At 49.9% G+C, this 143,873-nt stretch overlaps 1 protein-coding gene and 3 pseudogenes across 1 annotated transcript; 2 read left to right on the forward strand and 2 right to left on the reverse strand.

The window, feature by feature from the left end:
- Positions 1–206: 206 nt before the first annotated feature.
- LOC142435767 (cytosolic phospholipase A2 beta-like) lies at positions 207–9,522 on the reverse strand (annotated as a pseudogene).
- Positions 9,523–11,551: 2,029 nt separating this feature from the next.
- LOC142435768 (bifunctional peptidase and (3S)-lysyl hydroxylase JMJD7-like) lies at positions 11,552–76,163 on the reverse strand (annotated as a pseudogene).
- A 51,233-nt stretch (positions 76,164–127,396) lies between these two features.
- Positions 127,397–131,049, forward strand: LOC142435770 (bifunctional peptidase and (3S)-lysyl hydroxylase JMJD7-like; annotated as a pseudogene).
- A 1,215-nt stretch (positions 131,050–132,264) lies between these two features.
- On the forward strand, positions 132,265–142,447 carry LOC142435771 (cytosolic phospholipase A2 beta-like). The gene is made up of 16 exons (XM_075539913.1): positions 132,265–132,270; positions 133,423–133,495; positions 133,725–133,861; positions 133,954–134,085; positions 135,626–135,680; positions 135,965–136,095; positions 136,199–136,260; positions 137,202–137,301; positions 138,084–138,220; positions 138,505–138,727; positions 138,851–138,968; positions 139,263–139,355; positions 139,755–139,934; positions 140,247–140,413; positions 141,953–142,130; positions 142,245–142,447. Exons 1-16 carry the CDS (start codon positions 132,265–132,267, stop codon positions 142,445–142,447), a joined length of 1,995 nt encoding a protein of 664 aa, XP_075396028.1.
- Positions 142,448–143,873: the final 1,426 nt, after the last annotated feature.

Below are 143,873 nucleotides of genomic sequence, written 5' to 3' on the forward strand. Positions count from 1 at the left end.
GCTGTGGCAAGCCCGTAGTCACAGCTTCAGTTCACAGTGCAGATGGCCCTCTGTGAGGTGCTGGCAGCTCCTGCCCCATCTGGGTACCAGGGCATACACCCAAGGCTAGGAAGGGTGCTGCTGGGGCCAACCAGGCCCTCCGAGGCCCCAGAACACTGGGGGATGGCTCTCTGAGGCTGAGGCATTGCGTCACTCGGGGCGGGCTGTCAGCGCTGCCTCCTCTTCCGCAGGGCCTCGCTCAGGGCAGCCGGCAGCCGCTCCTGGTTGTTGCAGATGTTGTAGTGGGCCAGGCCCAGAAGCTTGTCCAAGTCCTCTTGGCTATAGGTCACTTTCGAGTAGTGGTAGGGGGAGTCAGACGGAGACAGGTTCACCCGGCCGGCCTCCTGCTCCTCGGGTGTCCTAGGGACCCCTGTGCAGAGAGCACATCGTGGGCATGGAGGGGCAGGGTGCTGGGGTGGAGGGCGGGTCTGCTGGGTCGGGGAGGCTGGGACACCAGGAAGGGGGTGGTGGCAAGCTGGCTCACCAGGGGCTGAGTGGTCCCGGAAGGAGTCCTTGACCAGGGGGAAGTGCAGAATGACTGGGGCCTCAGGCCGGCCGGGATCAGAGAACTTGTGGCACTCCCGAGGCTGGCGCTCCTCATAAAGGCTGGGAGAGATGGGCAGGAACGGGATGCCCTGCTCTTGGCACATGCGGCCCACCAGCTGCAGCTGCAGCAGGGGCACAGAGGGCAGGAGAGGGCTAGCCTTGGGCTCCCTTTGTCCTGGACACTCACGTCACATAGGACCAAGCATCAGTCGGAGTGGACAGCCGTGCCGCAGCCCCTCAGAGCTCCACCAAACGGACTGTAGCCATCGCTGAGGCCAGCCATGAAGGGCACACACCTCTCACTAAATTAACACAGAAACTAAACGCTGGGGTGTCGACGGCCTGCAACCAGCCGGGGTGCAGGTGCAGCCAACCAGATTCACCATCACATACTCTCCCCATTGCGGAGAAAGCCCCCTGATGGAGCGTGAATGAAACCCCAGTTCTTTTCACAGGGAGCGCTGGTGGTGAAGCAGTTATGTGCTGGGCGAGGTTCTGCAGGGTCAGCACTGGGAAAGCACCCGCTGCTCCATGGAGAGAGGGCCGAGCACCACGTTCCTGAACTTGTGCCTCCACGTTGGTAGCCACAGACTCTCCCTTAACAGCCATGCTGCCTTCAAGTGAGCACATGGCTGGTCTGATCTCCCTACAGAGGCAGACATCCTCTGGCTCTCTCTTCCTGCTGTCGCCCAGCCCCCCTCTCAGCTTCCCCCAATGCAGCTGTTAGGCTTCCTCACTTGTGAGCTCAGCGTTACTGTCGATCCCACCCACCTTGTGGCGTATGTAACTACTGAATATGCATGTCTTAAGGCTACCTGTAACTACCCCAAGATAATACAGATGCTCTCTCTTCCCCCACTTCCACGTGGTCCATCAAGAGGAGCTGAGGTGAGCATGCTATCATAAAACGTGCCTGACTCCTTTATTGTACTCTCACTCCCCTATCTCTCCTAGCCTCTATGACTTTACTAGACCTTTACTATTTTATCGCCATACAATTGTGCCTACTGACCCATTGGTTGTTAGAGGCTGATTTCCTGTGACAAACTGCTCCGTGGGCATTTTTACTCCCGTAAGCAGTTCGATCTCGGAAACACACCAAGGGGGACCCGGTGAGTCAGCATGGACTCCATGGTGGGGATCCTGGTTTGGTTGTTTTGACATGGTGTGGTGGTTAGATATTATGTCCACTTGGACCTGCGTGAAAGTGCAGGGGTGGAGTCCCACCTGTCACTCAGGTGGAAGCCTGGTGATCCCTCCTTGGAAGGAAGGGGAGATGCTATGAGCCTCTTCCTCCTCGCTGGGATTCTGTCTCCAGGGACGGCCCCATGGGGTCTCCAGCCTGGAGAGCCGCCGACTTGGCCGTGTTCACGCCAGCCTGGGCATTATCTGCCTGCAGCTACACAGAGGCTGAGGAAGGTTCTCACTAGCATGGTCTTGAATCACACTGGGCTGGGATGCCTTGCTGATCTAAAATGACTTCTTGATCTAAAGCTCTTTCTTTCTACACAGAGGAGTGTTGCTGCTTTTGTTTCTCTGGACAGCTCAGCCCATAGCATGTGGGTCCCTGTCTCATAGGGTTGGGAGGAAGCCAGCAAGGGACACACTGTGAAGCCGCCCTAGCATCCTCGGGTGCCACTCATCAGCTCCCCCACCTGAAAGGCGGCATTTAAGTTGTAGTCCAGCGACAGGATGAGGTCCACGTCCCGGGTGGGCTGCAGGAGGGGCGGGCAGCTGGTGTTGACAAAGTAGCCCACGTCCAGCAGGCACAGGCGGGGCTCACCAGGGGTCAGCTGGTTAGGGAGTTCATCCAGTTTGGTGTCTGGAGAGGTGAGCGGGGTGGGAGGGCAGCCTTGAGCACGGGTGCTGAGGACACCACGCTTGCTCCCCTGGTCAGTGGCAGTCACTGGCTGCTCCTGGAAAAAGACTCCGCCCTCAGGCCCCACCCACCTGGCCCCAGCCCTGAAGCAACCTCCAGCCCAAGCTGAAGGAGAAGGCAGGAAACTCTACTCCCCACATCCCGTGGTGCCACACATGGAAGGCCTGGAGCCAAGGGGTGAGGTGAGGGGCCTGGAGCCAAGGCCCACAGCTCTGGGAAGACATCAGGGGGCTGGGCCCCGGTGGGAGAAGCTACCTTTCCAGGAGGAGAAGTGAGGGTGCTGGAAATAGTCTTTGTGGAACTGGAGACCACGCAGAAAGTTGTGGGTGGCCTGGGCAAGCGGGCGCCACGTCAGGAGGCCAGAGAACAACTCCCCGATCCTCCCAACCAGGCTGGGTGGCACTTCTATCTTCAGCACTGGGACCTGCTCCTTGTCTGCACAGCCAGGGAGTGGGGCGTGGGTGCTAGCCCAGTCTGAGGGCAGTGACCCCGGAGAGGGAAAGAGTTGAGACCAGTGCCCCCACCACCACACACACACAGAGCTGGGAGTCACATGCCCACCCCCAGCACCAGCCCCGGAGCCTGGGCACCTACCCAAGCTGGTCAGGGTCTGAGCCTAGCGATCCCAGAACGGACTGGGCTCCAAGGACCAGTATAAGCTGTCTTGGAGGCTGGCTGCATATAGGTTGGTCCAGATGCCTGGGAGCGCAGACACAATGGGACGAGAGCCACCATTCCTGTCACAGCCTGACCCTTCCCTGCTGCCCGCCTCAGTGATGGGGCTCCCCCAGAAACATCCCCCCTACCTCATTCTCTCTCCAAGACCCCCTCACCTTCCAGGAAGCAGATGCGGGACTCAGGCATCCTCTTCATCAGCCGCCCCATGAAGAACTCGGAGCCGAAGAGCTCGGAGGGGATGAAGGCACCTTACTTGGAGAAACCGAGCTTGTAGGGGGAGAAATCACACCACTCTGCGGTGGGAAGGGACCGCTGTTGGCCACCACCCTCCTGCCCACCCGAACCCACGCAGGGCAGCCACAAAGGACGGGGCGACTCCCCTCCAGTCCAAGTGACTCTGGGGTCATGGGTGTCTGGATTCACTCGGGTCCCGGACCAGAGTGTAAGGAGAAGGGCATGAAAAACTGCCTCCCCACACCATCCCAACCACCCCTTCCCCGACCCCTGGCCGCCCGGGGCCTCAACCAGCTGCCTCGACCTGCCTCCAAATTCGAAGGTGGACAGGCCGTGCCCCTTAGTGTTGAGGGCATAGTACATGGGGAGAGGTTTCTGGCCGTGCCTCAGAGCCTGTCGCTGCTCTGAGAGCTTGTGGACATCAGGCTGTAGGGAGATACCTCCGTGTAAACCCATTGCTGCCTGGTCTCTGGAGATCTCCCCTCGCCCTGCTACCCAGCAGGGCTGCCTCCAGGTCCAGGCCCGTCCCCGTGGGCCGCCCTTCTGTACCCCATCATGTCGCATGGCCTCATTGATGAGGGCCCAGAGGTTGGTGAAGCAGGCCGGGTGTCCCAGGCGAGTGCGCTCCTCCAGCTCCTGGTAGTACCATTGCAGCTGGCTGGGAGCCAACACGCCCAGCTTGTTCTTTGTCACCTGCGTCTTCAGCAGTACGGTGGCGCCCCCCAGGTCCTTCTGCGACCACTCTGGATCCTTGTAGAGGTTTTCTAAGGTCCTAGGCAAAGCCAGAGGTCGGGGCCAGACAGGTTCCTCTAAGAGTCCCCCGAGACCTCACACCCCTTCGGACCTTCTCTCCCAGGGCAGCAGCCCGCAGGTGCCTTCCAGCTCCATGGAGACAGCCGAAGCCCATGGGGCACCTTGGGCATATAGCACCTGCCACCTGCCTCCTCGCAGACCTTCCAATCTAGTCAGGGAGGCCAAGGTGGCACTGGAGAAGCCTTACCACAGGCACCCCTGCCTCTGCCCACTCACCGCCAGATCCCACACTCAGCCTGCTCACCAAGTGGAGCCCGAGGCCCCTGTGATGTAGAAGACGCAGTCCAAGAGGCCCAGCTCCCTGAGGCCGGTCAGCTGCCCATACAGGGAAGTCATTGCCCGGACCCCTCCACAAGTAGCCATGATTGCCACCACTGGGACCTGGAAGGGCAGAGTACAGCTGGGCTCAAGGGAGGCCCTGCGGGGACTTCCAGTTGGTGGAGGGGAGGTCAGGGTGCGCTGGGCAGTAAAAACCACAGGAGGAGAACACAGCAAGTCAAGTGGCCAATCAGTCCCCTGCCCCTGGCCCCACCACCAAGTTAGCGTAGGTCAGAGTCTGGTGGGGACCCATGGAGCGGGTCTGAGTCAGAGCAGCTGAGGAGAGTCATGTCAGAATAACCTCCTTCAGCAGGGTGGGTCCTTTCGGGTTTTGAAAACTCCAGGGAGCGTACAGGCCACAGGCCTTATCTCCCCATCCCCAGCCTGGGGAGTACGGCGGTCACTTCTTAAAAGACGCAGGCTCACCTCAAAACCCCCAAATCAGCGTCCCTCTCCCCTTGCAAGGAGCTCATTTCCTTAGGAGCCAGCCCAACCAGCAGAGAGCCCTGGCCAGATGTCCACCGAGTTGTCTGAGAGGCCCAGTCTTAAAATCAGCTCCAGGCCAAGGGCCAACGCCCAGAGAAGGGTAGCTACTCCTGGTGGGGCCCGTGGTTCTGACACTGCTCAGCCGCATTGGGCCCAAGATAACATCAAGAAAGCTCCGGGAAGTACAAGGGGGGTAGGTGGGCAGACGAGAGGCAAACACAAATCCGCCTTACAACCAACCCTGGTCGGGCAATGGAAGTGTGGAAGCCCACTCAGCTCAACACTCGGCCTGAGACCCCCACACTCCTGCCCAGCCTGACAGACCTCGTCCTCCTGCAGGTCTCCCTCCAGCTGCAGGGCCTGCTGCAGGGCCTTGGCCACCACCTGCTTCCTCCTGCTCAGGAAGGCCTGCTCCTCAGCATACAGCTCGAAGCCCAGGCGCACGGCCAGCTCCCCTGGTCTGGGGGTGGGGTGGGGGGATGGACGGACAGTGAGGCAGTGCTCATCCTCGTCAGAAAAGAGGACACTGGCCCCATCTCCCTGCAAGATCCACGTCCATCTCTTCTCTCCCTTCAGCCTGCGTGCTGAAGCTTGGAGAGTGAGGTGGGGATGGTGGGCCCAGAGCCACACCAACACGCCCGGCATGACAGCAAGGCCAGCTGGCAGATGAGGGTGTCCCTGTGGCCAAAGGTGGCCCTGAGTCTCAGCTTCTCCCTCCCCTGCAACGCTGGACCAGGGCTACACTGGGAAGGGGGCACAGGGGCTGAGAAGGAACAAAGGTCTTTAAGTTGGGGCTGCTTATGCTCCTAGACACTGAGGGCCAGCAAAAGTTCTTGAAGGCCCAGCCACGTTGCTTCTACCCAAAAGGTTGCTTCCTTCTGGTCTTTGTGCTCCTCAAACCAGGCGTGTTACTCTCCTCAGCCCCCACCTCTCTCCCACCCAGTGAGGCCACACGCAGACTACAAGGCTGAGGAAGGACCCTCTCTGCTCTGAGCACCTTCCCAAGACTGGGAGCTCCCTGCTGCAGCCACCCGCTTGCTTCCGGTCCTCCAGGCCACCCAGCTGCACGTAGCGCCCTCCCTCCCCCAGCTGCTCTCCCCCAGCCCAGCCTCTCACCTGTCTTCTTTTCTCAGCTCCACCGTCATCAGAGGCTCCTGCAAACCAGCAAAACACCACTCAGAAAGGCTGGCACCTCCACCCCAACTTCGGCCCTGGGATGCCCCAGTCATCTCCACAGGGATGCACCCCCACAGCCCAGCCCAGGGCCTTGGCCCAAAAGAAAAGGGAGAGAAGGAGTCACCCCCTGCCCCCACCCCCGCACTGGCCTGAGGCCCTGTCCCACCCCCACATCAAGGTCTCTTCCTCTGAGTGAAGAGTACCTGGGACGTAGGGAAGACCAGCCTCACGAGCTGGTCTGATGGCAGGGCCCTGAGTGGCACCTTCAGTTGCTCCTGGGGGGCATTCTGCAAGGGGACAAAAACTGTACACTTACCCGAGTCTCAGAGCAGGGGTACCACCCGGCCCTGTGGGCCTGAATTCCAGGGGGTCAGTGGGGGAGCACCCTACCTGCAGGTGGATACTCAGCTCCTGCTACCAGCAGGTGGGGAAGTGGAAACGGAAGGAGTCGCTGCCTACGGTGGCCTCCTGAGATCCCTCGTAGGACCCGGCGATCACAAGCTGGACTTTTCCCTTTGACTCTGGAGAAAGGAACCGAGGTAGCGGTGGGAGGGGGTTCCCTGCCCGTGAGGTGTCTCCCGCCCCTGTGGCTGGCAGAGGCTGGGAGGAGTTACCCCCAGCCCAACCCCCTCGGAGCAGGGTCATGGGAAAAGACCAGGTCTTGGTAAGCCCGGGCAGTTTCACCCCCAGCCCCTAGCCTTCGGAGGCTAAAGGTGGCTGGCAGCTTCTTCCAGGATGGGTAGCTGAGGAAGGGGGAAGACATAGGCTGAGGGCCAGGGCTGTCATGGTGACCTGGGAGACTCACCCTTCTGGTCCCCGGCCTCCTCCAGCCGCACATGCAAGCGGGAAAGCTCACGGGCCTGTGTTGGGAAGAGAAGATTCATATGCCACCCCTCCCACGCAAGGATACCTCACCATTACCCATTCCCCTGCAGCCCGCGGTTCCTGCTCCTCAGTCCCATGTCCTCTGGAAATCATAGCCCCTCCCACTTTGCTCTTTCCTGGTCCAGACAGACTTGCAGCCAGGAGGGCAGGTGAGCAGATGGCCTGAAGGAGGGTGTGTCACTCACCACTACAATCCCAAAGCACTACTATGATCCCAAATGACTACTGTGATCCCAAATCACTACTATGATCCCAAATCACTACTTTGATCATAAAGCACTACAATGATCCCAAAACACTAATATGATCACAAAGCACTACTATGATCACAAAGCACTACTATGATCACAAAGCACTACTATGATCCCAAATCACTACTATGATCCCAAAGCACTACTATGATCCCAAAGCACTACTATGATCACAAAGCACTACTATGATCCCAAATCACTACTATGATCACAAAGCACTACTATGATCACAAAGCACTACTATGACCCCAAAGCACTACTATGATCCCAAATCACTACTATGATCCCAAATCACTACTATGATCCCAAATCACTACTATGATCACACAGCACTACTATGATCCCGAATCACTACTATGATCCCGAATTAGTACCATGATCCTAAGTCACCATTACCATCCCAAATCACCACTATGATCCCGAATCACTACTATGATCCTGAATCAATCACTACAATGATCTGACTCACCACTAGGACACCGTTGCTGGTGAGCTGCTCCGCACAGTCTGTCCTGGGAAAAGCCATGAGCGGGGGTCAGGTTCTTGCCCCCAAGGAAGCCTAGGCAGTCCTTCCAACCACAGAGGGTCCCCGGGGAAGGACACCAACCCTGAGCACACGAGGCTGTCTCCTTCCAGAAGGGACAGATTTGACCCAGAGTCCCTCTCCCTACCTTGCAACCCCCAACTCCCCTGACCCCCGCAACCCCCAACTCACACACTTCGCAGGCGGAATTCAACGTCAAACCGCTCCCCACCCTGAAAAAGCAAGTTATAAAGGTAAGACGTGTGCATGTATGTGGGCATGCATGTGAGTGGTTGTGTGCACATGTGAGTGTGTGTGCATGTGTATCCACATGGCTGTGCATGTGTGAGTGTGGCAGTGGTTGAGTGCGTGTGCTTGCGTGTGAGTGTACCTGTGTATGTGTGTGAGGCTGCGTGTGGGTATGAATGTGAGTGTGTGTGTCAGTGTGGGTATGTGCAGATTCCAACCCAGATGCCAGCCAGGGGTGCCAATGCGGGGAGGGCTGCTGTCCATAATGTAGCCCCGAGGAGGGGGCCGCTCCTCGGGAAGCAGGTCCTGGTTGACAAGGGCCTCGGGCACCAGGGAAACCTGACCTCATTGTCTGTAAACAAGTTCTTTGAAGAGGGGCATTTAAGCAGCATCCCGTTGGTGGTACCGAGGGTGGCCGCCCATGTGGAGTCTTGCCTGCAGGCTCAGCAAGAAGCTCTGGCGCCGGAACTCCCCAGGCAGCAGAGTGCCCACGTCAAACAACACTGACAGCACGGGGTCGTCGCTGGTCAGCAGGTCCTGGTCAAAGACTTTCAGCTCAACCATGTTCTGGAAGGGGAGCAGCGGGACAGGGCCATGGGGTGGGGGGTGGGGTGGGGGTGACACTGGGGGTATGCAGGACCGGGCTGAGGCAGGCCCACCTTGATCTGGCTGTGCACCCGGAAGTGGAAGCTCTGGTTCCAGACAGGTTTCTGAAGTTGTTGACAGTGCGCGTCTGGAGCCGGTGGTTGCAGGCCGTGGGCAGCCACAGGGTCACACAGAAGTCAGGGTGGGTCCCTTGGAGGAGAAGAAATGAGGGCCAATTCTCCCCCAAGCCACGCAGAGTTCACCACCAGAGGGATCCCTGGGGACGCACCAAGCCCCACCCTCCATCGCCAGCCCTTGCCCGTCACTCTTTGCAGGCCCTCCTCCCAGGACCTCGCAGGCCCAGCCCTCCTGCCACCTCCCACCGTCCCTGCCCTGCTCCAATTGCAACCTCAGTTCCCTTCTCCTCTCTCGGTCAACTCACCCACATCCCTGGCAGGCAGGCTGTGGGCCTGCAGCACATGAATGGTGTGCAGGCAGGTCCCGGGCAACTTGGCCTGCAGAGCAGCGGGGAGGGGACAAGCTTGCTGTGGGATGACATGACCAAAGGCCGCAGGCGATGGAAGGGAGGTTGGGGCACCTGTGAGGGCTCACCCTGCACCAACAGGGCCAAGGCCACCCAGAACCCCGAGTCTAGAAGAGACAGGGCACGTCCATAGGAACTTACACAATGCCCATGACAGGTCTGTCCCAAGGGCTATCCATACATTAACTCAGCCGACTACTACGCTGCCTCACGAGGAGGCGGAGGCATGGAGAGGTGACCCAGCAACTGGCCGGAGACCCAGAGGCAGGATCGCTGTGCTCTCCGCTTCCCTCTCCTGGAACCAGCAGGCTCCCATCTTGCCACCTGTCTGCCCCAGCCCATGCCCTCGCTTACAAAGCTCTGGGTGGGCATACAGAAGGGCATGGAGGGAGCGGCCTGCTAGGACTAAGCTCCTGCTTGCTCACTCGCTCCTCCCTGTGCATCCCACCCCTGGTCAGGGGGCAGTTCTGGAAGCCACCTCTGTGCTGGGGCAGGTGGGAGGTTACCAGGCCAGGCAGACCATGGGCGCCAAGCCCTGCGCCCTCCAGGTTCTCCGAGGGCAGAGAAACAAAGGACCCCAGGACTCCATCCCAAACCACCCCGGGCTCTGGGCTGAAGCCCTGCCAGGTGCGCTGGGGCCAGGGAGCGTTCCTCAGCACACCCTTTCACTGGCCTCCCAGCTGCCATTGGAAGTCCCAGCTGCATGCGCCCAGGGGTTCCTGGCAGAGGAAGAACCCGGGAAAGTCACCCATCTCATCAGTCTCAGGACCCGACAGCCCAGGCAACTGACTCAGAGGGAGCAGGGGAGCAGCCAGGAGCCTCTCCCTGCCTAGAAGCTCTGTGGATCCCCAGCCCTGCCATGCCCCTACCCAAAGCTGGCAAACACGCCCCCTACAACTGAAGACCACCGGGGCCACAGCCCTCCAGAGAAAGCATTAGCCAGGACTCAGGTGGGGAGCAAGGGTCAGAGTGGGCTCCAGTGCCATGCCAGTCTTACCAGAGCCATGAGGCTGGGGGTCCCAGGCGGGGCGAGCAGAGGCAGCAGTAACCACTGGGTCGAGGACTGTGGGGTTTTAAGCCAAAATCCAAGTATGTCCCAACTGGCCTCCCTAGCCCCTCCCACCTGCTTCTTCCGCTCCGCCCAAGCCCCACACCCTGCCCAAGAAATGAGGCACCTCAACCTATACTGGGGCTTCTGACACCCTCCCATGGGCTCAAGGTCCCCCACCCCTGCTGGGTTCCTGGAAAACCCACTGCCCCCAGCAGACACCACCTGGGCCTGCCCAGCCGGGTCCTGCTTCCAGGACAGCTCACCAACCACCCGTGTGAGCAGGACAGGAAAGCATGGCTTGGAGGGGCCACAGGTCTGGGCAGCCGCCAGAGGTAGGGCAAGGGCAGAGTCCCCACCAACAAGGCTTGTAGAAACATCCAGGTACCAGTAGGACAGGAATGCCCAGTCTCCACTGAAGCAGACCCGGAGGAGGGGTGTATCCGGAGCCTATCATCACAGCAGGGGAGTGGCTGTTACTAAAAACAGCTCTTCAAAGCCAGGGCCTGGGCCACCTGGGTCCCCAGAGATGGCCAGGACTGGAGCTCCAGGTGGGCACCCAGGGGAAGGGGGCTCATCTCCCCTTTTGTGGGGGCAGCATGAGAAAGCCAGTTCCTTCTGCAGAGGAGCAGCCCAGGGGTGGGGGTGGGGCAGTTTCTGTCCCCTGGTCCCTGTGCTGGTTAGGAGACACAGGCTCGTCCCCAGGCAACCAACCCCATCGCAAAGTAAACCAGAGTCCCAGTCAATGAGCCCTGGCAGAGAGTTAAAACAGGGTTGGCCTGCCGGCCAGACTGGAGTACAAGCTGTGGTCCCTGGACAGACAGGGAGCTAGCTCCTCTCTCTGACGTTTCCATCTTAACCCTCCCCGCCCTCCTGGAGACACAGAAAGCCACAAGGAGCAGGTACCACATGGAGCCTCCCCGGCTTTATTGAGCATGTCCTTCGAGCGAGCGAGCGGGCCCTTACAGAAACCCTCTCCACTCCCCAGGGCAGCCAGAAAGGTAGGGACCATCATTATATCCACTTCACAGCTTTACAGAGGAGGGAGGACGCCGCAGCTGGCCTCCACCCACGGGGCTGCTTCACCTGCGTGGCAGCTTTCTGGGAACCCTGACCTAGACACCTGCCTGGCACTTCCTGGTCCTCCTCTTATCACCCACGATAGTCTCCAGGGTTGGTCCCAACCCAAACGGGGTTCTGGGTCAGACAGATTGCAGGGTGTCTCTGTGGGGGCCCATCTGGGGAGGAGCCAGAGTGCCCCCTGAGCTGTGGGGGGGCACGTTCCCTGGGGGCTCCACTAGTCCAGGCCTGAGGCCTTGGTGAGGGTGTCGAGCAGTTGGAAGTAACTGTACTTGAGGTCATACTCCATGTCGTACCAGAAGTTCACTATGGGGAGAGCAAGCACAGGAGTGGGTGGCCCAGCTCTGACCCAGAGCCTCCCCAGCCCACCCGCTGGCCGAGGCCAGCAGCTCCTCACCAGCAATGCAGCCCTGGGACTACTGCATATGGTGGAACCACAAGGCCGGCAGGTAGAGCATCTCGCCGGCCTGCATGGTGCAGCGGAGGGCCTGGGCCCCACGGTACTGTGGGTACCGGGACAGATCTGGTGTCAGGGGATCCAGTGGAAGCCAGGGCACCTGGGGACGGAGCAGGACCGGGGAACTCGGCCTTTGGCCTTGCCAACGGTAAGGGCCAAAGGTCCCCCTCCATCCGCCCTGGGAAGCCAGCCCCAGAAGGCGGGACCTTACGGAGGAAGGGGCCACCTTCCCAACACCTTTGGGGCCCGCTTGCTCCTCGGAGATGGATGAGCTCGCCCCTCCCTGAGGCCCAGGGCCAAGATGGACACTTTCTCCATGGCCTCTTCATCCACCACCTCAAAGGTGCCCGCCTCAGTGAGTCGGTAGGTTGCTGGGGTGTACAGCTCTGATGCCAGAGAAAAAGGGGGAGCTCAGCAAAGAGTGCTCCCAGCCCCTCACACCTCCTCCCAGCCTCTCCTGTTGGCTGCCTGGCCCCAGGGACACAGGCAGGGAATCCTCGCTACCCTTCATCTGGTTTGGGGCCCATGCGTAAGGCAGGCCCCAGCCCTACCATAGGGGATGAAGGGTCGGTCGCTGGGCGAGTGTAACAGGAAATGTTTCTCTCCAGAGAGGACACAGTAGAGGTTTTCATAGTGGTCCTTGTGCACTGCCAACACAAAGAAGGTCCTGGGCAGATTTGGTGGAGCAGGGCACATGAGAGGCAGAACCTGCCCACCCAGAGCCTTGCGCCTCAAGACAGCCAGGGGTGTAAAAACGAGAAAGTCCTGCGAATAAAGATTTCAACCTTCCATCCAAAGTGTCCCCTGATGTCTCCTTTACGCCCAGTACTAGTTCAACTTAGCCAGTAAAGGATCTCCATCCCTCTGCCATGAGCATGGTGTTCTTTTAAACTCCATCCGGGCTCAGACTGAAAACAGCCTCTTCAAAGAACAGCCAGGATCCTGGAGGACAATGAATTTATAAGGGGGGAGAGGGAATCCCATTATTTTCTACACAGTTTCTGAAGCCCCCTCATTTCCCTCAGGGAGAAGAACTCGGGAAGGGAGGGTGAGAACGTTTGAACCAACTAGAGGGACTGAATCAATGTCACTGAGCTGTCAGCGTAGAAGCTTGGTGTGTGCTTTTGCTCTGTGTATTCTCAACGACATAGTCAAACCAGACTCCAGGAGATGCCCAGGGGGGGCTGGGGTGGAGGGCATTCCAGATCCCAGCCACCAGGGACTTGGCACACACCACACGCCCCATGCGGGTCATCTCTCCAAAGAGGTAAATATTCACGCATAGGGTTCTCCCAAGTTCACCCCCGGGGCCAACGTGCCCTCTGAGAGATGTCTAGTGCGCCCCCACACCAAAGTCATCCCACCCACCACGCTGCAACGCCGCTCCTCCTCTGTTCGCAGAATTGTAGACCGACCCTCCAGGCCAGCCTCCCACCCTTGGCCCCATCCTGGCTCCTCCCTGTCCCTGCATCCCAGAGACACCTACAGGACGTCACTGCGGCCGCCTCCCCCAGCCAGAAGTTCACCGCCTCTGGCATCTTCCCTGCAGGACAGAGGAGGAGAGTTAGGAGCCGTTGTCCCCGGCAGGTTGGGTCTGGGATAACACCCAACAGGATGTGGGCAGGGGTGCTGCGTGCGAGCAAGGGGCATCCCAGGGAAAAGTGGCGAAGAGGCCATGGTTTGGAGGGCTTGGGGAGTGGGCCCAGCCCCCCACAGGCAAAAGTTAGAGCACTAATCCTTTGCAGTCGGTCAACAGTCAAGGCTTCCAGGGCGGCAGGGCCTGACCCTGGCCATGGAGTGGTGGGTGTGGGCCAAGACAATCAATGTCACCAAGCTGTCAGTGTAGAAGCTTGGTGTGTGCTTCTGCTGTGTATTCTCAATGACTGCCCTCTGCCCCAGTCGCCCCCTCTCACCCAGAGCCTCAGAGGCCCAGGGCATGTGGGGCTCCAAGTCGGGCAGCAGCTGGGGCAACTCAGTAAGCAGGTTAGAGCACTGCTTCTGCACGTAGAGCACACCAGGGTGCCGGGCCCTGCCCTCCAGGACATCCAACACACCTCACAGGGGCAGCAGGCGCTCGGCTGGCATCACGAAGTGGTCTCCGCGCACGGAATCAGCATAGCCATCTGGGGTCACCGCTACGCTCACCTCCGTGGCGCCCACCGTGGCCCTAGGGGAAGGGACTCTAAGAGCATGCCCACATGCCACAAGACAGCTCGCCCATCACCCTAGCCCAGCCCAGGGCTGCACCCACCTCAGATAGGGGAGCGACCACTTCTGCAGGGCATTGCGCACGATGCAGGGCCTGCTGGGGCAGACCCAGTCCCGGTAGAAGTGCAGTGGCATCGGGGCCTCCTCCAGGTAGGGCACGGTTGGAGGCACGCCAAGCTCTTAAGTGGGGTGGGAGGTAGATGTTAACATAAACAGCACCCAGCCACTTACGGATGAGATGCCCTCTCTGGGCAGGCCACAGTGTATCACTGGGCAGTGCTCACTGGGGAGGGACCAAGAGACTCTGGACCACCAGAAATAGAAGGGGATTTTCAAGGAGGAGGCTGCCGCACGCCTACTCCAGGAGGGGCCACACAGCCCAAGAGCACGTAAGCAACATACTCTGGTGTCAACTTGTGGAGGGGTGGAGTCTAAGCTGTCATTCAGGTTGCAGCTTGATGACCTCATTTGTAGGTGCCCTCGGTAATCAATAGCTCCCTTCCTGTGAGACATTCCTGCTGACAAGACACACAGAGCTACACTAGAGCCCTGAAGCCGCAGAGCTCACTTGGAGACCCCTGCTAGCGCTGGGATGCCTCCACCACCACTGGGTCCACAAGGCTTTCCACCCACTGGCCTGTGATCTTCCTGCATCAGCATCATTGCTTGTGTTTCGTGAGTAGGAAGAGGGATTTATAGACTGGTATCGGACATATGGGCTAATATCAGACTTAAGGACTTGATCTGGACTGGGCTGGGATGTTTTCTTAATGTACAATTTTTCTTTGATATAAAGTTCTCTTTTAAAACACATATAAGTGTCTATGAATTTGTTTTTCTGGTCAACTGGGGCTACCACAGCGGGACTCCTGCTTGGCCCAAACCCCAGTCCTCCCTGGGGCCAGACCCTTGGTTAGCTTCCCTAGCTGCGGTGGCAGACCTCTAGCGAAGTATAGAAAAGCAGCCTCAGGCACCACGCAGGGAGCTCTCCGTGGCTGGGGGCAGCAAGATGAAGGAAGAATGCCTTCCAACTGCGAATATTCACTGAATATTTTGGAATGTGCTCAGCACTTGGCTTGGCCAGTGTGAATGGGTCCTTTCAAGATGCTGACAGACTCATCGGGGAGACATGCCTATAACCTGAACGCCCTGGGTCTTCCATGATGGTACCGTGCTGTGTGCTGCCTGGGTGGCTTTCTCTTGCTGCCCTTCATCGCACCCTTCATAAACATCACTGACTCCCTGTTGTGCTCCTGGCTGGCTCCTCGTCTCACCGAGTCTACCTACAAACACTCCCAACCTCCCTCGCCCTCACCTTCTCCCTCTCCCATGCCACCTCCTTTGGGGCCCCTCCACTCACAAGTCAACCCAAGAGCCTTCCTTCCCCCAGCTGGCTATCCTTCTTCTTTAGGAACTTGTGAACCACACCACCCACTGCCCACCCCCTCCCGGCCCCAGCCCACAACCATTTCTAGTAAACAAACAACAGTTGCCCTCGAGTCGATTCTGGTTCCTGGTGACCCGGGATGTCAGAGTGGACCTTTGCTCCACAGTTTGTGGCCCTGACTTTTCTGAAAAGGATTGCATTTCACTGGGGGTCCTTTAGGAGTAGGCAACGTGCACCAACCTTCCCATTAGTAAGACAAATGCTTAACCATGGACACCACCCCGGGGCTCTGAAAAACTCCTCGTTCCCTTCCTGGGTGCATGACCACTTGACCACCTGCACCGTCAAGCACACTATCTACGGGCCCTGGTGGTGGCACGGTGCTTAAGCACGTGGCTGCTAACCAGGAGGGTATGATCTCAGTCCACCAGGTGCCCCTCGGGAGAGAGACGTGGTGGCCAATCTGTTTCCTCAGACACAATACGGGGCAGTTCTACGACTCCAGTGACAGGTTTGCAAACAGGTTAATATACTATCTACTCAATTGATTTCCACTGGATAGCTGTCTCTGTCCCCGGCTAGAATGTGATCTCCATGAGGGTGGGGGTGTGGGTTATGCCTTCCCAGGATGGAGCACAGTGCCCAGCACGCCCAGGATCCCCAGTACACACTGGCTTAATGACTGGATGAAAGGCTTACTATATCTCCTGCCACAGTGAACTAACTGGTTCCCCAGGCTTAACTCCCCTCCTTCCAAAAGCATTTATCACCCCAGCTCCAGACATCTTCTTGAAAGGCAGCCTCATGTTGTCACTCTGAGCAAACCTCCTTTGATGACTTACCACTTGGAGAATAAAGTCTGCCTGGCCTTGGTAACGGGGCCCAACCCATTCTTCTCCTCTGATTAGCCTCTGCCTGGAGCTGGCCCCTTACCACACACCCTCCCTGCTCCCTGGCCCTGCAACTCCCTCCATTCTTTCCCTTGGGTAGAGAGGAAGGTCCCCCCTGTGCTTCAAGACCACTGCCCTCCCCTTGAACCACAAGGTCGCGTGCCTCCGGTGAAGTCATCCGATTAGTCTCACGGTCAGTGGGAAAGTGGGGATGTCTTTAGCTAGATCAGAAATTGGAGCTGAATAGGAAGGTCCCAGGGGACCTGGGAAGGTGGAAAGGGAAGAGCTGATTGGTACTTGAAAGTCACTGACAAAGAGGCAAGAAGGATCCTACCTAGTAGATACAGGAACGCGGAGGGGTGACACGTGGCCAAGCTGTGCCAGCCCACTGTAACAGGCACCCCGGAAGATGACTCAGTAAACCCCTGAGATTCTCACAGAAATTCTTAACAGAGGTGCTAACTGCTATTTTTAGCCCCTTTATGTTTTCTGCTCTTCTTCCATTTTGATTTTCTTGCATTTGAATAGATTTCTTTTGGGGTACGGTCACTCTTCTATCCCAGGGCTTTGAAATGAGAAAATTTCAAAGGAGATCGAGACAATTCCTTTGACCCCATAATTCCTCTGCTAGGAATTTAACCAACCAAAAACACATGGGCAAAACGCTTCCCTCTCCCGCGTGCACCAACCTCTCTCCGACTCAGGGTGTTTGCCTTCCGTGAACTGCCCCCGCATGTGTCTGCACACTCCCTCCCTCCCCGCCCTTGAGTCTGTGCCCAAGAGCCACCTCCTCATTGAGGCCCGCTCTACTCACCCTATTGAACCTCCATTCCGGAGCCCCTCATTCCACTTAACTGATTTCCCCACATTTATCTTCTAACCTACTGTCTCTTCATTTAGTGTGCCTACGGCTAACTGTAAGGAACCCCGGTAGCTGCTAACAGCAAGGTCAGTGGTTCAAACCCATCGGCCACTCCTCAGGAGAAAATAGACGCTGTCTGCTCACTTAAAGAATTTCAGCCTCACTAACCCACCCAAGGGGAGCGGGTATTGTTTTTATCTCCACAGGGAAAGAGAGACCAGACTTCAACCCAATGCTCCAAGATGTGAATGCAGCATGCCAGCATGCAGTAGGGAACCAGTGGAGAGGTTTGAGGGGCCGGTCCCAATCCCAACTACTAAATGGACACCTGCCCCTCCCCTCAGAAGAATTTATTTCAATGGGCGGCGTTGAATCTGAAGCTCCGGGAGAGGGACATATCTGATCGGAGCACACGGGAGCAGAGGAAGGGGAACGAGGAGAGTGGAGCACATCCTGGACCACCAGGCCATGGGGAGGATATTTCCAATTAGAACAGCCAGTTCACAGAGAGGACCACATGGCCAGCCAAACTAGGAGACATGGCGCCCCTCACTGACTCATAGCCCTACAGGGGACAACAATGGAGACACAGTGTGGGAATTGCACCCAATATGATCCTGCCACACTGAGGCAAAACACTAAAGGGGTGCAACAGCAAGGGATTGGAGTGGCGAGGTCCCCAGGGAATGCTGAAGGTGGACTTTGGAGCCAGCATGGTGCCCCAACAGACTGGACTGGAAAACACTCCTAAAGGCCAACAAACAATCCTTGAACTAACTACAAGCTTTTTTTTCTTATTGTGTTTTATTTTGGTTTTTGTCATTGGTTTGTTGTTGTTTTGCTGTATATTGTTTCTTGGTTTTGCTCTGTCTTGTTTTTGTGCATGTTATTACCTCCTCAGGTCTGTCTAAATAAGATAGGCTGGATGAACAATCTGGAGGAGAAAACAATGGAACCAACAATTCTGAGGGGACATGGGAGAGGGGGAAGTGGGGGGAAAGGTAGTGGTGTTAAAAAACCCAGGGACAAAGGAACAAGTGACCCAAATCGGTGGTGAGGAGGGTGTGGGAGGCTTGGTAGGGCATGATCAAGGGTAATGTAACCAAGAGGAATTGCTGAAACCCTGGGGGGACTGAGCATGATAGAGGGAAAGGAGGAAAGTCAAAAAAGGAAATACAGGAAAGAGCTGGGAGGCAAAGGACATTTATAGAGTTCTAGATAAAGATATGTACATAGGCAAATAAGTTTATATATGAGGATGGGGAAATAGATCTGTTAGGTAGCTTAGCCTAGGTAATTGGGAAGTCCATTTACGCATGCCCAGGAGAACCAGCAAAGGACAAAGCTGAATTTTCCCGCCAGTGGGTGGAGATGTGCGTTACACCTGGAGCAGCCCACCTGGGCCAGTTTACTACAATTCAGCCAATGGGATCGACCTGGGGTCGTTCACCACGCCTCCCCCAGGAACCCTTAAGAAGGCAGGAACCGAGAGGGAGAGGGTCTGGTCATCTCCGTGGGAGGGGAGAGATCCTTGCGTGTCCCGGAGCAGTCTCTGCCAGGCCGCATGGTCAAAGGAATCCTATGGGTGCCGCGTAAAACCTGATGCTTCTTTGAACTTTCATTAAATTCACTTGGATCACGAGCCCAGCTTCAGCATAAAATCTTTCTCGCCCGGAGCCAAGGACCAAGGCTGAAATCTAGTCTCAGAGAGAGAGACCTTACAGATCTATGTGCATATATTTATAGGTTTAGTATTAAGGTAGCAGAAGGACTTTGGGCCTCCACTCAAGTACTCCCTCAATGCAAGAATACTTTCTTCTTTTAAATTGACACTCTATGAGGCTCACCTTCCTGATACAACTGCTGAAGACAAAGCGGGTGAATAAGCAAATGTGGTGAAGAAAGCTGATGGTGCCCGGCTATCAAAAGGTAATAGCATCTGAGGTCTTAAAGGCTTGAAGGTAAACGAGCGGCCATCTAACTCAGAAGCAACAAAGCCCACATGGAAGAAGCACACCAGCCTGTGTGATCAAGAGGTGCCGAAGCCATCACTTATCAGGCATCAAAGAACAAAAATTCATATCATTGTGTGCTCACCACCCTGATTTGATCGCTGAAGACAAATGGGTGCATAAGCAAATGTGGTGAAGAAAGCTGATGGTGCCCGGCTATAGAGTCGGGGTCTTAAAGGTTTGAAGGTAAACAAACAGCCATCTAGCTCAGAAGCAAAAAAAGCCCACATGGACAAAGCACACCAGCCTGTGCGATCACGAGCTGTTGAAGGGATCAGGTATCAGGCATCATCAGAACAAAAAATTATATCATAGTGAATGAGGGGTGGAGTGCAGAGTGGAGACCCAAAGTCCATTTGTGGGCCACTGGACAACACCCCCTTACAGAAGGGTCTCGGGGAGGAGACAAGCCAGTCAGGGTGCGATGTAGCAATGATGAAAAATACAACTTTCCTTAAGTTCCTAAATGCTTCCTCCTCCCCCACTATCATGATCCCAATTCTACCTTGCAAGTCTGCCTAGACCAGAGAATGTACACTGGTACAGATGGGAACTGGAAACACAGGGAATCAAGGGCAGATGATCCCTTCAGGACCAGTGGTGTGAGTGATGATGCTGGGAGGGTAGAGGGAGGATGGGTTGGAAACGGGGAACCAATTACAAGGATCTACATGTGACCTTCTCTCTGGGGGACAGACAACAGAGGGGTGGGTGAAGGGAGATATCGGACAGGGAAAGATATGGCAAAATAATAATTTATAAATTATCAAGGGTTCATGAGGGAGGGGGGAACAGGGAGGGAGGGAAAAAATGAGGACCTGATGCTAGGGGCTTAGGTGGAGAGCAAATGTTTTGAGAACGATGAGGGCAATGAATGTACGGATGTGCTTTACATAATTGATGTGTATATGGATTGTGATGGGAGTTGTATGAGTCCCTAATAAAAAGATTCTTTAAAAATATGTTGTGCTTCCATACACCAGCAGCAAACAATCGGAAAAGGAAAGAAAGAGAACAATTCCATTTCTAATACCATCTAAACAACTAAAGGACTGAGGAATAATTTTTTTTAATAAATCGTTTTATTGGGGCTCATACAACTCTTATCAGAATCCATACATACATCAATTGAGTAAAGCACCCTTATACCTTCGTTGTCCTCATCATTCTCAAAATTCGTCTTACACTTGGGTTCCTGGAATCAGCTTTTTCCTTTTTTTCCACTCCCCTCCCTCTCCGCTCCCCCTCCCCATCCCCCATGAACCCTTAATAGTTTATAAATTATTATTTTATCTTATCTTACACTGCCCCGCGTCTCCCCTCACCCACCGTCGCATTGTCCATTTCCCAGAAAGGAGGTTACATGTAGATGGGACTGGGGAATAATTTAATGAGGGAGACAAATACTAAAAATACTTCTGAGGGAATTTAAAGAAGACATAAATAAATTAGAAGGCTTAATATTGTTAAGATGACAATATGACCAAAGTGATCTGCAATCCCTATAAAAATTCCAACAGCTTTTATGTTCCTTTTAGGGGAATGGAAAGTCAATTCTCAAATTCACATGATTGCAAAGGGCCTCAAATAGTAAAAATGATCTTGAAAAAAAGAAGAACAAAATAGGAGGTTTCAAAATAAAATAAAAAATAAATTTTTAAAAATAGGAAGTTTCATCCTTTCCAATTTAAAAATGTACTGTAACGTTGTTAGGCAGACTAGCACAGGGATGGGATGTCCCTTAAGCCATGCCCAGAGAGCCCGGCAAGGGAACAAAGAGCGGCACACTGCACATGCTCAGAGGCTCAGGTTTCCCACCAGTGGGATTGGGTGGGTGCTAAACCTGGATCAGCCCACCTGAGCCAGGTGAATTCAGTTCAGCCAATGGGGTCCATCTGGGGTCGTCCACCACGCCTCCCCCTGGAATCCATGAAAAGGGAGGGGTGGGGGAGGGGGAGGGGGAGAAGGGAGAGAGAGAGAGAGAGAGAGAGAGAGAGAGAGAGAGAGAGAGAGAGAGAGAGAGAGAGATCTAACAGAGAGCAGAGAGTCGCAGGGAAGGAGAGATCTTTGCGTGACGCTGAGCAGCTTCAGCCAGGCTACATGGTCGGGAGGAGTCCTATGGGTGCTGTGTAAAACCTGAAACTTCTTCTACCTCTCATCAAACTCACTTGGATCACGAACCAGGCTCCGGCGTGAATTCTTTCTAACGAGGTACAACTCGATCTCCCGAGAGATCTAACAAAGCCACAATCATCAAAAGAGTGTGGTACTCCTAAGAGGGCAGTCCAAGGAGTAGAAATGAGAATCAAGAAATACACCCGTACACCTATGGTAACTTGTGATTTGACAATTATGTGAATGGGGGAAGACCCACTTATTCAATACACAGTGCTATGACCACTGAGTCGCCACATGCAAAGGAATGAAGGCAAATGGACCGATACCTTACATCATGTATGTGGAATTATAAAGAGACTTCTCCCCAGATTTGTCTCCCCAAAGACATGTCAAACACTAGAGCCTATTTGCTAGCATATCGTGGGAGGCCAGATGCTTGGAGACATCCTCCCTGAAGGCAGTCATTGGCCAGACAACTGTCTGCTCCCAGGGCAGGTAGAGGTCCCCCCCTCCCTGCTGTTAAGGACAATGGGCTAGTTCTCCCTAAATGCTTGTGACCATTAGTTTGGTTCCCATAGGAAGAGTTTACACCCTACTGATAATGGTTTCTATGGAGACCCAGAAAACAGGTCAAACCAGCTCAGTGACATTCAAAGTTAGGCTGCCATCCTGAATCTAGGATCTGCCCTTGTCACATGTGTGCCCCCAATCCCTCCTCTTCCTATTGTGTATATCCCTATATTGTCCCCCTCTCATTGCTGTATACCCTATAGTGCAACCCCTTCCTGTGATGTATGTCTTTACCGGTAATTACTGGTCTTGCACATCCCCCAAAGATATATAGGCCTGGGTTATGTGTCTTTGTAGTCAGAACTCCAGAGCCTCAGAACACTCTGCTGATTTTCTTTAGATGCCTTTCCTCCCACATACCCAACAACCCGTCCCCCTATTTTAGCATTGAAAGTCCCTCCACCCAGGCCAACTGGTTTGATCATGTATTCGATTTGCATGCAGCCCCTCCCCTCTCCTGATGGGGTAGACTCAGTGAAGGCACTGACAGGCTCAGAATCTTGGTTTCCTGACCTGTGAGTGTGCTGGAAAGTTTACATGGGATGATAAATAATAACACTGATGGCAATGAACAATTATAAGCACTTACTATGGGCCAGACGTTGTTCCTCAGTGCTTCTAGCAGGCACACAAATGCCATGTCCTTGGGGCCTACAAGAACTCAGATTCCACTTCAGCAGATCTGAAGCAAGCTGTGAGAAATGGAGTTTCTACAACAGTGAGGACCAGGATTCTAAGAAGGATTGAGACATTCAAATGACCGTGATGGAAAAGACCATGTATTGAGTATACTGTGGGTGGCCAAAAGAATGAGCAAATCAGTCCTGGAGGAAATCGAACCAGGACATTCTTCGAAGAATGTTCCTAGAAGATAGAATGGCAAAATTTTGTCATGCTGATTTTGGACATGTCGTTAGGAAAGACCAATTGCGAGACGAGAACATCATGTTTGGTAAAATAGTGGATCTGGGGAAACTCTTCATGACACGGACTGGCACAATAACCGCAACAATGACCTCACACCTGCCAATGGGCAGGAAGATTGCATAGGATCTAGCAGTAATTAGTCCTATCCGGCATAAGGTCACAAGGAATCAAATTTGCTTTGCTGGCGACTAACAACAACAAGGTCTTTCTATCATTCAATCTCAACCTCGAACACACAACCTAAGAACTATTTTTCACTTCCCTTGTACACACAGCAGAACAAAGGGGGTTCAATGATTTTTCCGAGGTTATAGAGCTAGAAGGACATAGAGCCAAGACTGGACAATGGAGCGATTTGACAACAGAGACATTAATCTTAAGCAGGAACTTTGTCTCCCACAATGATCATAGGCATAACCATAGCGGACTTGGCACAAGCTCTTCCACATGGCAACCTTTCAGCAGATAGTTGCTATCTTAGTGCCATCCAGTTGACACCAAATCAGCGACTGTATAGGGCAGGGTAGAACTGTCTATGTGGGTTTCTGACACTAAATATTTACAGCCGTAGAAATCCTCATCTTTCTCCCACAAAAGTCCGTATGATTGTTATTAATTGGGTCAGAAGTCACTGTAATGGTGACCAAATCCTTCCTCTTCTTGGATTCAACATTATACCCCACTGCTTCTAATAGCTCCTCTACCCAAACCAAAACAGGCACGAGAGAGTTGATTCTGACTCATGGTGCCTTATGTGTGGATTCCATAGGACTTTCAAGACTATAGGCTTTAAGCAGGTTTCCAGGCCTTTCCTCCATGGTGCCCCTGTGTGGGTTCCAACTGCCAATGGTTTGTTGCATAGTTGAGTGTGGAACTCTTTGCCCTCCTCCAGGAACTCCAATACCCTTGAAGCTCTCTATTCACAAAGGACTGTCCTTCCAACCTAGGCTCAGAGTGCCTGTCTTCTCTCTCTTGTTTTCCTTTTCATCAAGTTGTTTGGGACTCCCCAGGAGTTGTGTCCCAGGGACATATTTATATGTAATTTTGTCCCTGTCATCTACAACATGATCATGATAAATGGAGAAAATACTGAAGTGATCAGTGCTATCTTCTTGCTGCGATCCACAATAAATGATCACGCGAGCCCCAGTCAAGAACCCAAAGGACGTATTGCATTGGGTAAATCTGCTCTATGAGACCTCTTCCTTTTTAAATTTTTTTGCAGCTGGGAAAGAGAAAGGGGAGATGGGCTCTTCTCCCAAGTTGAAATCCCTGCCAGGGCACCCCCTACTCAAATCTGGCCAACTTCACTCACGAATAGAGTTCCCTGCTACTCCTGTAGAACTGCCCCGTGGAAGGACCAATGGTCTAAAGGTTCAGAATGGAGAAGACAAGTGCCAAAAGCCATAGCCTAGCCCTTCACAGCCAGAGTGTGACCCCACAAGGGCCCCCACAAACAGACACTTTCTAGGGATCTTAAATTGTTGGGGCTTAAGGGGAGGGGAGTGGGGCTCTAGCAAGCTAGGATCCCATTCCAGGCTGTGGGCACATATCCCGAGCCTTTGATGGGGAGGCCTCACGTACCCAGTGGGTCCAATGGAGTTCTGGGTATATGGGCCTGTGGGAGGGAAGCCACCTTGGGGGCTGGACCAACCCAGAGCATCCCAAGTTGGATGGGCTGCAGGGGCCTGGGCAGGGTCCCTCCTCCTTTCCATCCCTTATGACCAACCAGACTAACAAAGACTTGGGCAGGGATGGGGCCTGGAGCAGGACCAGGGTTGGGACAGGGGGCCTGGAGTGAGGTCTCAGGTGGGTGGGCCAGGCAGGGCAGGAGTTCTGGTGCCTGGGCAGGCACCAGGTGGGCTGCAGACCTACATCAGGGGTCATGGTGGCAAGGCCCGGGTGGGCAGGAGTCTGGGAGAGGGCGGGGAGGCCGCAGGAACCACACCTGGTCTGTGAAGCCCTAGGCCTTTCCCATCAGGTCATTTTGGCCCATGGAGCTGGTGCGGCTCTGAGGCTGGCTCACTCAGCACTCAGAGCTTAACCTGCTCAGGTCCTGAGCCCTTGGCCTCCACAGGAAGTGCTGGCTGGCCTCTTGCCTTGTCCTCAATAGTGGCTCCAGCTGCTGCCAAATAGGCCAAGGCTTAAAGGGGCCATGGGCTTCCACCTGTGCGCCCCGCCTCTTCATCCTTAAAGGGGCCACGCGTTGCAGCCAGAGACCTCTTTCAAAAGTGTTCTCCAAAGTGTTTAAGAGCAAGGATGTTACCTTGAAGTTGAAGGTGTACCTGACTAAAGCCATCTGAGTCATATATTCAATGGCCTTGTATGCACGTGAAAGTTGGACATTGAAAAGGAAGATCAAAGAAGAATCAATGCATTTATATTGGGATGCTGGTGAATAATATTGGAAGTACTATGAACTGCCAAAAGAACAAACAAATGTGGGTTAGACGTGCAGCCAGAATACTCCTTAGAAGCAAGAATGGTGAGACTTCCCCTCATGTACCTTAGACATACTGTTAGTGACAGATCAGTCCCTGAAAGAGTAAGGACATTCTGCTAGGTGAAGAGAGATAAGCGAAAATGAGGAAGACCTTCAGTAAATGGATTGACACAGTGGCTGCAACAATGGGCTGAACCATAACAACTATTGAGAGGATGGTGCAGGACTGGGTGGTGTTTTGTTCTATTGTCCATAGGGTGGCTAGGAGTTGGAATTGACTCAATGGCATCTAACAACAGAAACAAAATCTACACCCACTACTAACGGGACAGGAAGTTTCCCAACCCCTCGCATCTCTCAACCCCATGAACAGAGATGCTACCTTCCTTCTAGCTGTATAACCAGTATCTAGAACAGAGCTCAACGACGAAGTGCCTAACAAACCTGAAGTAGCTGTTACTTAGCTCCATGCCTCATAGGTCTCATTTCCCCAGCCCCAAAACAATAACATCGGTGTTGTTGTTTGTTGCCATCAAGTTGATTTCTACTTACACCTGCCTCACACCTGCCTACCTAGTAACCCACCTTATGAAAATAAGGCAGAAGAATGATTCATTCCCACGGTGTCTGCAGACTATGACTCACCACTCTGAAGGCACTGTCATGTAAATGTTGAATGGCTAGCTGAAAGGTTGACAGTTGAAACCCACCAGCTGCTTCAAGGTAAAATGATGGGGCTGTCGGTTCCAGTAATGTTGTACAACCTTGGAAAACTTACATAAGGAATTGACTGGACTGAAATAAGTTTGCTGTACCTGGAATGATGATGCGACCAGAGAAAGAATGAGAGGGAAGCCTGAAAAGAAAGCACTGCCCTGCCCTCCATCTGGCAGTTTTGTGATTTTTTGCAGCAGTTGGTTCGAATGGAACAAGGAATAAAGAGGCGGAGCACATGGCAGTTGAGCGCTATTTGCCATTCTGACCAAGTGCCTCTGTGAGAAAAGGGGGTGGGTAGGGTTGATCTTGGTCTTGATCAAAGTCCAAGAAAATATTTGCATTTCCAGAAAGTGGGAGGTTTCCCAAGCCAGGGTAGTAACAGGAGCTGCTAGCTCTCACATCTGGCCTTGTGGACCCTGTTCAAAGAAGCTCCTGCACTGGGTAAGAGGTTGGTGGTTAGGCAGAGAGACAAAGAGAGAGAGTTGAACTTCCTCTGGTTGTGTCTGGTCTGAAGGGTTTTGTCGACAGGCATCTTGGCTCTTTCCCAGCCTGAGCCCTTGATCCTCCTCAAGTCCACACTGCCGCTTCCCAGCCCCCCACAAGGACACCATCCAGAGGTCTTCCTGTACCCATATGTGGATTTTGGCTTTTCCTTCTTTTGGCTCTGCTCAGTGGCAGGGCATTTGAAGGGTGGTTGTGGGTTTTGTACAGTTGTCATTAGCATAAATGCATGATAATTTCCTAAATTTCTCTTCCCGCAGCTTTAGGCTGTGTTTCCAAACTCCCTGTCCTCACAGAGGCTCTGCAGAGGGGACAGTGGCTCTGATTCCACCTGGCAGTTCCTGGTTGAGCACATGGATGTCCCATCCCAGTCTAGCCATGGCACCAGGGATCACGGTGCTAGGAGAGGGGCAAATGGGTCCTCCAAAAGAGATGTGTAGTGACCACAAAAGTGACATACTTATGGTTATCTACTAATTGTACATGGTGGTGCTTGGCCCTCTCAAGGTGGAAACATACAAATTAGCCTATGCCTCTTCTCTAAAAGCAAGGGTACTTGCTTGTGACATGAGGTTTTGGAACGTTCTTTCATGGACACAAAGAAGGGTGGCTGATCCAACCCTTCAGCAGCTCATCAATCATTGAGTACCTCAAGCTGATTTAGAGTAGTGTCCAGAGATCTAGTGGTGAAATGGGGTAGAAAGCTGTGGGGTGCTAGCCAGGGAGAGAATACGGAATAATTTGAGCCAGAAAGAGTTATGAATGGGAGGCAGAATGAATATAGAAGGGATCTGGGAAATGAGTTTGGATCTATCTACCTCTTGAAGGATCTCACCCTTCTCTCTTCTCAACTGCTTCCTATGCAGCCTCAGTCTGCCTGCTCTGGGCTTCCAAACCACACAAGCGACAATGCAGACACACGCACTCACAGGCACGCACACGCACATGTACACACACATGTACAAATACATTCCGAAGAAGCAAAACCTACTTCTGGTGAATCCAGCCAATTCAGATGCATAGCAATCCTAGAGGAAATAGTAGAACTTCCTGTGTGGGTTTCTGACACCATAAATTTGTCCATTGTCAGACGGCCTCATCTTTCTCCCTCTCAGAACAGCTAGTGGGTTTGAACTGCTGGCCCTGTGATTAGTAGTGAGATGCTTAACCCACAGCATCACCAAATCTCCTTAGCAAGAAGGATATTACCACAATCACCACCACCTTTTTCCTACTTTTCTGGGGGTTATGGAAGGAAAGAGTACTGTTCAGCATTCGACTCCCTTTAAAGAAAATGGGAGGTCCAGGGTGATGACAGCAGATGGCTGGAACATTCCAGCCTGGCATCCTGGGTCACCCGGAAAGATTCTCCCTTGTGGGCTCTATGAAGCAGGCACACTCAAAGACCACATAAGCTCGTTCTCAGCTGTCAGCCTCGGGTCTTGGGTTTCTTTGGACCTGCTGGTTGGAGAGGGGCTGCTCGATGGAGAGCCTCATCACTTAGCATCATGGCTGCTCCGACATGATACCTCTGAGTTATGTAATTTATATATCATGCACAATTGAAGCAGCGAATGGTGTCATTTTCCAAGGGGGAAACAAGTTGTTACAGTGTGAATTTCATTGCAGGCGTGTGCCCTTTCCTTTGTCCCCAAGTGCCCCAGGGGAAGTTCCCAGGTAGCCGTCTTGTGGGTGTCCAAGAGAGTGGACAGGCCCCAAGGTGTCAGGGCTAAGGAGTGGTGGCAAGGCCAAAAATGCTTTCTCTGACTTCTTTTTGTGTGCATTGAGGCGGTGGAAGTAGAGGTGGCAGCTAAAACTGCCCAGTGGTCTCACCATTTTTTTCTCACCTGTACGTGTGGGATTGGGTAGGGCTAGAGTGTGACCTCAGTTCTCATGCTAACATTGATCGATATTGAACAGTGGAGATGATGTGTAGGGGAAGGGATGCAAAATCCAACCACTTGTAGTCAAGACATCAGCAGAGTGTGGAGCTAAGCCTGTAGTCTCTGAGGTTGGTCTGCTGGGATATGAAATCTAGCTCCCCCTTTGATAACCTGGTCACCTCTGGGCTAGATTGTTTCACTTTTCTGTGCATTCATGTTCTCACCAATAGACGGGAGCTGATGCATTCACTACCAATGGGTCAGTCAATTCCAATTCATAGTGAGCCTGCAGGACAGAGTGGAACCATTCTAGAGGTGTTCCTATAAGCTGTGACTTGTCCTGGAGAAAATTGATGCATCATTCTCAGGGGAATCTGCTGAGGGTTTTTCTGAGCTTGTGGTAAATAGTCAAGGGCTTCTCTATTGCCCCACCAGCGCTCCTCTTAAAAGGGTTGCAAAAGCCACCAAAACCCCACTGCTCTTGAGTTCATTCAGACCCATAGCAACTCGGCAGGATAAAGTAATAACTGTCCCGGCAGATGTCCAAACCTGAACACCTTTATGAAAGCTGACAGCCCAATCTTGATCCCGAAGAACAGCTGGTGGATTTGAACCACCGGCCTTCTGGTTAGCAGTTCTAATGCTTCACCCACACCACCACCAGTGGGATGAAATGAGTGAATGTACATGCAATGCTTAGAACACTGGTACATAACATGAACTTAGTAATTGTGTGATATTGTGGTAGGAGGGGATTCCAAAAACCAAGCCAACTCACTGCCATCCAGTCCTCTCTGACTCACCATGACCTGAGTTCTACCCTATAGGACAGGGTCCAACTGCTCCTGTGGTTATTTGAGACTGTAACTTGGTAGGAGTGGAAAGCCTCATCTTTTTCCCTGAGAGTGGCTGGTCATTTTGAACTGTTGACTTTGGGATTAGCAGTTCAATATGTAATCACCCACGCCACTATTAAATGAGAGCAACGAGTTTCTGACATTTTCTGTGAGGTGGTAGAATTATTTGTCATTTCTATATTTGAATACGGTAAATCGACTGAAACACAGCAATGGTCATGACATTACAAAGAGAGGAGAGATGTCAATTTTAAGGATATATAGAGCTGGAAGTCAATCCTGGATAGTACAAATGGTGAAAACACTTGGCCATTAACAGAAACGTAGGAGGCTCAAGCGCACCCAGAATACCTTGGAAGAAATTCTGGCCATCTGTTTCTGAAAGGATATGCCCATTGGAAATCCTATGAATTGCCCTGAATCACAATCAACTCAGTGTCAAATGGTCATTTTAAATTTCAGAATGGTTCCTGGGATGAAAGAAAAAATCTAAGTTGTCTATTGAAGAGGTGGTTTGTGAGAGCACCTGGCCCATTTAAACACAAAAATGGACGAGGAACCTCGCTGGGGTCACTGTACACAGACCAGTCCATGCTTTCTCCACATCTAGTTTTGTTGGATGCTGTCAAGTTGGTTTCAACTCACAGCGACTCTTTGTACAACCGAAAGAAACACTTCCTGTTCCTGTGCCATTCTCAACAATTGTTATGTTTTAGACTATTGCTGCCGAAACTGTCCATCCATCTTGGTGAGGGCCTTCCTCTTTTTGGTGCCCCTTTACCAAGCATGGTGGCCTTCTCTATGATGTTGCTCCTAATAGCTCCTGATGTTCAAGTATGTGAGACGAATTCTAGCCATTCTTGCTTCTATGGAGCATTCTGGATACACCTCTTTCAAGACAGATCTTGCTCCTCAACTGAAATTCTTGCACAGAGAGTGAAAACAAACCTGATTTACCTAGAGTCTCATTTCCCACAGTGGGCAACACCACCATCTGCTTGGCATGGAAAAATCCAGGGATCTACAAAGCAGATATCTACATTTTATCCTGGATGGTGAGCTATAGTACAAAATTCTTTCATTACCAGGGGTCCCTGAGTAATTTCTTTTTCTGAAAAGAGGGCAGTAGGCAGAATAAGTTTCGGAACTTTTGGTCTAGAGCAGGAGCTGGATACTTGTTTTTCTGCCAAGGATCATGTGATTTATAATGTCATTCATGGGGCCATACAGGTCAAATATTTAATGAACTCACCCCTAAGGTGATGGCTACAAATGCTTCTCTTTGGTGAGATGTGTGATGCTGGCAGGTATTGATGATTTGGGGGGCCATATACAGCCCTCGGGCCAAACGTTGGTCTAGGGTAGTGGATCTCAACTGGTGGGTCATGACTCCTTTGGGGGTCGAATGAGACTTTCACGAGGGTGGCCTGATTCATCACAGTAACAAAATTATAGTGATGAATTAGAAATGAAATAATTTTGTGGTCAGGTGTCACCACAAACTGAGGAAATATATGAAAAAGTCACGGCATTAGGAAGGCTGAGAAACACTGGTGTAGGTAATGGTTGGGATCTCAATGTAGGAAAACATGAACTTAATAGGTTTTCAGGCAGTGTAGCACTTGGGTTTCATTGGAGAGGAAAGAACTATTGATCTTGTTTCAAGGACAAACAAATCTGGAAGTAAATGCTTTTGTGGATGAAAACAAAACATAAAACAAACTCTTGAAAGATTTCTGTATGCTAGAGATGAATTACAATCAAGAAAATTAAATGATATCTGTTACGGGTCAAGCAGAAAACAAACCATTCAGAAGTTTTAATTAAAGAGAGTTTAATGAAGACTGTTCACAGTGGTGCAGATGGGGTTAAGGGAACCAGCAAAAGATAGGGTGGCCCCAAGGGGTTAACATGAGCATAAAGCTGTTGCCACGTGTCCTATGGAATTTCCTCTACAGCTCTTTGACTTCATATCATCTCATTGTCTTAGCTACTCTATGATGTAGAGCAATTCTGCCTCATAGGAATTTTATACTACTGTCCTCTCCCAATTTCCATTACTTTCCAACTTCATTCGTGTTAAAATATGTAGTATTTAATCAGATTTACTATGCTCTAAACCAGTGGTTCTCAAACTTCGTAATTCTTTGGCACTATAGTGAAGTCCCTGATGTTGTGGTGAACATCCATTCATAAAATTATTTTTGTTGCTACTTTATACCTGTAATTTTGCTACGAATAAGAAGAGGCCAACCCCTGTGAATGGGTAGCTCAAGCCCCAAAGAGGTCCTGATCCACAGGTTGTGAACCGCTGCTCTAAACTAAGAAGTGTTTCTTTAAGATGTAGTTCAGTATATTGTTAGACGCCCAAGTCCTGTTGTTGCTGTTGTTAGGTGCAATCGAGTGGGTTTTGGCTCACAGCAACTCTATGTACAATGTACTGAAATGCTGACCCATCCTGTGCATTCCTCACAGTGGTTCTTTGCTTGGGTTCTATGTTGCAGCCACTGAGCTATTCCAAATTCTAGGGGCTGCCTCTCTTTTGCTGCCCTTCTACTGTATCAATATTTGTGTCATCCTCTAGGACAGTGATTTCAACCTTCCTAATTCCACAACACTTTCCAATGTAGTGGTAGACCTTCAATCATAAAATTATATTCTTTGCTACTTCATAGCTCTAGTTTTGCTACTGTTATGAATAGTGCCACCCTGTAAAAGGTTCTTCTAAGCCCCAAATTGGTCACGACCCACATGTTGAGAACTGCTGCTCTAAATTCAGAGGAGTTTCTCTTAAGGTCTGCTTCACCATACTGTTAGAAGCTCAAGTCCATTTGTTGTTGTTGTTAGGTGCCGTAAAGTGGGTGTGTCTCATAGCAACTCTATGCACATTATAATGGAACGCCGCCCTGTCCTGTGCCCTCCTCATAGTGGTTCTTTGATTATGTTCAGCCACTGTGCTAATGTATCTTGTTGGGGACTGCCTCTCTTTTCCTGCCCTTCTGTACCAAGATTTGGGTCTTCCTTTAGAGCAGTGGCTCTCAACTTTCCTAATGCCATTTTCTTTTCATACTGATTCTCATTTAGTGGTGACCCCCAACCATAAAATTATTTTCATTGCACCTTCATAACTGTAATTTTGTTACTGTTATGAATCATGACACCCTTGTGTAATTTTCATTCCACACTACAAAGGGGTTGTGACACGCAGGTGAAAATCCTCTGCTCTAAACTAAGAGGAGATTCTCTTAAGATAGAATTCAGCATATTTGTAGATGCAGAAGTTCTGTTGTTAGGTACCATTGACTGGGTTTTGGCTCATAACAACTCTATGCACAATGCAAAGAAACACTTTCCCGTCCTATGCCACAGTGGTTCTTACACTTGCGCTCATTGTAGCAGCCACTGTGCTAAACCAACTTTTGGGTAGCTGCCTCTTTTTTGTGGCCTTTCTACTGTACCAAGAATTGTGTCTTCCTCTAGGGCAGTGGTTGTCAAATTTCCTAATGCCATGACCCTTTCATATAGTTCCTCATGTAGTGGTGACTCACATAATAAAATTAATTTCATTGTTACTTTGTAACTGTAATTTTCCTATAGTTATGAATCGGGTCATACTTGTGAAAGGGTCATTTGGCCGCCAAAAGCGGTCGCGACCCACAGATTGAAAACTGCTGGTCTAAACTAAGAGGAGTTTCTCTTAATATCTATTTCACCCTATTGTTAGAAGCATAAATCCCGTAGTTATTGTTGTTAGATTCTGTCGCATAGCTTTTGACGTACAGCTACTCTAAGAACAATATGGTGGAAAGGTGTCCTGTCCTGTGCCATACTCACAGTGGTTCTTTTGCTTGCTCGGATTGTTACAGCCACTGTCGTATTCCATCTTGCTGTGGGTTGCCTCTTTTTTGCTCCCCTTCTACTTTACCCAGATTTATGTCTTTCTCTAGGGCAGTGGTTCTCTACTTTCCTAATGCCACGACTCTTTCACACCATTTCTCTTGTACTGGTGACACCCCCCAATCATCAAATTATTTTCCTTGTTATTTCATAACTATAATTTTACTACTGTTATGAATCAGGCCACCCATGTGAAATGGTCATTCCTCCCCCTTAAAACGTTGTGATCCACAGTTTGAGAGCTGCTACTCTACACTAAGAGGAGTTTCTTTTAGGTCTACTTCAGCATATTATTAGAGGCACAAGTCCTGTTGTTTTTGGCTGCCTTCGAGTGAGTTTTGGCTCATACCAACTCTATGCACCGTGTAATGAAATGCTTTCCCGTCCTGTGCCTTCCTCACAGTGGTTCTTTTGCTCATGCTCATTGTTGCAGCCACTGTGCCAATCCATCTTGTTTGTCACTGCCTCTTTTCCTGCCCTTCTATACACAGATTTGTGTCTTCCTCTAGAGCAGTAGTTCTTAATTTTCTGAATGCCTCTACCATTTCACACCGTTCCTCATGTAGTGGTGACATCCCAACCATAAAATATATTCATTGCTACATCATAACTGTAATTTTGCTTCTGTTATGAATCAGGCCACCCATGGGAAAGGTTCATTAGTCTCCTCAAAGGTGTCAGGACACACAGTTTGAGAACCAATGTTCTAAATTAATAGGAGTTTCTCTAAAGGTCCACTTCAGAATATTCTTCGAACCACAAGTCCTGTTTTTTATTGTTAGGTGCCTTTTAGTGTGTGTTGGCTCATAGCAACTGTATGCACAATATAATGAAATCCGGCCCCATCTTGTGCAATCTTCACAGTGGTGATTTTGCTTGTGCTCATTGTTTCAGCCATTGTACTAATCCAACTTTTGGAGTGCTGCCTCTCTTTTGCTGCCCCTCTAATGTACCAAGATTTGTGTCTTCCTCTAGGGCAGTGGTTCTCAAATATGCTAATGTCATGACCCTTGCATACATTTCTTCATGTAGTGATGAACCCCAAATCGTAAAATTATTTTCATTGCTACTTCGCAACTTTAATTTTGCTGTAGTTATGAATTGGGCCTCCACTGTGAAAGGGTCATTTGAACCCCCCCCCCAAAGGAGTCGCGACCCACAGGTTGAGAATCGCTGCTCTAAACTAACAGTAGTTTCTCTTAGGATCTACGTCACCATATTGTGAGAAGCACAAGTCCTGTAGTTATTGTTGTTAGGTGCTGTCCAGTAGTTTCGTCTCACAGCAACTCTACGCACAATATAATGAAATGCTGCCCCCACTTATGCAATCCTCACAGTGGCTCTTTGCTTGCGCTCATTGTTGTAGTCACTGTGCTCTTCCATCATTTGGGGGTCTGCCTCTCATTTGCTGGCTTTCTACTCTACCAAGATTTCTGTCTTCCATTGGGCCAGTGGTTCTCAACCTCCCTAATTCCACAACCCTTTCATACCATTCCTGATGTAGTGCATACCCCCCAATCATAAATTTATTTTCATTACTACTTCATAACTGTAATTTTGCTACCGTTATGTACTGGGACATGCCTGTGAAAGGGTCATTTATCACCTAAATGGCGTCCAGGCCCACAGCTTGAGAACCGCTGCTCTAAACTATGAAGAATTTTTCTTTAGATATATTTAAACACATTGTTAGAAGCACAAGTCTTTTGTTATTGTATTTAGGTGCCATAGAGTGGGATTCAGCTCACAGTAACTCTATGCAAATATAATGAAACACTGCCCTGTGCCATCCTCACCGTGCTTCCTTGCTTGTGCTTTGTGTTGCAGCCACTGTGCTATTCCAACTTGTGGGGGCTGCCTCTCCTTTGCTGCTCCTCTACTATACCAACATTTGTGTGTTCCTCTCAGACAGTGGTTCTCAACCTTCCTAATTTCATGACCCTTTCATACAGTTCCCAATGTAGTGGTGGACCCCCAGTCATAAAACTTTTTGCTGCTGAAATCAGGGAGGTAGGTAGTAATAGCGGGAACCACTTACTACTCCCATAGTTCCCATAGCAACCTGGATCATTTGGTGGGAGGAATGGGGGGTTTCGGTGCTTGGTGGAGGTGAAGGCTGACATGTTTAGAGTGGAGAGAGGAAAACAGCCTGTTGGGGAAATGTTATTGGAGATGGCTTTGAGACTAGCCTCTGCTGGTCTCTTGCTCCTCACTCTCCTCTTGGTAGCAGCACGTGTGTTCCCCTCCCCACCATGCCTCATCCCAACTTGGAGCCCTTCTGGCTATTATTTCCTTATGGAAAAGCTGTCAGCTCATTATCCTGCTTTCTTCCATTCATGCTTCTTTAGCTCCGTGTTGACTTCTAATAGTTGAGAATCAGAAAAGTTAAGTCCCCACCCCACAGGGCCTTTGCTGAAGGAGATGGCAAGCTGTGTACGGAATATCTCCTTGCTTACTCTCTCACTTCTCCCTAATAGATTTTTCCTGCCACTGCTCCTGGCTGGAGGGGATGGAGAGTTCAAGTGATGCCACAGAAGTCACAGCAAAAGAACCAAGGCACTTGGCAAAGACCATTCATGAGCTGGAATATGATAGAAGCTCTTGAATGGGAAGGCACCATTCTGGCAGTAAACATGCTCCTATGGACCCTCCCAGTTCTAAGGCTTTAGTGCAGTCCCACCTGAATGAGTTCTCCCTGGGTGAGTTCCTCCTGAAAGCGAAAGAGGGCTTATCCTTCTTTATCTTTGAAGCTATGCCATCTATATCTACTGGATCCAGATATTGAGGATCTTCGCTTCCTGATTCCTGAACTCAACTGTGCTGATTGATAGCTGCATGGCCAAGGACCCAGACACAGCTCTGGATTCTCTGTTCGCTCTCTTTAGCCACCATTGGTTTCCTTTTGTCTAATTGTGCAACAGAAATCTCGGAGGATGCTTTATTCTAAAGTTCTTCCACTTTCCTAAGGCGGGTATAGAGAAAGGCAAAGTTAACTGGAGTATCTCCAGCACACACTGGAACCCCAAGGGGGCTGCATAGGTCTCATCCAAAAGTGGAGATCTGCTGCCTCACCCCTAGCCTGGGAACCCATCATGGGTAGGGGCCAAGTGCTGTTTCTATCTGGATCTTCAGGGTCTTTGCAGTGCCTGGCTCATAGAGGAAATGAAAAATGCTTGTTTCTTCTTAACAAGTCAGAGATTTACTATTGTTGTTAGGGTCGGTCCTGTTGGTTCCCACTCATAACAACCCTATGTCAAACAGAACACAACGCCACCCGGTACCCTCATCACAATTGTTCTTATGTTTGAGCCCATTACTGCAGCCCCCATGTCCATCCATCTCATGAGAGCCTCCCTCTTTTCCATTGCCCTTCCACTTTACCAAGCATGATGTCCTATTCCTGGGCCTGGTCTCTCCTGACAACATGTTGAAAGTACATGTCCAAAGGGTGACAAAATCTGGCCATCCTTACTTCTAAGGAGCATTTGGCCTGTGCTTCTTCCAAGACAAGTTTATTGGTGCTTCTGGTAGTCCATAGTACTTTCTATGGTTCTTTTTTCCTAGCACCTTAATTCAAATGCATCGATTCTTCTTTGGCCTGCCTTATTTAATCTACACATTTTACATGCATAGGAAATGTTTGAACATACTATGGCTTGTGTCAGATGCACCTTAGTTCTCATAATAACATCCCTGCTTTTCAATGCTTTAAAGAGGTCTTGTGAATATTTAGCCAATACAATGCAATGCATTTTTTAATCTCTTGAGTGCTGCTTGCATGAGCGTTGATCATGGATCCAAGGAAGAGGAAATCCTTGACCACCTCACAATTCTACATCTAAGCATATACCTCAAAGAATAACAAACAGAGACTCAAAGAGATAGTGGTATACAAGTTCACTGCAGCACTACCCACAATAGCTGAAAGGTGACTATTACCAAAGTGCCCGGGGCCCGAAGAATGGATAAACCAAACAATAACTAAGTCATACAATGGAATATTATTCAGCCTTTAAAAAGGAATTGATGTTTGGGAACACGCTACACCATGCAGGGACCTTGAACACCTTCTGCTGAGTGAAACAAGTCAGACCATAATGAGATTGATATAAAATATGCAGAATCCATAGGGAAATCCATAGACAGCAAGCAGACTCACGGTTGATAAGGGTTGGGTGAGGAAGGCAATGGGGAGTGACTGGTTAATGAGCATTGACTGTGTCTCCATTCAGAGTGATCCAAATGTTGGCCTGATCCTATGTTCAGTTTGCATGGAGCCCCTGCCATCTCCTGAGGGGTAGCCTCAGCAAAGGCATTGACAGGCTGAGAATCTTGGTTTCCTGACCTGTGAGTGTGCTGGAAAGATTAGATGGAGTAATAAATAATGACACTGATCACAACCAATAATTATAAAGCACTTACTATGGGCCAGACGTTGTTCCCCAGCCGTGCTTCTAGTAGGCACACAAATAAAATGCCCTTGGGGCCTAACAGAAACTCAGATTCCACTTCAGCAGATCTGAAGCAAGCTGCGAGAAATGGAGTTTCTCCTGGGGACAACAGTGAGGACCAGGATTCTCAGAAGGATTGAGGCATTTGAATGGCAGTGATGGCAAAGACCGTGTTTGGAGTATACTGTGTGTGGCCAGGAGAATGAGCAAATCTGTCCTGGAGGAAATTGAGCCAGGACACTCTTCACAGAATGTTCCTAGAAGAGAGAATGGCAAATTTTTGTCATGCTGATTTTGGTCATGTCGTTAGGAAAGACCAGTTGCAAGAAGAGGACATCATGTGGATCTGGGGAAACTCTTCATGACACGGACTGGCTCCATAACCGCAACAATGACCTCAAACCTGCCGATGGGCAGGAAGATGGCATAGGATCTGGCAGTGATTTGTCTTATCAGACCTACAGTCAAAAGGAGTCAAATTTGACTTACTGGAGACTAACAACAACAACAAGGTCTTTCTATCTATTGATGCATTCAATCTCAACCTCAAACACACAACCTAAGCACTATTTTTCACTTCCCTTCTACACACAGCAGCGCAAAGTGGGTTCAATGATTTGTCCCAGGTCATGGAGCTAGAAGGACATAGAGCCAGGACTGGACAATGGAGCGATCTGACAACAGAGACATTAAACATAAGCAAGGCTTTGTCTCCCACAAAGATCATAGGCATTACCATAATGGACTTGGCACAAGTCCTGCCGCATGGCAACCTTTCAGCAGATAGGTGCTATCTTAGTGCCATCCAGTTGACAGCAAGTCAGCGACTGTATAGGACAGGGGAGAACTGTCTGTGGGTTTTTGACACGAAATATTTACAGCAGTAGAAATCCTCATCTTTCTCCCACAAAAGTCCCTATGATTGTTAGTAATTTGGTCAGAAGTCACTTTAATGGTGACCACATCCTTCCTTTTTTGGGATTCAACATTAAACCCCACTGCTTCTAATAGCTCCTCGCCCCAAACCAAAACAGGCATGAGAGAGTTGATTCTGACTCATGGTGCCCCCATGTGTACATTGCATAGGACTTTCAAGACTATAGGCTTTAAGGAGGTTGCCAAGCCTTTCCTCCATGGTGTCCCTGGGTGGGTTCCAACGGCAAATGATTTGTTAAATAGTTGTGTGTGGAACTGTTTGCCCCCCTTCAGGAACTCCAATATCCTTGCAGCTCTCTATTCACAAAGGACTGTCCTTCCAACCAAGAGCCCAGAGTGCTTGTTTTCTCTCTCTTATTTTCTTTACATCAAGAAGTTTGGGACTCCCCAGGAGCTGGGTTCCAGGGACATATTTATATGTAATTATGACCCTGTCATCTACAACATGATCATGATAAATGGAGAAAAGACTGAAGTGATCAGGGCTATCTTCTTTCTGGAGTCCACACTAAATGATCATGTGAGCCCCGGTCAAGAACTCAAGGGATGTATTGTATTGGGTAAATCTGCTCTTTGAGATCTCTTTCTTTTTTTCTTTTTTTGCAGTTGGGAATGAGAAAGGGGAGATGGGCTGTTCTTCCAAGTTGGGGTCCCTGCCAGGGCACCCCCCACTCAAACCTGGCCAACTGCACTCGGGAATAGAGTTCCCTGCCACTTCTGTAGAACTACCCTGTGGAAAGACCAATGTCCTAAAGGTTCAGAATGGAGAAGACAAGTTTCAAGAGCTACAGCCTAGCCCCTTACAGCCAGAGTGTGACTCAACAAGGGCCCCCACAGGCACTTTCTAGGGATCTTAAGTAGTTGGGGCATAAGGAGAGTGGCATGGGGCTCTAGCAAGCTAGGAGCCCATCCCAGGCTGGGGTTATATATCCCAAGCCCTTGATTTGGAGGCCTAAGGTAAGCAGTGGGCCCAATGGAGTTCTGGGTATGTGGGCCTGGGGGAAGGGAGCCACCTTTGGGGCTGGGCCAACCCAGGGCATCCCAAGTGGGATGGGGTGCAGGGGCCTGGGCAGCGTCCCTCTTCCTCTCCACCCTCCATGGCCTGTCAGGCTAACACAAGGTCTTGGGCAGGCAGGGGGCCTGGGGCAGTGCCCAGATGACCCAGGGGCTAGCTGGGCAGGGGGTGTTTCCTGGGTAGGCAGAGGGCCTCGGGCAGGGTCTTTGTGGTAGGCCCAGACCCAGGTGGGCAGGGACCTGGAACAGGGATCCCAGGTGTGTGCCCGGCCTGGACTGGACCCAGGGTTGGCAAGGGCCCTGATGCAGGTTCCTGGGTGGGCAGCGGGCCCAGGGCAGAGTCTTGGTGGTGAGCAGGCCCAGGGTGGGGGCAGGGGGTCTGGAGTGTGGTCCTGGGTGTGTCAGCTGGGAAGGGCAGGGATCCTGGTGGCTGGCCAGTTGCCTGGTGGGCTGCAGACCCACATCAGGGGTCATGGTGGCAAGGCCCTCCCTGGTGGGCAGGAGTCTGGGAAGGGGCAGGAAGGCTGCACAGACCACACCTGGTCTTTCAAATCCTAGGCCTTGCGCATCAGGTCATTATGGCCCATGGAGGCAGTGCGGCTCCGAAGCTGGCTCACAGCCTTCAGAGCTTGGCTCGCTCAGCTCCTGAGCCCTTGACCTCTATAGGAACTGCTGGCTGGCCTCCTGTCATGTTCTCAATAGGCTCCAGCTGCTGCCAAGTAGGCCAAGCCTTAAAGGGGCCATGGGCTTCCACCTGTGCGCCCCTCCTCCTCACCCTTAAAGGGCCGGGTGCTGCCGCCAGAGACCTCTTTCAAAAGTGTTCTTCAAAGTGTTTAAGAGAAAGAATGTTACATTAAGGTGCACCTGACTAAAGCCATCTTAGTCATATTTTCGATGGCCTTCTATGCACGTGAAATTTGGACATTGAAAAGGATGATCAGAGAAGAATCAATGCATTTGAATTGGGAGGGGGGTGAAGAATATTGAAAGTACTATGAACTGCCAAAGAACAAACAAATGTGGGTTAGAAGTACAGCCAGAATACTCCTTAGAAGCCAGGATGGTGAGGCTTCCCCTCACACACCTTGGACATACTGTTAGGGAGAGACCAGTCAGTGGAGGAGGAAGGACGTCGTGCTTGGTAAAGCAGAGAGGCAGTGAAAATGAGGAAGAACTTCGACCAATGGATTGACACAGTGGCTGCAACAAGGGGCTCAAACATAACAACAATTGAGAGGATGGTGCAGGACAGGGTGGTGTTTCGTTCTATTATCCATAGGGTGGCTAGGGGTTGGAACTGACTCAATGACATCTAACAGCAGAAACAATGTCTACACCCACTACTAACAGGACAGGAAGTTTCCCAACCCCTCTCATCTCTCAACCCCAGGAACAGAGATGCCACCTTCCTTCTAGCTGTATTCCCAGTATCTAGAACAGAGCTCAGCAATGAAGTACCTAACAAACCTGAAGTAGCTGTTACTTAGCTCCATGCCTCATAGGTCTCAGTTCCCAAGTCCCGAAACAATGACATCAGTGTTGTTGTTTGTTGCCATCAAGTCGATTTCCAGTTACACCTGCGTCACACCTGCCTACCTAGAATCCCACCTTAAGAAAATAAGCCAGATCAATGATTCTTGCCCACGGTGTCTGCAGACTATGACTCACCACTCTGAAGGGATGTCATGTAAATGTTGAACTGCTAGCTCAAAGTTGACAGTTCAAACCATCAGCTGCTTCAAGGAAAATGATGAGGCTGTCTGTTCCAGTAATGTTGGACAATGTTGGAAAACTTACATAGGGTCTCCATGAGTTGGAATTGACTGGACAGTAATGGGTTTGCTGTACCTGGAATGATGATGCGACCAGAGAAAGAATGAGAGGGAAGTCTGAAAACGAAGCACCGACCTGCCCTCCATCGGGCTGTTTTGTGATTTTTTGCAGCAGATGGTTCGAAGGGAACAGGGAATGAAGAGGCGGAGTGCATGGCACAGTTGAGGGCTATTTGCCATTCTGACCAAGTGCCTCTGTGAGAAAAGGGCGAGGGGAGGCTTGACCTGGGTCTTGATCAAAGTCCAAGAAAATATTTGCATTTCCAGAAAGTGGGAGGTTTCCCAAGCCAGGGTAGTAACAGGAGCTGCCAGCTCTCACCTCTGACCCTGTGGGCCCTGTTCAAAGAATCTCCTGGACTAAGTGGGAGGTGCGTGGTTAGGCAGAGAGACAAAGAGAGAGTCGAACTAGGAACTCTGGCTCTTTCCCAGCCTGAGCCTTAGCCCCCGAGCCTCCTCATCTCCACTCTCCCCCTTCCCCGGCCCCCCACAGGGACACCTTCCAGAGGTCTTCCAGTACCCATATGTAGGTTTTGGCTCTTCCTGCTTTTGGCTCTGCTCAGTGGAGGGCATTTGAAGGTTGTTTGTGGGATTTGTACAGTTGACATTAGGGTAAATGCGTGATCATTTCTTAAATTTATCCTACTGCAGATTTAGGCTGTGTTTCCCAACTCCCTGTCCTCACAGAGGCTCTGCAGAGGGGACAGTGACTCTGATTCCACCTGGAATTTCCTGGTTGAGCACAGGGATTTCCCATCCCAGTCTAGCCATGGCACCAGGGATCAGGGTGCTAGGAGAGGGGCAAATGGGTCCCCAAAGGAGATGTGTAGTGACCACAAAAGTGACACACTGGTGGTCACCTACTAATTGTACATGGTGGTGCTTGCCCCTCTCAAGGTGGACACATACAATTTCGCCAATGCCTCTTCTCTAAAAGCAAGTGGACCTGCTTGTGACATGAGGTTTTGGAAAGTTCTTTCATGGGCCACAAAGAAGTGTGGCTGATCCAGTGTCTCAGGCTGATTTAGAGTAGTGACCAGAGAGTTCGTGGTGAAAGGGTGTAGGGAAATGTGGAGAGCTGGCCAGGGAGTGAACACGGAATAATTTGAGCCACACAGAGTAATGAATGGGAGGCAGAATGGATATGGAAGTAATCTGGGGGACGAGTTTGGATCTGCCTCTGTGGGTTTCTGACACTATAAATTTGTCCATTGTCAGACGGCCTCATCTTTCTCCCTCTCAGAGCAGCTAGTGGGTTTGAACTGCTGGCTTTGAGATTAGTAGCGGGATGCTTAACCCACAGCATCACCAAAACTCCTTAGCAAGAAGGATATTACCACAACCACAGCCACCACCCCTTTTTTCCTAATTTTCTGAGAGATAGAGAGGAAAGAGTGCTGTCCAGCGTTTGACTCCCTTTAGAGAAAATGGGAGGTCCAGGGTGATGACAGCAGGTGGCTGGAACATCCCAGCCTGGCATCCAGGGCCACCCAGAAAGATCCTCCCTTGTGGGCTCTGTGGAGCAGGCACAGTCAAAGACCATAGGACCTCAGTCTCAGCTGTCGGCCACGGGGCTTGGGTTTCTTAGTTCCTGCTGCTTGGGTAGGGGCTGCTCGATGGAGAGCCTCGTCACTTAGCATCATGGCTGCTCAGATGTGATACCCCTGAGTCGTGTAATTTACATTTCATGCACAATTGAAGCAGCTAATGGTGTCATTCTCCAAGGGGGGAACAAGTTGTCATGATGTTAATTACATTGCAGGCGTGCTCCCTCTCCTTTGTCCCCAAGTGCTCCAAGGGAAGTTCCCAGGTAGCAGTCGAGTGGGTGTCCAAGAGAGTGGCTTTGGCTCCCTCCAAGGTGTCAGGGCTGAGGAGTGGTTACAAGGCCAACAATTCTTTCTCTGACTTCGTTGTGGGTGTGTTGGCGCAGTGGGAGTAGAGGTGGCAGCTAAAACAGCCCAGTGATCTCCCCATCATTTTCTAACCTGCGCGTATTCAATCGGGCAGGGCTGGAGGGTGCCTGTTCAATGCTCAAGCTAATTTTGCTTGATAGGGGACAGTGGAGATGATGTGTAGGGAAAAGCAGGCAAAATCCAACCACTCCTAGTCCAGATTTCAGCAGACGGTAGAGCTAAGCCTGTAGTCTCTGAGGCTGGTCTGCTGGGATTTAAATTCCAGCTCCCCCTTGGATAACCTGATTACCCCTGGGCCAGATGGCTTCACATCTCTGTGCATTCGTGTCCTCACCTACAGACGGAAGCTGATGTACTACCAATGGGTCACTCGATTCCAAATCATAGTGAGCCTGGAGGACAGAGTGGAACCATTCTATAGGCGTTCCCATAGGCTGTGACTGATACTGAAGCAAATTGACGCATCATTCTCATGGGAAGCTGCCGAGGGTTTCGCTGAGCTAGTGGTAAATAGTCAAGGGCTTCTCTATTGCCCCGCCAGCGCTCCTCTTAAAGGGGTTGCAAAAGTCACCAAAACCCCACTTCTCTTGAGTTCATTCAGACTCATAGCAACTCAGCAGGATAAAGTAATAACTGTCCCTGCAGACGTCCGACCCTGAAAATCTTTATGAGCTCAGATAGCCCCAACTTGATCCCGAAGAACAGCTGGTGGGTTTGAACCACCGACCTTCTGGTTAGCAGTTCTAATGCTTCACCCACACCACCACCAGTGGGATGAAATGAGTGAATGTACATGCAATGCTTAGAACACTAGTACATAACATTCACTTAGTAATTGTGAGCTATTGTGGTAGGAGGGGAGTCCAAAAACCAAACCAAACTCACCGCCATTGAATCTACTCTCACTCCCCATGACCTGAGTTCTACCCTATAGGACAGGGCCCAACTGCTCCTGTGGGTATTTGAGATTGTAACTTTATAGGATTGGAAAGTTTCATGTTTTTCCCTGAGAGTGGCTGGTGGTTTTGAACTGTTGGCTTTGGGATTAGCAGCCCAATATGTAATCACCCACGCCATTATTAAATGAGAGCTATGAGTTTCTGACATTTTCTGTGAGGTGGTAGAAGTATATGTCATTCCTATATTTAAAGAAGGTAAATCTACTGAAACAGAACAATTGCCATGGCTTTCCAAAGAGAGGAGAGATGTCAGTTTTAAGGATAAATAGAGCTGTGAGTCATCCCTGGAGAGTACAAATGGTTAAAACACTTGGCCATTAACAGAAACTTAGGAGGTTCAAGCGCACCCTGAAATACCTTGGAAGAAAAGCCTGGCCATCTGTTTCTAAAAGGTTATGCCGATTGAAAGTCCTATGACTCACCATGAATCGCAATCAACTCAGTGTCAAATGGTCATTTTAAATTTCAGGATGGTTCCTGGGCAGAAAGCAAACATTCTAAGTTGTCTATTGAAGAGGAGGTTTGTGAGAGCACCTGGCCCATTCAAACACAACTGATGAGGAACCTCGGTGGGGCCACTGTACCCAGACCAGGCCATGCTTTCTCCACATCTGGTTTTGTTGGATGCTGTCAAGTTGGTTTCAACTCGTGGCAACCCTACATACAACCGAAAGAAACACTGCCTGCTCCTGTGCCAGCCTCACAATTGTTGTGTTTTAGTGTGTTGTTGTAGAAACTGTGTCCAGCCATCTTGGTGAGGGTCCTCCCCATTTGGGCGCCCCTTTACCAAGCATGATGGCCTTTTCCATGACATTCCTCCTCATAGCTCCTGATGCCCAAGGATGTGAGATGAAGTCTAGCCATCCTTGCCTCTAAGGAGCATTCTGGATACACTTCTTTCAAGACAGATCTTGCTCCTCAACTGAAATTCTTGCAGAGATGTGAAAACAGACCTGATTTTCCTAGAGTCTCGTTTCCCAAAGTGGGCAACACCACCCACCTACTGGGCACAGAAAAATCCAGAAATCTACAAAGCAGATATCTACATTTTCTCCTGGATGGTGGGATATAGTCCAAAATTCTTTCATTGCTGGGGGGTCCTGAGTAAATTCTTTTTCTGAAAAGAGGGCAGTAGGCAGAATATGTTTGGGAACCTTTGGTCTGGAGCAGGAGCTGGTAAAACTGTTTTTCTGCAAAGGACCATGTGGTGATTTATAACATCATTCATGGGGCCATACAGGTCAAATATTTAATGAACTCACCCCTAATGTGATGGCTCCAAATGCTTCTCGTTGGTGAGATGTGTGATGCTGGCAGCTATTGATTATTTGGGGGGCCCTATACAGCCCTCGGGCCGTACGTTGGTCTAAGATAGTGGATCTCAACCAGTGGGTCACGACACCTTTGGGGGTCCAATGACACTTTCACAGGGGTTGCCTGGTTCATCGCAGTAGCACAATTACAGTGATGAATAAGCAATGAAATAATTTTTATGATCGGGGTAAACACAACGTGAGGAACTGTATGAAAGAATCATGGCATTCGGAAGGTTGAGAAACACTTGTCTAGGGAATAGTTGGGATCTCCATGTAGGCTACACATGAACTCCATAGGCAGTCAGGCAGCGTATCACTTGGATTTCATTGGAGAGGAAAGAACTATTTATCATGTTTCAAGGACAAACAAATCTGGAAGGAAATGCTATTGTGGATGAAAACAAAACATAAAACAAACTCTTGAAAGATTTCTGTATGCTAGAGATGAATTGCAATCAAGAAAATTAAATGATATCTGTTAGGGGTCCAGCAGAAAACAAACCATGCAGAAGGTTTAATTAAAGAGAGTTTAATGAAGACTATTCACAGTGGTGGGGATGGGCTTAAGAAAGCCAACAAAAGATAGGGAGGCCCCAAGGGTCTAACAAGAGCATAAAGCTGTTGCCACGTGTCCTATGGAATTTTCTCTTCAGCTCTTTGACTTTGTCATTTCTTCTCATTGTCTTAGCTACTCTATGATATAGAGCAATTCTGACTCATAGGAATTTGATACTACTGTCCTCTCCCAATTTCCATTACTTTCCAACATCATGTGTGTTAAAATATGCAGTATTTCATCAGATTTCGTATGCTCTAAACCAGTGGTTCTCAACCTTCCTAATTCCTTGGCACTATAATGAAGTTCCTGATGTTGTGGTGAACATCCATTCATAAAATTATTTTCGTTGCTACTGCATAACTGTAATTTTGCTACTATGAAGAAGATACCGACCCCTGTGAATGGGTACCTCAACCCCCAAAGGGGTCCCGATCCACAGGTTGAGAACCGCTGCTCTTAACTAAGAGGTGTTTCTTTAAGATGTAGTTCAGTATATTGTTAGACGCCCAAGTCCTATTGTTGCTGTTGTTAGGTGCCGTCGAGTGGATTTTGGTTCACAGCAACTCTATGAAGAATGTACTGAAACGCTGCCCCGTCCTGTGCATTCCTCACAGTGGTTCTTTGCTTGCGCTCATTGTTGCAGCCACTGAGCTATTCCAAATTGTAGGGGATGCCTCTCCTTTGCTGCCCGTCTACTCTATCAATATCTGCGTCTTCCTCTAGGACAGTGCTTCTCAACTTTCCTAAATCCAAGGCACTTTCATACAGTTTCCTTTGTAGTGGTAGACCCCCAATCATAAAATTATATTCTTTGCTACTTCATAACTCTCGTTTTGTTACAAGTTATGAATAGTGCCACCCTGTAAAGGGTTCGTTTAAGCCCCAAAGGGGTCACGACCCACATGGTGAGAACCGCTGCTCTAAATTTAGAGGAGTTTCTCTTAAGGTCTATTTCACCATACTGTTAGAAGCTCAAGTCCATTTGTTGTTGTTGTTAGGTGCCGTCGAGTGGGTGTGTCTCATAGCAACTCTACGCACAATATAATGAAACGCCGCCCTGTCCTGTGACATCCTCACAGTGGTTCTCTGCTTGCGCTCATTGTTGCAGCCACTGTGCTAATGCATCTTGTTGGGGACCGCCTCTCTTTTCCTGCCCTTTCATACCAAGATTTGGGACTTCCACTAGAGCAGTGGTTCTCAACTTTCCTAATGCCATGATATTTTCATACCGATTCTCATTTAGTGGTGGCCCCCCCAACCACAAAAATGATTTCATTGCAGCTTCATAACTGTAATTTTGTTACTGTTATGAGTCACGACACCCCTGTGAAATTTTCATTCCATACCCACAAAGGGTCGCGACACACAGGTGAAGATCCCCTGCTCTAAACTAAGAGGAGATTCTCTTAAGATAGAATTCAGCATACTGGTAGATGCACAAGTTCTGTTGTTATTGGTGTTAGGTACCATTGAGTGGGTTTTGGCTCATAGTAACTCTATGCACAATATAATGAAATGCTTTCCCATCCTATGCCATCCTCACAGTGGTTCGTTTGCTTGTGCTCATTGTTGCAGCCACTGTGCTAATCCAACTTTTGGGTAGCTGCGTCTTTTTTGTGGCCTTTCTGCTGTACCAAGACTTTTGTGTTCCTCTAGGGCAGTGGTTGTCAAATTTCCTAATGCCATGACTCTTTCATACAGTTCCTCATGTAGTGGTGACCCCATCATAACATTATTGTTACTTCATAACTGTAATTTTCCCACAGTTATGAATCATTTCACACCTTGAAAGGGTCATTCGATGGCCAAAAGTGGTCGCGAACCACAAGTTAAAAACCGCTGGTCTAAACTAAGAGGAGTTTCTCTTAATATCTACTTCACCCTATTGTCAGAAGCACAAATCCTAGTTATTGTTAGATTCTGTTGTGTAGCTTTCGACGCCTAGCAACTCTAAGCACAATATGAAGGAAAGGTGTCCTGTCCTGCACCATCCTCCCAGTGGTTCTTTTGCTTGCGCGGATTGTGATTGTTGCAGCCACTGTTGTATTCCATCGTGCTGTGTGCTGCCTCTTTTTGCTGCCCTTCTACTGTACCCAGATCTAGGTCTCCCTCTAGGGCAGTGGTTCTCAACGTTCCTAATGTCATGACTCTTTCACACCATTCCTGATGTACTAGTGACCCCCCCCAATCATAAAATTATTTTCCTTGTTACTCCATAACTACAAATTTGCTACTGTTATGAATCAGGTCACCCATCTGACCCACAGTTAGAGAACTGTTACTCTACACTAAGAGTTTCTTTTAAAGTCTTCTTCAGCATATTGTTAGAGGCACAAATCCTGTTGTTTGGTGCCTTCGAATGGGTTTAGGCTCATGCCAACTCTATGCACCATGTAATGAAATGCTTTCCCGTCCTGTGCCTTCCATACAGTGGTTCTTTTGCTCACACTCATTTTTGCAGCCACTGTGCTAATCCATCTTGTTGGGCACTGACTCTCTTTTCCTGCCCTTCTGTACCAAGATATGTGTCTTCCTCTAGAGCAGTGGTTCTCAACTTTCCAAATGCCACAACCACTTCACACCATTCCTCGTGCAGTGGTGACATCCAACCATAAAATATTTGCATTGCTACATCATAATTGTAATTTTGCTTCTGTTATGGATCAGGCCACCCATGTGAAAGGTTCGTTAATCTCCTCAAAGACGTCTCGACAAACAGTTGGAGAACCAATGGTCTATACGAATAGGAGTTTCTCTTAAGGTCTACTTCAGAATATTCTTAGAAGCCCAAGTTCTTTTTATTATTGTTTGGTGCCTTTGAGTGTGTGTTGGCTCATAGCAACTGTATGCACAATATAATGAAACTCGGCCCCATCTCGTGCCATCTCACTGTGGTCCTTTGCTTGCGCTCACTGCTGCATCTATTCCATCTTGTAGGGGCTGCCTGACTTTTGCAGCCCTTCTGCTGTACCAACATTTGTGTCTTCCTCTAGGACAATGTTTCTCATACATCCTAATTCTGTGGCCCTTTCGTACAGTTCCCAATGTAGTGGTAGACCCCAAACATAAAATTATAAAATTATATTCATTGATATTTCATAACTGTACTTTTGCTACAGTTAGGAATCAGGCCATCACTGTGAAGGGGTGTTTCAAAACACCCCCCACCTGAAAGTGTTCACAACCAAATGTTGAGAACCCTGCTGTAAACTAGGAAGAGTTGCTCTTAAGATTTACTTCAGCATACTGTTAAACACACAAGTCCTGTTGTTATTGTTGTTAAGTTCCGCGGAGGGGGTTTTGGCTCATCACATCTCTATGCACAATATCATGAAATGCTTCCCAGACCTGTGCCATCCTGACAGTGGTTGTTTGCTAGTGCTTACTGTTGGAGCCATATTGGGGGGGGGGCTGGCTATTTTTTGTTGCCCTTCTACTCTACCAAGATTTGTGTCTTCCTTTAGGGCAGTGGTTCTCAACCTTCCTAATGCCACAACATATTCATACCGTTCCTCATATAGTGCTGACTGCCAAATCATAAAATTATTTTCATTGCAACTTTGTAACTCTAATTTTTCTACTGTTATGACTGGGCGACCACTATGAAAGGTTCATTCATCCCCCAACAGGGCTTGTGACCCAAAAGTTGAGAACCGCTGCACTAAACTAATAGGAGTTTCTCTTAAAGTCTACTTCAGCACGTTATAAGAAACACAAGTCCTGTTGTTTTGTTGTCAGGTGCAGTCGAGTGGGTTTTGACTCATAGCAACTCTATGCTCCATTTAATGTTATGCTGCCCCATCTTGTGCCATCCTCACAGTGATCACTTAGCTTGAGCTCATTGCTGCAGCCACTGTGCTATTCCATCTATTTGGGGGGCTGACTCTATATTGCGGCCCTTCAACTGTATCAAGACTTGTGTCTTCCTGTAGGACTGTGGTTTTCAGCAATCTTAATGCCACGACCCTTTCATACAGTGCCTCGTGTAGTTATGACCCCCCAACCAAAAAAAATATATACTGTTGCTACTTCATAACTGTAATTTTGCTACTGTTATGTATCGGCCCACGCCTATGGGCGGGTCTTTCAAACACCCCCAAAGGATTTACCACTCACAAGTTGAGAACGGCTGCTCTAAACTAAGAGCAGTTTCTCTCAAGGTTTAGTTGAGCATATTGTTAGATGTATGATTCCTCCTGTTATTGTTGTTCGTGCCGTGGAGAGGGTTTGGGCTCATAGCAACCCTGTGCACAATATAACACAGGCCTGCTCAGACTTGCATCATCCTCACAGTGGTTCTTTGCTTGCGCTCATTGTTGCAGCCACCGTGGAAATCCGTCTTGTAGGGACTTCCTCTCTTCTGCTGCCCTTCTACTGTACTTGCGTCTTCCTCTAGGACAGCGTTTCTCACCCTACCTATTTCTATGACCTTTCCATACACTTCCCAATGTGTAGTGGTGGTCCCCAAAGCATAAAGGTCTTTTTAAACTGTTTTTCCATAACTGTAATTTTGCAAGTCTTATGAATCTAGTCACCCTGTGAATGGGTTGTTCAACCAAACAAAGTGCTCACAAATCACAGGTTGAGAACTGCTGTTCTAAATTAAGAGGAGTTTCTCCTGTGGTCTAGCTCAGTATATTATTACACGCACGAGTCCTGTTCTTATTGTTGTTAGGGGCTGTCGAGTGGGTTTGGCTCATAGTTGGCTCATAACAACTCTATGCACAGTATCATGAAAGACTGTTCCATCCTCTAACACCCTCACACTTTTCTTTTGTTTTCGCTCATTGTTGCAGTCTCTGTGCTAATCCATCTTTTGGGGGACTGCCTCTCATTTGCTGACCTTCTACTGTAGCCAGATTTGTGTCTTCCTCTAGGGCAGTGGTTCTCAAACTTCCTAATGCACGACTCTCTCACACCATTCCTCATGTATTGGTGCCCCCCCAATCATAAAATTACTTTCCTTGTTACTTTATAACTAAAATTATGCTACTATTATGAATAGGTCACCATGTGATATAGTCATTCTCCTCCCCACCCCCCAAAAGGCATCACTACCCACAGTTTGAGAACTGCTATTCTACACTAAGAGGAGTTTCTTTTTAAGGTATGTTTCAGCATATTGTTAGAAGCACAAATCCTGTTCTTGTTTTTGGCTGCCTTCGAGTGGGTTTTGGCTCATACCAACTCTATGCACAATGTAATGAAACGTTGTCCTGCCCGTTGGATCCTCACAGTGTTTTTTCTGTTTGTGCTCATTGTTGCGGCCACTGTGGTAATCCATCTTGTTAGGGACTACCTCTCTTTTCCTGCCCTTCCGTACTAAGATTTGTGTCTTCCTCAAGAATAGTCGTTCTCAACTTTCTGAATGCCACTACTATTTCATACCAGTCCTCATGTAGTGGCGACACCCCAACCATAAAATATTTTCATTGCTACATCATAACTGTAATTTCGCTTCTGTTATGGATCAGGCCACCCATGTGAAAGGTTCATTAGTCTTCTAAAGGCACTGTGACACAGTTTGAGAACCACTGGTCTAAACTAAGGGGAGTTTCTCTTAAGGTCTACTTCAGCATATTCATCGAAGCACAGTCCTGTAGTTTTTGTTTGGTGCCTTTGAGTGTGTGCTGGGTCATAGCAACTCTATACACAATATAATGAAACGTGAGCCCGTCTCGTGACACCCTCACAGTGGTTACTTTGCTTGTTGTCATTGTTGCAGCCATGGGCTAATCCAACTTTTGAGGGGCTCCCTCTCTTTTGCTGCCCCTCTACTGCCCTTTCATTCATTTCCTCAGGTAGTGATGAACCCCCAATCATAAAATTATTTTCATTGCTACTTCGTAACTTTAATTTTGCTACAGTTATGAATCAGGCCTCCACTGTGAAAGGGTCATTTGACCCCCCCAAAGGGCTAGCGACCCACAGGTTGAGAACCACTGCTCTATACTAAGAGGAGTTTCTCTTAGGATCTACAGCACCATATTGTGAAAAGCATGAGTCCTACAGTGATTGTTGTTAGGTGTTGCCCAGTGGGTTTCAACTCTCAGCAACTCTACGCACAAGATAATGAAATGCTGCCCCGTCCTGTGCCATCCTCACAGTGGTTTCTTGTCTGCACTCATTGTTGCAGCCACTGCGCTAATCTATCATTGGGGGTCTGCCTCTCATTTGCTGCCTTTCTGCTCTGCCAAAATTTCTGTCTTGCTCGAGGACAGTGGCTCTCAACCTTCCTATAATGCCACAGGCCTTTTATACCACTCCTCATGTAGTGGGTACAATCCCAGTCATAAATTTATCTTCATTGTTACTTCATAACTGTAATTAAGCTACTGCTATAAATTGGGCCACCCATGTGCAAGGGTAGTTCATCACCCTAATGGAGTCGTGATGCACAGGTTGAGAATCTCTGCTCCAAACTATGAAGAATGTCTCTTAAGATATATTTCAGCACATTGTTAGAAGCAAAAGTCCTGTTGTTATTGTATTTAGGTGCCTTCAAGTGGGTTTTGGCTCATAGCAACTCTATGCAAAATGTAACGAAATGCTCCACCATCCTGTGCATTCCTCACAATGGTTCTTTGCTTGTGCTGGTTGTTTCAGCCACTGAGGTATTCCAACTTGGAGGGGCTGCCTCTCCTTTGCTGCCCTTCTACTCTACCAACATTTGTGAATTCCTCTCGGACAGTGGTTCTCAATCTTCCTAATTCATGCAGTTCCCAATAGAGTGGTGGACCCCCAGTCATACAAAATTTTCGCTGATATTTCATTACTGAAATTTTGCTAATCTTATGAATCAGGCAACCCTTGTGAAAGGGTCATTCAACCCACTCACTCCCCAAAATGGTTCGTGATTCATAGGTTGAGAAGCCTGCTCTAAACTAAGAGGAGTTTCTCTTAAGATCTACGTCAGCATATTTTTAGAAGCTCAAGTCCTTTTTGTGTGTTGCTGTTAGTTGCTGTCGAGTGGGTTTTGACTCTCAGCAACTCTACGCACAATATAATGAAACGCTGCCCGGTCCTGTGCCGTCCTCACAGTGGTTTGTTGATGGCACTCATTGTTGCAGCCACTGAGCTATTACATCTTGTAGGGTCTGCCTCTCACTTGCTGCCCTTCTGCAGTACCACGTTTTGTGTATTCCTCTTGGGCAGTGTTTCTGAACCTTCTTAAAGGCATGGCTCCTTTATACAATCCTTAATGTTGTGCTGATCCTCCAACAGTATTTTTTTTTCATTGTTACTCCATTACTGGGATTTCTCTACTGTTATTAATTGGCAACACCTCTGAGAGGCTCGTCTGAAACCCCATAGGGGTCGCGACCCACAAGTTAAGAACCACTGCTCTAAATTTAGAGGAGTTTCTCTTAAGATCTAGTTCAGCATATTGTTAGAAGTACACGTCCTGTAGTTATTGTCGTTAAGTTCCGTCGAGTGGGTTTTGACTCTTAGCAACTCTATCCACAATATAATGAAACGCTGCCCTGTTCTGTGTCACCCTCACCGTGCTTGTGTGCTTGGCCTCAGTGTTGCAGCCAGTGTGCTAATCCAACTTGTTGGAGACTGCCGCTCTCTTCCTTCCCATCTGTACCAAATTTGTGTCTTGCCCTAGAGAAGTGGTTCTTAACCTTCCTTATGCCACTACCCTTTCATATTGATTCTCATTTATTGGGGACCCACAACCATAAAATTATTTTCATTGGTACTTTGTCACTGTAATTGTACTACAGTTATGAATTGGGCCACCCCTGTGAAAGGGTCATTCTACCCTCCCAAGGGGCACGACCCACAGATTGAGAACCGCTGCTCTAAAGTTAAAGGACTTTCTCTTAAGTCCTATTTCATCATATTGTTAGAAGCACAAGTCCTGTAGTTATTTTTGTTGAGTGTGTTTCTGGTCACAAGAACTCTATGCACAATATAATGAAATGCTGCCCAGTCCAATGCTATGCTCAGATTGTTCATTTGCTTGTGCTCATTGTTGCAGCCACTGGGCTAATCAATCTTGTAGGGGCTGCCTCTCCTTTGCTGCCCTTGTACTCTACCAAGAATTCTGTCTTCCTCTAGGGAAGTGGTTCTCAACCTTCCTAATGCCACGACTCTTTCATACCATTCCTCATGTAGTGGTGACTGACAAATCATGAAATTATTTTCATTGCTATATCATACCTCTAATTTTTCCACTTTAATGAACGGCCCACTGCCGTGAGAGGGTCATTCGTCCCCCAAAAGGGGTCACAACCCTCAGTTTGAGGACCGCTGCGCTAAACTAATAGGAGGTTCTCCTCAGGTCTACTTAGGTACATTGTTAGAAAAACAATTCCTGTTTTTTTTCTTGTGGGTTTTGACTCATAGCAACTCTATGTCAATATAATGAAACACTGTCCCGTCTTGTGCCATCCTTGCAGTGTTTCTTTGGCTTGTGTTTATTGTTGCAGCCACTGTGCTATCCCATCTATATTGGGGCTGACTCTATTTTGTTGCCCTTCAACTGTATCAAGAATTGAGTCTTCCTCTTGGACAGTGGTTTTCAACATTCTTACTCACGACCCTTTCATCCAGTTCCTCATGTAGTCGTGACCAAACAACCATAAAATTATTTTTGTTGCTACATCATAGCTGTAATTTTGCTACTGCTATAATTCAGGCCACCCCATGAAAGGGCTGTTTGATCGCCTAAGTAGACACGACCCACAGGTTGAGAGCCGCTGCTCTAAACAAAGGGGAGGTTCTCTTAAGGCCTTATTCAGAATATTGTTAGAAGCACAAGTCCTGTTGTTATTGTTGTTGGGTGCAGTCGAGTGGGTTTGGCTCATAGCCACTCTCTGCACAATATAATGAAACTCTGGGGGTCTTAAAGGCTTGAAGGCAAACAAGCTGAAATCTAGCTCAGAAGCAACAAAGCCCACAGAGAAGAAGAACACAAGCCTAAGTGAACACGAGGTGTTGAAGGGATCAGGTAGCAGACACCAAAGAACAAAAACCAATACTGTGTGATCAACTTCCCCACATAAACGCTGAAGATGAATGTGTGCATAAGTAAGTGTGGTGAAGAAGGCTGATGGTGCCCAGCTATCAAGCGATATACTGTCCCGGGTCTTAAAGGCTTGAAAATAAACAAGCAGGCCTAGAAGCAACAAAGCCCACATGGAAGCATCACACCAACATGTGTGATCATGAAGGGCTGAGGGGACCAGTTTTCAAGCAACAAAGGCGGGAGGGGGGATTATATCATCGTGAATGAGGGGAGTGCATGACGGGGGACCTATGCCCACCTGTAGACAACTGGACATCCCTTGCGGAGGGGTAGTGGGAAGGAGATGAGTCACTCAGGGTTCAGTGTAGCAATAATGAAACCCACAACCTTCCTCTAGTTATTAAACACTTCCTCCCCCCACCTCTCATGATCCCAATTCTACCTTGCAAACCTGGTTAGACCAGAAGATACACAGCGCTACAGATGGGAACAGGAAACACAGGGAATCCAGGACAGATGAACCCCCCAGGACCACCGGTGAGAGTGGCGATACTGGGAGGGAAGTGGGTGTAGAAATGGGAAACCGATCACAAGGATCTACATATCACTTCCCCCCTGGGACATGGGCAACAGAAAATTGGGTGAAGGGAGACACCGCGCAGTGTAAGATAAGAGAAAATAATAATTTATAAATTATTAATGGTTCATGAAGGAAGAGGAGCAGGGTGAGAGGGGGAGAGGGGAAAGGAGAAATGAGCTGATTCCAGGAACCCAAGCGGAAAGCAAATTTAGAGAATGATGAAGGCAACGAATGTATAAGTGTGCTTTACACAATTGGTGTATATATGGATTGTGATGAGTTGTATGAACCCCAATAAAATGATTTTAAAAAAGAAAAAGAAAGAAATGTCTATAAATGAATGAAGGCAACATATGTACAAAATGCCTGATGCAATCAATATGGATTGCAACAAAAGTTGTAAGAGTCTCCAATAAAAGATTTTTAATAAAAATGTATATATAATAAATATTTTCCTAATATATATAAATGACTAATAAGAATAAAATTAAGCAGCCTGGGTTTTTTATAGGAAAAAATAATGATAAAAGAACAAATGAGAGATTCAGCAGGAAGCAATGGATAGGAAAATATTATCAGGAAAGCTTTCTCTTATATGGAATGTACATTCTCTTACATGACAACAATCAGAATATGCCATAAGAACCTCAGACCAAATACTAGAATAAAATAGAGGAAAACATTCCCACCCTTCATTAAAATGCTATATGCTTTCGATGATTTTCACAAAAGGTCAAATTCTTTAACAAAATATTTTGTTCATTCAAATTTTTAATTATGCATAAATTTAGGTCTACTTGCATTACATCTCATACAAAGGCATAAGAATTGTTTTTGCTCTATCTAAAACTAAATAGAAGATAGTGAAGGTGAAAAAATAGCTTTCGTGAATGTTGCTTTGAAATACAAATGGCATTGTCCTAAGAAATTATAATGATTTAATTTTTAAAAATCATTTTATTAGGGGCACATACAACTCTTATCACAATCCATACATACATCACTTGTGTAAAGCACATCCGTACATTCATTGCCCTCATCATTCTCAAAACATTTGCTCTCCACTTAAGTCCCTGGCATCATGTCCTCATTTTTCTCCGCCCTCCCTGTTCCCCCCTCACTCATGAACCCTTGATAATTTGTCAGATCTTACATATTTTTTCTCCCTTCATCCACTTTTCCGTTGTCCATCCCCCAGGGAGGAAGTTATACGTAGATTCTTGTAACTGAGGTCTCAGAGCAGCTGGGTGTGATGCAGGGGAAGCTCTGGAAGCAGCTGCAGACACTGCGGGAGTTGGCAGCCCAACAGTGAGGGTCACTGCATCCGTGGGTACCAGAAAACTGGCTGGGGTTGCTTATTCCCCTAGATGCTACCCCTGCCTTGAAGAGAACCGTGACAGAGGCCTGTAGACATGTGTCAGGAAAAGATGAGTCCTTCACTGTTTCCTCTTCCCACAAACTTTTGAGGACAGCCTGCAGGGCAGGGGCTCAGCACCCTGGATCCAGTCAAATGCCCTTCCCCACAGCCACACCCTCCCCAGCCCCAACTCTCCATGCCCTGGGTTTGCTTCTTGAATCCAGAGGAGCAGCCTGGGCAAAGACCATGAAGAACCTTGTCCTTCAGGCAACCCCTTTGATTGGGTCCCTTGACCTCCAGAATGTGGACACATGCACACTAACTATTGGTGGACTCAGGCTGTCACCACAGGGGCCAGGATCTGAAGAGGATGCTGGCACTGCAGGGCTTCCTGAGGGAAGCCGAGGACTTGCAGAGCTGGCTGAGCAGCCAGCAGCAGGTGGCCAGAGGAGAGAGGACTATGAGCACACCCTAGTGAGGAAGGGGCTAGGGGCAAGGAAGGTGCCCTGGAGCCAAATGAAGACGGGTAGTGGAGGGGGGCTGCATGCACAAGGGGCTGATGGGGAACATCAGTCTGGACTGAGGACATCTGTGGCTTCCTATTCCCCTCTCTGCGTAGAGGGGCAAGTTCTGTGGCTGTTCAGTCCTGCCCGGTCCAGTCACTCACTGAGGTGTCTTACAGCCTACCAGCCAGGGCCCCCTGTGAGCCCTCTCCTCTCTTCTCAGCTCCTCTTAAACAAGTTTGCAATGTTTTGGCACCACGTGAAGATGGGTGGCCACCAGGGGGCAGCCTGCCCCACTAGCGGAGAGCCTGCTGGAGTGGTGGCCCAGCACTGCCCCCAGGGCACAGCAGTGATGACAGGACAAACAGTGAGTACCAGCAGCCTGCAGCAGGGGTGAGTTTGGGAGGAGGTGCTGGGCATGGGATGAAGAGGCTTCCAGGGAGACCCTTGCTGTGCTGCGGCTCTGCCAAACCACTGTCTCTGGAGAGGGCCAGAGTTAAGGGAACCCAGGGCAGCCCCTGCTGTCTGCGGCCTGTGGAGGAGGCAAAGCTGGGTCGGTGGAACAGGGAGCCTGGTCACAAAGCCCACTTTGCAGGGTCACTTTCCCAAGCCATGGCCTCCCTGCACCTGCAGGGGCATTCTGGGAAGAGTTGAACTGGGCTGAGGATGCCCTGCACAGCCCCAGGCTGACCCAGGTCACAGTACAAGCTACTGCATTTCCAGCCCAGATGGAGCTTAGGCGAGATCCCGATTTGCCCTTGATCCTAGCCCAGAGGCTGGCCCGGAGTCTCAGGGGCCCGGCATTTGCTTAATGCAAGAACCATGGAGGGTTGCAGCTTCTACCTTTGAAGGGTGTGCAGTCTCCTCCAAACACACAGCATGCATGGGTAGCACACAACATGGCTACATGCCGTGTGCCGGGCTTTAGAATGACCCCACTTGCTGACTCATGGGGATCCTCCAGAGGGTTTGCAAGTCAGTAAATCTTTCCAGGAGCAGGGAACCTCTTCTTTCTCCTGAGGAGCAGTTAGTGGGACTGAACCAGGCAACAGCCCAACACTTCCCAAGCAGGCCTCCTGAAGGATCGTTAGAGCAAGAGGTAAACTGCTAGTGATAATGGGCTCCTGGAAGGAGAGTTTGCAGAAAGGCCTAAAGCGCCGAGCAAGATCTCAGGACGGTGGCCCTCTGGGAGCTTAGGACAAGTTCTAAACCCAGCCAGGAAGCTGAAGGGTTGACCAGACAGAAGCTGAGGGGGAGAAATGAGCATGCTGGGATAACTGCTGACCCCCGCCTGGGGGCAGGGCTGCCTGGTTGGAGCTGTGGGAGCTGACCAGGCCAGTCCCAACCTGCTTTGAGATGCTGAGGCCACCCTCAAAGTTCACAGCCAACTGTCTCACGGGCTCGTCCGTATCCAGGTGGGTGCCTGGGGGAGGGGGTGGCTTCTGCAAGTGCTGCCACCCCAGGCCCAGAGTCCCACACTCAATGCCCGGGCCCTTGGCCACCATGCTGTCTCAGGAGAAAGCCAGAAGCCTCCCAGATGCTGTGTTCCACTGGGTGGAGGCCCTCCTGAGGAGAAATGGATCGCACCAATGAATCACACAATCTGCCTCTGACACCTTGAGGCCTCCTCACCCCCACTATCATCACCCCAGTGCCGCTTCCCACTCTGGACTAGAGTCCATAGGTATTAGCAAGAGATAAAACTCATGACACATGGAACCCAGGAACAGGAATGGGAATAGAGATACCAAAAGGGTAGGAGGAAGGGAGGTAGAGGATGGAAGGAACGGGAACCGATAGCAATGAATGGCATATAACCACACACCTCTCCCAGGGAGAGGAGCAATAGAAACCTGAGGATAAAAGAGACAATGGTCGATGTGAGATATGAAAATAATAACAATCTATAATCTATCAAGGAACCATGAATGGGGGAGGAGGAAAAAAAGAGGAGCTGATCCCAAGGGCTCAACAGAAAATAAATGTCTAGAAAAGAATGATGGCAATATACGTATGACTATGTCAGATACAATTGGTGTATGGATTGTAACAAGAGCTGTAAGAGCCCCCAATAAAATAAATAAATTTAAATTAAAAAAAAAACACCAAAAACCTCCATCTGCACAGTGAGGCAGTGAAGGGACAAGAGTCCCGAGTCCCTCGGCTCTCACACAAGGCCACCAAAGGCTACCTCTAAGTGGGGATCTGGCAAAGTTGTGGATGGGTGGGCAAAGCTATCAAGCGGCCCATGAGGGACTTCATTGGCCCTGGAGAACTGGGTGGGAAGGAGGGGTGGCGGGCAGAGCTGAGGCCTAGTAGACACTTGGTAAGGCTGTGGGATTGAGCGGCAGAGACATGGAGGTTTGTACATGAGTGGTGGTGGACCCAGGCCGGCTGTGACGCTGCCTTGGTACCAGGTCCTCTCACCCCGTGCTCTCCCGTGCTCTCCCAGGCTCCAGGTGCAAGACTATGCCTCCTGGACAGCCAGTGTGCAGTGAGATTTGCAGGTGGTGGAGGAGCCCCAAGACCCCGGCAGTGGAGCCCAAAGCCTCAGTGTCCACCAAGAGCTGCGGGCCAAGCTGGAGGCCCAGAAGGAGCTGCACCAGTGCGCCACCCAGCGGAGACAGCAGGTGCTCCAGGCTACAGGGCCGTCCGCCGTGAAGGTCGGCTCCCCTTTCTGGCCCTTCCCCAGCCCACTGAATCCCCGCACCCTGGCCCCCCAGGGCCAAGCACCTTCCTTTTCTATTTTTTTAATCATTTTATTGGGGGCTCTTGCAATTCTTATCACAATTCATACATACATGCATTGTGTCAAGAACATATGTACAGGCTCTTCCTCTAACTGTAGCGGCCTGAGGTGACCTGCTAAAATGGTTCGCTACTCATTTGACCCAGAAAACCCTACAAAATCCTGCAAATACAGAGGGTCGAATCTCCGGGTCCACTTCAAAAACACCCATGAAACTGCCCAGGCCATCAAAGGCATGCACATCTGGAAAGCCATCAAATACTTGAAAGACGTCACTCTGCAGAAGCAGTGTGTGCCTTTCCGACGGGACAATGATGGTGTTGGTAGATGTGCCCAGGCCAAACAGTGGGGTGGGACCCAGAGTTGGTAGCCCAAAAAGAGTGCTGAATGTTTGGTTCACATGCTTAAAAATGCAGAAAGTCATGCTGAACTTAAGGGTTTAGATGTGGATTCTCAGGTCATCGAGCACATCCAGGTGAACAAAGCCCCCAAGATGCACCACCGGACTTACAGAGCTCTTGGCTAGATTAATCCACACGTGGTCCCCCTGCCACATTGAAATGATCCTGACTGAGAAGGAACAAATCGTTCCCAAGCCAGAAGAGGATGTTGCACTGAAGAAAAAGATTTCCCAGAAGAAACTGAAGAAGCAAAAACTCATGGCTTGGGAATAAATTAAGCTTAAATAATAAAAGGGTTTTTTTTTTTTAAAGAACATATGTACATTTGTTGCCATCATCATTCTCAAAACATTTGCCTTCTACTTGAGCCCTTAATATCTGCTGTTCATTTTCCCCCTCCCTCCCCACTCCCCCCTACCTCACGAAACCTTCATCATTCATAAATTAATATTATTTTATCATATGTTGCACTGTCCAAAGTCTCCCCCTTCCTTCTTCTCTGCTGTCCCTCCCCCAGGGAGGAGGCTATTTGTAGATTCTTGTAATCAATTTCCCCTTTCCACCCCACATTCTCTCCACCCTCCAGGCATCGCCACTCTCACCACTGGTCCTGAAGGAGTCATCTGTCCTGCGTTCCCTGTGTTTCCAGTTCCTATCTGTACCTATGTACACCCTCTTATCTAGCCAGATTTGTAAGGTAGAATTGGGATCATGAGAGTGGGGGGAGGAAGCATTTTAGAACTAGAGGAAAGTTATATGTTTCATCGTTGCTACCCTGCACCCTGACTGGCTCATTTCCTCCCCACAACCCTTCAGTAAAGGGTGTCCGTTTGGCTACCAATGGGCTTTGAGTCTCCACTCTGCACTCACCCACATTTTCAATGATATGATTTTTTGTTCTTTGATTCTTGATACCTCATGATCCCTTCGACAGCTCGTGGTCACACATGCTGGTGTGTTTCTTCCATGTGGGCTTTGTTGCTTCTGAACTAGGTGGCCACTTGTTTATCTTTGAGCCTTAAAGATCCCAGATGCTATATCTTTTGACAGCCAGGCACCATCAGCTTTCTTCACCACATTTGCTTATGCACACGTTTGTCTTCACTGATCGTATCAGGAAGGTGGGCACCCACTGATACGATTTTTAGTTCTTTGATGTCTGATAACTGGTCCCTTCTACACCTCGTGGTCAGCCAGGCTGGTGTTCTCCTTCCATGTGAGCTTTGATACTTCTCAGCTAGATGGCCGCTTATTTATCTTCAAGCCTTTAACACCCCAGACGCTATATCTTTTGATAGCCTTGCACCGTCAACTTCCTTCACCACATTTGCTTATGCACACATTTTTCTTCAGCAATCGTGTCGGGAAGGTGTGAATCCTGGAATGCCAATTTAATAGAACAACGTGTTCTTGCATTGAGTAAGTGCTTGAGTGGAGGCCCAATGTCCATCTGCTGCCTTAGTACTAAACCTATAAATATATGCACATAGATCTGTTTCCCTACACTCATATAAATATATTTACATATGTACATTCCAGTCTTTGGACCTCTATAAATACCCTTTGTCACCTAGTTCTCTCCTCTATTTCCTTTTACTTTCCTCTTGTCCCACTATCATGCTCAGCCTTCATTTGGGTTTCAGTAATTTCTCTCGGTTACCTTGCCCTTGCTGAATCCCTACCAGACCACTCACAGCCTCCTTGCTACTGATTTTGGATAACTTATTGCTCCCCTGTTCCTGGGTTGTTCAGCACTACACCTTTGCCCCCTTCTTTCCCACTCCCCTATTCCCGCGGAACTATTGGTCCCCTTGTTTTCTCCTCCAAACTATTCTTGCAGTCTATCGTATCTAGATAGGTCTGTAGAGATAATAATATGCACCAAAGATCAAGTCATTGCAAGATAGGCAATGAGTGAGAACACAGCAATGACAACAAAAAGGAAACCAATTACCCATAGAAGAATAAATTAATTTTGGAAGACAAATGCTTTGAAAATGATGAGGGCAAAGAATGTACAGATGTGCTTTATACAACTGATGTAAGTATGGATTGTGATAAGAGTTGTATGAGTCCCTAATAAAATGCTTTTTTAAGAATAAAATAAAAGAAAAAAATTTTAAAGAAAGAAAAACCTTTACATAGATGAAGGTCAGATTTTAATCTCTAGGCGTGTCCTTCAGTCAGGTCCAATGGGGTACCATGCTTTGGCCCCAGAGTCTGTCCTTTGTACTACCTCACTGGCTCCCTGCTCTGCTCCCACGGTTGCTCTGCCACACACTTTTAGTGGTTTGCCTCAGTGCCATAGGATCAGTCTGGGCCAGTTCTAACCCTGAGTCTCCAGTGTTGTCCCCCTTAGGGCCCTGGGCCATCAATGGACGATGTGTCTCGTAGTGGGAGCAGCCACATTGTCCACTCTGTCCATTGGCTGTTCAGAGCCGGGATATCGTCCCCCAGGCCTGATGGGCCTGGATGTGCTCCACTCTCTCTTCCTCCCCCTTTTTTGCTCCCATTTGCTCTGATCAAACATGCCCCTCTCTCCTAGATGCAGCTTCAGTGCTGTCCTCTGAAGTAAATTCTTCTGGGGGCAGGGGAAGTTGTCCACATAGCTGGTATGGGAGCCCAGTCCTCAGGCCCCTCCACTGGCTCCCCACTCCGTGTGGGCACACTGCATTCATCTGGCACTGGCTTGATATCTGGTCCCTCTTTCCCTGTGGAAACACAAATAATACCCTCCCCTTGGGTGGGACAGTCAGGCACCTTTTCTCTGGAGCTTCCCTCAGCACCACCTTCGGTTGTGTCCATTTCCATGCCCAGGTCAGGAAAGGCTATGCGTCATGCAGGATGCTTGGGAGCAGGTCTTTCAGGCCTGGGAACGGAATCAAGGGAGACGGCAGGCCATTCACCACAAGCAGCTCTTCCTCAGACAGTGAGGCAGCTGGACAAGATCCTGCAGGCTCAGGAGACAGCTCCCCTCACCACACACAGACACACTGACCCCAGGACCTCCAGTCCTACTGTAGTACCACCCCAATCCCCCTTGCTTCCTGGATCACTGGCTGCTATTCTGATACGGAGCTAGATAGTGTGTCTTCCCAAGTGGCCAAGGGGACACCTGAGCCTCAGGTCACTCAGGGCCATCTCCTCCCCACACCTGGCCCCGGCCAGCCAAGCCCTACGCGGTTTGGTTGGAAATTGATGGGGCTCCCCCCCACCTTGTCAGAAGTTGGGATGTTCCTAACGGCCCCCAGGTTGGAGTGCTCTTCTTCCTCAGGTTCCTTCCCCTCCTGCTCAGCACCCACCTCCCCACCCCCAGCCACAGGCCCCTTGATGCACCCCCAGAGAGACCAGGCTGTAAACCAAGGTTCTGGCAGATGTTGCTGTCTAGGGTTCCCTTTGAACCAGCATCTGTGCCCCCGACACGCCTCCCCACCTCTGTGTCACCTCCATGACTGCCCCAGGTCTTCCAGGAAGCCAGTGCCCTGGAGGGCTCTGTGGAAGAGGTGGAGCGGCTGATCCAGAAGCATGGCACCATCAAGAGGTGCTGAGCACACAGGACAGGGAGGTGATTCCCGGGACGGTCATGGGCGTTACCCTGATAAGGCCGGGGTATCCAGACTGTTGGGGGCACACGGGTGAGGTGTGTATGCACACCCAACCTGTGCTGGTGGGTGAGGGATTACCAAGGAGCCAGGGGCTCCAATCCAGGGCTGGTGACCAAGCCGAGGTGCCCAAGAACCCAGACGCGCATGGGGATGGGTTAGGCTACACTCTGGGGACCACAAAGGGCATTTGGATCTGCCCATATCACATGGCCCCTGCTTCCTTCTGCCCAGGAGCCTGGCCAACCCTCAACTGCAGAGCTGAGGGGAGGCCCCAACGAATTATAGTGAGGGCTATGGGCTGTGAGCCAGCCCCAGCAGGGGTACACTCAGTACTCAGGGCTGGGCCCACCTCCCACCTCCCACTGTGCAGGAGGCTGAGCTGAGAGAGCAGGCCAGGGTGCTGCCAGGCCCCTGGGTTCAGGGCCTGTTGGGCACGATACGTGAGCGGTCCGCTTGAGTGGAAGCCCTGGGAGAGGGTCAGTGACACAAGCTTCACATCTCTCTGATTACTGCCGGCTTTCTCAGGGCTGCTAGCCAGGTCAGAGGGCACCCCACCTGAACCCCATTTTACCTTTATAAGTGACCTTCAGCCCCACTAGGGGCCAAGGGGCGGCCTGCGGTGGAACGGGATGTGGAGAGTTTAATGGCTTTTCCAGGGGCAAAGCTAGGACTGGAGCCCAGGGCCCTTGATCTCAGACCCGTGTGGACACCTGTCATCCTGATGGGCAGAGTAGACAGGGCCCCAGGGGTGGGTGAGGGGCACCCTCCACATGAGAACCCACCCATGGCTCCTGCCCAGCCACTTCCTAGATCTGAAGACTGATGGGCCTGGGCCCTATCATCTTGGGTGAAAGAAAAATTATTCTGCTGTCCCTGAGCTTGGTCAGCATTTCACTCCTTGGCAGAGACCGAGGGGTAGACGGGGTCACCGCTTGGGGCCAAGGCAGTATGAACATCAGGGCACTCATGTCCCCACCATCACACAAGACGGCGACTGGATCCTGGGGTGGGGCCAGCAGCTGGAATAGCCTGACCCTCTTGGGGACCACAAAGAGAAGCTGATACGGTTTCAGAAACGCCTGGCCTATGAGACAGAGACCCCATGGAAGGGAGGCAGGAAGGGAATTGACAGGAAGACCTGGGACCCCTGCTAGGTACTGGTTTTCCATCCAGCAGCCTTGTCCCCAACACCCGCAGTGTCACTGTGTAGACACTAATCAGCCAGGAAGAAAGGATCAAAGAGAACCCTGGGCAGAAGGGAAGAGGCCAAGCCTGTAATGTGCCCGTCCTCCACAGGGTGCCCTTGCTAGAGTCCTGGACCTTGGGAAGGATCTGGAGAGCATGGAGAGGCTGCTGCAGAGACACGAGGCCTTGGAGCAAGAGATGGGCCTCCTCCAAGTTCAGGGGCTGGTATGCTTTTGGGTCTGGCATCGGGGCCAGGCCAGGGGACCTCTTCTGTGGGACCCTGCAGAGGAAGAGCTGAGCCAGTACACTCCCATGCCAGGGGCCTCTTGAGCACAACCTGATCCCCTTCCTCAGCCTCCGTACATCCCCCATATCCCGGAGCAGAAGGCAGCCCTCCTCTGCCAGAGAAGCCTGGGGTCAGCCCGCAGCCTCGGCCACAGCTGCCAACAGTTTATGGACAGCTGGCAACAGCTCCAGAGCAGAGCCTAGAAGTGGTATGGACACCCTTTGGGTCCATTTCTTCACTCCTGCCCCCCTTCAGCAATCAAGTCCCATGCATCTCCTTGACTCCTTGTTTTAGGGTACAAAAGAGACCTTCAGGACAAACAATGTAAAGAAAACATCGATCAAGTCTTAAAAGAAACCCCAACCACACAATGACCCAGACACATCATCCGTGAAACAAATCCAGGGAGACTCATATGTGTGTAAGAAAGAGGTCTACTGGCGATATCTAAAACAGATGAAAATACAGTTACCATATGACCCAGCAACCCCCCCACCCTTACTGGGCAAGAAACAAACCAAGGTCAGACATCTGTGCTCCAAAGTTCATTGGCACAGTTCACAATTGCAAGGAATTGGAAACAACCCAAATTTCCATCACCTGACAATTGGATTAAAAAGCTGGGGTACCTCTACTAGCGGGGATCAACGATATAATGTCACACCGGAAGTTCTTGGCGCCCCAGCATGGGTCTCTAGGCTTCCTGCCTCGGAAGCACAGCAGCCGGCAAGGCGGGAAGGTGAAGAGCTTACCCAGGGATGAGGCCTCCAAGCCGGTCCACCTGACGGCCTTCCTGGGCTACAAGGCCAGCATGACCCACATTGTGCGCGAGGTCGACAGGCCAGGCGACAAGGTGAACAAGAAGGAAGTGGTGGAGGCCGTGACCATCATGGAGACCCCTCCCATGGTGGTGGTGGGCATCGTGGGCTATGTGGAGACACCTCGTGGCCTCCGGACCTTCAAGACGGTTTTTGCGGAACACATCCGTGACGACGAGTGCAAGCGGCGGTTCTACAAGAACTGGCACTAGTCGAAGAAGAAGGCTTTCACCAAGTACTGCAAGAAGTGGCAGGATGACAAGGGTAAGAAGCAACTCGAGAAAAACTTTAGCAGCATGAAGAAGTCCTGCCCGGTCATGCGCGCCATCGCCCACACCCAGACGCGCCTGCTCCTCCTGCGCCAGGAAAAGGTGCACCTGACGGAGATGCAGGTGAACGGGGGCTCCGTGGCTGAGAAGCTGGACTGGGCCCGAGAGAAGCTGGTGCCAGTGAACCAGGTGTTTGGGTAGGATGAAATGATCGACATCACGGGGGTGACCAAGGGCAAAGGCTACAAAGGGGTCACCAGTCGTTGGCACACCAAGAAGCTGCTCCGAAAGACCCACCGAGGGTTGCGCAAGGTGGCTTGTATATGGGGTCTGGCATCCCGCCCGTGTGGCCTTCTCGATGGCCCACGCTGGGCAGGAAGGCTACCACCACTGCACAGAGATCAACAAGATCTATAAGATTTGCCAGGGCTACCTCGTCAAGGACGGCAAGCTTATCAAGAACAATGCCTCCACGGACTATGATCACTCAGTCAAGAGCAACAACCCCCTGGGTGACTTTGTCCACTACGGGGAAGTGATCAATGACTTTGTCATGCTGAAGGGCGGCATGGTGGGCACCAAGAAGCGGGTGCTGACTCTGCACAAGTCCCTGCTGGTGCAGACCAAGCGCCGTGCCCTGGAGAAGATCGACCTCGAGTTCATCGACACCACTTCCAAGTTGGGCCATGGACGTTTCCAGACCGTGGAAGAGAAAAAAGCTTTCATGGGACCACTCAAGAAAAACCGGATTGCCAAGGAGGAAGGCGCATAACAGATGGTACAGCTGGTGGGATCAGAATAAAGACTTCTTTTTCAGTGGGGGGAAAAAAACCGTGGTACATACATACAATGGAGTACTACGCATCGCTAAAAAGTAGTGATGAAAGTTTGAAGCGCATCACTGCATGGGAAGAACTGGATGAAAGCATGCTAAGCGAAGTAAACCAAGCACAAAAGAACAAGTACACATTGAGTCCACGGAGGTAAGCTTTAAAAAAAATGCAAAAGGGACATAGGGGAAAAGCTACTGTATGAACATTCCTGGGGTGAGGACCAGGTAATATGGCAGGGACTAGACCAAATTCAGGGATACACATGGTAGACAGATAAAAAAGAGGCGTGGAAAGGAAAAGTAATAATAATAATAAATAAATGGTTAGCGGGGTCACAGGGCACTAACCCGCCCAAGGGTGCCACCGTAAACCAGTATATCTCCGATCTGCCTGCCTCTGTGCCTTTGCCTGTGCTCACCCTTTCTCTACTTGGCTCGGATCTACACCTGTTCTTTTGTGTCTGGCTTATGTCATTACCAGCAGCCCTGCTGGCGTAGTGGTTACGAATTGGACTGTGATCTGCAAGACAAGTCCACCAGCTGCACCTTGTGTGAAAGATGAAGCTTTCTATGTCTGTAAAAGAGTTACCATCCCCAGAAATCGTGGGGGCAGTTCCACTCTGCCCTTTAGGGTTACCATGAGTCAGAGTTGACTGGATGGCAGTGAGTTGGGAGTTTTATTTATTTCATTCCCAGCATGTCTCTTCAAGGTTCATTTGTGAACTGACATTTATCCCCCTATTTTAATGAAAGGACACCACTCCGTTCTAGAACTCGAACTCACTGACTTGGTCCATCCATCTGTCCACGGACTCAAAGGTGGCTTCCACCTTTGGCTGTCATAACTATAATGCAGTGATGTCCATAATTTAAAAGAAAGCGTTTTGACATGATGTTTTTAGGGGACACAGTGAGACCAGAGCATTTGTCCCTGCTGGTGAAGGGCCTGGAGTTCAATCCTTTTTTTTCTTCTTTTTTAAGTGTCTCTATTCCCATCTAGAAAAGATGGGCCCCTCTCAGGACTGTATATGGTTTCTCTCCTTGAAACAAAAAAATCCATTGTTGTGCCCATTACATAGAGGGGGGAACGAAGCTTACAAGCTAGTGCCCAGAACCAACAGCCACAAGGCTGGTGGCTGTAGGAGGTCTGTGTGCCCACTGTGGCTGCAGGAGGGACAGAGGGGCCTGCAGGGGGGCCACTGGGCCTCAGAGACCTTCCAGGCGAGGCTACAGGAATTGCAGCAGCTCTGGGGCGAGCTGAGGGCCAACTGTAGGAGGAAAGAGACCACACTCCAGGAGGCCTGCAAGGTGGGACTGTGCACGCCCTGGGCCAGGTTGGATGGGACCCCAGGTTGCCCAGTGCCCACTCCTCACGCCACGTCCTGCCCCAAGCCCTGCATACGGGGGAGCATCTGGGAGCTGGAGAGCTGGCTGCATCCTGTGGAGGGGGTGCTGTGAGTCCCTGGCAGTGGATAGGACCGTCCTGGGGTGGATGAGCTCCAACTGGGGGCAAACAAGACTCGTTTCAAACACCAGCTCTGTGTCCTCTAAGGGCCCGTGTACAACTGCGACAACACAACATTGGGTCCTGCTGGGTCCCCATTAGCATCTAGGAGGAAGGCTATTTATTACAGGGAATCCTACCTTTGTCCCTTGGTATTAATTGTAGACTCACTGGGTGACGGATTGTATCTGACACGCACCACGTTTGCCGCAGCAAACACCAACACTTTGTCAAACTCTGTTTGGTATTGCTCCATCCCTCCATTATTCTCCCTAATGACAAAAATAATTAACACATTCATATAAAAGCACAGGATGAGGAAAGCTTTAATTTCTGCATCTAGCTCAGGGTCCTCCCTCTTATCAATATATGACAATCTAATGAGGCTTAATTAAAAAGTAGCAGTGAAGCAATTTAGGTAACTGAGGGATTGTCACGAGTCTGGTTGTGACAGCATGTTTTGTGCACCATGGAAGATAACAGATTTGTCTTCTGTGGTATCTCATATTCATCATCCCCAAACTACCTGCTCTTAGGGGTAGAGAGAGCGAGCTTGTCTTTGAAAAAAAGTGCCTGGGTTTGGTAGCTGCTCACAGGATGGCAGGTGTAATGTATTATGAGAACTTAACAAGGCTCTGAGAAGATGGCTATTGGAAGGTCTGGGTGGAGGGCAAGGTGATGGCCCTGAAGGATTCAGGATCCAGAAGTCAAGTCAGAACTGGATGCCAGAGACTTTCTCAATCCAGCCCTCTTTGCCCCTCCCCTAAGGCCAATACATTTCTAAGGGTTATGGATTCTACTTCAGAATCTTTCTCAAACCCAGGGCCCTCTTCACCATTATTGTCTAGACCTGGTCACCTCTTGCCTTATAAATAAAAATATGGGTTTATTGTAAGTCTGGGTCTGTTAGGTTTCTCGGGTGGGAAATGTCTCGGTCCTTGGCTACACACTGGAAAGAAATTCACACCAAAGCCTGGTTGGTAATCCGAGTGGGTTTATATACATGAGAGAAGAACGTTCCGGCATTACACTAAACTGAACACGGGCACCCTCATGACACTGCACACCCAGCCCTGCTGAGTGGAAGGTAGAGAAGCAGCTGAAGGGAAGGGGCGGTGGTCTCCAGATTACAGCCTTTTAAGGGTTTCAGCTGGGAGGCGTCAATTAAGCTCTCCTGGCTTGGGCTTAGCCCGCATTGCCTTCCAACCTCCCGTAGGGGGCCCCCTAAGCATGCAGAGGAACAACCCCTTGTCTTGCTACCTAACCGGTCTACATTCCTGCATGGCTACATTGAGATGTAACTAGCCCCTTTAGACAGCCTGTGTGGTTCACCAGGAGACACGGGCCGCAGAGTTCCCTGTGACAACCTTAAACCTTAAACTACTGTTGGAGTTTATATTACCTGTGTGGGTCTGTGGGCATGGGACGTTTCCATGCCAGAGACCTGAAGTTACACAAATAGGCATCGAGAACAGAACTCATAAAGGCTCTAATAAGATGCTCAGATGCTTCTCGCTAGGATGAGAATTTAACGAAGTGTGTGAGCAGTTCAGATCTTGTAAAGGAGAACAGGTCAGTAGGGTATCCAGAGAAGAGAGCAAAGGTCAGGGGAAAGGGAGGGGGCCCACAGACATCTGTGCTCTGTGTTTGGCCACAAGACAAGAAACCGGGTCTCCTTGCCAAAGAAAGCAGAACAGCAAGTCCCTCAGAACTACGACATTTTTAAACATGACCTATACAACACTCGGCTCTGGGAGGCGCCTTGGAAAACCATAAAAGACCTAAAAGAGGGGCAAGGAGGAAGCCCAAGTCTTTGATTTTCCCTGCTGTGCTTTCAGTGTTGAAATGTCTGTGCACAGAGCCTTTGAAATTTCAGAATCAGAGAGTGGATTCACAAGCCAAGCTCCTGCTTTATTCTTCAATGCATTTTGGCCCAGCTTCTCCTTGGTGAGACATGTAACAGAAATTCTGGACTTAGGAGCCACTTGGTCCTTGGACACTAGGAGATTTCAGTGGAATCTGAAACAGGGCTCTAACCACCAGCTGGCATAGCCTAGGAAGCCCAAGTATTCAGTCTCCCAAACACCAACTTCCCGTTGCTCTTCATCTGCCTCCACCTTGTTCAGCTTTAGTGTTGTCCGTGGAAGCGTTTGGCACCCATCTGATGCTTCGGAACCCAGAAAGGAGGAAAGGTAAAACTGGGATTCAAATGAAACAGACTTAAGCAGGACCATAGCCAAGATGTGCACAGGGCTCCTCGCAGCATTTGTCACCTTCATTTCCCTCTTCGGACTCAGACGTGGCAAGGTTCAGAAACAAGCTTTACCAGAAAGAACAGCTGTGAACCCAGCCTGCTTCCAAGTGAGAAAAAGCCCTTTACACATGAGTTCCTGAGGTCAGCCCAGCCCTGTGCATCCCGACCCCTCCCAGAGTCCCTGGCTCTCTGGCGAAGCATTAAAGCAAGTGGAAGCAGAGATTTGCTCAGAATAAAAAATCATTTTTCACAATAGCACGGCACGTTCTGGATGGCAATCACGGCTGCACAATCCATATCCGTCCTCCAGCCAAAATGTTGGCGCCTCAGTGACCAAGCACATACATTGTGTGACGAGACTCAAAGCCTATTCCATTTGTGGTCAATTGTTTCCTCGCTCTCCATACTTTGCACTTAGGAGACATGCTCTCTGGAGGTGGTTGAGGCTTGTCTTGTCACCAATAATCATCTCCTACGCCTTCCTTTACAGTCACTAATTTGATGTGTTCACTCAAAGAAATGCCAATAATATGAGGTTTCAGAGGAGAGCTCCTAGAGATCCCCCAGACAACAAGGAGGCCGAGTGTCACCGTCATTATCCTGAGCTGGGAGGGGGCACTAGTGTTCCAGAAGCTGGGGATCCGTCACTGCCTGCCCACCGCACAGACAGAGCAGGTTCTGGTTATAATTGCTTCTAGACGTCCTGCCATGCTGAGTTGAAAGTCAAACCCATAAACGCTGCCCGACTGCAATAAAACTGGAGTACACAGACATTTCTGCATCATTGCTGGGTGAAAATATACTGAGTGGAGTTGGATGAGATGGCAGCAAGTGCCTAAGGAGGGGATGCTGTGGGAACACCAACAAGATGACTGTCAGTCGCCGTTTCCTCTTCTCGTCTGCTTTCCCCCCCCCTATCTTTCAGGACCAAAAGACATGACAAATAAGTAAGGAAACAAATTTGTTCATTTGTAGAGGAGTCTCCCACCCCACCCCACCCCACCTCTGGCCTCCTTTGAGCAAGTCAGTAGTACTTTTTTTTTTTTTTTTTAAACCTGGCTTCTACTATGGCAACTTCCGGAGTTGCTATGTTGCTGTGTTTAAAAGTCGCCTTTGGGATCCAGAGCACAATCCTAGTCACAAAGGCATTCTCCCAGTCCCAAACAGCAATGCGACCTCATTTCAGAAGGTTGTTCTTGTTTCTGTAGACCCAGAAAGGAGTTCAAGCTGTTGATCTTGACCGTGGTTGTCGAGTCAGCCTCTCATGGGCACCTCATGGGAAGCGGAGCAAACTATGCCAGTCTGTGCTATCACCAGGGCTGGGAAGGAAGCCAACCGTGGCGGGCCATAGGTCGATGTGTGGATGGAGATAATCAGGTCTTTCGTCCTTATTCTATTTCAGTCTGGAAACATCACTGAAGCCTGCTCAGTGTCATAGCAACACACAAGCTTTCACTGACAGTCTGGGGCACATTGGCTGCAAATCGAACCCGGGTCTTCCCGGTGAAAGACGATGAGAGATCTACCACTACAGCACCGTAGCCCTCACCTCAAACCAGGGCAGTCATTTCCCACAGATCTACCAGAGTTCAAACCAGACCACAATGCAGGATGACTGAGATTGCCACCAGAATCTGATACTGATGCAGAAAAAAACCTAACTACCATTTTATTGACTCCCACTCATACCGGCCCAATAGGACAAAGAACTGCCCCTTTGGGGTTTTGAGACTTTAAATCCTTACAGTAGTGGTTCTCAACCTGTGGGTCGCGACCCCTCTGGGGATCAAATAACCCTTTCACAGGGGTCAACCAATTCATAACAATAGCAAAATTACAGCTATGAAGTAACAATGAAAATAATTTTATGGTTGCAGGTGTACACAACATGAAATGTATTAAAGGGTGGGGGCATTATGAAGGTTGAGAATCACTGCCTTACAGAAATAGACAACCTCATATTTCTCCCACGGACGGCTAGTCAGTTCAAACCCCCGACCTTGCGATTAGCAGCTTAATGCACAGTCCACTACTCCACCTGGGCTCCTAATGCTATAATAAGAGATACTATTGTTAGATCTCTCCTGGGAGAGATATACCTCAGGCCTTGGCTTCGCGTGAGAAAGAATTCACTTCGAAGCCTGGATTGTGATCCAAGTGAGTTTTTTGAGAGAAGAAGTTTCAGGTTTACACAGGCACCTCAGGGCCCCTCACGGGGCACAGCCTACCTAGAAACTGCTGGAGAGAAAGTCACTCAGTGGGCTCCGGGTACTGCCTTTTTTCTTTTTTTAAAAATCGTTTTATTAGGGCTCATACAACTCTTATCACAATCCATATATACATCAATTGTGTAAAGCACATTTGTACATTCATTGCCCTCGTTATTCTCAAAACATTTGCTCTCCACTTAAGCCCCTGGCATCAAGTCCTCATTTTTCCCCTCCCTCCCCGCTCCCCCATCCATCAAGAAACCTTGATAATTTGTGAGTGGTGATACTGAGAGGGTTGTGGGAGGGTGGATTGGAAAGAGGGAACTGATTACAAGTATCTACATGTGAACTCCTCCCTGGGGGACGGACAACAGAAATGTGGGCGAAGGGAGACATCGGAGCGGGCAAGATCCTGCCTTTTCAATTCCTCCATAGGGAGGCGTGGTTGACGGTCATGGTCAACCCCAATGGCTGGATTGAATTCACCTGGCCCAGATGGGCCAATCCAGGTGTAATGCCCACCTAGGTGTACCATCCCTTCCTGGCCGGAAGTTTGAACCTGAGCATATGTAATGGATGACCCAGTCCCTATGCTAAACCACCTAATAGTATTTGCAAGATGCCAAGTACCGTTCTAAGTTTTTTGTGTATAATAATTCAATTATTCCACTTAACAAGCCTATGTGTGGACGCTATTCTGGCCTCATTTTACAGATGAAAAATCAGTGGCACAGGATGATAAAATCATGAGCCTAGGACCACACAGTGAGGAAGTGGGAAGGAGAGATTTGGACCCAGGCTGCAGAGCCCATGCCTTGGGTGCCTACAGCTGCCATGTAGGACACAGAAAAGCATGGAGCAGACTCGGCGTAATTCATTAGGGAGTTGGGAGGACTGTAGCATGAATGTATGTGCTATGACTTCATGAGAGTAGCTGCTACTCAGATCCAGAAGAGAATACAAGCCTTTTGCAAAAATTATTTTTGCCAAGAGAGGGTGGAAAACTGCATCTTGTACGAAATCCCCCCAACCTGCACATGGGCATAGCTATTTCAGAAGGTTCAAACAATGTGTGCTGTGCGGCAAACCAAACTGAGCTCAGGGGGAGCTGGTCTGTGGGTTATGTTAGCCAGAAAGTGAGCAGTTTGAACTCACCAGCCACCACTCCAAGGGAGAAAGTGGAGGCTTTCATCTCCCATGGACTTACAGACTTCGAAGTGGCAGGGAGCATTTCTATGCATCCTATGATTAGGATCTCGGAGAGTGAGGGTGGAGTTGGTTGAGAACTGTCTTCAGGGCATTTCCCAGAAGGGCTTCCTGCAGTGGCTCTGCCTTCAGGAATGTCTGATGACCTTGAGGGCAGCAAAGTCCTAAACACACTTTGGCAGTGGTTCTCAACCTTCCTAATACAGGTCCTCTTGTGGTGATGCCCCCCTCCCCCAACCATTAAGTTATTTTCTTGCTACTTCATTACTGTAATTTTGCTACAGTTATGAATTGGGTGAGCCCTGTGAAAGGGTCATATGACTCCTAAAGGGTTCGCAACCCACAGGTTGAGAACCACTGCACTAAGGGTTCCCCTCCCAGGCAGCCCTACCAGTGTCTGGTGTGCATAGTTCTGTGAGGTGAGAGAAATGGACTTAGTGTCTGCTTCTGGTGACAGTTGATGTGGATGGGCTTTCTCCCTATGTCAAATCCCTCTGGAGCCATTTGTCACCACAACAGAGGGAGCCATGCACAAAAAAGCAAAAGAGGATGCAGCACAGCAGGACAGCAAGCAGAACAATGATTGAATAAGCACAATTCACTTCAATCATGAATCGGGTGCCCTTGAGATGTGGGTACTGCCAGGATCAGCTAGAACTCTGCATGACCTATCAGATCTCTGCGCCGATCTCAAATCACTTCACATGATCCATTCTACCAGTCATGTCAAGGACAACTAGAGGTCTGCATGAGCGAGCCCAAATCATCTCCTCACTTACCCATTCAAGAGGCTGTGCCTGTATAAGCTATCGACTAACACATTCCATATGCTGTGGTTATGAAACCAACCATCATGCTGGAATAAGGACCAATCACGATGCAAGGGTCAGGGTCAATGGGAAAGCAAAATAGGGGCTGAGGGGAGCCAAGAGGGGTCCCTTCACTCAATCCCTAAACCTGATCTAATGTCACTAGACTGGGGTCTTCCTCTTATCTCCGTCAGGTGCGCCTTCTCCTGGCGCAGGGGGAGCAGGCGCGTCTGGGTGTGGGTGATCGCGCGCATGACCGGGCAGGACTTCTTCATGCTGCTAACGTCTTTCTCGAGCTGCTTCTTACCCTTGTCATCCTGCCACTTCTTGCAGTACTTGGTGAAAGCCTTCTTCTTCGACTAGTGCCAGTTCTTGTAGAACCGCCGCTTGCACTCGTCGTCACTGATGTGTTCCGCAAAGACCGTCTTGAAGGTCCGGAGGCCGCGAGGTGTCTCCACATAGCCCACGATGCCCACCACCACCATGGGAGGGGTCTCCACGATGGTCACGGGCTCCACCACTTCCTTCTTGATCACCTTGGAGCCTGGTCTGTCGACCTCGTGCACAATGTGGGTCATGCCGGCCTTGTAGCCCAGGAAGGCCGTCAGGTGGACCAGCTTGGAGGCGTCATCCTTGGGGAAGCTCTTCACCTTCCCGCCGTGCAAGCTGCTGCGCTTCCGAGGCAGGAAGCCCAGAGACCCATGCTGGGGCGCCAAGAACTTCCGGTGTGACATTACATCGTTGATCCCTGATGGTAGAGGTACCCCAGCTTTTTAATCCAATTGTCAGGTGATGGAAATTTGGGTTGTTTCCAATTCCTTGCAATTGTGAACTGTGCCACAATGAATATTGGAGCACAGATGTGTGACCTTGGTTTGTTTCTTGCCCAGTAAGGGGGGTGGGGGGTTGCTGGGTCATATGGAAACTCTATTTCCATCTGTTTTAGATATCGCCAGTAGACCTCTTTCTTACACACATATGAGTCTCCCTGGATTTGTTTCACGTATGATGTGTCTGGGTCATTGTGTGATCGTGGTCTCTTTTAATACTTGATCGATGTTTTCTTTACATTGTTTGTCCTGAAGGTCTCTTTTGTACCCTAAAACAAGGAGTCAAGGAGATGCATGGGACTTGATTGCTGAAGGGGGGCAGGAGTGAAGAAATGGACCCAAAGGGTGTCCATACCACTTCTGGGCTCTGCTCTGGAGCTGTTGCCAGCTGTCCATAAACTGTTGGCACCTGTGGCCGAGGCTGCGGGCTGACCCCAGGCTTCTCTGGCAGAGGAGGGCTGCCTTCTGCTCCGTGATATGGGGGATGTCCGGAGGCTGAGGAAGGGGATCAGTTTGTGCTCAAGAGGCCCCTGGTATGGGAGTGTACTGGCTCAGCTCTTCCTCTGCAGGGTCCCACAGAAGAGGTCCCCTGGCCTGGCCCCGATGCTAGACACAGTGGCATACCTGCCCCTGAACTTGGAGGAGGCCCATCTCCTGCTCCAAGGCCTCGTGTCTGTGCAGCAGCCTCTCCATGCTCTCCCGATCCTTCCCAAGGTCCAGGACTCTAGCAAGGGCACCCTGTGGAAGACGGGCACATTACAGGCTTGACCTCTGCCCTTCTGCCCAGGGTTCTCATCAATCCTTTCTTCCTGGCTGGTCTTGGCCTTGGCCTCGGGCAGGTGACAGAGTCTGATTAGTGTCTGCACAGTGACACTGCTGATGTTGGGGACAAGGCTGCTGGATGGAAAACAAGTACCTAGCAGGGGTCCCAGGCCTTCCTGTCAATTCCCTTCCTGCCTCCCTTCCATGGGGTCTCTGTCTCATAGGCCAGGTGTTTCTGAAACCGCATCAGCTTCTCTTTGTGGTCCCCAAGAGGGACAGGCTATTCCAGCTTCTGGCCCCACCCCTGGATCCAGTCGCCGTCCTGTGTGATGGTGGGGACATGAGTGCCCTGATGTTCATACTGCCTTGGCCCCAAGCGGTGACCCAGTCTACCCCTCGGTCTCTGCCAAGGAGTGAAATGCTGACCAAGCTCAGGGACAGCAGAATAATTTTTCTTTCACCCAAGATAACAGGGCCCAGACCCATCAGTCTTCAGATCTAGGAAGTGGCTGGGCAGGGGCCATGGGTGGGTTCTCATGTGGAGGGTGCCCTTCACCCACCACTGGGGCCCTGTCTACTCTGCCCATCAGGATGACAGGTGTCCACACGGATCTGAGAATCAAGGGCCCTGGGCTCCAGTCCTAGCTTTGCCCCTGGAAAAGCCATTAAACTCTCCACATCCCGTTCCACCGCAGGCCGCCCCTTGGCCCCTAGTGGGGCTGAAGGTCACTTGTAAAGGTAAAATGGGGTTCAGGTGGGGTGCCCTCTGACCTGGCTAGCAGCACTGAGAAAGCCGGCAGTAATCAGAGAGGTGTGAAGCTTGTGTAGCTGACCTTCTCCCAGGGCTTCAACTCAAGCTGGCCGCTCTCGTATCATGCCCAGCTGGCCCTGAACCCAGGGGCCTGGCAGCAACCTGACCTGCTCTCTCAGCGCAGCCTCCTGCGTTGAGGGAGGTGGGAGATGGACCCAGCCCTGAGTACTGAGTGTACCACTGCTGGGGCTGGCTCACAGCCCATAGCCCTCACTATAAGTCCCGGGGGCCTCCCCTCAGCTCTGCAGTTGAGGGTTGGCCAGACTCCTGGGAAGAAGGAAGCAGGGGCCATGTGAAATGGGCAGATCCAAATGCCCCCTGTGGTCCCCAGAGTGTGGCCTAACCCATCCCCATGCGCTTCTGGGTGTTTGGGCACCTCGGCTTGGTCACCAGCCCTCGATTGGAGCCTATGGCTCCTTGGTAATCCCTCACCAACCAGCACAGGTTCGGTGTGCATACACACCTCACCCGTGTGCCGCCAACAGTCTGGATACCCCGGCCTTATCAGGGTCACGCCCATGACCGTCCCGGCCATCACCTCCCTGTCCTGTGTGCTTAGCACCTCTGGAAGGAGCCATGCTTCTGGATCAGCCGCTCCACCTCTTCCACAGAGCCCTCCAGGGCACTGGCTTCCTGGGAGAACTGGGGCAGCCATGGAGGTGACACAGAGGTGGGGGGGGGATAGGGGGCACAGATGGTGGTTCAAATGGAACCCTAGATAGCAACATCTGCCAGAACCTTGGTTTACAGCCTGGGCTCTCTGGGGGTGCATCAAGGGGCCTGCGGCTGGGGGTGGGGAGGTGGGTGCTGAGCAGGAGGGGAAGGAACCTGAGGAAGAATAGCACTCCAACCAGGGGGCCGTTAGGAACATCCCAACTTCTGACGAGGTGGGGAGGAGTCACATCAATTTCCAACTAAACCGCGTAGGGCTTGGCTGGCCGGGGCCAGGAGTGGGGAGGAGATGGCCCTGAGTGACCTGAGGCTCAGGTGTCCCCTTGGCCACTTGGGAAGACACACTATCTAGCTCCGTATCAGAATAGCAGCCAGTGATCCAGGAAGCAAGGGGGATTGGGGTGGTACTACAGGAGGACTGGAGGTCCTGGGGTCAGTGTGTCTGTGTGTGGTAAGGGGAGCTGTCTCCTGGGCCTGCAGGATCTTGTCCAGATGCCACACTGTCTGAGGAAGAGCTGGTTGTGGTGCATGGCCTGCCGTCTCCCTTGCTTCCGTTCCCAGGCCTGAAAGACCTGCTCCCAAGCATCCTGCAGGGCGCATAGCCTTTCCTGGACCTGGGCCTGGGCATGGACACAACCGAAGGTGGTGCTGAGGGAAGCTCCAGAGTAGGTGCCTGACTGTCCCACCCAAGGGGAGGGTATTGTTTGTGTTTCCACAGGGAAAGAGGGACCAGATATAAAGCCAGTGCCAGATGAATGCAGTGTGCCCGCACGGAGTGGGAAGACAGTGGAGGGGCCTGAGGGCTGGGCTCCCATACCAGCTATGTGGACAACTGCCCCTGCTCCCAGAAGAATTTACTTCAGAGGACAGCACTGAAGCTGCATCTAGGAGAGAGGGGCATGTTTGATCAGAGCAAATGGGAGCAAAGAAGGGGGACGAAAAGAGAGTGGAGCACATCCTGGCCCATCAGGCCTGGAGGACGATATCCCGGCTCTGAAGAGCCAATGGACAGAGAGGACAATGTGGCTTATCCCACCATGAGACACACCATCCAGTGATGACACAGGGCCCTAAGGGGGACAACACTGGAAACTCAGGGTTAGAACTGGCCCAGACTGATCCTATGGAACTGAGGCAAATCACTAAAAGTGTGTGGCAGAGCAACCGTGGGAGCAGAGCAGGGAGCCCCTGAGGTAGTACAAAGGACAGACTCTGGGGCCAAAGCATGGTACCCCATTGGACCTGACTGAAAGACATGCCTAGAGATTAAAAATGAGATCTTCATCTATGTATAGGTTTTTCTTTCTTTAAATTTTTTTTCTTTTATTTTATTCTTAAAAAAGCATTTTATTAGGGAATCATACAACTCTTATCACAATCCATACTTACATCAGTTGTATAAAGCACATCTGTACATTCTTTGCCCTCATCATTTTCAAAGCATTTGCCTTCCAAAATTAATTTATTCTTCTATGGGTAATTGGTTTCCTTTTTGTTGTCATTGCTGTGTTCTCACTCATTGCCTATCTTGCAGTGACTTGATCTTTGGTGCATATTATTATCTCTACAGACCTATCTAGATACGATAGACTGCAAGAATAGTTTGGAGGAGAAAACAAGGGGACCAATAGTTCCGGGGGAATAGGGGAGTGGGAGAGAAGGGGACAAAGGGGTAGTGCTGAACAACCCAGGGACAGGGGAGCAATAAGTTATCCAAAATCAGTAGCAAGGAGGGTGTGAGTGGTCTGGTAGGGATTCAGCAAGGGCAAGTTAACCGAGAGAAATTACTGAAACCCAAATGAAGGCTGAGCATGATAGTGGGACAAGAGGAAAGTAAAAGGAAATAGAGGAGAGAACTAGGTGACAAAGGGTATTTATAGAGGTCCAAACACTGGAATATACATATGTAAATATATTTATATGAGTGTAGGGAAACAGATCTATGTGCATATATTTATAGGTTTAGTACTAAGGCAGCAGATGGACATTGGGCCTCCACTCAAGTACTTACTCAATGCAAGAGCACGTTGTTCTATTAAATTGGCATTCCAGGATTCACACCTTCCCGACACGATTGCTGAAGAAAAATGTGTGCATAAGCAAATGTGGTGAAGGAAGTTGACGGTGCCCGGCTATCAAAAGATATAGCGTCTGGGGTGTTAAAGGCTTGAAGATAAATAAGTGGCCATCTAGCTGAGAAGTATCAAAGCCCACATGGAAGAAGAACACCAGCCTGGCTGACCACGAGGTGTAGAAGGGACCAGTTATCAGACATCAAAGAACTAAAAATCGTACCAGTGGGTGCCCACCTTCCTGATACGATCAGTGAAGACAAACGTGTGCATAAGCAAATGTGGTGAAGAAAGTTGATGGTGCCTGGCTGTCAAAAGATATAGCATCTGGGATCTTTAAGGCTCAAAGATAAACAAGTGGCCACCTAGTTCAGAAGCAACAAAGCCCACATGGAAGAAACACACCAGCATGTGTGACCACGAGCTGTCGAAGGGATCATGAGGTATCAAGAATCAAAGAACAAAAAATCATATCATTGAAAATGTGGGTGAGTGCAGAGTGGAGACTCAAAGCCCATTGGTAGCCAAACGGACACCCTTTACTGAAGGGTTGTGGGGAGGAGATGAGCCAGTCAGGGTGCAGGGTAGCTACGATGAAACATGTAACTTTCCCCTAGTTCTAAAATGCTTCCTCCCCCCACTCTCATGATCCCAATTCTACCTTACAAATCTGGCTAGATAAGCGGGTGTACATAGGTACAGATAGGAACTGGAAACACAGGGAACGCAGGACAGATGACTCCTTCAGGACCAGTGGTGAGAGTGGCGATGCCTGGAGGGTGGAGAGAATGTGGGGTGGAAAGGGGAAATTGATTACAAGAATCTACAAATAGCCTCCTCCCTGGGGGAGGGACAGCAGAGAAGAAGGAAGGGGGAGACTTTGGACAGTGCAACATATGATAAAATAATATTAATTTATGAATGATGAAGGTTTCGTGAGGTTGGGGGAGTGGGGAGGGAGGGGGAAATTGAACAGCAGATATTAAGGGCTCAAGTAGAAGGCAAATGTTTTGAGAATGATGATGGCAACAAATGTACATATGTTCTTTTAAAAAAAAAAACCTTTTATTATTTAAGCTTAATTTATTCCCAAGCCATGAGTTTTTGCTTCTTCAGTTTCTTCTGGGAAATCTTTTTCTTCAGTGCAACCTCCTCTTCTGGCTTGGGAACGATTTGTTCCTTCTCAGTCAGGATCATTTCAATGTGGCAGGGGGAGCTCCTGTGTGGATTAATCTAGCCAAGAGCTCTGTAAGTCCGGTGGTGCATCTTGGGGGCTTTGTTCACCTGGATGTCCCCGATGACCTGAGAATCCACATCTAAACCCTTAAGTTCAGCATGACTTTCTGCATTTTTAAGCATGTGAACCAAACATTCAGCACTCTTTTTGGGCTACCAACTCTGGGTCCCACCCCACTGTTTGGCCTGGGCACATCTACCAACACCATCATTGTCCCATCGGAAAGGCACACACTGCTTCTGCAGAGTGACGTCTTTCAAGTATTTGGTGGCTTTCCAGATGTGCATGCCTTTGATGGCCTGGGCAGTTTCACGGGTGTTTTTGAAGTGGACCCGGAGATTCGACCTTCTGTATTTGCAGGATTTTGTAGGGTTTTCTAGGTCAAATGAGTAGCGAACCATTTTAGCAGGTCACCTCAGGCCGCTACAGTTAGAGGAAGAGCCTGTACATATGTTCTTGACACAATGCATGTATGTATGAATTGTGATAAGAATTGCAAGAGCCCCCAATAAAATGATTAAAAAAAATAGAAAAGAAAGGTGCTTGTCCCTGTGGGGCCAGTGTGCGGTGGTCCAGTGGGCTGGGGCAGGGCCAGAAAGGGGAGCCGACCTCCACGGCGGACGGCCCTGTAGCCTGGAGCACCTGCTGTCCCCGCTGGGTGGCGCACTGGTGCAGCTCCTTCTGGGCCTCCAGCTTGGCCCGCAGCTCTTGGTGGACACTGAGGCTTTGGGCTCCACTGCCGGGGTCTTGGGGCTCCTCCACCACCTGCAAATCTCACTGCACACTGGCTGCCCAGGAGGCATAGTCTTGCACCTGGAGCCTGGGAGAGCACGGGAGAGCACGGGGTGAGGGGACCTGGTACCGAGGCAGCGTCACAGCTGGCCTGAGTCCACCACCACTCATGTCCTAACCTCCATGTCTCTGCCGCTTAATCCCACAGCCTTACCAAGTGTCTACTCGGCCTCAGCTCTGCCGCCACCCCTCCTTCCCACCCAGTTCTCCAGGGCCAATGAAGTCCCTCATGGGCCGCTTGATAGCTTTGCCCACCCATCCACAACTTTGCCAGACCCCCACTGAGAGGTAGCCTTTGGTGGCCTTGTGTGAGAGCCGAGGGACTAGGGACTCTTGTCCCTTCACTGCCTCACTGTGCAGATGGAGGTTTTTGGTGTTTTTTTTTTAATTTAAATTTATTTATTTTATTGGGGGCTCTTACAGCTCTTGTTACAATCCATACACCAATTGTATCTGACATAGTCATACGTATATTGCCATCATTCTTTTCTAGACATTTATTTTCTGTTGAGCCCTTGGGATCAGTTCTTCTTTTTTTCCTCCTCCCCCAATCATGGTTCCTTGATAGATTATAGATTGTTATTATTTTCATATTTCACATCGACCATTGTCTCTTTTATCCTCAGGTTTCAGTTGCTCCTCTCCCGTTCCTTCCATCCTCTACCTCCCTTCCTCCTACCCTTTTGGTATCTCTATTCCCATTCCTGTTCCTGGGTTCCATGTGTCATGAGTTTTATCTCTTGTTAATACCTATGCACTCTAGTCCAGAGTGGGAAGCGGCACTGGGGTGATGATAGTGGGGGGTGAGGAGGCCTCAAGGTGTCAGAGGCAGATTGTGTGATTCATTGGTGTGATCCATGTCTCCTCAGGAGGGCCTCCACCCAGTGGGACACAGCATCTGGGAGGCTTGTGGCTTTCTCCTGAGACAGCATGTTGGCCAAGGGCCCGGGCATTGAGTGTGGGACTCTGGTCCTGGGGTGGCAGCACTTGCAGAAGCCACCCCCTCCCCCAGGCACCCACCTGGATACGGACGAGCACGTGAGACAGTTGGCTGTGAACTTTAAGGGTGGCCTCAGCATCTCAGAGCAGGTGGGGTCTGGCCTGAATCAGCTCCCACAGCTCCAACCAGGCAGCCCTGCCCCCAGGCGGGGGTCAGCAGTTATCCCAACATGCTCATTCCTCCCCCTCAGCTTCTGTCTGGTCAACCCTTCAGCTTCCTGGCTGGGTTTAGAACTTGTCTTAAGCTCCCAGAGGGCCACCGTCCTGAGATCTTGCTCGGCGCTTTAGGCCTTTCTGCAAACTCTCCTCCCAGGAGCCCATTATCACTAGCAGTTTACCCCTTGCTCTAACGATGCTCCAGGAGGCCTGCTTGGGAAGTGTTGGGCTGTTGCCTGGTTCAGGCCCACTAACTGCTCCTCAGGAGAAAGAAGAGGTTCCCTGCTCCTGGAAAGATTTACTGACTTGCAAACCCTCTGGAGGATCCCCATGAGTCAGCAGGTGGGGTCATTCTAAAGCCCGGCACACGGCAGGTAGCCACGTTGTGTGCCACCCAGGCATGCTGTGTGTTTGGAGGAGACTGCACACCCTTCAAAGGTAGAAGCTGCACCCCTCCATGGTTCTTGCATGCAGCAAATGCCGGGCCCCTGAGACTCCGGGCCAGCCTCTGGGCTAGGATCATGGGCAAATCGGGATCTCGCCTAAGCTCCATCTGGGCTGGAAACGCAGTAGCTTGTACTGTGACCTAGGTCAGCCTGGGGCTGTGCAGGGCATCCTCAGCCCAGCTCAACTCTTCCCAGAACGCCCCTGTAGGTGCAGGGAGCCCGTGGCTTGGGAAAGTGACCCTGCTAAGTGGGCTTTGTGACCAGGCTCCCTGATCCACCGACCCAGCTTTGCCTCCTCCACAGGCCGCAGACAGCAGGAGTTGCCCTGGGTTCCCTGAACTCAGGCCCTCTCCAGAGACAGTGGTTTGGCAGAGCCGCAGCACAGCAAGGGTCTCCCTGGAAGCTTCTTCATCCCATGCCCAGCAGCTCCTCCCAAACTCACCCCTGCTGCAGGCTGCTGGTACTCACTGTAGGTCCTGTCACCACTGCTGGGCCCTGGGGGCAGTGCTGGGCCACCACTCCAGCAGGCTCTCCGCTAGTGGGGCAGGCTGCCCCCAGGTGGCCACCCATCTTCACTTGGTGCCGAAACATTGCAAACTTGGTTAAGAGGAGCTGAGAAGAGAGGAGAGGGGTCACAGGGGGCCCTGGCTGGTGGGCTGTGAGACACCTCAGTGAGTGACTGGGCAGGGCAGGACTGAACAGCCACAGAACTTGCCCCTCTACGCAGAGAGGGGAATAGGAAGCCACAGCTGTCCTCAGTCCAGACTGATGTTCCCCATCAGCCCCTTGTGCATGCATTCCCCTCCACTACCAGTCTTCATTCGGTTCCAGGGCACCTTCCTTGCCCCTAGCCCCTTCCTCACTAGGGTGTGCTCATAGTCCTCTCTCCTCTGGCCACCTGCTGCTGGCTGCTCAGCCAGCTCTGCAAGTCCTCGGCTTCCCTCAGGAAGCCCTGCAGTGCCAGCATCCTCTTCAGATCCTGGCCCCTGTGGTGACAGCCTGAGTCCCCCAAGAGTTAGTGTGCATGTGTCCACTTTCTGGAGGTCAAGGGACCCAATCAAAGGGGCTGCCTGAAGAACAAGGTTCTTCATGGTCTTTGCCCAGGCTGCTCCTCTGGATTCAAGAAGCAAACCCACGGCATGGGGATTTGGTGCTGGCGAGGGTGTGGCTCTGGGGAAGGGCATTTGACTGGAGCCAGCGTGCTGAGCCCCTGCCCTGCAGGCTCTCCTCAAATTTTGTGGGAAGAGGAAACAGTGAAGGACTCATCTTTTCCTGACACATGTCTACAGGCCTCTCTCACGGTTCTCTTCAAGGCAGGGGTAGCATCTAGGGGAATAAGCAACCCCAGCCAGTTTTCTGGTACCCACGGATGCAGTGACCCTCACTGTTGGGCTGCCAACTCCCGCAGTGTCTGCAGCTGCTTCCAGAGCCTCCCCTGCATGACACTCAGCTGCTCTGAGACCTCAGTTACAAGGATCTACATATAACTTCCTCCCTGGGGGATGGACAACAGAAAAGTGGGTGAAGGGAGACAAAATATGTAAGATCTGACAAATTATCAAGGGTTCATGAGTGAGGGGGGAATAGAGAGGGCGGAGAAAAATGAGGACATGATGCCAGGGCTTTAAATGGAGAGCAAATGTTTTGAGAATGATGAGGGCAATGAATGTACGGATGTGCTTTACACAACTGATATATGTATGGATTGTGAAAAGAGTTGTATGTGCCCCTAATAAAATGATTTTTAAAAATTAAATCATTTGAATTTCTTAGGACAATGCCATTTGTATTTCAAAGCAACATTCACGAAAGCTATTTTTTTCACCTTCACTATCTTCTATTTAGTTTTAGATAGAGCAAAAACAATTCTTATGCCTTTGTATGAGATGTAATGCAAGTAGACATAAATTTATGCATAATTAAAAATTTGAATGAACAAAATATTTTGTTAAAGAATTTGACCTTTTGTGAAAATCATAGAAAGCATATAGCATTTTATTGAAGGGTTGGGAATGTTTTCGTCTATTTTATTCTAGTATTTGGTCTGAGGTTCTTACGGCATATTCTGATTGTTGTCATGTAAGAGAATGTACATTCCATATAACAGAAAACTTTCCTTATAATATTTTCCTATCCATTGCTTCCTGCTGAATCTCTCATTTGTTCTTAAATCATTATTTTTTCCTATAAAACCCAGGCTGCTTAATTTTATTCTTATTAATCATTTATATAAGTTAGGAAAATATTTATTATATATACATTTTTATTAAAAATCGTTTATTGGAGACCCTTACAATTTTTGTTGCAATCCATATTGATTGCATCAGGCATTTTGTACATATGTTGCCTTCATTCATTTATAGACATTTCTTTCTTTTTTTTTTTAAATCATTTATTGTGGCTCATACAACTCATCACAATCCATACATACACCAGTTGTGCAAAGCACATTTATACATTCGTTGCCTTCATCATTCTCAAAACTTGCTTTCCGCTTGGGTTCCTGGAATCAGCTCATTTCCACTTTCCCCTCTCCCCCTCTCACCCTGCTCCTCTTCCTTCATGAACCCTTAATAATTTATAAATTATTATTTTCTCTTATCTTACACTGCGCGGCGTCTCCCTTCACCCAATTTTCTGTTGCCCATATCCCAGGTGGGAAGTTATATGTAGATCCTTGTGATCGGTTTCCCATTTCTACACCCACTTCCCTCCCAGTATCGCCACTCTCACCGCTGGTCCTGGGGGTTTCATCTGTCCTGGATTCCCTGTGTTTCCAGTTTCCATCTGTAGCGCTGTGTATCATCTGGTCTAACCAGGTTTGCAAGGTAGAATTGGGATCATGAGAGGTGGGGGGAGGAAGTGTTTAATAACTAGAGGAAGGTTGTGGGTTTCATTATTGCTACACTGAACCCTGAGTGACTCATCTCCTTCCCACTACCCCTCCGCAAGGGATGTCCAGTTGTCTACAGGTGGGCATAGGTCCCCCGTCATGCACTCCCCTCATTCACGATGATATAATCCCCCCTCCCGCCTTTGTTGCTTGAAAACTGGTCCCCTCAGCACTTCATGATCACACATGTTGGTGTGATGCTTCCATGTGGGCTTTGTTGCTTCTGGGCCTGCTTGTTTACTTTCAAGCCTTTAAGACCCGGGACGCTATATCGCTTGATAGCCGGCACCATCAGCCTTCTTCACCACACTTACTTATGCACACATTCATCTTCAGCGTTTATGTGGGGAAGGTGATCACACAATAATGGTTTTTGTTCTTTGGTGTCTGCTATCTGATCCCTTCAACACCTCGTGTTCACTTAGGCTTATGTGCTTCTTCTCTGTGGGCTTTGTTGCTTCCGAGCTAGATTTCAGCCTGTTTACCTTCAAGCCTTTAAGACCCCCAGAGTTTCATTATATTGTGCAGAGAGTGGCTATGTGCCAAACCCACTCAACTGCACCCAACAACAAAAACAACAGGACTTGTGCTTCTAACAATATGCTGAAGAAGACCTTAAGAGAATCTCGCCTTTCTTTTAGAGCAGCGGCTCTCGACCTGTGGGTCGTGTCTACTTAGGGGGCCAAACAGCCCTTTCATGAGGTGGCCTGAATTATAGCAGTAGCAAAATTACAGCTAGGATGTAGCAACAAAAATAATTTTATGGTTGGTTGGTCATGACTACATGAGGAACTGGATGAAAGGGTCGTGAGTAAGAATGTTGAAAACCACTGTCCAAGAGGAAGACTCAATTCTTGATACAGTTGAAGGGCAACAAAATAGAGTCAGCCCCAATATAGATGGGATAGCACAGTGGCTGCAACAATAAACACAAGCCAAAGAAACACTCCAAGGATGGCTCAAGACACGACAGTGCTTCATCATATTGACATAGAGTTGCTATGAGTCAAAACCCACAAGAAAAAAAACAGGACTTGTTTTTCTAACAATGTACCTAAGTAGACCTGAAGAGAACCTCCTATTAGTTTAGCGCAGCGGTCCTCAAACTGAGGGTTGTGACCGCTTTTGGGGGACGAATGACCCTTTCACGGCAGTGGGCCGTTCATTAAAGTGGAAAAATTAGAGGTATGATGTAGCAATGAAAATAATTTCATGATTTGGCAGTCACCACTACATGAGGAATGGTATGAAAGGGTCGTGGCCTTAAGGAAGGTTGAGAACCACTTCCCTAGAGGAAGACAGAATTCTTGGTAGAGTAGAAGGGTAGCAAAGGAGAGGCAGCCCCTACAAGATTGATTAGCCCAGTGGCTGCAACAATGAGCACAAGCAAATGAACAACTCTGAGCATGGCATTGGACTGGGCAGCATTTCATTATATTGTGCATAGAGTTCTTGTGACCAGAAACCCACTCAACAGCACTCAACAAAAATAACTACAGGACTTGTGCTTCTAACAATATGGTTAAGTCGGACTTAAGAGAAAGTCCTTTAACTTTAGAGCAGCAGTTCTCAACCTGTGGGTCGCGCCCCTTGGGAGGGTAGAATGACCCTTTCACAGGGGTGGCCCGATTCATAACTGTAGTACAATTACAGTGACAAAGTACCAATGAAAATAATTTTATGGTTGTGGGTACCAACTAAATGAGAATCGATATGAAAGGGTAGTGGCATTAGGAAGGTTAAGAACCACTTCTCTAGAGCAAAACACAAATTTGGTACAGATCGGAAGGAAGAGAGCGGCAGTGTCCAAAAAGTTGGATTTGCACAGTGGCTCCAACACTGAGGCCAAGCACACAAGCACGATGAGGGTGGCACAGGACAGGGCAGCGTTTCATTATATTGTGCATAGAGTTGCTAAGAGTCAAAACCCACTCGACGGAACTTAACGACAATAACTACAGGACGTGTACTTCTAACAATATGCTGAACTAGATCTTAAGAGAAACTCCTCTAAATTTAGAGCAGTGGTTCTTAACTTGTGGGTTGCGACCCCTATGGGGTTTCAGATGAGCCTCTCACAGGTGTTGCCAATTAATAACAGTAGAGAAATCACAGTAATGGAGTAACAATGAAAAAAATTACTGTTGGAGGATCAGCACAACATTAAGAATTGTATAAAGGAGCCATGCCATTAACAAGGTTCAGAAACACTGCCCAAGAGGAATACACAAAACGTGGTACTGCAGAAGGGCAGGAAGTGAGAGGCAGACCCTACAAGATGGAATAGCTCAGTGGCTGCAACAATGAGTGCCATCAACAAACCACTGTGAGGACGGCACAGGACGGGGCAGCGTTTCATTATATTGTGCGTAGAGTTGCTGAGAGTCAAAACCCACTCGACAGCAACTAACAGCAACACAAAAAGGACTTGACTTCTAAAAATATGCTGACATAGATCTTAAGAGAAACTCCTCTTAGTTTAGAGCAGGGTTCTCAACCTATGAATCACGAACCCTTTTGGGGAGTGAGTGGGTTGAATGACCCTTTCACAAGGGTTGCCTGATTCATAAGATTAGCAAAATTACAGTAATGAAATATCAGCCAAAATTTTGTATGACTGGGCGTCCACCACTCTATTGGGAACTGCATGAAAGGGTCGTGGAATTAGGAAGATTGAGAACCACTGTCCTAGAGGAAGACACAAATGTTGGTAGAGTAGAAGGGCAGCAAAGGAGAGGCAGCCCCTCTAAGTTGGAATGCCTCAGTGGCTGAAACAACCAGCACAAGCAAAGAACCATTGTGAGGAATGCACAGGATGGGGGAGCATTTCGTTACATTTTGCATAGAGTTGCTCTGAGCCAAAACCCACTTGAAGGCACCTAAATACAATAACAACAGGACTTTTGCTTCTAACAATGTGCTGAAATATATCTTAAGAGACATTCTTCATAGTTTGGAGCAGAGATTCTCAACCTGTGGGTCACGACTCCATTAGGGTGATGAACTACCCTTGCTCAGGGGTGGCCCAATTCATAGCAGTAGCTTCATTATAGTTATGAAGTAGCAATGAAGATAAATTTATGACTGGGATTGTACCCACTACATGAGGAGTGGTATAAAAGGCCTGTGGCATTATAGGAAGGTTGAGAGCCACTGTCCTCGAGCAAGACAGAAATCTTGGCATAGCAGAAAGGCAGTAAATGAGAGGCAGACCCCCAATGATAGATTAGCCCAGTGTCTGCAACAATGAGTGCAGACAAGAAACCACTGTGAGGATGGCACAGGACGGGGCAGCGTTTCATTATCTTGTGCGTAGAGTTGCTGAGAGTCGAAACCCACTGGGCAACACCTAACAACAATCACTGTAGGACGCATGCTTTTCACAATATGGTGCTGTAGATCCTAAGAGAAACTCCTCTTAGTATAGAGCAGTGGTTCTCAACCTGTGGGTCGCTAGCCCTTTGGGGGGGCCAATGACCCTTTCAGTGTGGAGGCCTGATTGATAACTGTAGCAAAATTAAAGTTACGAAGTAGCAATGAAAATAATTTTATGATTGGGGGTTCATCACTACCTGAGGAAATGAATGAAAGGGCAGTAGAGGGGCAGCAAAAGAGAGGGAGCCCCTCAAAAGTTGGATTAGCCCATGGCTGCAACAATGACAACAAGCAAAATAACCACTGTGAGGGTGGCACGAGACGGGGTCACGTTTCATTATATTGTGTATAGAGTTGCTATGAGCCAGCACACACTCAAAGGCACCAAACAAAAACAACAGGACTGTGCTTCTATGAATATGCTGAAGTAGAACTTAAGAGAAACTCCCCTTAGTTTAGACCAGTGGTTCTCAAACTGTGTCACAGTGCCTTTAGAAGACTAATGAACCTTTCACATGGGTGGCCTGATCCATAACAGAAGCGAAATTACAGTTATGATGTAGCAATGAAAATATTTTATGGTTGGGGTGTCACCACTACATGAGGACTGGTATGAAATAGTAGTGGCATTCAGAACGTTGAGAACCACTATTCTTGAGGAAGACACAAATCTTGGTACGGAAGGGCAGGAAAAGAGAGGTAGTCCCTAACAAGATGGATTACCACAGTGGCCGCAACAATGAGCGCAAACAGAAGAACCACTGTGAGGATCCACAGGGCAGGACAACGTTTCATTACATTGTGCATAGAGTTGGTATGAGCCAAAACCCACTCGAAGGCAGGCAAAAACAAGAACAGGATTTGTGCTTCTAACAATATGCTGAAACATACCTTAAAAAGAAACTCCTCTTAGTGTAGATTAGCAGTTCTCAAACTGTGGGTCGAGATGCCTTTTGGGGGGTGGGGGGGAGAATGACTATATCACATGGTGGCCTGATTCATAACAGCAGCATAATTTTAGTTATAAAGTAACAAGGAAAGTAATTTTATGATTGCGGCGGGCACCAATACATGAGGAATGGTGTGAGAGAGTCGTGCATTAGGAAGTTTGAGAACCACTGCCCTAGAGGAAGACACAAATCTGGGTACAGTAGAAGGTCAGCAAATGAGAGGCAGTCCCCCAAAAAATGTATTAGCACAGAGACTGCAACAATGAGCGAATACAAAAGAAAAGTGTGAGGGTGTTAGAGGATGGAACAGTGTTTCATGATACTGTGCATAGAGTTGTTATGAGCCAACTATGAGCCAAACCCACTCGACAGCCCCTAACAACAATAAGAACAGGACTTGTGCGTGTAATAATATACTGAGCTAGACCACAGGAGAAACTCCTCTTAATTTAGAACAGCGGTTCTCAACCTGTGACTTGTGACCACTTTGTTTGGTTGAACAACCCTTTCACAGGGTGACTAGATTCATAAGACTTGCAAAATTACAGTTATGGAAAAACAGTAGAAAAAAACATTTATGCTTTGGGGACCACCACTACACATTGGGAGGTGTATGGAAAGGTCGTAGAAATAGGAAGGGTGAGAAACACTGTCCTAGAGGAAGACGCATGTACAGTAGAAGGGCAGCAGAAAAGAGGAAGTCCCTACAAGACGGATTTGCACGGTGGCTGCAACAATGGGCGCAAGCAAAGAACCACTGTGAGGATGATGCAAGTCTGAGCAGGCCTGTATTATATTGTGCACAGGGTTGCTATGAGCCCAAACCCTCTCCACGGCATGAACAACAATAACAGGAGGAATCATACATCTAACAATATGCTCAACTAAACCTTGAGAGAAACTGCCCTTAGTTTAGAGCAGCCGTTCTCAACTTGTGAGTGGTAAATCCATTGGGGGTGTTCGAATGACCCGCCCATAGGCGTGGGCCGATACGTAACAGTAGCAAAATTACAGTTATGAAGTAGCAACAGTATAATTTTTTTGGTTGGGGGGTCATAACTACACGAGGCACTGTATGAAAGGGTCGTGGCATTAGGATTGCTGAAAACCACAGTCCTACAGGAAGACACAAGTCTTGATACAGTTGAAGGGCCACAATATAGGGTCAGCCCCCCAAATAGATGGAAGAGCACAGTGGCTGCAGCAATGAGCTCAAGCTAAGGGATCACTGTGAGGATGGCACAAGATGGGGCTGCGTTACATTAAATGGAGCATAGAGTTGCTATGAGTCAAAACCCACTCAACTGCACCTGACAACAAAACAACAGGACTTGTGTTTCTTATAATGTGCTGAAGTAGACCATAAGATAAACTCCTAATAGTTTAGTGCAGCGGTTCTCAACTTTTGGGTCACGAGCCCTGTTGGGGGATGAATGAACCTTTCATAGTGGTCGCCCAGTCATAACAGTAGAAAAATTAGAGTTACAAAGTTGCAATGAAAATAATTTTATGATTTGGCAGTCAGCACTATATGAGGGACGTTATGAAAATGTTGTGGCATTAGGAAGGTTGAGAACCACTGCCCTAAAGGAAGACACAAATCTTGGTAGAGTAGAAGGGCAACAAAAAATAGCCAGCCCCCTCCCAATATGGCTCCAACAATGAGCACTAGCAAACAATCACTGTCAGGATGGCACAGGTCTGGGAAGCATTTCATGATATTGTGCATAGAGATGCGATGAGCCAAACCCCCCTCCGCGGAACTTAACAACAATAACAACAGGGCTTGTGTGTTTAACAATATGCTGAAGTAAATCTTAAGAGCAACTCTTCTTAGTTTACAGCAGGGTTCTCAACATTGGGTCGTGAACACTTTCAGGTGGGGGTTGTTTCGAAACACCCCTTCACAGTGATGGCCTGATTCATAACAGTAGCAAAAGTACAGTTATGAAATATCAATGAATATAATTTTATAATTTTATGTTAGGGGTCCACAACTACATTGGGAACTGTACGAAAGGGCTGCAGAATTAGGATGTATGAGAAACATTGTCCTAGAGGAAGACACAAATGTTGGTACAGCAGAAGGGCTGCAAAAGTCAGGCAGCCCCTACAAGATGGAATAGATGCAGCAGTGAGCACAAGCAAAGGACCACAGTGAGATGGCACGAGATGGGGCCGAGTTTCATTATATTGTGCATACAGTTGCTATGAGCCAACACACACTCAAAGGCACCAAACAATGATAAAAAGAACTTGGGTTTCTAAGAATATTCTGAAGTAGACCTTAAGAGAAACTCCTATTCGTATAGACCATTGGTTCTCCAACTGTTTGTCGAGACGCCTTTGCGGAGACTAATGAACCTTTCACATGGGTGGCCTGATCCATAACAGAAGCAAAATTACAATTATGATGTAGCAATGCAAATATTTTATGGTTGGATGTCACCACTACACGAGGAATGGTGTGAAGTGGTTGTGGCATTTGGAAAGTTGAGAACCACAGCTCTAGAGGAAGACACATATCTTGGTACAGAAGGGCAGGAAAAGAGAGTCAGTGCCCAACAAGATGGATTAGCACAGTGGCTGCAAAAATGAGTGTGAGCAAAAGAACCACTGTATGGAAGGCACAGGACGGGAAAGCATTTCATTACATGGTGCATAGAGTTGGCATGAGCCTAAACCCATTCGAAGGCACCAAACAACAGGATTTGTGCCTCTAACAATATGCTGAAGAAGACTTTAAAAGAAACTCTTAGTGTAGAGTAACAGTTCTCTAACTGTGGGTCACATGGGTGACCTGATTCATAACAATAGCAAATGTATAGTTATGGAATAACAAGGAAAATAATTTTATGATTGGAGGGGTCACTAGTACATGAGGAATGGTGTGAAAGAGTCATGACATTAGGAACGTTGAGAACCACTGCCCTAGAGGGAGACATAGATCTGGGTACAGTAGAAGGGCAGCAAAAAGAGGCAGCACACAGCACGATGGAATACAACAGTGGCTGCAACAATCCGCGCAAGCAAAAGAACCACTGGGAGGATGGCGCAGGACAGGACACCTTTCCATCATATTGTGCTTAGAGTTGCTAGGCGTCGAAAGCTACACAACAGAATCTAACAATAACTATAGGATTTGTGCTTCTGACAATAGGGTGAAGTAGATATTAAGAGAAACTCCTCTTAGTTTAGACCAGCGGTTTTTAACTTGTGGTTCGCGACCACTTTAGGCGATCGAATGACCCTTTCAAGGTGTGAAATGATTCATAACTGTAGGAAAATTACAGTTATGAAGTAACAATAATGTTATGATGGGGGTCACCACTACATGAGGAACTGTATGAAAGGGTCATGGCATTAGGAAATTTGACAACCACTGCTCTAGAGGAAGACACAAGTCTTGGTACAGCAGAAAGGCCACAAAAAAGAGGCAGCTACCCAAAAGTTGGATTAGCACAGCGGCTGCAACAATGAGCACAAGCAAAGGAACCACTGTGAGGATGGCATAGGATGGGAAAGCATTTCATTATATTGTGCATTGAGTTTCTATGAGCCAAAACCCACTCGATGGTACCTAACACCAATAACAACAGAACTTGTGCATCTACCAGTATGTTGAATTCTATCTTAAGAGAATTCCTCTTAGTTTACAGCAGGGGATCTTCACCTGTGTGTCGCGACCCCTTTGTGGGTATGGAATGAAAATTTCACAGGGGAGTCGTGACTCCTAACAGTAACAAAATTACAGTTATGAAGCTGCAATGAAATCATTTTATGGTTGGGGGGGGGTTCACCACTAAATGAGAATCGGTATGAAAATATCATGGCATTAGGAAAGTTGAGAATCACTGCTCTAGTGGAAGTCCCAAATCTTGGTATGAAAGGGCAGGAAAAGAGAGGCGGTCCCCAACAAGATGCATTAGCACAGTCGCTGCAACAATGAGCGCAAGCAGAGAACCACTGTGAGGATGTCACAGGACAGGGCGGCATTTCATTATATTGTGCGTAGAGTTGCTATGAGACATACCCACTCGACGGCACCTAACAACAACAACAAATGGACTTGAGCTTCTAACAGTATGGTGAAATAGACCTTAAGAGAAACTCCTCTAAATTTAAAGCAGTGGTTCTCACCATGTGGGTCGTGACCCCTTTGGGTCTTAGACGAACCCTTTAAAGGGTGGCACTATTCATAACTTGTAACAAAACGAGAGTTACGAAGTAGCAAAGAATATAATTTTATGATTGGGGGTCTACCACTACAAAGGAAACTGTATGAAAGTGTCGTGGATTTAGGACGGTTGAGAAGCACTGTCCTAGAGGAAGACACAGATATTGGTAGAGTAGAAGGGCAGCAAAGGAGAGGCATCCCCTACAATTTGGAATAGCTCAGTGGCTGCAACAATGAGCGCAAGCAAAGAACCACTGTGAGGAATGAACAGGACGGGGCAGCGTTTCAGTACATTCTTCATAGAGTTGCTGTGAACCAAAATCCACTCGACGGCACCTAACAACAGCAACAACAGGACTTGGGCGTCTAACAATATACTGAACTACATCTTAAAGAAACACCTCTTAGTTAAGAGCAGCGGTTCTCAACCTGTGGATCGGAACCTCTTTGGGGGTTGAGCTACCCATTCACAGGGGTCGGTATCTTCTTCATAGTAGCAAAATGACAGTTATGAAGTAGCAACGAAAATAATTTTATGAATGGATGTTCACCACAACATCAGGAACTTCATTATAGTGCCAAGGAATTAGGAAGGTTGAGAACCACTGGTTTAGAGCATAGGAAACTGATGAAATACTGCATATTTTAACACACATGACGTTGGAAAGTAATGGAAATTGGGAGAGGACAGTAGTATCAAATTCCTATGAGTCAGAATTGCTCTATATCATAGAGTAGCTAAGACAATGAGAAGAAATGACAAAGTCAAAGAGCTGAAGAGAAAATTCCATAGGACACGTGGCAACACCTTTATGCTCTTGTTAGACCCTTGGGGCCTCCCTATCTTTTGTTGGCTTTCTTAAGCCCATCCCCACCACTGTGAATAGTCTTCATTAAACTCTCTTTAATTAAACCTTCTGCATGGTTTGTTTTCTGCTGGACCCGTAACAGATATCATTTAATTTTCTTGATTGCAATTCATCTCTAGCATACAGAAATCTTTCAAGAGTTTGTTTTATGTTTTGTTTTCATCCACAATAGCATTTCCTTCCAGATTTGTTTGTCCTTGAAACATGATCAATATTTCTTTCCTCTCCAATGAAACCCAAGGGATATGCTGCCTGACTGCCTATGAAGTTCATGTGTAGCCTACATGGAGATCCCAACCATTCCCTAGACAAGTGTTTCTCAACCTTCCGAATGCCATGATTCTTTCATACAGTTCCTCATTTTGTGTTTACCCCGATCATAAAAATTATTTCATTGCTAATTCATTACTGTAATTGTGCTACTGCGATGAACCAGGCAACCACTGTGAAAGTGTCATTGGACCCCCAAAGGTGTCGTGACCCACTGGTTGAGATCCACTACCTTTGACCAACGTATGGCCCGAGGGCTGTATAGGGCCCACCAAATAATCAATAGCTGCCAGCATCACACATCTCACCAACGAGAAGCATTTGGAGCCATCACCTTAGGGGTGAGTTCATTAAATATTTGACCTGTATGGCCCCATGAATGATGTTATCAAACACCACATGGTCCTTGGCAGAAAATCAGGTTTCCAGCTCCTGCTCCAGACCAAAGGTTCCCAAACTTATTCTGCCTACTGCCCTCTTTTCAGAAAAAGTAATTACTCAGGACCCCTCAGCAATGAAAGAATTTTGGACTATAGCCCACCATCCAGGATAAAACGTAGATATCTGCTTTGTAGATCTCTGGATTTTTCTGTGCCCAGTAGGTGGGTGGTGTTGCCCACTTTGGGAAACGAGACTCTAGGAATCAGGTGTGTTTTCACTCTCTCGGCAAGAATTTCAGTTGAGGAGCAAGATCTGTCTTGGAAGAAGTGTATCCAGAATTCTCCTTAGAGGCAAGGATGGCTAGACTTCATTTCACATCCTTGGGCATCAGGAGCTATGAGGAGGAACATCATGGAAAAGGCCATCATGCTTGGTAAAGGGGCACCCAAATGGGGAGGACCCTCACCAAGAAGGAGGGACACAGTTTCTACAACAACACACTAAAACATAACAATTTTGAGGCTGGCACAGGAGCAGACAGTGTTTCTTTCGGTTGTATGTAGGGTTGCCACGAGTTGAAACCAACTTGACAGCATCCAACAAAACCAGATGTGGAGAAAGCATGGCCTGGTTTGTGTACAGTGGCCCCACCGAGGTTCCTCATCAGTTGTGTTTGAATGGGCCAGGTGCTCTCAAAAACATCCTCTTCAATAGACAACTTAAAATGTTTGCTTTCTGCCCAGGAACCATCCTGAAATTTAAAATGACCATTTGACACTGAGTTGATTGCGATTCATGGTGAGTCATAGGACTTTCAATCGGCATAACCTTTTAGAAACAGATGGCCAGGCTTTTCTTCCAAGGTATTTCTGGGTGCGCTTGAACCTCCTAAGTTTCTGTTAATGGCCAAGTGTTTTAACCATTTGTACTCTCCAGGGATGACTCACAGCTCTATTTATCCTTAAAGGTGACATCTCTCCTCTCTTTAGAAAGCCATGGCAATTGTTCTGTTTCAGTAGATTTACCTTCTTTAAATATAGGAATGACATATACTTCTACCACCTCACAGAAAATGTCAGAAACTCGTAGCTCTCATTTAATAATGGCGTGGGTGATTACATATTGGGCTGCTAATCCCAAAGCCAACAGTTCAAAACCACCAGCCACTCTCAGGGAAAAACCTGAAACTTTCCAATCCTATAAAGTTACAATCTCAAATACCCACAGGAGCAGTTGGACCATGTCCTATAGGGTAGAACTCAGGTCATGGGGAGTCAGAGTGGATTCGATGGCAGTGAGTTTGGTTTGGTTTTTGGACTCCCCTCCTACCACAATAGCTCACAATTACTAAGTGCATGTTATGTACTAGTGTTCTAAGCATTGCTTGTACATTCACTCATTTCATCCCACTGTTGGTGGTGTGGGTGAAGCATTAGAACTGCTAACCAGAAGGTCGGTGGTTCAAACCCACCAGCTGTTCTTCGGGATCAAATTGGGGCTGTCTGAGCTCATAAAGATTTTCAGGGTCGGACGTCTGCAGGGACAGTTATTACTTTATCCTGCTGAGTTGCTATGAGTCTGAATGAACTCAAGAGAAGAGGGGTTTTGGTGACTTTTGCAACCCCTTTAAGAGGAGCGCTGGCGGGGCAATAGAGAAGCCCTTGACTATTTACCACTAGCTCAGCGAAACCCTCGGCAGCTTCCCATGAGAATGATGCGTCAATTTGCTCCAGTATCAGTCACAGCCTATGGGAACGCCTATAGAATGGTTCCACTCTGTCCTCCAGGCTCACTATGAGATGGAATCGACTGACCCATTGGTAGTACATCAGCTTCCGTCTATAGGTGAGGACACGAATGCACAGAGAAGTGAAGCCATCTGGCCCAGGGGTAATCAGGTTATCCAAGGGGGAGCTGGAATTTAAATCCCAGCAGACCAGCCTCAGAGACTACAGGCATAGCTCTACCGTCTGCTGATATCTGGACTAAGAGTGGTTGGATTTTGCCTCCTTTTCCCTACACATCATCTCCACTGTCCCCTATCAAGCAAAATTAGCTTGAGCATTGAACAGGCACCTTCTAGCCCTGCCCGATTGCACATGCGCAGGTTAGAAAAGGATGGGGAGATCACTGGGCTGTTTTAGCTGCCACCTCTACTCCCACTGCGCCAACACACCCACAACGAAGTCAGAGAAAGAATTCTGGGCCTTGTAACCACTCCTCAGCCCTGACCCCTTGGAGGGAGCCAAAGCCACTCTCTTGGACACCCACTCGACTGCTACCTGGGAACTTCCCTTGGAGCACTTGGGGACAAAGGAGAGGGAACACGCCTGCAATGTAATTAACATTATGACAACTTGTTCCCCCCTTGGAGAATGACACCTTTAGCTGCTTCAATTGTGCATGAAATGTAAATTACACGACTCAGGGGTATCACATCTGGGCAGTCATGATGCTAAGTGACGAGGCTCTCCATCGAGCAGCCCCTCCCCAAGCAGCAGGAACTAAGAAACCCAAGCCCCGAGGCCGACAGCTGAGACCGAGGTCCTATGGTCTTTGAGTGTGCCTGCTCCACAGAGCCCACAAGGGAGGATCTTTCCGGGTGGCCCTGGATGCGAGGCTGGGATGTTCCAGCCACCTGCTGTCATCACCCTGGACCTCCCATTTTCTCTAAAGGGAGTCAAACGCTGGACAGCACTCTTTCCTCCCTATCTCTCAGAAAATTAGGAAAAAGGGGTGGTGGCTGTGGTTGTGGTAATATCCTTCTTGCTAAGGAGTTTTGGTGATGCTGTGGGTTAAGCATCCCGCTACTAATCTCAAAGCCAGCAGTTCACCCACTAGCTGCTCTGAGAGGGAGAAAGATGAGGCTGTCTGACAATGGACAAATTTATAGTGTCAGAAACCCACAGAGGCAGATCCAAATTCGTCACCCAGATTACTTCCATATCCATTCTGCCTCCCATTCATTACTCTGTCTGGCTCCAATTATTCCGTGTTCACTCCCTGGCCAGCTCCCCACATTTCCCTACCCCCTTTCACCATGAACTCTCTGGACACTACTCTAAATCAGCTTGAGACACTGGATCAGCCACACTTCTTTGTGGCCCATGAAAGAACTTTCCAAAACCTCATGTCACAAGCAGGTCCACTTGTTTTTAGAGAAGAGGCATAGGCAAAATTGTATGTGTCCACCTTGAGAGGGGCAAGCACCACCATGTACAATTAGTAGGTGACCACCAGTGTGTCACTTTTGTGGTCACTACACATCTCCTTTGGGGACCCATTTGCCCCTCTCCTAGCACCCTGATCCCTGGTGCCATGGTTAGACTGGGATGGGAAATCCCTGTGCTCAACCAGAAAATTCCAGGTGGAATCAGAGTCACTGTCCCCTCTGCAGAGCCTCTGTGAGGACAGGGAGTTTGGAAAAACAGCCTAAATCTGCAGTAGGATAAATTTAAGAAATGATCACGCATTTACCCTAATGTCAACTGTACAAATCCCACAACCAACCTTCAAATGCCCTGCCACTGAGCAGACCCAAAAGCAGGAAGAGCCAAAACCTACATATGGGTACAGGAAGACCTCTGGAAGGTGTCCCTGTGGGGGGCCGGGGAAGGGGGAGAGTGGAGATGAGGAGGCTCGGGGCTCAGGCTCAGGCTGGGAAAGGGCCAGAGTTCCTAGTTCGACTCTCTCTTTGTCTCTCTGCCTAACCACCCACCTCCCACCCAGTCCAGGAGATTTTTTGAACAGGGCCCACAGGGTCGGAGGTGAGAGCTGGCAGCTCCTGTTACTACCCTGACTTGGGAAACCTCCCTCATTCTGGAAATCCATATATTTTCTTGGACTTTGATCAAGACCCAGGTCAAGCCTCCCCTCCCCCTTTTCTCACAGAGGCACTTGGTCAGAATGGCAAATAGCCCTCAACTGTGCCATGCACTCCGCCTCTTCATTCCCTGTTCCCTTCAAACCATCTGCTGCAAAAAATCACAAAACAGCCCGATGGAGGGCAGGTCGGTGCTTCTTTTTCAGACTTCCCTCTCGTTCTTTCTCTGGTCGCATCATCATTCCAGGTACAGCAAACCCATTACTGTCCAGTCAATTCCAACTCATGGAGACCCTATGTAATTTTTCCAACATTGTCCAACATTACTGGAACAGACAGCCTCATCGTTTTCCTTGAAGCAGCTGATGGTTTGAACTGTCAACTTTGAGCTAGCAGTTCAACATTTACATGACATCCCTTCAGAGTGGTGAGTCATAGTCTGCAGACACCGTGGGCAAGAATCATTGTTGTGACTTATTTTCATAAGGTGGGATTCTAGGTAGGCAGGTGTGACGCAGGTGTAACTGGAAATAGACTTGATGGCAACAAACAACAACACTGATGTCATTGTTTCGGGACTTGGGAACTGAGACCTATGAGGCATGGAGCTAAGTAACAGCTACTTCAGGTTTGTTAGGTACTTCATTGCTGAGCTCTGTTCTAGATACTGGGAATACAGCTAGAAGGAAGGTGGCATCTCTGTTCCTGGGGTTGAGAGATGAGAGGGGTTGGGAAACTTCCTGTCCTGTTAGTAGTGGGTGTAGACATTGTTTCTGCTGTTAGATGTCATTGAGTCAGTTCCAACCCCTAGCCACCCTATGGATAATAGAACGAAACACCACCCTGTCCTGCACCATCCTCTCAATTGTTGTTATGTTTGAGCCCCTTGTTGCAGCCACTGTGTCAATCCATTGGCCGAAGTTCTTCCTCATTTTCACTGCCTCTCTGCTTCACCAAGCAGGACGTCCTTCCTCCTCCAGGGACTGGTCTCTCCCTAACAGTATGTCCAAGGTGTGTGAGGGGAAGCCTCACCATCCTGGCTTCTAAGGAGTATTCTGGCTGTACTTCTAAGCCCCATTTGTTTGTTCTTTGGCAGTTCATAGTACTTTCAATATTCTTCACCAGCCTCCCAATTCAAATGCATTGATTCTTCTCTGATCTTCCGTTTCAATGTCCAACTTTCACGTGCATAGAAGGCCATCGAAAATATGACTAAGATGGCTTTAGTCAGGTGCACCTTAATGTAACATTCTTGCTCTTAAACACTTTGAAGAACACTTTTGAAAGAGGTCTCTTGCGGCAGCACTCGGCCCCTTTAAGGGTGAGGAGGATGGGCGCACAGGTGGAAGCCCATGGCCCCTTTAAGGCTTGGCCTACTTGGCAGCAGCTGAAGCCTATTGAGAACATGACAGGAGGCCAGCCAGCAGTTCCTATAGAGGTCAAGGGCTCAGGAGCTGAGCGAGCCAAGCTCTGAAGGCTGTGAGCCAGCCTCGGAGCCGCACTGCCTCCATGGGCCATAATGACCTGATGCGCAAGGCCTAGGACTTCAAAGACCAGGTGTGGTCTGTGCAGCCTTCCTGCCCCTTCCCAGACTCCTGCCCACCATGTAGGGCCTTGCCACCATGACCCCTGATGTGGGTCTGCAGCCCACCAGGCACCTGGCCAGCCACCAGGATCCCTGCCCTTCCCAGCTGACCCACCCAGGACCACACTCCAGACCCCCTGCCCCCACCCTGGGCCTGCTCACCACCAAGACTCTGCCCTGGGCCCGCTGCCCACCCAGGAACCTGCATCAGGGACCTTGCCAACCCTGGGTCCAGTCCAGGCCAGGCACACACCTGGGATCCCTGTTCCAGGTCCCTGCCCACCTGGGTCTGGGCCTGCCACAAAGACCCTGCCCGAGGCCCTCTGCCTACCCAGGAAACACCCCCTGCCCAGCTAGCCCCTGGGTCATCTGGGCACTGCCCCAGGCCCCCTGCCTGCCCAAGACCTTGTGTTAGCCTGACTGGCCATGGAGGATGGAGAGGAAGGGGGACCCTGCCAAGGCCCCTGCACCCCATCCCACTTGGTATGCCCTGGGTTGGCCCAGCCCCAAAGGTGCCTCCCTTCCCCCAGGCCCACATACCCAGAACTCCATGGGCCCACTGCTTACCTGAGGCCTCCCCATCAAGGGCTTGGGATATGTAACCCCAGCCTGGGATGGGCTCCTAGCTTGCTAGAGCCCCATGCCACTCTCCTTAAGCCCCAACTACTTAAGATCCCTAGAAAGTGCCTGTGGGGGCCCTTGTTGAGTCACACTCTGGCTGTAAGGGGCTACGCTGTAGCTCTTGAAACTTGTCTTCTCCATTCTGAACCTTTAGGACATTGGTCTTTCCACAGGGCAGTTCTACAGAAGTGGCAGGGAACTCTATTCCCGAGTGGAGTTGGCCAGGTTTGAGTGGGGGGGTGCCCTGGCAGGGACCCCAACTTGGGAGAACAGCCCATCTCCCCTTTCTCTTTCCCAACTGGAAAAAAAGAAAAAAAGAAAGAGATCTCAAAGAGCAGATTTACCCAATACAATACATCCCTTGAGTTCTTGACCGGGGCTCACATGATCATTTATTGTGGACTCCAGAAAGAAGATAGCCCTGATCACTTCAGTCTTTTCTCCATTTATCATGATCATGTTGTAGATGGCAGGGTCATAATTACATATAAATATGTCTCTGGGACCCAGCTCCTGGGGAGTCCCAAACTTCTTTATGTAAAGAAAATAAGAGAGAGAAAACAAGCACTCTGAGCTCTTGGTTGGAAGGACAGTCCTTTGTGAATAGAGAGCTGCAAGGATATTGGAGTTCCTGAAGTGGGGCAAACAGTTCCACACATAACTATTTAACAAATCATTTGCCGTTGGAACCCACCCAGGGACACCATGGAGGAAAGGCCTGGCAACCTCCTTAAAGCCTATAGTCTTGAAAGTCCTATGCAATGTACACATGGGGGCACCATGAGTCAGAATCAACTCTCTCATGCCTGTTTTGGTTTGGGGCGAAGAGCTATTAGAAGCAGTGGGGTATAATGTTGAATCCCAAAAAAAGAAGGATTTGGTCACCATTAAAGTGACTTCTAACCAAATTACTAACAATCATAGGGACTTTTGTGGGAGAAAGATGAGGATTTCTACTGCTGTAAATATTTCGTGTCAAAAACCCACAGACAGTTCTCCCCTGTCCTATACAGTCGCTGACTTGCTGTCAACTGGATGGCACTAAGATAGCACCTATCTGCTGAAAGGTTGCCATGCGGCAGGACTTGTGCCAAGTCCATTATGGTAATGCCTATGATCTTTGTGTGAGACAAAGCCTTGCTTATGTTAAATGTCTCTGTTGTCAGATCGCTCCATTGTCCAGTCCTGGCTCTATGTCCTTCTAGCTCCATGACCTGGGACAAATCATTGAACCCCCTTTGCGCTGCTGTGTGTAGAAGTGAAGTGAAAAATAGTGCTTAGGTTGTGTGTTCGAAGTTGATATTGAATGCATCAATAGATAGAAAGACCTTGTTGTTGTTGTTAGTCTCCAGTAAGTCAAATTTGACTCCTTTTGACTGTAGGTCTGATAAGACAAATCACTGCCAGATCCTATGCCATCTTCCTGCCCATCGGCAGGTTTGAGGTCATTGTTGCGGTTATGGAGCCAGTCCGTGTCATGAAGAGTTTCCCCAGATCCACATGATGTCCTCTTCTTGCAACTGGTCTTTCCTAACGACATGACCAAAATCAGCATGACAAAAATTTGCGATTCTCTCTTCTAGGAACATTCTGTGAAGAGTGTCCTGGCTCAATTTCCTCCAGGACAGATTTGCTCATTCTCCTGGCCACACACAGTATACTCCAAACACGGACTTTGCCATCAATGCCATTCAAATGCCTCAATCCTTCTGAGAATCCTGGTCCTCACTGTTTTCCCCATTAGAAACTCCATTTCTCGCAGCTTGCTTCAGATCGGCTGAAGTGGAATCTGAGTTTCTGTTAGGCCCCAAGGGCATTTTATTTGTGTGCCTGCTAGAAGCACGGCTGGGGAACAACGTCTGGCCCATATAAGTGCTTTATAATTATTGGTTGTGATCAGTGTCATTATTTATTACTCCATCTAATCTTTCCAGCACACTCACAGGTCAGGAAACCAAGATTCTGAGGCTGTCGGTGCCTTTGCTGAGGCTACCCCTCAGGAGAGGGCAGGGGCTACATGCAAACCGAATATAGGATCAGGCCAACATTTGGATCACTCTGAATGGAGACACAGTCAATGCTCATTAACCAGTCACTCCCCATTGCCTTCGTCACCCAACCCTTATTAACCGTGACTCTGCTTGCTGTGTATGGATTTCCCTATGGATTCTGCATATTTTATATCAATCTCATTATGGTCTGACTTGTTTCACTCAGCAGAAGGTGTTCAAGGTCCCTGCATAGTGTAGCATGTTCCAAAACATCATTCCTTTTTAAAGGCTGAATAATATTCCATTGTATGACTTAGATATTGTTTGGTTTATCCATTCTTCGGGCCCTGGGCACTTTGGTAATAGTCACCTTTCAACTATTGTGGGTAGTGCTGCAGTGAACTTGTATACCACTATCTCTTTGAGTCTCTGTTTGTTATTCTTTGAGGTATATGCTTAGATGTAGAATTGTGAGGTGGTCAATGATTTCCTCTTCCTTGGATCCATGTTCAACGCTCATGCAAGCAGCAGTCAAGAGCTTAAAAAATGCATTGCATTGTATTGGCTAAATATTCACAAGACCTCTTTAGAGTATTGAAAAGCAGGGATGTTATTTAGAGAACTAAGGTGCATCTGACACAAGCCATAGTATGTTCAAACACTTCCTATGCATGCAAAATTTGGAGATTAAATAAGGCAGGCCAAAGAAGAATCGATGCATTTGAATTATGGTGCTAGGAAAAAAGAACCATAGAAAGTACTATGGACTACCAGAAGCACCAATAAACTTGTCTTGGAAGAAGCACAGGCCAAATGCTCCTTAGAAGTAAGGACGGCCAGATTTTGTCACCCTTTGGACATGTACTTTCAACATGTTGTCAGTAGAGACCAGGCCCAGGAATAGGACATCATGCTTGGTAAAGTGGAAGGGCAATGGAAAAGAGGGAGGCTCTCATGAGATGGATGGACATGGGGGCTGCAGTAATGGGCTCAAACATAAGAACAATTGTGATGAGGGTACCGGGTGGAGTTGTGTTCTGTTTGACATAGGGTTGTTATGAGTGGTAACCAACAGGACCGACCCTAACAACAATAGTAAATCTCTGACTTGTTAAGAAGAAACAAGCATTTTTCATTTCCTCTATGAGCCAGGCACTGCGAAGACCCTGAAGGTCCAGATAGAAACAGCACTTGGCCCCTACCCATGATGGGTTCCCAGGCTAGGGGTGAGGCAGCAGATCTCCACTTTTGGATGAGACCTATGCAGCCCCCTTGGGGTTCCAGTGTGTGCTGGAGAGACTCCAGTTAACTTTGCCTTTCTCTATACCCGCTTTTAGGGAAGTGGAAGAACTTTAGAATAAAGTATCCTCCGAGATTTCTGTTGCACAATTAGACAAAAGGAAACCAATGGTGGCTAAAGAGAGTGAACAGAGAATCCAGAGCTGTGTCCGGGTCCTTGGCCATGCAGCTATCAATCAGCACAGTTGAGTTCAGGAATCAGGAAGCGAAGATCCTCAATATCTGGATCCAGTAGGTATAGAAGGCATAGCTTCAAAGATAAAGAAGGATAAGCCCTCTTTCGCTTTCAGGAGGAACTCACCCAGGGAGAACTCATTCAGGTGGGACTGCACTAAAGCCTTAGAACTGGGAGGGTCCATAGGAGCATGTTTACTGCCAGAATGGTGCCTTCCCATTCAAGAGCTTCTATCATATTCCAGCTAATGAATGGTCTTTGCCAAGTGCCTTGGTTCTTTTGCTGTGACTTCTGTGGCATCACTTGAACTCTCCATCCCCTCAAGCCAGGAGCAGTGGCAGGAAAAATCTATTAGGGAGAAGTGAGAGAGTGAGCTAGGAGATATTCCGTACAGAGCTAGCCGTCTCCTTCAGCAAAGGCCCTGTGGGGTGGGGACTTAACTTTTCTGATTCTCTCCTATTAGAAGTCAACACGGAGCTAAAGAAGCATGAATGGAAGAAAGCTGGATAATGAGCTGTCAGCTTTTCCATAAGGAAATAATAGCCAGAAGGGCTCCAAGTTGGGATGAGGCATGGTGGGGAGGGGAACACACGTGCTGCTACCAAGAGGAGAGTGAGGAGCAAGAGACCAGCAGAGGCTAGTCTCAAAGCCATCTCCAATAACATTTCCCCAACAGGCTGTTTTCCTCTCTCCACTCTAAACACGTCAGCCTTCACCTCCACCAAGCACCGAAACCCCCCATTCCTCCCACCAATTGGTCCAGGTTGCTATGGGAACTATGGGAGTAGTAAGTGGTTCCCGCTATTACTACCTACCTCCCTCATTTCAGCAGCAAAAGTTTTATGACTGGGGGTCCACCACTACATTGGGAACTGTATGAAAGGGTTATGAAATTAGGAAGGTTGAGAACCACTGTCTGAGAGGAAGACACAAATGTTGGTATAGTAGAGGAGCAGCAAAGGAGAGGCAGCCCCCACAAGTTGGAATAGCACAGTGGCTGCAACACAAAGCACAAGCAAGGAAGCACGGTGAGGATGGCACAGGGCAGTGTTTCATTATATTAGCATAGAGTTACTGTGAGCTGAATCCCACTCTATGGCACCTAACTACAATATAAAAAGACTTGTGCTTCTAACAATGTGTTTAAATATATCTAAAGAAAAATTCTTCATAGTTTAGAGCAGCGGTTCTCAACCTGTGGGCCAGGACCCCATTTAGGTGATGAATGACCCTTTCACAGGGGTGTCCCAGTACATAACGGTAGCAAAATTACAGTTATGAAGTAGTAATGAAAATAAATTTATGATTGGGGGGTATGCACTACATCAGGAATGGTATGAAAGGGTTGTGGAATTAGGGATGTTGAGAACCACTGGCCTAAAGGAAGACAGAAATCTTGGTAGAGTAGAAAGCCAGCAAATGAGAGGCAGACCCCCAAATGATGGATTAGCACAATGGCTACAACAATGAGCGCAAGCAAAGAGCCACTGTGAGGATTGCATAAGTGGCGGCAGCATTTCATTATATTGTGCGTAGAGTTGCTGTGAGCCAAAACTACTGGACAGCACCTAACAACAATAACTACAGGACTTGTGCTTCTCACAATATGGTGACGTAGATCCTAAGAGAAACTACTGTTAGTTTAGAGCAGCGATTCTCAACCTGTGGGTCGCGACCCCTTTGGGGGGGTTCAAATGACCCTTTCACAGTGGAGGCCCAATTAATAACTACAGCAAAATTAAAGTTGCGAAGTAGCTATGAAAATAATTTTACGATTGGGGGTTCATCACTACATGAGGAAATGTATGCAAGGGTCATGGCATTAGCATATTTGAGAACTACTGCCCTAGAGGAAGACACAAATCTTGGTACATTAGAGGGGCAGCAAAAGAGAGGCAGCACTCCAAAAGTTGGATTAGTACAATGGCTGAAACAATGAGCACAAGCAAAATCACCACTGTGAGGATCGCACAAGATGGGGCCGGGTTTCATTATATTGTGCATACAGTTGCTATGAGCCAACACACACTAAAAGGCACCTAACAATAAAAAACAGGACTTGTGGTTAGAAGAATATTCTGAAGTAGACCTTAAGAGAAACTCCTATTAATTTAGAACATTGGTTCTCAAACTGTGTGTCGTGACACCTTTGAGGAGACTAATGAACCTTTCACATGGGTGGCCTGATTCCTAACAGAAGCAAAATTACAGTTATGATGTAGCAATGAATATTTTTTATGGTTGGGATGTCACCACTACATGAGGAACTGTGTGAAATGGTAGAGGCATTCAGAAAATTAAGAACCACTGCTCTAGAGGAAGTCACAAATCTGTGTATAGAAGGGCAGGAAAAGAGGCAGTGACCAACAAGATGGATTGGCACAGTGGCTGCAACAATGAGCATGAGCAAAAGAACCACTGTGAGGAAGGCACAGGATGGGAAAGCATTTCATTACACGGTGCATAGAGTTGGTATGAGCCAAAACCCCCTCGAAGGCAGCCAAAAACAACAGGACTTGTGCCTCTAACAATATGCTGAAGTAGACCTTAAAAGAAACTCCTCTTAGTGTAGAGTAGCAGCTCTCAAACTGTGGATCACAATGTTTTAAGGGGGAGGAATGACCATTTCACATGGGTGGCCTGATTCATAACAGTAGTAAAATTATAGTTATGAAATGACAAGGAAAATAATTTGATGATTGGGGGGTGTCACCAGTACAAGAGAAATGGTGTGAAAGAGTCGTGGCATTAGGAAGGTAGAGAACCACTGCCCTAGAGAAAGACATAAATCTGGGTACAGTAGAAGAGCAGCAAAAAAGAGGCAACCCACAGCAAGATGGAATACGACAGTGGCTGTAACAATCTGAGCAAGCAAAAGAACCACTGTGAGGATGGCACAGGACAGGACACCTTTCCATATATTGTTCTTAGAGTAGCTGTACGTCGAAAGCTATGCGACAGAATCTAACAACAATAACTACGGGATTTGTGCTTCTAACAATAGGGTGAAATAGATATTAAGAGAAACTCCTCTTAGTTTAGACCAGCAGTTTTCCATCTGTGGATCGCGACCGCTTTTGGCGGTCAAATGACCCTTTCACAAGTATGACCCGATTCATAACTGTAGGAAAATTACAGTTACAAAGTAACAATGAAATTAATTTTATGATGTAAGTCACCACTACATGAGGAACTGTATGAAAGGGTCATGGCATTAGGAAATTTGACAACCACTGCCCTAGAGGAAGACACAATTCTTAGTACAGTAGAAAGGCCACAAAAAAGAGGCAGCTACCCAAAAGTTGGTTTAGCACCGTGGCTGCAACAATGAGCGCAAGTGTAAGAACCACTGTGGCATAGGACGGGAAAGTGTTTCTTTGCATTGTGCTAGAGTTGTTATGAGCCAAAACCCAGTCAATGGTACCTAACAACAGAACTTCTGCATCTACAAATATGCTGAATTCTATCTTAAGAGAATCTCCTCTTAGTTTAGAGCAGAGGATTTTCACCTGCGTGTCACAACCCCTTTGTAGTTTGGAATGAAAATTACACAAGGGTGTCATGATTCATAACAGTAACAAAATTACAGTTATGAATGTGCAATGAAAATAATTTTATGGTTGGGGGTCTCCACTAAATGAGAATCAGTATGAAAAGAAAATGGCATTAGGAAAGTTGAGAGCCACTGCTCTAAAGGAAGACCCAAATCTTGGTACAGAAGGGCAGGAAAAGAGAGGCAGTCCCCAACAAGATACATTAGCACAGTGGCTGAACATAATCAAAGAACCACTATGAGGAGGGCACAGGACAGGGCGGCGTTCCTTTATAATGTGCATAGAGTTGCTATGAGACACACCCACTCTACGGCACCTAACAACAACAACAAATGGACTTGAGCTTCTAACAGTATGGTGAAGCAGACCTTAAGAGAAACTCCTCTGAATTTAGAGCAGCAGTTCTCAACATGTGGGTCGTGACCAATTTGGGGCTTAGACGAACCTTTTACAGGGTGGCACTATTCATAACAGTAGCAAAACTAGAGTTATGAAGTAGCAAAGAATATAATTTTATGATTGAAGGTCTACCACTACATTGGAAAGTGTTGTGGAATAGGAAAGTTGAGATCACTGTCCTAGAAGATGACACAAATATTGGTACAGTAGAAGGGCAGCAAAGGAGAGGCAGCCCCTACAATTTGGAATAGCTAAGTGGCTGCAACATAGAGCCCAAGCAAAGAACCACTGTGAGGAACGCACAGGATGGGTCAGCGTTTCAGTACATTGTACATAGAGTTGCTGTGAGCCAAAACCCACTCGATTGCACCTAACAACAGCAACAACAGGACTTGGGCGTCTAACAATATACTGAACTACATCTTAAAGAAACACTTCTTAGTTTAGAGCAGCGGTTCACAACCTGTGGATCAGGACCTCTTTGGGGCTTGAGCTACCCATTCACAGGGGTTGGCCTCTTCTTATTCATAGCAAAATAACAGGTATAAAGTAGCAACGAAAATAATTTTATGAATGGATGTTCACCACAACATCAGGGACTTCATTATAGTGCCAAGGAATTACGAAGTTTGAGAACCACTGGTTTAGAGCATAGTAAATCTGATTAAATACTACTTATTTTAACACGAATGAAGTTGGAAAGTAATGGAAATTGGGAGAGGACAGTAGTATAAAATTCCTATGAGGCAGAATTGCTCTACATCATAGATTAGCTAAGACAATGAGATGATATGAAGTCAAAGAGCTGTAGAGGAAATTCCATAGGACACGTGGCAACAGCTTTATGCTCTTGTTAATCCCTTGGGGCCACCCTATCTTTTGTTGGTTCCCTTAACCCCATCTGCACCACTGTGAACAATCTTCATTAAACACTCTTTAATTAAAACTTCTGAATGGTTTGTTTTCTGCTGGACCCCTAACAGATATCATTTAATTTTCTTGATTGCAATTCATCTCTAGCATACAGAAATCTTTCAAGAGTTTGTTTTATGTTTTGTTTTCATCCACAAAAGCATTTACTTCCAGATTTGTTTGTCCTTGTAACATGATCAATAGTTCTTTCCTCTCCAATGAAATCCAAGTGCTACACTGCCTGAATGCCTATTAAGTTCATGTTTTCCTACATTGAGATCCCAACCATTCCCTACACCAGTGTTTCTCAGCCTTCCTAATGTCGTGACTTTTTCATATATTTCCTCAGTTTGTGGTGACACCTGACCACAAAATTATTTCATTTCTAATTCATTACTGTAATTTTGTTACTGTGATGAATCAGGCCATCCCTGTGAAAGTCTCATTCAACCCCCAAAGGAGTCATGACCCACCAGTTGAGATCCACTACCCTAGACCAACGTTTGGCCCGAGGGCTGTATATGGCCCCCCAAATCATCAATACCTGCCAGCATCACACATCTCACCAAAGAGAAGCATTTGTTGCCATCACCTTAGGGGTGAGTTCATTAAATATTTGACCTGTATGGCCCCATGAATGACATTATAAATCACATGATCCTTGGCAGAAAAACAAGTATCCAGCTCCTGCTCTAGACCAAAAGTTCCGAAACTTATTCTGCCTACTGCCCTCTTTTCAGAAAAAGAAATTACTCAGGGACCCCTGGTAATGAAAGAATTTTGTACTATAGCTCACCATCCAGGATAAAATGTAGATATCTGCTTTGTAGATCCCTGGATTTTTCCATGCCAAGCAGATGGTGGTGTTGCCCACTGTGGGAAATGAGACTCTAGGTAAATCAGGTTTGTTTTCACTCTCTGTGCAAGAATTTCAGTTGAGGAGCAAGATCTGTCTTGAAAGAAGTGTATCCAGAATGCTCCTTAGAAGCAAGAATGGCTAGAATTCGTCTCACATACTTGAACATCAGGAGCTATGAGGAGCAACATCATAGAGAAGGCCACCATGCTTGGTAAAGGGGCACCAAAAAGAGGAAGGCCCTCAGCAAGATGGATGGACAGTTTCGGCAGCAATAGTCTAAAACATAACAATTGTTGAGAATGGCACAGGAACAGGAAGTGTTTCTTTCGGTTGTACAAAGAGTCGCTGTGAGTTGAAACCAACTTGACAGCATCCAACAAAACTAGATGTGGAGAAAGCATGGACTGGTCTGTGTACAGTGACCCCAGCGAGGTTCCTCGTCCATTTTTGTGTTTAAATGGGCCAGGTGCTCTCACAAACCACCTCTTCAATAGACAACTTAGATTTTTTCTTTCATCCCAGGAACCATTCTGAAATTTAAAATGGCCATTTGACACTGAGTTGATTGTGATTCATGGCAATTCATAGGATTTCCAATGGGCATATCCTTTCAGAAACAGATGGCCAGACTTTCTTCCAAGGTATTCTGGGTGCGCTTGAGTCTCCTACGTTTCTGTTAATGGCCAAGTGTTTTCACCATTTGTACTATCCAGGATTGACTTCCAGCTCTATATATCCTTAAAATTGACATCTCTCCTCTCTTTGTAAAGTCATGACCATTGCTCTGTTTCAGTCGATTTACCATATTCAAATATAGAAATGACAAATAATTCTACCACCTCACAGAAAATGTCAGAAACTCGTTGCTCTCATTTAATAGTGGCGTGGGTGATTACATATTTGACTGCTAATCCCAAAGTCAACAGTTCAAAACGACCAGCCACTCTCAGGGAAAAAGATGAGGCTTTCCACTCCTACCAAGTTACAGTCTCAAATAACCACAGGAGCAGTTGGACCCTGTCCTATAGGGTAGAACTCAGGTCATGGTGAGTCAGAGTGGACTGGATGGCAGTGAGTTGGCTTGGTTTTTGGAATCCCCTCCTACCACAATATCACACAATTACTAAGTTCATGTTATGTACCAGTGTTCTAAGCATTGCATGTACATTCACTCATTTCATCCCACTGGTGGTGGTGTGGGTGAAGCATTAGAACTGCTAACCAGAAGGCCGGTGGTTCAAATCCACCAGCTGTTCTTCGGGATCAAGATTGGGCTGTCAGCTTTCATAAAGGTGTTCAGGGTTGGACATCTGCCGGGACAGTTATTACTTTATCCTGCCGAGTTGCTATGGGTCTGAATGAACTCAAGAGCAGTGGGGTTTTGGTGGCTTTTGCAACCCTTTTAAGAGTAGCGCTGGAGGGGCAATAGAGAAGCCCTTGACTATTTACCACAAGCTCAGAAAAACCCTCAGCAGCTTCCCCTGAGAATGATGCATCAATTTTCTCCAGGACAAGTCACAGCTTATAGGAACACCTCTAGGATGGTTCCACTCTGTCCTGCAGGCTCACTATGAATTGGAATTGACTGACCCATTGGTAGTGAGTGCATCAGCTCCCGTCTATTGGTGAGAACATGAATGCACAGAAAAGTGAAACAATCTAGCCCAGAGGTGACCAGGTTATCAAAGGGGGAGCTAGATTTCATATCCCAGCAGACCAACCTCAGAGACTACAGGCTTAGCTCCACACTCTGCTGATGTCTTGACTACAAGTGGTTGGATTTTGCATCCCTTCCCCTACACATCATCTCCACTGTCCAATATCGATCAATGTTAGCATGAGAACTGAAGAGTCACACTCTAGCCCTGCCCAATCCCACACGTTCAGGTGAGAAAAAAATGGTGAGACCACTGGGCAGTTTTAGCTGCCACCTCTACTTCCACCGCCTCAATGCACACAAAAAGAAGTCAGAGAAAGCATTTTTGGCCTTGCCACCACTCCTTAGCCCTGACACCTTGGGGCCTGTCCACTCTCTTGGACACCCACAAGACGGCTACCTGGGAACTTCCCCTGGGGCACTTGGGGACAAAGGAAAGGGCACACGCCTGCAATGAAATTCACACTGTAACAACTTGTTTCCCCCTTGGAAAATGACACCATTAGCTGTTTCAATTGTGCATGAAATATAAATTACATGACTCAGAGGTATCATGTCGGAGCAGCCATGATGCTAAGTGATGAGGCTCTCCATCGAGCAGCCCCTCTCCAACCAGCATGTCCAAAGAAACCCAAGACCCGAGGCTGACAGCTGAGAACGAGGTTCTGTGGTCTTTGAGTGTGCCTGCTTCATAGAGCCCACAAGGGAGAATCTTTCCGGGTGACCCAGGATGCCAGGCTGGAATGTTCCAGCCATCTGCTGTCATCACCCTGGACCTCCCATTTTCTTTAAACGGAGTCGAATGCTGAACAGTACTCTTTCCTTCCATAACCCCCAGAAAAGTAGGAAAAAGGTGGTGGTGATTGTGGTAATATCCTTCTTGCTAAGGAGATTTGGTGATGCTGTGGGTTAAGCATCTCACTACTAATCACAAGGCCAGCAGTTCAAACCCACTAGCTGTTCTGAGAGGGAGAAAGATGAGGCCGTCTGACAATGGACAAATTTATGGTGTCAGAAACCCACACAGGAAGTTCTACTATTTCCTCTAGGATTGCTATGCATCTGAATTGGCTGGATTCACCAGAAGTAGGTTTTGCTTCTTCGGAGTGTATTTGTACATGTGTGTGTACATGTGCGTGTGCGTGCCTGTGAGTGCGTGTGTCTGCATTGTCGCTTGTGTGGTTTGGAAGCCCAGAGCAGGCAGACCGAGGCTGCATAGGAAGCAGTTGAGAAGGGAGAAGGGTGAGATCCTTCAAGAGGTAGATAGATCCAAACTCATTTCCCAGATCCCTTCTATATTCATCCTGCCTCCCATTCATAACTCTTTCTGGCTCAAATTATTCCGTATTCTCTCCCTGGCTAGCGCCCCACAGCTTTCTACCCCATTTCACCACTAGATCTCTGGACACTACTCTAAATCAGCTTGAGATACTCAATGATTGATGAGCTGCTGAAGGATTGGATCAGCCACCCTTCTTTGTGTCCATGAAAGAACTTTCCAAAACCTCATGTCACAAGCAAGTACCCTTGCTTTTAGAGAAGAGGCATAGGCTAATTTGTATGTTTCCACCTTGAGAGGGCCAAGCACCACCATGCACAATTAGTAGATAACCATAAGTGTGTCACTTTTGTGGTCACTACACATCTCCTTTGGAGGACCCATTTGCCCCTCTCCTAGCACCGTGATCCCTGGTGCCATGGCTAGACTGGGATGGGACATCCATGTGCTCAACCAGGAACTGCCAGATGGAATCAGAGCCACTGTCCCCTCTGCAGAGCCTCTGTGAGGACAGGGAGTTTGGAAACACAGCTTAAAGCTGCGGGAGGAGAAATTTAGGAAATTATCACGCATTTATGCTAATGACAACTGTACAAAACCCACAACCACCCTTCAAATGCCCTGCCACTGAGCAGAGCCAAAAGAAGGAAAAGCCAAAATCCACATATGGGTACAGGAAGACCTCTGGATGGTGTCCTTGTGGGGGGCTGGGAAGCGGGAGTGTGGACTTGAGGAGGCTCAAGGGCTCAGGCTGGGAAAGAGCCAAGATGCCTGTCGACAAAACCCTTCAGACCAGACACAACCAGAGGAAGTTCAACTCTCTCTCTTTGTCTCTCTGCCTAACCACCAACCTCTTACCCAGTGCAGGAGCTTCTTTGAACAGGGTCCACAAGGCCAGATGTGAGAGCTAGCAGCTCCTGTTACTACCCTGGCTTGGGAAACCTCCCACTTTCTGGAAATGCAAATATTTTCTTGGACTTTGATCAAGACCAAGATCAACCCTACCCTCCCCCTTTTCTCACAGAGGCACTTGGTCAGAATGGCAAATAGCGCTCAACTGCCATGTGCTCCGCCTCTTTATTCCTTGTTCCATTCGAACCAACTGCTGCAAAAAATCACAAAACTGCCAGATGGAGGGCAGGGCAGTGCTTTCTTTTCAGGCTTCCCTCTCATTCTTTCTCTGGTCGCATCATCATTCCAGGTACAGCAAACTCATTGCAGTCCAGTCAATTCCTTATGTAAGTTTTCCGAGGTTGTACAACATTACTGGAACAGACAGCCCCATCATTTTACCTTGAAGCAGCTGGTGGGTTTCAACTGTCAACCTTCCAGCTAGCCATTCAACATTTACATGACAGTGCCTTCAGAGTGGTGAGTCATAGTCTGCAGACACCGTGGGAATGAATCATTCTTCTGCCTTATTTTCATAAGGTGGGTTACTAGGTAGGCAGGTGTGAGGCAGGTGTAAGTAGAAATCAACTTGATGGCAACAAACAACAACACCGATGTTATTGTTTTGGGGCTGGGGAACTGAGACCTATGAGGCATGGAGCTAAGTAACAGCTACTTCAGGTTTGTTAGGCACTTTGTCGTTGAGCTCTGTTCTAGATACTGGTTATACAGCTAGAAGGAAGGTAGCATCTCTGTTCCTGGGGTTGAGAGATGCGAGGGGTTGGGAAACTTCCTGTCCCGTTAGTAGTGGGTGTAGATTTTGTTTCTGTTGTTAGATGCCATTGAGTCAATTCCAACTCCTAGCCACCCTATGGACAATAGAACGAAACACCACCCAGTCCTGCACCATCCTCTCAATAGTTGTTATGGTTCAGCCCATTGTTGCAGCCACTGTGTCAATCCATTTACTGAACGTCTTCCTCATTTTCTCTTATCTCTCTTCACCTAGCAGAATGTCCTTACTCCTCCAGGGACTGCTCTCTCACTAACAGTATGTCTAAGGTACATGAGGGGAAGTCTCACCATTCTTGCTTCTAAGGAGTATTCTGGCTGCACTTCTAACCCACATTTGTTTGTTCTTTTGGCAGTTCATAGTACTTCCAATATTATTCACCAGCATCCCAATATAAATGCATTGATTCTTCTTTGATCTTCCTTTTCAATGTCCAACTTTCACGTGCATACAAGGCCATTGAATATATGACTCAGATGGCTTTAGTCAGGTACACCTTCAGCTTCAAGGTAACATCCTTGCTCTTAAACACTTTGGAGAACACTTTTGAAAGAGGTCTCAGGCTGCAACACGTGGCCCCTTTAAGGATGAAGAGGCGGGGCGCACAGGTGGAAGCCCATGGCCCCTTTAAGCCTTGGCCTATTTGGCAGCAGCTGGAGCCACTATTGAGGACAAGGCAAGAGGCCAGCCAGCACTTCCTGTGGAGGCCAAGGGCTCAGGACCTGAGCAGGTTAAGCTCTGAGTGCTGAGTGAGCCAGCCTCAGAGCCGCACCAGCTCCATGGGCCAAAATGACCTGATGGGCAAGGCCTAGGGCTTCACAGACCAGGTGTGGTTCCTGCGGCCTCCCCGCCCTATCCCAGACTCCCGCCCACACGGGCCTTGCCACCATAACCCCTGATGTGGGTCTGCAGCCCACCTGGTGCCTGCCTAGGCCCCAGAACTCCTGCCCTGCCTGGTCCACCCACCTGAGACCTCACTCCAGGCCCCCTGCCCCAACCCTGGTCCTGCTCCAGGCCCCCTCCCTGCCCAAGACTTTGTTAGTCTGGTTGGTCATGAGGGATGGAAAGGAGGAGGGATCCTGCCCAGGCCCCTGCACCCCATCCAACTTGGGATGCTCTGGGTTGGTCCAGCCCCCAAGATGGCTTCCCTCCCACAGGCCCATATACCCAGAACTCCATTGGACCCACTGGGTACGTGAGGCCTCCCCATCAAGGGCTCGGGATATGTGCCCACAGCCTGGAATTGGATCCTAGCTTGCTACAGCCCCACTCCCCTCCCCTTAAGATCCCTAGAAAGTGTCTGTTTGTGGGGGCCCTTGTGGGGTCACACTCTGGCTGTGAAGGGCTAGGCTATGGCTTTTGGCACTTGTCTTCTCAATTCTGAATCTTTAGACCATTGGTCCTTCCACGGGGCAGTTCTACAGGAGTAGCAGGGAACTCTATTCGGGAGTGAAGTTGGCCAGATTTGAGTAGGGGTGCCCTGGCAGGGATGCCAACTTGGGAGAAGAGCCCATCTCCCCTTTCTCTTTCCCAGCTGCAAAAAAATTTAAAAAAGGAAGAGGTCTCATAGAGCAGATTTACCCAATGTAATACATCCTTTGTGTTCTTGACTGGGGCTCGCGTGATCATTTATTGTGGATCACAGCAAGAAGATAGCACTGATCACTTCAGTATTTTCTCCATTTATAATGATCATGTTGTAGATGACAGGGACATAATTACATATAAATATGTCCCTGGGACCCAACTCCTGGGGAGTCCCAAACAACTTGATGAAAAGGAAAATGAGAGAGAGAAGACAAGCACTCTGAGCCTAGGTTGGAAGGACAGTCCTTTGTGAATAGAGAGCTTCAAGGGTATTGGAGTTCCTGGAGGAGGGCAAAGAGTTCCACACTCAACTATTCAACAAATCATTGGCAGTTGGAACCCACACAGGGGCACCATGGAGGAAAGGCCTGGAAACCTGCTTAAAGCCTATAGTCTTGAAAGTCCTGTGGAATCCACACATAAGGCACCATGAGTCAGAATCAACTCTCTCATGCCTGTTTTGGTTTGTGTAGAGGAGCTATTAGAAGCAGTGGGGTATAATGTTGAATCCAAGAAGAGGAAGGATTTGGTCACCATTAAAGCGACTTCTGACCCAATTAATAACAATCATACAGACTTTTGTGGGAGAAAGATGAGGATTTCTACGGCTGTAAATATTTAGTGTCTAAAACCCACATAGACAGTTCTACCCTGCCCTATATAGTCGCTGATTTGGTGTCAACTGGATGGCACTAAGATATCAACTATCTGCTGAATGGTTGCCATGTGGAAGAGCTTGTGCCAAGTCCGTTATGGATATGCCTATGATGTTTGTGGGAGACAAAGGTCCTGCTTAAGATTAACGTCTCTGGTGTCAAATCGCTCCATTGTCCAGTCTTGACTCTATGTCCTTCTAGCTCTATAACCTCAGAAAAATCATTGAACCCCCTTTGTTCTGCTGTGTGTACAAGGGAAGTGAAAAATAGTTCTTAGGTTGTGTGTTCGAGGTTGAGATTGAATGATAGAAAGACCTTGTTGTTGTTAGTCGCCAGCAAAGCAAATTTGATTCCTTGTGACCTTATGCCGGATAGGACTAATTACTGCTAGATCCTATGCAATCTTCCTGCCCATTGGCAGGTTTGAGGTCATTGTTGCGGTTATTGTGCCAGTCCGTGTCATGAAGAGTTTCCCCAGATCCACTATTTTACCAAACATGGTGTTCTCGTCTCGCAATTGGTCTTTCCTAACGACATGTCCAAAATCAGCATGACAAAATTTTGCCATTCTATCTTCTAGGAACATTCTTCGAAGAATGTCCTGGTTCGATTTCCTCCAGGACTGATTTGCTCATTCTTTTGGCCACCCACAGTATACTCAATACATGGTCTTTTCCATCACGGTCATTTGAATGTCTCAATCCTTCTTAGAATCCTGGTCCTCACTGTTGTAGAAACTCCATTTCTCACAGCTTGCTTCAGATCTGCTGAAGTGGAATCTGAGTTCTTGTAGGCCCCAAGGACATGGCATTTGTGTGCCTGCTAGAAGCACTGAGGAACAACGTCTGGCCCATAGTAAGTGCTTATAATTGTTCATTGCCATCAGTGTTATTATTTATCATCCCATGTAAACTTTCCAGCACACGCACAGGTCAGGAAACCAAGATTCTGAGCCTGTCAGTGCCTTCACTGAGTCTACCCCTCAGGAGAGGGGAGGGGCTGCATGCAAATCGAATACATGATCAAACCAGTTGGCCTGGGTGGAGGGACTTTCAATGCTAAAATAGGGGGACGGGTTGTTGGGTATGTGGGAGGAAAGGCATCTAAAGAAAATCAGCAGAGTGCTCCGAGGCTCTGGAGTTCTGACTACAAAGACACATAACCCAGGCCTATATATCTTTGGGGGATGTGCAAGACCAGTAATTACCGGTAAAGACATACATCACAGGAAGGGGTTGCACTATAGGGTATACAGCAATGAGAGGGGGACAATATAGGGATATACACAATAGGAAGAGGAGGGATTGGGGGCACACATGTGACAAGGGCAGATCCTAGATTCAGGATGGCAGCCTAACTTTGAATGTCACTGAGCTGGTTTGACCTGTTTTCTGGGTCTCCATAGAAACCATTATCAGTAGGGTGTAAACTCTTCCTATGGGAACCAAACTAATGGTCACAAGCATTTAGGGAGAACTAGCCCATTGTCCTTAACAGCAGGGAGGGGGGGACCTCTACCTGCCCTGGGAGCAGACAGTTGTCTGGCCAATGACTGCCTTCAGGGAGGATGTCTCCAAGCATCTGGCCTCCCACGATATGCTAGCAAATAGGCTCTAGTGTTTGACATGTCTTTGGGGAGACAAATCTGGGGAGAAGTCTCTTTATAATTCCACATACATGATGTAAGTTATCGGTCCATTTGCCTTCATTCCTTTGCATGTGGCGACTCAGTGGTCATAGCACTGTGTATTGAATAAGTGGGTCTTCCCCCATTCACATAATTGTCAAATCACAAGTTACCATAGGTGTACGGGTGTATTTCTTGATTCTCATTTCTACTCCTTGGACTGCCCTCTTAGGAGTACCACACTCTTTTGATGATTGTGGCTTTGTTAGATCTCTCGGGAGATCGAGTTGTACCTCGTTAGAAAGAATTCACGCCGGAGCCTGGTTCGTGATCCAAGTGAGTTTGATGAGAGGTAGAAGAAGTTTCAGGTTTTACACAGCACCCATAGGACTCCTCCCGACCATGTAGCCTGGCTGAAGCTGCTCAGCGTCACGCAAAGATCTCTCCTTCCCTGCGACTCTCTGCTCTCTGTTAGATCTCTCTCTCTCTCTCTCTCTCTCTCTCTCCTTTCTCCCCCTCCCCCTCCCCCACCCCTCCCTTTTCATGGATTCCAGGGGGAGGCGTGGTGGACGACCCCAGATGGACCCCATTGGCTGAACTGAATTCACCTGGCTCAAGTGGGCTGATCCAGGTTTAGCACCCACCCAATCCCACTGGTGGGAAACCTGAGCCTCTGAGCATGTGCAGTGTGCCGCTCTTTGTTCCCTTGCCTGGCTCTCTGGGCATGGCTTAAGGGACATCCCATCCCTGTGCTAGTCTGCCTAACAACGTTACAGTACATTTTTAAATTGGAAAGGATGAAACTTCCTATTTTTAAAAATTTATTTTTTATTTTATTTTGAAACCTCCTATTTTGTTCTTCTTTTTTTCAAGATCATTTTTACTATTTGAGGCCCTTTGCAATCATGTGAATTTGAGAATTGACTTTCCGTTCCCCTAAAAGGAACATAAAAGCTGTTGGAATTTTTATAGGGATTGCAGATCACTTTGGTCATATTGTCATCTTAACAATATTAAGCCTTCTAATTTATTTATGTCTTCTTTAAATTCCCTCAGAAGTATTTTTAGTATTTGTCTCCCTCATTAAATTATTCCCCAGTCCCATCTACATGTAACCTCCTTTCTGGGAAATGGGCAATGCGACGGTGGGTGAGGGGAGACGCGGGGCAGTGTAAGATAAGATAAAATAATAATTTATAAACTATTAAGGGTTCATGGGGGAGGGGGAGGGGGAGCGGAGAGGGAGGGGAGTGGAAAAAAAGGAAAAAGCTGATTCCAGGAACCCAAGTGTAAGACGAATTTTGAGAATGATGAGGACAACGAATGTATAAGGGTGCTTTACTCAATTGATGTATGTATGGATTCTGATAAGAGTTGTATGAGCCCCAATAAAACGATTTATTAAAAAAATTATTCCTCAGTCCTTTAGTTGTTTAGATGGTATTAGAAATGGAATTGTTCTCTTTCTTTCCTTTTCCGATTGTTTGCTGCTGGTGTATGGAAGCACAACATATTTTTAAAGAATCTTTTTATTAGGGACTCATACAACTCCCATCACAATCCATATGCACATCAATTATGTAAAGCACATCCATACATTCATTGCCCTCATCGTTCTCAAAACATTTGCTCTCCACCTAAGCCCCTAGCATCAGGTCCTCATTTTTTCCCTCCCTCCCTGTTCCCCCCTCCCTCATGAACCCTTGATAATTTATAAATTATTATTTTGCCATATCTTTCCCTGTCCGATATCTCCCTTCACCCACCCCTCTGTTGTCCGTCCCCCAGAGAGGAGGTCACATGTAGATCCTTGTAATTGGTTCCCCGTTTCCAACCCATCCTCCCTCTACCCTCCCAGCATCACCACTCACACCACTGGTCCTGAAGGGATCATCTGCCCTTGATTCCCTGTGTTTCCAGTTCCCATCTGTACCAGTGTACATCCTCTGGTCTAGGCAGACTTGCAAGGTAGAATTGGGATCATGATAGTGGGGGAGGAGGAAGCATTTAGGAACTTAAGGAAAGTTGTATTTTTCATCATTGCTACATCGCACCCTGACTGGCTTGTCTCCTCCCCGAGACCCTTCTGTAAGGGGGTGTTGTCCAGTGGCCCACAAATGGACTTTGGGTCTCCACTCTGCACTCCACCCCTCATTCACTATGATATAATTTTTTGTTCTGATGATGCCTGATACCTGATCCCTTCAACACCTCGTGATCGCACTGGCTGGTGTGCTTTGTCCATATGGGCTTTTTTTGCTTCTGAGCTAGATGGCTGCTTGTTTACCTTCAAACCTTTAAGACCCCAACTCTATAGCCGGGTACCATCAGCTTTCTTCACCACATTTGCTTATGCACCCATTTGTCTTCAGCATCAAATCAGGGAGGTGAGCACACGATGATATGAATTTTTGTTCTTTGATGCCTGATAAGTGATGGCTTCGGCACCTCTTGATCACACAGGCTGGTGTGCTTCTTCCATGTGGGCTTTGTTGCTTCTGAGTTAGATGGCCGCTCGTTTACCTTCAAGCCTTTAAGACCTCAGATGCTATTACCTTTTGATAGCCGGGCACCATCAGCTTTCTTCCCCACATTTGCTTATTCACCCGCTTTGTCTTCAGCAGTTGTATCAGGAAGGTGAGCCTCATAGAGTGTCAATTTAAAAGAAGAAAGTATTCTTGCATTGAGGGAGTACTTGAGTGGAGGCCCAAAGTCCTTCTGCTACCTTAATACTAAACCTATAAATATATGCACATAGATCTGTAAGGTCTCTCTCTCCGGGACTAGATTTCAGCCTTGGTCCTTGGCTCCGCGCGAGAAAGATTTTATGCTGAAGCCGGGCTCGTGATCCAAGTGAATTTAATGAAAGTTCAAAGAAGCATCAGGTTTTACACGGCACCCATAGGATTCCTTTGACCATGCGGCCTGGCAGAGACTGCTCTGGGACACGCAAGGATCTCTCCCCTCCCACGGAGATGACCAGACCCTCTCCCTCTCGGTTCCTGCCTTCTTAAGGGTTCCTGGGGGAGGCGTGGTGAACGACCCCAGGTCGATGCCATTGGCTGAATTGTAGTAAACTGGCCCAGGTGGGCTGCTCCAGGTGTAACGCACATCTCCACCCACTGGCGGGAAAATTCAGCTTTGTCCTTTGCTGGTTCTCCTGGGCATGCGTAAATGGACTTCCCAATTACCTAGGCTAAGCTACCTAACAGATCTCTTTCCCCATCCTCATATATAAACTTATTTGCCTATGTACATATCTTTATCTAGAACTCTATAAATTCCCTTTGCCTCCCAGCTCTTTCCTGTATTTCCTTTTTTGACTTTCCTCCTTTCCCTCTATCATGCTCAGACCCCACCAGGGTTTCAGCAATTCCTCTTGGTTACATTACCCTTGATCATGCCCTACCAAGCCTCCCACACCCTCCTCACCATCGATTTGGGTCACTTGTTCCTTTGTCCCTGGGTTTGTTAACACCACTACCTTTCCTCCCACTTCCCCCTCTCCCATGTCCCCTCAGAAGTGTTGGTTCCATTGTTTTCTCCTCCAGATTGTTCATCCAGCCTATCTTATTTAGACAGACCTGAGGAGGTAATAACATGCACAAAAACAAGACAGAGCAAAACCAAGAAACAATATACAGCAAAACAACAACAAACCAATGACAAAAACCAAAACAAAACACAATAAGAAAAAAAAAGCTTGTAGTTAGTTCAAGGATTGTTTGTTGGCCTTTAGGAGTGTTTTCCAGTCCAGTCTGTTGGGGCACCATGCTGGCTCCAAAGTCCACCTTCAGCATTCCCTGGGGACCTCGCCACTCCAATCCCTTGCTGTTGCACCCCTTTAGTGTTTTGCCTCAGTGTGGCAGGATCATATTGGGTGCAATTCCCACACTGTGTCTCCATTGTTGTCCCCTGTAGGGCTATGAGTCAGTGAGGGGCGCCATGTCTCCTAGTTTGGCTGGCCATGTGGTCCTCTCTGTGAACTGGCTGTTCTAATTGGAAATATCGTCCCCATGGCCTGATGGTCCAGGATGTGCTCCACTCTCCTCGTTCCCCTTCCTATGCTCCCGTGTGCTCCGATCAGATATGTCCCTCTCCCGGAGCTTCAGATTCAACGCCGCCCTTTGAAATAAATTCTTCTGGGGGGAGGGGCAGGTGTCCATTTAGTAGTTGGGATTGGGACCGGCCCCTCAAACCTCTCCACTGGTTCCCTACTGCATGCTGGCATGCTGCATTCACATCTTGGAGCATTGGGTTGAAGTCTGGTCTCTCTTTCCCTGTGGAGATAAAAACAATACCCACTCCCCTTGGGTGGGTTAGTGAGGCTGAAATTCTTTAAGGGAGCAGACAGCGTCTATTTTCTCCTGAGGAGTGGCCGATGGGTTTGAACCACTGACCTTGCTGTTAGCAGCTACCGGGGTTCCTTACAGTTAGCCGTAGGCACACTAAATGAAGAGACAGTAGGTTAGAAGATAAATGTGGGGAAATCAGTTAAGTGGAATGAGGGGCTCCGGGATGGAGGTTCAATAGGGTGAGTAGAGCGGGCCTCAATGAGGAGGTGGCTCTTGGGCACAGACTCAAGGGCGGGGAGGGAGGGAGTGTGCAGACACATGCAGGGGCACTTCACGGAAGGCAAACACTCTGAGTCGGAGAGAGGTTGGTGCGCTCGGGAGAGGGAAGCGTTTTGCCCATGTGTTTTTGTTTGGTTAAATTCCTAGCAGAGGAATTATGGGGTCAAAGGAATTGTCTCGATCTCCTTTGAAATTTTCTCATTTCAAAGCCCTGGGATAGAAGAGTGACCATACCCCAAAAGAAATCTATTCAAATGCAAGAAAATCAAAATGGAAGAAGAGCAGAAAACATAAAGGGGCTAAAAATAGCAGTTAGCACCTCTGTTAAGAATTTGTGTGAGACTCTCAGGGGTTTACTGAGTCATCTTCCGCGGTGCCTGTTACAGTGGGCTGGCACAGCTTGGCCACGTGTCACCCCTCCGCGTTCCTGTATCTACTAGGTAGGATCCTTCTTGCCTCTTTGCCAGTGACTTTCAAGTACCAATCAGCTCTTCCCTTTCCACCTTCCCAGGTCCCCTGCGACCTTTCTATTCAGCTCCAATTTCTGATCCAGCTAAAGACATCCCCACTTTCCCACAGACCGTGAGACTAATCGGATGACTTCACCGGAGGCACGCGACCTTGTGGTTCAGGGGGAGGGCAGTGGTCTTGAAGCACAGGGGGGACCTTCCTCTCTACCCACGGGAAAGAATGGAGGGAGCTGCAGGGCCAGGGAGCAGGGAGGGTGTGTGGTAAGGGGCCAGCTCCAGGCAGAGGCTAATCAGAGGAGAAGAATGGGTTGGGCCCCGTTACCAAGGCCAGGCAGACTTTATTCTCCAAGTGGTAAGTCATCAAAGGAGGTTTGCTCAGAGTGACAACATGAGGCTGCCTTTCAAGAAGATGTCTGGAGCTGGGGTGATAAATGCTTTTGGAAGGAGGGGAGTTAAGCCTGGGGAACCAGTTAGTTCACTGTGGCAGGAGATATTGTAAGCCTTTCATCCAGTCATTAAGCCAGTGTGTACTGGGGATCCTGGGCGTGCTGGGCACTGTGCTCCATCCTGGGAAGGCATAACCCACACCCCCACCCTCATGGAGATCACATTCTAGCCGGGGACAGAGACAGCTATCCAGTGGAAATCAATTGAGTAGATAGTATATTAACCTGTTTGCAAACCTGTCACTGGAGTCATAGAACTGCCCCGTATTGTGTCTGAGGAAACAGATTGGCCACCACGTCTCTCTCCCGAGGGGCACCTGGTGGACTGAGATCATACCCTCCTGGTTAGCAGCCACGTGCTTAAGCACCGTGCCACCACCAGGGCCCGTAGATAGTGTGCTTGACGGTGCAGGTGGTCAAGTGGTCATGCACCCAGGAAGGGAACGAGGAGTTTTTCAGAGCCCCGGGGTGGTGTCCATGGTTAAGCATTTGTCTTACTAATGGGAAGGTTGGTGCACTTTGCCTACTCCTAAAGGACCCCCAGTGAAATGCAATCCTTTTCAGAAAAGTCAGGGCCACAAACTGTGGAGCAAAGGTCCACTCTGACATCCCGGGTCACCAGGAACCAGAATCGACTCGAGGGCAACTGTTGTTTGTTTACTAGAAATGGTTGTGGGCTGGGGCCGGGAGGGGGTGGGCGGTGGGTGGTGTGGTTCACAAGTTCCTAAAGAAGAAGGATAGCCAGCTGGGGGAAGGAAGGCTCTTGGGGTGACTTGTGAGTTGAGGGGCCACAAAGGAGGTGGCATGGGAGAGGGAGAAGGTGAGGGCGAGGGAGGTTGGGAGTGTTTGTTGGTAGACTCGGTGAGACGAGGAGCCAGCCAGGAGCACAACAGGGAGTCAGTGATGTTTATGAAGGGTGCGATGAAGGGCAGCAAGAGAAAGCCACCCAGGCAGCACACAGCACGGTACCATCATGGAAGACCCAGGGCGTTCAGGTTATAGCCCCGATGAGGCTGTCAGCATCTTGAAAGGACCCATTCACACTGGCCAAGCCAAGTGCTGAGCACATTCCAAAATATTCAGTGAATATTCGCAGTTGGAAGGCATTCTTCCTTCATCTTGCTGCCCCCAGCCACGGGGAGCTCCCTGCGTGGTGCCTGAGGCTGCTTTTCTATACTTCGCTAGAGGTCTGCCACCGCAGCTAGGGAAGCTAACCAAGGGTATGGCCCCAGGGAGGACTGGGGTTTGGGCCAAGCAGGAGTCCCGCTGTGTTAGCCCCAGTTGAGCAGAAAAACAAATTCATAGACACTTATATGTGTTTTAAAAGAGAACTTTATATCAAAGAAAAATTGTACATTACGAAAACATCCCAGCCCAGTCCAGATCAAGTCCTTAAGTCTGATATTAGCCCATATGTCCGATACCAGTCTATAAATCCCTCTTCCTACTCACGAAACACAAGCAATGATGCTGATGCAGGAAGATCACAGGCCAGTGGGTGGAAAGCCTTGTGGACCCAGTGGTGGTGGAGGCATCCCAGCGCTAGCAGGGGTCTCCAAGTGAGCCCTGAGGCTCCAGGGCTCTAGTGTAGCTCTGTGTGTCTTGTCAGCAGGAATGTCTCACAGGAAGGGAGCTATTGATTACCGAGGGCACCTACAAATGAGGTCATCAAGCTGCAACCTGAATGACAGCTTAGACTCCACCCCTCCACAAGTTGACACCAGAGTATGTTGCTCACGTGCTCTTGGGCTGTGTGGCCCCTCCTGGAGTAGGCGTGCGGCAGCCTCATCCTTGAAAATCCCCTTCTATTTCTGGTGGTCCAGAGTCTCTTGGTCCCTCCCCAGTGAGCACTGCCCAGTGATACCCTGTGGCCTGCCCAGAGAGGGCATCTCATCCGTAAGTGGCTGGGTGCTGTTTATGTCAACATCTACCTCCCACCCCACTTAAGAGCTTGGCGTGCCTCCAACCGTGCCCTACCTGGATGAGGCCCCGATGCCACTGCACTTCTACCGGGACTGGGTCTGCCCCAGCAGGCCCTGCATCGTGCGCAATGCCCTGCAGAAGTGGTCGCTCCCCTATCTGAGGTGGGTGCAGCCCTGGGCTGGTCTAGGGTGATGGGCGAGCTGTCTTGTGGCATGTGGGCATGCTCTTAGAGTCCCTTCCCCTAGGGCCACGGTGGGCGCCACGGAGGTGAGCGTAGCGGTGACCCCAGATGGCTATGCTGATTCCGTGCGCGGAGACCACTTCGTGATGCCACCCGAGCGCCTGCTGCCCCTGTGAGGTGTGTTGGATGTCCTGGAGGGCAGGGCCCGGCACCCTGGTGTGCTCTACGTGCAGAAGCAGTGCTCTAACCTGCTTACTGAGCTGCCCCAGCTGCTGCCTGACTTGGAGCCCCACATGCCCTGGGCCTCCGAGGCTCTGGGTGAGAGGGGGCGACTGGGGCAGAGGGCAGTCATTGAGAATACACAGAAGAAGTACACACCAAGCTTCTACACTGACAGCTCGGTGACATTGATTGTCTTGGCCCACACCCACCACCCCATGGCCAGGGTCAGGCCCTGCCGCCCTGGAAGCCTTGACTGTTGACCGACTGCAAAGGATTAGTGCTCTAACTTTTGCCTGTGGGGGGCTGGGCCCACTCCCCAAGCCCTCCAAACCATGGCCTCTTCGCCACTTTTCCCTGGGATGCCCCTTGCTCTCGCGCAGCACCCCTGCCCACATCCTGTTGGGTGTTATCCCAGACCCAACCTGCCAGGGACAACCGCTCCTAACTCTCCTCCTCTGTCCTGCAGGGAAGATGCCAGAGGCGGTGAACTTCTGGCTGGGGGAGGCGGCCGCAGTGACGTCCTGTAGGTGTCTCTGGGATGCAGGGACAGGGAGGAGCCAGGATGGGGCAAGGGTGGGAGGCTGGCCTGGAGGGTCGGTCTACAATTCTGCGAACAGAGGAGGAGTGGCGTGGCAGCGTGGTGGGTGGGATGACTTTGGTGTGGGGACGCACTAGACATCTCTCAGAGGGCACGTTGGCCCCGGAGGTGAACTTGGGAGAACCCTATGCGTGGATATTTACCTCTTTGGAGAGATGACCTGCATGGGGCGTGTGGTGTGTGCCAAGTCCCTGGTGGCTGGGATCTGGAATGCCCTCCACCCCAGCCCCCCCTGGGCATCTCCTGGAGTCTGGTTTGACTATGTCGTTGAGAATACACAGAGCAAAAGCAAACACCAAGCTTCTACGCTGACAGCTCAGTGACATTGATTCAGTCCCTCTAGTTGATTCAAACGTTCTCACCCTCCATTCCCGAGTTCTTCTCCCTGAGGGAAATGAGGGGGCTTCAGAAACTGTGTAGAAAATAATGGGATTCCCCCTCCCCCCTTATAAATTCATTGTCCTCCAGGATCCTGGCTGTTCTTTGAAGAGGCTGTTTTCAGTCTGAGCCCGAATGGAGTTTAAAAGAGTACCATGCTCATGGCAGAAGGATGGAGATCCTTTACTGGCTAAGTTGAACTAGTACTGGGCGTAAAGGAGACATCAGGGGACACTTTGGATGGAAGGTTGAAATCTTTATTCGCAGGACTTTCTCGTTTTTACACCCCTGGCTGTCTTGAGGCGCAAGGCTCTGGGTGGGCAGGTTCTGCCTCTCATGTGCCCTGCTCCACCAAATCTGCCCAGGACCTTCTTTGTGTTGGCAGTGCACAAGGACCACTACGAAAACCTCTACTGTGTCCTCTCTGGAGAGAAACATTTCCTGTTACACCAGCCCAGCGACCGACCCTTCATCCCCTATGGTAGGGCTGGGGCCTGCCTTACGCATGGGCCCCAAACCAGAGGAAGGGTAGCGAGGATTCCCTGCCTGTGTCCCTGGGGCCAGGCAGCCAACAGGAGAGGCTGGGAGGAGGTGTGAGGGGCTGAGAGCACTCTTTGCTGAGCTCCCCCTTTTTCTCTGGCATCAGAGCTGTACACCCCAGCAACCTACCGACTCACTGAGGCGGGCACCTTTGAGGTGGTGGATGAAGAGGCCATGGAGAAGGTGTCCATCTTGGCCCTGGGCCTCAGGGAGGGGCGAGCTCATCCATCTCCGAGGAGCAAGCGGGCCCCAAAGGTCTTGGGAAGGTGGCCCCTTCCTCCGTAAGGTCCCGCCTTCTGGGACTGGCTTCCCAGGGCGGATGGAGGGGGACCTTTGGCCCTTACCGTTGGCAAGGCCAAAGGCCGAGTTCCCCGGTCCTGCTCCGTCCCCAGGTGCCCTGGCTTCCACTGGATCCCCTGACACCAGATCTGTCCCGGTACCCACAGTACCATGGGGCCCAGGCCCTCCGCTGCACCATGCAGGCCGGCGAGATTCTCTACCTGCCGGCCTTGTGGTTCCACCATATGCAGTAGTCCCAGGGCTGCATTGCTGGTGAGGAGCTGCTGGCCTCGGCCAGCGGGTGGGCTGGGGAGGCTCTGGGTCAGAGCTGGGCCACCCACTCCTGTGCTTGCTCTCCCCACAGTGAACTTCTGGTACGACATGGAGTATGACCTCAAGTACAGTTACTTCCAACTGCTCGACACCCTCACCAAGGCCTCAGGCCTGGACTAGTGGAGCCCCCAGGGAACGTGCCCCCCCACAGCTCAGGGGGCACTCTGGCTCCTCCCCAGATGGGCCCCCACAGAGACACCCTGCAATCTGTCTGACCCAGAACCCCGTTTGGGTTGGGACCGACCCTGTAGACTATCGTGGGTGATAGGAGGAGGACCAGGAAGTGCCAGGCAGGTGTCTAGTCAGGGTTCCCAGAAAGCTGCCACGCAGGTGAAGCAGCCCCGTGGGTGGAGGCCAGCTGCGGCGTCCTCCCTCCTCTGTAAAGCTGTGAAGTGGATATAATGATGGTCCCTACCTTTCTGGCTGCCCTGGGGAGTGGAGAGGGTTTCTGTAAGGGCCCGCTTGCTCGCTCAAAGGACATGCTCAATAAAGCCGGGGAGGCTCCATGTGGTACCTGCTCCTTGTGGCTTTCTGTGTCTCCAGGAGGGCGGGGAGGGTTAAGATGGAAACGTCAGAGAGAGGAGCTAGCTCCCTGTCTGTCCAGGGACCACAGCTTGTACTCCGGTCTGGCCGGCAGGCCAACCCTGTTTTAACTCTCTGCCAGGGCTCATTGACTGGGACTCTGGTTTACTTTGCGATGGGGTTGGTTGCCTGGAGACGAGCCTGTGTCTCCTAACCAGCACAGGGACCAGGGGACAGAAACTGCCCCACCCCCACCCCTGGGCTGCTCCTCTGCAGAAGGAACTGGCTTTCTCATGCTGCCCCCACAAAAGGGGAGATGAGCCCCCTTCCCCTGGGTGCCCACCTGGAGCTCCAGTCCTGGCCATCTCTGGGGACCCAGGTGGCCCAGGCCCTGGCTTTGAAGAGCTGTTTTTAGTAACAGCCACTCCCCTGCTGTGATGATAGGCTCCGGATACACCCCTCCTCCGGGTCTGCTTCAGTGGAGACTGGGCATTCCTGTCCTACTGGTACCTGGATGTTTCTACAAGCCTTGTTGGTGGGGACTCTGCCCTTGCCCTACCTCTGGCGGCTGCCCAGACCTGTGGCCCCTCCAAGCCATGCCTTCCTGTCCTGCTCACACGGGTGGTTGGTGAGCTGTCCTGGAAGCAGGACCCAGCTGGGCAGGCCCAGGTGGTGTCTGCTGGGGGCAGTGGGTTTTCCAGGAACCCAGCAGGGGTGGGGGACCTTGAGCCCATGGGAGGGTGTCAGAAGCCCCAGTATAGGCTGAGGTGCCTCATTTCTTGGGCAGGGTGTGGGGCTTGGGCGGAGCGGAAGATGCAGGTGGGAGGGGCTAGGGAGGCCAGTTGGGACATACTTGGATTTTGGCTTAAAACCCCACAGTCCTCGGCCCAGTGGTTACTGCTGCCTTTGCTCGCCTCGCCTGGGACCCCCAGCCTCATGGCTCTGGTAAGACTGGCATGGCACTGGAGCCCACTCTGACCCTTGCTCCCCACCTGAGTCCTGGCTAATGCTTTCTCTGGAGGGCTGTGGCCGCGGTGGTCTTCAGTTGTAGGGGGCGTGTTTGCCAGCTTTGGGTAGGGGCATGGCAGGGCTGGGGATCCACAGAGCTTCTAGGCAGGGAGAGGCTCCTGGCTGCTCCCCTGCTCCCTCTGAGTCAGTTGCCTGGGCTGTCGGGTCCTGAGACTGATGAGATGGGTGACTTTCCCGGGTTCTTCCTCTGCCAGGAACCCCTGGGCGCATGCAGCTGGGACTTCCAATGGCAGCTGGGAGGCCAGTGAAAGGGTGTGCTGACACACGCTCCCTGGCCCCAGCGCACCTGGCAGGGCTTCAGCCCAGAGCCCGGGGTGGTTTGGGATGGAGTCCTGGGGTCCTTTGTTTCTCTGCCCTCGGAGAACCTGGAGGGTGCAGGGCTTGGCGCCCATGGTCTGCCTGGCCTGGTAACCTCCCACCTGCCCCAGCACAGAGGTGGCTTCCAGAACTGCCCCCTGACCAGGGGTGGGATGCACAGGGAGGAGCGAGTGAGCAAGCAGGAGCTTAGTCCTAGCAGGCCGCTCCCTCCATGCCCTTCTGTATGCCCACCCAGAGCTTTGTAAGCGAGGGCATGGGCTGGGGCAGACAGGTGGCAAGATGGGAGCCTGCTGGTTCCAGGAGAGGGAAGCGGAGAGCACAGCGATCCTGCCTCTGGGTCTCCGGCCAGTTGCTGGGTCACCTCTCCATGCCTCCGCCTCCTCGTGAGGCAGCGTAGTAGTCGGCTGAGTTAATGTATGGATAGCCCTTGGGACAGACCTGTCATGGGCATTGTGTAAGTTCCTATGGACGTGCCCTGTCTCTTCTAGACTCGGGGTTCTGGGTGGCCTTGGCCCTGTTGGTACAGGGTGAGCCCTCACAGGTGCCCCAACCTCCCTTCCATCGCCTGCGGCCTTTGGTCATGTCATCCCACAGCAAGCTTGTCCCCTCCCCGCTGCTCTGCAGGCCAAGTTGCCCGGGACCTGCCTGCACACCATTCATGTGCTGCAGGCCCACAGCCTGCCTGCCAGGGATGAGGGTGAGTTGACCGAGAGAGAAGGGAACTGAGGTTGCAATTGGAGCAGGGCAGGGACGGTGGGAGGTGACAGGAGGGCTGGGCCTGCGAGGTCCTGGGAGGAGGGCCTGCAAAGAGTGACGGGCAAGGGCTGGTGATGGAGGGTGGGGCTTGGTGCGTCCCCAGGGATCCCTCTGGTGGTGAACTCTGCGTGGCTTGGGGGAGAATTGGCCCTCATTTCTTCTCCTCCAAGGGACCCACCCTGACTTCTGTGTGACCCTGTGGCTGCCCATGGCCTGCAACCACCGGCTCCAGACGCGCACTGTCAACAACTACAGAAACCCTGTCTGGAACCAGAGCTTCCACTTCCGGGTGCACAGCCAGATCAAGGTGGGCCTGCCTCAGCCCGGTCCTGCGTACCCCCAGTGTCACCCCCACCCCACCCCCCAAGCCATGGCCCTGTCCCGCTGCTCCCCTTCCAGAACATGGTTGAGCTGAAAGTCTTTGACCAGGACCTGCTGACCAGCGACGACCCCGTGCTGTCAGTGCTGTTTGACGTGGGCACTCTGCTTCCTGGGGAGTTCCGGCGCCAGAGCTTCTTGCTGAGCCTGCAGGCAAGACTCCACATGGGCGGCCACCCTCGGTACCACCAACGGGATGCTGCTTAAATGCCCCTCTTCAAAGAACTTGTTTACAGACAATGAGGTCAGGTTTCCCTGGTGCCCGAGGCCCTTGTCAACCAGGACCTGCTTCCCGAGGAGCGGCCCCCTCCTCGGGGCTACATTATGGACAGCAGCCCTCCCCGCATTGGCACCACTGGCTGGCATCTGGGTTGGAATCTGCACATACCCACACTGACACACACACTCACATTCATACCCACACGCAGCCTCACACACATACACAGGTACACTCACACGCAAGCACACGCACTCAACCACTGCCACACTCACACATGCACAGCCATGTGGATACACATGCACACACACTCACATGTGCACACAACCAATCACATGCATGCCCACATACATGCACACGTCTTACCTTTATAACTTGCTTTTTCAGGGTGGGGAGCGGTTTGACGTTGAATTCCGCCTGCGGAGTGTGTGAGTTGGGGGTTGCGGGGGTCAGGGGAGTTGGGGGTTGCAAGGTAGGGAGAGGGACTCTGGGTCAAATCTGTCCCTTCTGGAAGGAGACAGCCTCGTGCGCTCAGGGTTGGTGTCCTTCCCCGGGGACCCTCTGTGGTTGGAAGGACTGCCTAGGCTTCCTTGGGGGCAAGAACCTGACCCCCGCTCATGGCTTTTCCCAGGACAGACTGTGCGGAGCAGCTCACCAGCAACGGTGTCCTAGTGGTGAGTCAGATCATTGTAGTGATTGATTCAGGATCATAGTAGTGATTCGGGATCATAGTGGTGACTTGCGATGGTAATGGTGACTTAGGATCATGGTACTAATTCGGGATCATAGTAGTGATTCGGGATCATAGTAGTGCTGTGTGATCATAGTAGTGATTTGGGATCATAGTAGTGATTTGGGATCATAGTAGTGCTTTGGGGTCATAGTAGTGCTTTGTGATCATAGTAGTGCTTTGTGATCATAGTAGTGATTTGGGATCATAGTAGTGCTTTGTGATCATAGTAGTGCTTTGGGATCATAGTAGTGATTTGTGATCATAGTAGTGCTTTGTGATCATAGTAGTGCTTTGTGATCATAGTAGTGATTTGGGATCATAGTAGTGCTTTGTGATCATAGTAGTGCTTTGGGATCATAGTAGTGCTTTGTGATCATAGTAGTGCTTTGTGATCATAGTAGTGCTTTGTGATCATATTAGTGCTTTGGGATCATAGTAGTGCTTTATGATCATAGTAGTGATTTGGGATCATAGTAGTGATTTGGGATCACAGTAGTGATTTGGGATCATAGTAGTGCTTTGGGATTGTAGTGGTGAGTGACACACCCTCCCTCAGGCCATCTGCTCACCTGCCCTCCTGGCTGCAAGTCTGTCTGGACCAGGAAAGAGCAAAGTGGGAGGGGCTATGATTTCCAGAGGACATGGGACTGAGGAGCAGGAACCGCGGGCTGCAGGGGAAAGGGTAGTGGTGAGGTATCCTTGCGTGGGAGGGGCGGCATATGAATCTTCTCTTCCCAACACAGGCCCGTGAGCTTTCCCGCTTGCATGTGCGGCTGGAGGAGGCCGGGGACCAGAAGGGTGAGTCTCCCAGGTCACCATGACAGCCCTGGCCCTCAGCCTATGTCTTCCCCCTTCCTCAGCTACCCATCCTGGAAGAAGCTGCCAGCCACCTTTAGCCTCCGAAGGCTAGGGGCTGGGGGTGAAACTGCCCGGGCTTACCAAGACCAGGTCTTTTCCCATGACCCTGCTCCGAGGAGGATGGGCTGGGGGTAACTCCTCCCAGCCTCTGCCAGCCACAGGGGCGGGAGACACCTCACGGGCAGGGTACCCCCTCCCACCCCTACCTCGGTTCCTTTCTCCAGAGTCAAAGGGAAAAGTCCAGCTTGTGGTCCTCGGGTCCTATGAGGGATCTCAGGAGGCCACCGTAGGCAGCGACTCCTTCCGTTTCCACTTCCCCACCTGCTGGGAGCAGGAGCTGAGTATCCACCTGCAGGTAGGGTGTTCCCCCACTGACCCCCTGGAATTCAGGCCCACAGGGCCGGGTGGTACCCCTGCTCTGAGACTCGGGTAAGTGTACAGTTTTTGTCCCCTTGCAGAATGCCTCCCAGGAGCAACTGAAGGTGCCACTCAGGGCCCTGCCATCAGACCAGCTCGTGAGGCTGGTCTTCCCTACGTCCCAGGTACTCTTCACTCAGAGGAAGAGACCTTGATGTAGGGGTGGGACAGGACCTCAGGCCAGTGCGGGGGTGGGGGCAGGGGGTGACTCCTTCTCTCCCTTTTCTTTTGGGCCAAGGCCCTGGGCTGGGCTGTGGGGGTGCATCCCTGTGGAGATGACTGGGGCATCCCAGGGCCGAAGTTGGGGTGGAGGTGCCAGCCTTTCTGAGTGGTGTTTTGCTGGTTTGCAGGAGCCTCTGATGACGGTGGAGCTGAGAAAAGAAGAAAGGTGAGAGGCTGGGCTGGGGGAGAGCAGCCGGGGGAGGGAGGGCGCTACATGCAGCTGGGTGGCCTGGAAGACCGGAAGCAAGCGGGTGGCTGCAGCAGGGAGCTCCCAGTCTTGGGAAGGTGCTCAGAGCAGAGAGGGTCCTTCCTCAGCCTTGTAGTCTGCATGTGGCCTCACTGGGTGGGAGAGAGGTGGGGGCTGAGGAGAGTAACACGCCTGGTTTGAGGAGCACAAAGACCAGAAGGAAGCAACCTTTTGGGTAGAAGCAACGTGGCTGGGCCTTCAAGAACTTTTGCTGGCCCTCAGTGTCTAGGAGCATAAGCAGCCCCAACTTAAAGACCTTTGTTCCTTCTCAGCCCCTGTGCCCCCTTCCCTGTGTAGCCCTGGTCCAGCGTTGCAGGGGAGGGAGAAGCTGAGACTCAGGGCCACCTTTGGCCACAGGGACACCCTCATCTGCCAGCTGGCCTTGCTGTCATGCCGGGCGTGTTGGTGTGGCTCTGGGCCCACCATCCCCACCTCACTCTCCAAGCTTCAGCACGCAGGCTGAAGGGAGAGAAGAGATAGACGTGGATCTTGCAGGGAGATGGGCCCAGTGTCCTCTTTTCTGACGAGGATGAGCACTGCCTCACTGTCCGTCCATCCCCCCACCCCACCCCCAGACCAGGGGAGCTGGCCGTGCGCCTGGGCTTCGAGCTGTATGCTGAGGAGCAGGTCTTCCTGAGCAGGAGGAAGCAGGTGGTGGCCAAGGCCCTGCAGCAGGCCTGCAGCTGGAGGGAGACCTGGAGGAGGACGAGGTCTGTCAGGCTTCGCAGGAGTGTGGGGGTCTCAGGCCGAGTGTTGAGCTGAGTGGGCCTCCACACTTCCATTGCCCGACCAGGGTTGGTTGTAAGGCGGACTTGTGTTTGCCTCTCGTCTGCCCACCTACCCCCCTTGTACTTCCCAGAGCTTTCTTGATGTTATCTTGGGCCCGTTGCGGCTGAGCAGTGTCAGAACCACGGGCCCCACCAGGAGTAGCTACCCTTCTCTGGGCGTTGGCCCTTGGCCTGGAGCTGATTTTAAGACTGGGCCTCTCAGACAACTCGGTGGACATCTGGCCAGGCCTCTCTGCTGGTTGGGCTGGCTCCTAAGGAAATGAGCTCCTTGCAAGGGGAGAGGGACGCTGATTTGGGGGTTTTGAGGTGAGCCTGCGTCTTTTAAGAAGTGACCGCCGTACTCCTCAGGCTGGGGATGGGGAGATAAGGCCTGTGGCCTGTACGCTCCCTGGAGTTTTCAAAACCCGAAAGGACCCACCCTGCTGAAGGAGGTTATCCTGACATGACTCTCCTCAGCTGCTCTGACTCAGACCCGCTCCATGGGTCCCCACCAGACTCTGACCTACGCTAACTTGGTGGTGGGGCCAGGGGCAGGGGACTGAGTGGCCACTTGACTTGCTGTGTTCTCCTCCTGTGGTTTTTACTGCCCAGCGCACCCTGACCTCCCCTCCACCAACTGGAAGTCCCCGCAGGGCCTCCCTTGAGCCCAGCTGTACTCTGCCCTTCCAGGTCCCAGTGGTGGCAATCATGGCTACTGGTGGAGGGGTCCGGGCAATGACTTCCCTGTATGGGCAGCTGACCGGCCTCAGGGAGCTGGGCCTCTTGGACTGCGTCTTCTACATCACAGGGGCCTCGGGCTCCACTTGGTGAGCAGGCTGAGTGTGGGATCTGGCGGTGAGTGGGCAGAGGGAGGGGTGCCTGTGGTAAGGCTTCTCCAGTGCCCCCTTGGCCTCCCTGACTAGATTGGAAGGTCTGCGAGGAGGCAGGTGGCAGGTGCGATATGCCCAAAGTGCCCCATGGGCTTCGGCTGTCTCCATGGAGCTGGCAGGCACCTACGGGCTGCTGCCCTGGGAGAGAAGGTCCGAAGGGTGTGAGGTCTCGGGGGACTCTTAGAGGAACCTGTCTGCCCCCGACCTCTGGCTTTGCCTAGGACCTTAGAAAACCTCTACAAGGATCCAGAGTGGTCGCAGAAGGACCTGGGGGGTGCCACCGTACTGCTGAAGACGCAGGTGACCAATAACATGCTGGGCGTGTTGGCTCCCAGCCAGCTGCAATGGTACTACCAGGAGCTGGAGGAGCGCACTCGCCTGGGACACCCGGCCTGCTTCACCAACCTCTGGGCCCTCATCAATGAGGCCATGCGACATGATGGGGTACAGAAGGGCGGCCCACGGGGACGGGCCTGGACCTGGAGGCAGCCCTGCTGGGTAGCAGGGCGAGGGGAGATCTCCAGAGACCTGGCAGCAATGGGTTTACACGGAGGTATCTCCCTACAGCCTGATGTCCACAAGCTCTCGGAGCAGCGACAGGCTCTGAGGCACGGCCAGAAAGCTCTCCCCATGTACTATGCCCTCAACACTAAGGGGCACGGCCTGTCCACCTTTGAATTTGGAGGCAGGTCGAGGCAGCTGGTTGAGGCCCCGGGCGGCCAGGGGTCGGGGAAGGGGTGGTTGGGATGGTGTGGGGAGGCAGTTTTTCATGCCCTTCTCCTTACACTTTGGTCCGGGACCCGAGTGAATCCAGACACCCATGACCCCAGAGTCACTTGGACTGGAGGGGAGTCGCCCCATCCTTTGTGGCTGCCCTGCGTGGGTTCGGGTGGGCATGAGGGTGGTGGCCAACAGCGGTCCCTTCCCACCACAGAGTGGTGTGATTTCTCCCCCTACGAGCTCGGTTTCTCCAAGTAAGGTGCCTTCATCCCCTCCGAGCTCTTCGGCTCCGAGTTCTTCATGGGGCGGCTGATGAAGAGGATGCCTGAGTCCCGCATCTGCTTCCTGGAAGGTGAGGGGGTCTTGGAGAGAGAATGGGGGAGGGGAGGATGTTTCTGGGGGAGCCCCATCACTGAGGCGGGCAGCAGGGAAGGGTCAGGCTGTGACAGGAATGGTGGCTCTCGTCCCATTGTGTCTGCGCTCCCAGGCATCTGGACCAACCTATATGCAGCCAGCCTCCAAGACAGCTTATACTGGTCCTTGGAGCCCAGTCCGTTCTGGGATCGCTAGGCTCAGACCCTGACCAGCTTGGGTAGGTGCCCAGACTCCGGGGCTGGTGCTGGAGGTGGGCATGTGACTCCCAGCTCTGTGTGTGTGTGGTGGTGGGGGCACTGGTCTCAGCTCTTTCCCTCTCCGGGGTCACTGCCCTCAGACTGGGCTAGCACCCACGCCCCACTCCCTGGCTGTGCAGACAAGGAGCAGGTCCCAGTGCTGAAGATGGAAGTGCCACCCAGCCTGGCTGGGAGGATCGGGGAGTTGTTGTCTGGCCTCCTGACGTGGCGTCCGCTTGCCCAGGCCACCCACAACTTTCTGCGTGGTCTCCAGTTCCACAAAGACTATTTCCAGCACCCTCACTTCTCCTCCTGGAAAGGTAGCTTCTCTCACCGGGGCCCAGCCCCCTGATGTCTTCCCAGAGCTGTGGGCCTTGGCTCCAGGCCCCTCACCTCACCCCTTGGCTCCAGGCCTTCCATGTGTGGCCCCACGGGATGTGGGGAGTAGAGTTTCCTGCCTTCTCCTTCAGCTTGGGCTGGAGGTTGCTTCAGGGCTGGGGCCAGGTGGGTGGGGCCTGAGGGCGGAGTCTTTTTCCAGGAGCAGCCAGTGACTGCCACTGACCAGGGGAGCAAGCGTGGTGTCCTCAGCACCCGTGCTCAAGGCTGCCCTCCCACCCTGCTCACCTCTCCAGACACCAAACTGGATGAACTCCCTAACCAGCTGACCCCTGGTGAGCCCCGCCTGTGCCTGCTGGACGTGGGCTACTTTGTCAACACCAGCTGCCCGCCCCTCCTGCAGCCCACCCGGGACGTGGACCTCATCCTGTCGCTGGACTACAACTTAAATGCCGCCTTTCAGGTGGGGGAGCTGATGAGTGGCACCCGAGGATGCTAGGGCGGCTACACAGTGTGTCCCTTGCTGGCTTCCTCCCAACCCTACGAGACAGGGACCCACATGCTATGGGCTGAGCTGTCCAGAGAAACAAAAGCAGCAACACTCCTCTTTGTAGAAAGAAAGAGCTTTAGATCAAGAAGTCATTTTAGATCAGCAAGGCATCCCAGCCCAGCATGATTCAAGACCATGCTAGTGAGAACCTTCCTCAGCCTCTGTGTAGCTGCAGGCAGATAATGCCCAGGCTGGCGTGAACACGGCCAAGTCGGCGGCTCTCCAGGCTGGTGGCCCCATGGGGCCGTCCCTGGAGACAGAATCCCAGCGAGGAGGAAGAGGCTGATAGCATCTCCCCTTCCTTCCAAGGAGGGATCACCAGGCTTCCACCTGAGTGACAGGTGGGACTCCACCCCTGCACTTTCACGCAGGTCCAAGTGGACATAATATCTAACCACCACACCATGTCAAAACAACCAAACCAGGATCCCCACCATGGAGTACATGCTGGCTCACCGGGTCCCCCTTGGTGTGTTTCTGAGATCGAACTGCTTACGGGAGTAAAAATGCCCACGGAGCAGTTTGTCACAGGAAATCAGCCTCTAACAACCAATGGGTCAGTAGGCACAATTGTATGGCGATAAAATAGTAAAGGTCTAGTAAAGTCATAGAGGCTAGGAGAGATAGGGGAGCGAGAGTACAATAAAGGAGTCAGGCACGTTTTATGATAGCATGCTCACCTCAGCTCCTCTTGATGGACCACGTGGAAGTGGGGGAAGAGAGAGCATCTGTATTATCTTGGGGTAGTTACAGGTAGCCTTAAGACATGCATATTCAGTAGTTACATACGCCACAAGGTGGGTGGGTTCGACAGTAACGCTGAGCTCACAAGTGAGCAAGCCTAACAGCTGCATTGGGGGAAGCTGAGAGGGGGGCTGGGCGACAGCAGGAAGAGAGAGCCAGAGGATGTCTGCCTCTGTAGGGAGATCAGACCAGCCATGTGCTCACTTGAAGGCAGCATGGCTGTTAAGGGAGAGTCTGTGGCTACCAACGTGGAGGCACAAGTTCAGGAACGTGGTGCTCGGCCCTCTCTCCATGGAGCAGCGGGTGGTTTCCCAGTGCTGACCCTGCAGAACCTCGCCCAGCACATAACTGCTTCACCACCAGCGCTCCCTGTGAAAAGAACTGGGGTTTCATTCACGCTCCATCAGGGGGCTTTCTCCGCAATGGGGAGAGTATGTGATGGTGAATCTGGTTGGCTGCACCTGCACCCCGGCTGGTTGCAGGCCGTCGACACCCCAGCGTTTAGTTTCTGTGTAAATTTAGTGAGAGGTGTGTGCCCTACATGGCTGGCCTCAGCGATGGCTACAGTCCGTTTGGTGGAGCTCTGAGGGGCTGCGGCACGGCTGTCCACTCCGACTGATGCTTGGTCCTATGTGACGTCAGTGTCCAGGACCAAGGGAGCCCAAGGCTAGCCCTCTCCTGCCCTCAGTGCCCCTGCAGCAGCTGCAGCTGGTGGGCCGCATGTGCCAAGAGCAGGGCATCCCGTTCCTGCCCATCTCTCCCAGCCTTGATGAGGAGCGCCAGCCTCGGGAGTGCCACAAGTTCTCTGATCCCGGCCGGCCTGAGGCCCCAGTCATTCTGCACTTCCCCCTGGTCAAGGACTCCTTCCGGGACCACTCAGCCCCTGGTGAGCCAGCTTGCCACCACCCCCTTCCTGGTGTCCCAGCCTCCCCGACCCAGCAGACCCGCCCTCCACCCCAGCACCCTGCCCCTCCATGCCCACGATGTGCTCTCTGCACAGGGGTCCCTAGGACACCCGAGGAGCAGGAGGCCGGCCGGGTGAACCTGACTCCGTCTGACTCCCCCTACCACTACTCGAAAGTGACCTATAGCCAAGAGGACTTGGACAAGCTTCTGGGCCTGGCCCACTACAACATCTGCAACAACCAGGAGCGGCTGCCGGCTGCCCTGCGCGAGGCCCTGCGGAAGAGGAGGCAGCGCTGACAGCCCGCCCCGAGTGACGCCATGCCTCAGCCTCAGAGAGCCATCCCCCAGTGTTCTGGGGCCTCGGAGGGCCTGCTTGGCCCCAGCAGCACCCTTCCTAGCCTTGGGTGTATGCCCTGGTACCCCAGATGGGGCAGGAGCTGCCAGCACCTCACAGAGGGCCATCTGCACTGTGAACTGAAGCTGTGACTACGGGCTTGCCACAGCTCAGCAGCTTCTCTGGTACTGGGCCCTGTGCCCCTGGAGCAGGCCACAGTGGGCCTCTTCTCCAAGCACCGGGAGAGGTGGGGTGCAGAGGTGCTGTGGCAGCCGGGGTGCAAATGGGGTGGGGTTGGGGCTCGTGGTGGCAGGGCCCGGTGTAGAGCGCGGGCACTGGGGGGAGGGTCCCAGGCTCCCCCGCCCTGCTGCTCTGAATGCTGTACGCAGGGACTCGGGGGCTGCACACATTACAGGACTCATCCCACCAACGGTCTGAGGATGTCATTGCTGCTACGAATGGGGAGAACTTTGGTCCCACCATCAAAGACCAGTTTAGGAAACAAGACAAGGACACATCTCCCTCGCCCCGCAAAGAGTTGCCAGCCTCTTGGTGCTGTGCCACCCTTTCCCAGACGGATGCCCCGTAGGAGGTGTCTGCTTCGGGCACCCCTGCGCCACCCTCCCAGCCAGTAGCTGCCCTCTTTGAAGGGTGGGGGTCAGAGCACCTTGAGGAAGAGCCTAGGAAGGTGTGACCTCGGAAGGGCTGCCTCTTACCAGGAGCTGCCCGTTCCCAGGGTGCTGCGTGGTAGCCTGGCTAGACTGTGGCGAGCCTGCATGGGCAGTCTGTGGCTGGTTCCATGTGGTGACTTGGATGGAGCACGTCCTCACCTACAGCCCCAGGGTCACTTCTGGGCCCAGCCACTCACCTACAGCCCCAGGGTCACTTCTGGCCCCACCCACCCCTGTGGAGGAGCAGCGAGGCCCAGTGAATGAATATTGGGTCCCTGGGTCACACCTGCCCCACCACCACCTCCCTGACAATACCCCACGTTCCTCTAGCATTGGTAACCACGTGGATTCCCATGACACTCCCCTTCCCCCTTCCCCCCAATGCATGGCTGAGTGACTCCCAGGTTGGGCACAGAGTGAGAGTCAGGGCAGGAGTGACTGCTCAGTACCCCTGTGTCCAGGATGAGGCTTCACCCCAGCCATTCATCCCATTCATGAACTGTACCCCATGGGAGAGTGCGTGGAGGTGGGCAATTACAGCAGAGATGGTGCCCCAGGATGTCTCCACTGGTGGAGGGTGGTGGGCTCAGGGGTGCTGCACATTCTGGGGGGTGGGAGTAGGGGGGAACAGGGGCTCCTGCTTGCACATGTGAGAGAGAGAGAGAGAGAGAGAGAGAGAGAGAGAGAGAGAGAGAGAGAGAGAGAGAGCCTTGCCCTG

The sequence above is a fragment of the Tenrec ecaudatus genome (assembly GCF_050624435.1).
Source record: "Tenrec ecaudatus isolate mTenEca1 chromosome 1 unlocalized genomic scaffold, mTenEca1.hap1 SUPER_1_unloc_14, whole genome shotgun sequence".
Classification (NCBI taxonomy): domain Eukaryota; kingdom Metazoa; phylum Chordata; class Mammalia; order Afrosoricida; family Tenrecidae; genus Tenrec; species Tenrec ecaudatus.

Excerpts from the sequence above, each read along its gene's own strand:
- LOC142435771 (XM_075539913.1), top strand. Across the intron at positions 136,096-136,198 it reads AGCTGAGTATCCACCTGCAG|AATGCCTCCCAGGAGCAACT; the intron begins GTAGGGTGTTCC and ends GTCCCCTTGCAG. Across the intron at positions 140,414-141,952 it reads ACTTAAATGCCGCCTTTCAG|CTGGTGGGCCGCATGTGCCA; the intron begins GTGGGGGAGCTG and ends CAGCAGCTGCAG.